At 44.4% G+C, this 144,179-nt stretch overlaps 1 protein-coding gene across 1 annotated transcript; it reads left to right on the top strand.

The window, feature by feature from the left end:
• Positions 1 to 69,254: 69,254 nt before the first annotated feature.
• Positions 69,255 to 138,784, top strand: FHL3 (four and a half LIM domains 3). Its single transcript, XM_044287708.1, has 6 exons — positions 69,255 to 69,383; positions 123,559 to 123,727; positions 127,736 to 127,910; positions 136,024 to 136,193; positions 136,341 to 136,527; positions 137,966 to 138,784. Exons 2-6 carry the CDS (start codon positions 123,572 to 123,574, stop codon positions 138,118 to 138,120), a joined length of 843 nt encoding a protein of 280 aa, XP_044143643.1. The 5' UTR covers positions 69,255 to 69,383; positions 123,559 to 123,571; the 3' UTR covers positions 138,121 to 138,784.
• Positions 138,785 to 144,179: the final 5,395 nt, after the last annotated feature.

The following is a 144,179-nucleotide window of genomic DNA, read 5'->3' as shown; positions in this document are numbered from 1 at the left end:
CAATTTATCCTGAAGAACTTGCAGTTTTGCTTGGAGGAATGGGCAACAATCCCAGTGTCTAGATGTGCTAAGCTAATAAACACATAGCCTAAGAGATTTGCATCTGTAATTGCAGCAAAAGGTGGCTTTCAGGGGCTGAATATAATGCACATTAAAGCGGTTTTCCAACAGTTTTTACTGATGACCTAGCCTCTTTTAAACCCCCTACCGAGCAGCTGTTCGGGAAGGCAGTGGCACTCAAGGTAACCCAGTGGCCTTCTCTCAACTTCCCTGGCATAGCGCCGTACATTGTACAGCGGCTGTGTTTGGTATCACAGCTTGGCCGCATTCACCTCAATGGTGCTAAGCTACCCCGAGGCCATGTGACCAATAAACGTGATGTCACATAGGCTTGACAAAGTTTGAGATGGCCAAGGCGCTAATACGATCGGTGTGGGTCCTGGTTGTCAGACCTCCACCGATCAGATACTGATGACCTATCCAGAGTAAAAGAAAGTAAAAAAAAAACTGCCAGAAAACTCCTTTAAAGTTCTGTTTTTTGTCTTAATTTTTGTATTACAGTAAAAATATTTTGCAATTTTGCACCTTCAAAGTGGTAGACGTGTAAATCAAATGGTCCACCTTAAAAATTGTTGTCTATTAATCATTAATTTGAGTCCACTGAAGATAAAATGTACTGTACAGAGCTTTATTGCTATCACCGGACTACTAGGACAGACCCCAGACTAACCAGCGGGCCGTGGAGACCACCGAGCTAAACACAACAGCTTGTGGATTACGCAAAAACAAGGGGATGCCGTGTCACCTGTGTTGATTGTTCTGGAGTGCACGTTCATATATCTGCCAGGAGATGTTTACTAGAAGGAACTATCAATCCTCCAGAACGATGTACAGGAGGTGGGGAGGTGGTAAGATGCACCATCCTTATAGAAGTCTAACATCTGTTACAGGCTATTAGAAACTATTCCATCAAGTGGAGACTTTGCTGCGGCTTGTGTATAAACACTACGCCCGCAGTACTTGTTCATTCATTTACAACAGCTTGCATCACACACCATAGTAAACGGAGGCTGAAGCTATTTTAAAGCAACCCATATTACTGTTCTTATGCTATTTAAAGGGAATCTGTCACTAGCGATTTACCTATTTTTTTTCCCCTTGAATCCATGTTTAACAGAGTACCTGTTTTCCATCTGTGTTCTTCTTTTGATTGTGAGTCTTGTCATTTCTTCAAAAAAGCGATTCTTCTGATATGTAAATGACGCTGTAAGGAGCCCAGAGGGGCGTTATTCTTTCTCCACGGTGCCCAGGAACGCCCCTCTGATGTGCAGTGCCCGCCTAAGTTTGAAATTTACACCTCCCAGTTCCTCTAAATCGCCTCCCAGAGGCGAGGCTAAATGCACAGCACCCACCCGCCCACCCCCGCTCCCCCCCGCTCCCCCCCGCTCCCCCCGCTCCAGCAAACACCCCGATCCTCCTCTCGCCGGCATCCCAAATCCCGCGCAGGCGCAGTGCCGGTGATTGCCTGCGCTATAAGATGACTGACGGCACTGCGCCTGCGCCGGATTTGGGATGCCGGCGAGAGGAGGATCGGGGTGTTTGCTGCAGAGCGCGGCGCTGGGGGCGGGGGGGCGGGCGGGTGCTGAGCACTTAGCCTCGCCTCTGGGAGGCGATTTAGAGGAACTGGGAGGTGTAATTAGTTTTCAAACTTAGGCGGGCACTGCACATCAGAGGGGCGTTCCTGGGCACCGTGGAGAAAGAATAACGCCCCTCTGGGCTCCTTACAGCGTCATTTACATATCAGAAGAATCGCTTTTTTGAAGAAATGACAAGACTCACAATCAAAAGAAGAACACAGATGGAAAACAGGTACTCTGTTAAACATGGATTCATGGGGGGAAAAAATTGGTTACTCGCTAGTGACAGATTCCCTTTAAGCTAATGGAATATCTGCTGTATATATTATAGAGTATTGCAATTACTTTCTTATATGAATGTTTTAGAAATTATTATAAGTTTTCATTTGACAGCAAGGACCCAGCTGATATGTTAATATACTATACTTTATATAATTAAATATCCTCATATCCCATTGTACTTGTGCCAGTTTATTTCAGGGGGGGGGGATGCCTCCTCCTTTTTTCCTCCTACTTTATATTTACCTTACCTTGGGTAGGTCTCTTAGTAGTGCACCCCCTTCCCATATATCAAACAGAGGTTAGCTACTATATTTGCTTTTTTTAACTACAGATGAATCCAAGATTGAAGCATCATGTGTGGAGGAAACCAGGCATTGCTCAATAACCATCCCTACAGTGAAACATAATGGTGTCAACATCATGCCGTGCGGGTGTTTTTCAGCAGGTGGGACAGGGAGACTGATCAGGGTTAAGCAAAATCTGAATGGGGCAAAGTACAGAGATGCTCTTAATGAAAACTTGAGCTAGTCTCCTCTGGACCTCAAACGGAGCCAAACGTTTACCTTCCAACAAGACAATGACCCTAAGCCAAGACAACACAGGAGTGGCTTAGGGACAAGCCCTTAAGTGACTCAGCCAGAGGCCTGACTTGAAACCAATCAAACCTCTCTGGAGAGACCTGAAAATGGCTGTCCACCAACAGTATCCATCCAACAAGAGCTTGATAGAATCTGCAGAGAAGAATGGCAATAATCTACAAATTTAGATGTACAAACCTTGTGGGATCATACCCAAGAAGACAGGAGACTGTAATAGCTGCCAAAGGTCTTTCAAGTAAGTACTTACTTACTTTAAAGTAAGTAGTGAGTAAAGGGTTTGAATACTTATGTCAATGCAATATTTTACTTTTTTCTTTTAAATAAATTAGCAAAGATTTCTAATATTCTGTTTTCACTGTCTCATTGCAAGGTATTGAGTGCAAATTTATGGGGAAAGACTTTATTTTTTTATTTTAGTACAAGCCTGGAACAAAATCTGAAAAAAGTGAAAAGGTCCGACTTTCCAAAAGCACTGTAAGACGTTATGAATGGTACATGGTACATAATATTTAAAACTATTCTACCTAAAAGCTACAAGTATTTAATTTGGGTTGGGAAGATGATATTTACGATAGATATGATCTGATCAGGTCATGAATGGATGTAGCAAAGTTTCAGTGAGTCCTAACAAACTGAATTCATCTTTACACAAGCAGGTCCCATGTCTGCAGAATAACGACATACTCCCCAGGGCTCTACAGTGGGAAACAAACTTGTTTATAGGCAGTAATCCCAGTTTGTGGGAATTCTTAGTACATAATGCAGCCATACTTAGGCCTTTAGTTCTCAGGAATAATAAATAATAGAAGTTAAAAAAGAACTTGGATGCTTAGTTCAGAATAACACAAACAAAACATTATCCACAACATTACTATTATTCTTCTTAATAGTACTTGATACCAGAGAGAACCATATGCAATACCTGAAAATTCATTCCCATATGGATATGTGAAACAAAGCAAACTGCAGCGTCCCACTCAGGAACACGTGGGCACTGCAAAATAACTTTAAAACTGCATTTTTATATTGTCTGTTATTTTCCACTGCAATACCTGTGGTATCCCTGTTCATAGGCTGGTCTGGTGTAATTTACACATGCCACCACTAGATGGGGATAAAACTTAGGTTCTATATATACCTAGGTCAGGCCTAGTTAGTAAGAAGAAGAGAGTCAGTGTGTGGAGATCAGACAGGGAAAATCCATTGATCTCAAGTTACCCTGCTGAGTTTGGAGAGAGTGCAGATCTAGCACTTCTGCTCAGTTAAAGTCTAGCCCAGAAAGGGACAAGTGAAAAGACTCCATCAACCAAAGGATAAAAGCCATCAATTCGGCATCCAGGACCTTTGGATATTCAGGTGAAGGATACCATAGCCTCCGGCAACCTCACCAAATTACACTGACACAGAAATTTCCGGCTAAGCTTAAATCCAGCCAAGAAAGCCTATAAACAGTGGATTTGCAGATTAACTCTAAAACCAACAAGAGACTGTATTCTGTACTGCTGCAGCCAAAGTCAACATCAGTAAAAGTTGTGAGTTCACCTTACCACTGTCTACCTCATTATTACCACTATTGGTTCTACCACCATTAACGGTACTGGCGTCACGACAAAAACCATCAAGAGACTCAGCCGCAACAAGCACCCTAAGCACCCCTAACATCAATGGCACCTCAACCACCATCTTGGCTGATGCTTCCCTAGAACAGAGCGTGCCCCGGAGGATTTCGTGCTGTCTTCCTCAACACTGTGCTGCCAGCCTAGGAAGGTTTTCTGCTAACCGTGAGTAAACCGATGAACTGTGTTATTGTTTGGCCCCTCATCGGCCCACCGTGCACCTCACGTGTTGCCCCTGCGCTAATGGATGGCTGCAAAACCTATGCTAAATGTTTTCAAATTATGGGCTCTGTCGAGTTGAAATGAGTTATGACTGAAGTCTCGCAAGACTGAATAACTTCGGCATTTGATTTCTAAAATTGAAAAAAAAATTAAACAGGAATCTGAAGTTGGCTTCGGTACTGGCTAGTACCTTGGTACTGAAACCAACTTTGGAACCAAGTTTTAAAATGGTTTTCAAGTTGAAAAATTAAATCCTGAAATTATTCAATGAAGTCTCATGAATTTCTCTCGCCACAGCCCATACATTTTAATGTTGTATGGAGACTGATCTCCTTACAACATTAAAACAAAGTTTGGAGTGAATCGATTTTGGACAAACAGCTGATTTTTGGTGGCAAATCCAACCAGATATTGATGACCTATCCTAAGGATAGGTCAACAATATTCTACTCCCAGGAAATCCCTTAAAATCCTATGGGCACCTCAGCATATACACTGGGATATTTTCCTGATGTACATACCAACAGTAAACCAAGGAGTGAAAAAAGTTTAACTTGTGATACAAAAAACATAACTGTTGGCCTAGCCCTGAGAAATAATCCCCGGTTTATCCTGCTGAATGTTATTGCTGGCATGCTAGGTGGCAAACCAGTTATAGATGTTAAAGCTGTGAAAGGCTTACGCTTAATCAGTTCTGACTGGATTACACAAACTGTACCTCCTCTCACAAAGTCTAGTGACAAGAGCAGTTAAGAGATTTTTGTAGGTTTAATGGAGCATAAGCTAGAGCTGAGTCATATCACTGAGAAATTCTCACACATTTTATGCATTATTAAGTTTGCCACAATTTAAATAACACAAGAACATTGGTTTACCTCAGACCTATTGTTCATTCCTACAACAAGCAACTCAGCATATATTAAGGGGTTTCACTGGGTTAATAGGGGGAAACAAAATATGTATGTATAAGTATTGTCTACCTATCCCCCCTGTACTATGTTGTATGTGTGTTGTCTACCATTCCTCCCAGGAACTATGTTGTATGTGTATTGACTACCAATCCTCCCTGTACTATGTTGTATGTGTATTGTCTACCAATCCTCCCTGTACTATGTTGTATGTGTATTGTCTACCAATCCTCCCTGTGCTATGTTGCAGGTGCATTGTCTACTAATCCTCCCTGTGCTATGTTGCAGGTGCATTGTCTACTAATCCTCCCTGTACTATGTTGTATGTGGATTGTCTACTAATCCTCCCTGTACTATGTTGTATGTGCATTGTCTACCAATCCTCCCTGTACTATGTTGTATGTGTATTGTCTACCAATCCTCCCTGTACTATGTTGTATGTGTATTGTCTACCAATCCTCCCTGTGCTATGTTGCAGGTGCATTGTCTACTAATCCTCCCTGTGCTATGTTGCAGGTGCATTGTCTACTAATCCTCCCTGTACTATGTTGTATGTGGATTGTCTACTAATCCTCCCTGTACTATGTTGTATGTGCATTGTCTACCAATCCTCCCTGTACTATGTTGTATGTGTATTGTCTACCAATCCCCCCTGTACTATGTACTATGTTGTATGTGTATTGTCTACTAATCCCCCCTGTACTATGTTGTATGTGCATTGTCTACCAATCCTCCCTGTACTATGTTGTATGTGTATTGTCTACCAATCCTCCCTGTGCTATGTTGTATGTGTATTGTCTACCAATCCTCCCTGTACTATGTTGTATGTGTATTGTCTACTAATCCTCCCTGTACTATGTTGTATGTGTATTGTCTACTAATCCTCCCTGTACTATGTTGTATGTGTATTGTCTACTAATCCTCCCTGTACTATGTTGTATGTGTATTGTCTACCAATCCTCCCTGTGCTATGTTGTATGTGTATTGTCTACTAATCCTCCCTGTACTATGTTGTATGTGTGATGTCTACTAATCCTCCCTGTACTATGTTGTATGTGTATTGTCTACTAATCCTCCCTGTACTATGTTGTATGTGTATTGTCTACCAATCCTCCCTGTGCTATGTTGTATGTGTATTGTCTACTAATCCTCCCTGTACTATGTTGTATGTGTATTGTCTACCAATCCTCCCTGTGCTATGTTGTATGTGTATTGTCTACTAATCCTCCCTGTACTATGTTGTATGTGTATTGTCTACTAATCCTCCCTGTACTATGTTGTATGAGTATTGTCTACCAATCCTCCCTGTACTATGTTGTATGTGTATTGTCTACCAATCCCCCCTGTACTATGTACTATGTTGTATCTGTATTGTCTACTAATCCCCCCTGTACTATGTTGTATGTGTATTGACTACCATTCCTCCTTGTACTATGTTGTATGTGTATTGTCTACCATTCCTCCCTGTACTATGTTGTATGTGTATTGTCTACCATTCCTCCCTGTACTATGTTGTATGTGTATTGTCTACCATTCCTCCCTGTACTATGTTGTATGTGTATTGTCTACTAATCCTCCCTGTACTATGTTGTATGTGTATTGTCTACCAACAGGGCCGTCTTTATTATTGATTGGACCCTGGGCAAAAATTTACTTGGGCCCCCTGGATCCCACCTTCCCACACCTTAGCAGGCAATCACGCCCTCCACCACAACACACACACACACAAAATCCACACATCTGGTAGAGTACAGTGAATGACTGTAAATACTTCCAGTTCTGAAGACTCCAGCGGCTCAGGATCAGTGCTCTGGGCAGCCGGGCTCAGGCTGGAAGTGGGCACCGCTCTGCAGGAAGGAGACCAGGGCTCGGCTCACCCTAGTGTTACAGTGCACCCCAGCACCCCACAGTATGCAGTATAGCACCCTATAGTATACAGCACCACACAGTATGCAGTATAGCACCCCACAGTATATAGTAGAGCAGTATAGCAGCCCCACAGTATACAGCACCCCACAGTATACAACACCTCACAGTATACAGTAGAGCAGTATAGCACCTCACCGTATACAGCACCTCAAACTATACACGATACAGCACCCCACACTATACAGCCCCCACACTATACAGTACAGCAGTATAGCACTCCACAATATACAGCACCCACAGTATACAGTACAGCAGTATAGCACCCCACAATATACAGCACCCACAGTATACAGTATACAGCCCCCCATAGTATACAGTACAGCAGTATAGCACTCCACAATATACAACACCCACTTTATACAGTATACAGCCCACAGACTATACAGTACAGCAGTATAGCACTCCAAAATATACAGCACCCACAGTATACAGTATACAGCCCCCCACAGTATACAGTACAGCAGTATAGAACTCCACAATATACAGCCCCCCACAGTATACAGTACAGCAGTATAGCACTCCACAATATACAGCCCCCCACACTATACAGTACAGCAGTATAGCACTCCACAATATACAGCACCCACAGCATACATTATACAGCCTCCCACAGTATACAGGCCCCACAGTATACAGGCCCCACAGTATACAGGCCCCCACAGTATACAGGCCCCCACAGTATACAGCCCCCCACAGTATACAGGCCCCCACAGTATACAGCACCCACTATACAGTAGTTTACAGTATATTAGCATAACAGACCCTTTTTCTGATGTAATCTTCACCAAAAAAAGCTCCACAGTTAAGGCAAACTTCTAAAGCAACAATCCTGGTAGGACCTTTGATGACCTCATAGCCATGTGACCAGTAATATTGCTAGGTTACTGGTCACATGGTGATGATGTCATCTAAGGTCCTAGAGAATCACAGCTCTCACAGTACGCTGCCTGGAGTGCCGGCAGGCATGGCAGCACCCCCTGTGTAGCTGACAGCCTGACACCCAGGGCAGTGGCTAGCAGGGCTCAAGAGGCAGCTGCCTTGGGCTCCCCAGAAGCAACAGGCCCGGGGCAGCTGCCCCTTTTGCCTCTTGTTAAAGATGGCCCTGTCTACCAATCCTCCCTATGCTATGTTGTATGTGTATTGTCTACCATTCCTCCCTGTACTATGTTGTATGTGTATTGTCTACTAATCCTCCCTGTACTATGTTGTATATGTATTGTCTACCATTTCTCCCTGTACTATATTGTATCTGTATTGTCTACCAATCCTCCCTGTACTATGTTGTATGTGTATTGTCTACTAATCCTCCCTGTACTATGTTGTATGTGTATTGTCTACTAATCCTCCCTGTGCTATGTTGCAGGTGCATTGTCTACTAATCCTCCCTGTACTATGTTGTATGTGTATTGTCTACTAATCCTCCCTGTACTATGTTGTATGTGTATTGTCTACTAATCCTTCCTGTGCTATGTTGTATGTGTATTGTCTACTAATCCCCCCTGTACTATGTTGTATGTGTATTGTCTACTAATCCTCCCTGTGCTATGTTGCAGGTGCATTGTCTACTAATCCTCCCTGTACTATGTTGTATGTGTATTGTCTATTAATCCTCCCTGTACTATGTTGTAGGTGCATTGTCTACTAATCCTCCCTGTGCTATGTTGTATGTGTATTGTCTACTAATCCTCCCTGTGCTATGTTGTATGTGTATTGTCTACTAATCCTCCCTGTGCTATGTTGCAGGTGCATTGTCTACTAATCCTCCCTGTACTATGTTGTATGTGTATTGTCTATTAATCCTCCCTGTACTATGTTGTAGGTGCATTGTCTACTAATCCTCCCTGTGCTATGTTGCAGGTGCATTGTCTACTAATCCTCCCTGTACTATGTTGTATGTGTATTGTCTATTAATCCTCCCTGTACTATGTTGTATGTGTATTGTCTACTAATCCTCCCTGTACTATGTTGTATGTGTATTGTCTATTAATCCTCCCTGTACTATGTTGTAGGTGCATTGTCTACTAATCCTCCCTGTGCTATGTTGTAGGTGCATTGTCTACTTTTCATCCCTGTGCTATGTTATACAAGGGCTGTATAAGTTGTCTACCTCAGCATATTCTGTCAATGTTAGAGAGCTGAGCTTGTCTGTGCCGGTTAAGACATGTCTAAATATGCAGCACATACAGTAGCAGTTCGATCTGATGAAAGCACTGGAAGTGTCAGCATGGCAAGTGCAGTACTGTGTGGGTCTATAAAGAAAGTTGGGGATTTTGAGCTTTGTTCTGTGTTTAAATTCCTTGCAAAGAAAGAAAAGAAGCTTAAAGAAATCCATGAAAGGATGATTGCTATATATAGTGATGATTCACCTTCCTACTACAAAGTAAAGTTTTGGGCCAAGCAGTTTAAATGGGATAGGGAATCAATTGAAGATGACCCCGTTCAGGGCGACTTGTTGAAGCATCTTCAGAGAAAATGTGCCTTAAAGTGGTGGATGTACTATGTTGTATGTGTATTGCCTACCATTCTTCTCTCAACTATGTTGTAAGTGTATTGCCTAGCATTCCTCCATTTATATGGTATCACTGTATATACGCTGTATATTACTGTATACCACTGTATATACTCTGGAACCTGTCACATGGATTTCACATATTAAACTATCACCTTCTTATTACTGTGCTGACTATAATCATTGTGGCATGATTGACATGCTTAAGAGTGTCTGACGTCAGCAGATAGGGTGAACGGCTGGAATGGAAGGGGTGACAATGGGCTCTGTCTGCTTTTTTAAGCCCTAGTAGTATGGCTTACAGGAGCCAACTCGGCTATCTTTAGCAGGCCTATAGAAAATAAAAGGAGCAGCAGGGCACATGCTCGGTCTGTCAGGACTGGAATAGGGGAGAAATTGCTACATGTTTGGGCAAATAATCAATATTAAATCTATGTATCACATCCAAATGAAGAATGTTTTATTGAATCTTCAGTACCCATGAGATATTCTGATTTAAAGCTTCCTACATGGAGAGGAAGAATCATATGCATGCATAGACTAGATCGTCTCAGCATGGCCAGACACAATTTGGGTGCAGCCTTACTTGGCCCTTAGATCCCAGTTATTATTTTTCACTTGCTGTAGTGAACAATTGTAGTTGGATTTTAATGCTGCCGTTTTAGGGTTTATATAAAATGACTGAATTAACCTTTATAAATCTATTTGGGGGGGCAGCAATTTCTTTTTATCCACCTAGTTTTTGCTCTAAATAACAGTTTAACTTTCTTCTGTGGGTCTTTACATTCATGCTGATACCAGTTATGCTTTCTTTTTTGTATATTTTATTACTTCTACACTATAAAAGCATGTTTTGTTGAAAGAGAAAAAAACATTTTTGAGATTGTCTTTTTCTGGGAGGTTATGCTTTTTTATCTTTACATGGATGTAGCTTTATAACAGTTTGTTTTTTGTGTTTAGGGTTTGTGTTTAATTTACTTTTTGGGTGGAACATATAAAACATTGATTAAATATTATTTTTTACGGTTGGCCCCTAATAGCTACATATACAGATTAGGCGTGAGTGTGGACCTTTACAACACGTCCTACCTTGTCCCCTGAACATTAAAAACAGCCGACTCATCTGTCTATGTTTCTGCCGCTCACCCCATCCCCGGCCGCTTCTAGTCCCTGCAGGACCAGAAAGCAGCTTGGTCCCGTGACTTCGGCCAATCACAGGCCTCAGCTGTCACAGCAACATGAATGCTATGTCACAGCAGTTCACTGTTTGGAAGTGACCAGAAATGGAGCAGGGGCAAACCATGGACAAGTGAGTTGTTCTTTTATGTTCAAAGGTCAGGGTAGGACTCCAGGAGCTGTCAGCTCCTAGGTCATATAACCCTGTGCCATATACCTGTGCTACAGTAGCTCAAACTAGACTATCTAACCTTGGTTCCCTGCATGCATTAATGAGCCACGGGCATCTGTGACCCTGTTGCCAGTTCACTAGTCTCCTACCTTGGACCAGCTGTGGTAGGTAGGAACCACTGCATACCAGGAACAGCCCACAAGATAAACCTGCTGTTTTGGTGATGTTCTGACTCTAACCATCACAATTTTTTACCATGCTTACACTTGTCCATTTTTCCTGCTTCCAACATATCAACTTCAAGAACTCACTTGCTGCCTAATATATCCCACCCTTGGATAGTTATTATTGTCATGAAAAAATCATTGCACCTGTCAGTGGTTTTAATGTTATATCTGATCCGTGTACACATGGCTAGGCCCTTACCTGCCATTACAACTCATACACAGCCCATACTTGCATTGTTCGGATGTTGCAGTGGCTAGTGACAGCAGCATCTAAGTGGTTCAACATGCTGACTGGAAGTATCTCAAATCGCAGCCATTGCAACAAAATATTGGCTTTTAGCCACAGCTCGCACCTGCTGGTATCAGAATGGGGGAAGTTCTAGTGTACTATAACCATGACAAAGTAGTATGCATTTCATGGACACAACCTGCTCACCACGGTGTACTATTATGTCAAGCAATGGGAAGGACTGGCTTTAAATATGAGTGAATAGATTCATAAGAATCGATTTGTCTCATTAAGAAAGTCAAGGTCCTGCACCTGCCATGGGGTGTCCCCAAAGCTGAGGACGCTTCCCCCGCCGTTCGATTGACAGGGTCGGACATCTCATCACATAAACAGCCACCACTGTGGAAGCAAAACCAGAGCCTCTGCACTTGCGCCACTACTCGGTGCATGGCCCAGGCACAACATTGTCAGGACCAGCTGATATGTCCAGCCCTGTCTATGAAGCAGTGGGGGGAGTATCTCCAGCTTCGGGGACACCCTGTCACAGGTGGAGAACTCTACTTGATGAGATGAATCCATTTGTTCATCTCTAGTTGGCATGTTGCTGCAAAACCTGAGATCAGCTAATATTGCCAGGAGGAAGTACCCATTTCCCCAGCCAAGGATGAGTGAGTCTGGCTAGCACAGTTAGATCCAGATGCTCTAATAGGGTATACTGGGTAGGGATTGCCTAAATAGACCACTTTAAAACCACTTAAAAAAAAAAAAAAAAAAAAAATACAGTCCAAGCATAACAGATTTGGTATGCATAGCGTTGCAGTGCATGACAAGGAATTTAAAGAGCACTAAACAGTAAATCCTGCACAAGGCATAACATAAGTGTATCATTTTTGCCTGGAGCATTTTTTTTATATAGACTTTTTTTTCTAGACTTTTAAGAACAGCTGTAGATTTTTCCTTACTTTTGGTTTGCTAGTTACTTTAGTGAAAGTATCATTACTGATCGAGTCCATTTCTAATCCTTTGAATTCTTTTCCTTGCTGTTTCCTACGCACACATAAACTATATTTTCTGTGAGATTGGGAGAGTTTTTATTCCATTTCCTTTCTTTTGCAACAAAGTTTGAATCAGAATATCAGTCTGAAATTAGACCAGCAATACAGAAATGTAGACATTCTTGAAATCAAATAGACTAAAATCTCAAGAGCTAGGTAGCCAATGGACCTTGTTTATCTAAACTGTATAACCTAAAACAGTCCTTGTAGATCTTATTTTTCCAGAACAGAGTGACTGTACTTTCACACAATTTAATTTCATTCAATAGAGAATTGTGTAATTAGACAATTTCTAAATCACTTCATTTTAAAAATGTGTCTGCATCCACCTGAAAAAAACTGTAAAGTCATGGCCACTAGGTGTCTCACTTCCACCTAACTTGCAGCCATCTGGCTGTTAGGCTAGATTCGTCTCTAGTAACAGACATCAGGGCTGGCCTTAGGTGTTCAGGCGCCCTGTGCGAACTAATCTTGTGGCGTCCCCCCTCCCCCTGGTTCACCTAAACATACACAAAGAGGAAAACAGTTTTTATTTATTACAGATAATTTAAGTGCAAGTGCAAACAAGTACAATCATACCCAGTGTCACCCATAGCCAGTCTCCTGCCCCCCTTAATCATACCCTGTCATCTTTGCCCAGTCCTCTGCCCCCCTTAATCATAACCAGTGTCAACCAAAGCCAGTCCCCTGCCCCTTAATCATACCCAGTGTCTGTCATGCTTATCCAGTCCCCTGCCCCCTTAATAATACCCAGTGTCTGTCATGCTTATCCAGTCCCCTGCCCCCTTAATCATACCTAGTGTCTGTCACCCTTATCCAGTCACCTGCCCCCCTTTATTAGACCCTGGCGCAATTTAATGAAAGATATTTGGTATAAAAAATAAAAATAAAAACAGGTACTCACTATTTGAAGTCTTCTGCTCCCTCCCTGTCTGCAGAGCACTTGGATGCTGCGCCTGTGCCCCTAAGCTGCTCCTCCACGCTCCGGAACCTGACACAATCTCGGGCCGGCCTGCTGTGAGAGACCGACTGCGAGCTGTGTTGCCCGCCGGGCGCCCCTGTTGCCATGGCGCCCTACGCGGCCGCACAGCTCTCACACACCAAAGGCTGGTCCTGACAGACATGACAATGGTATTGGTTAGACCGTTCGGGTCTCACTAAACCCTAGCTTCCCCCCCCCCCCCCCCCCCTCAACCATTAAAATAACAGCTGGACAACAGTTCGGATTGAATCGGCCACAGCAGCCGTTTTTAATATATAACAAATAAATAACAAATAAACATCCAACATAAAATAAATTAACCATGAGTAAATGACGAGGGAGGTCCTAGAAGCCCCAATAACCACTGCACCCAAATAAACTGGTAACTCCATCTTGCCCCCAGCCAATGAATGCCAGCTCGGAGGCACCAACTGATGGACGCCTAATTCCTCCTCTCCAATTCAACCATGAGAGTCTAGCCCCACCTGTGGGGCCCTCCCATTTTCACCTACCACCATATTCACCAACTTCAAGGACCTCCCACCGCCAACAACGTGCAACTTGATCCCTTAAGATTGCGCTTCCCTCCACATCATCGAAGCTGTTTTGATTCCTCCCTGAATCCCCAGGGACCACAAATCTATACCTACAGCATTGAGGTGCACTCCATCTGCCCTCCAAAATTCACCCTCACTGGACTCCAATTCTGAATGCCCCACCGCCCTATTCTTCACCATAAATCTACCCACCGCCCGATTCACCTTGATCTGAGCTTTATTAAGTCGCCCGACCGATCTCACCCCCCTCCAAGACCGCCTCAGCACGATGTCTGAGCATACCGTGATCAACTTAGGGAATAAGGCCCACAACCACAGCAAATCAAATTTAATGTCCCGGATTAATTCCCAAAATGGCTGAGACCCTAAATCGTTACCCACCAACATGTAACAGTAAAATGTCTGGGTCATGATCTAATCTCAGAAAGCAATGCACCTCCCGCAACAGCCCACCCCATACCTCTGATACCCAGCCATCGCAACACCGCCATGTCAGACCCAAAACCAAGTTGGCGACCATTTTGCCTGATGTCCGCCCTTATTGCCCCCCAGAACACGAACAAATGCCCCAGGATCCACACCAACGCCACTGGTAAACCTAAAATCAGTAAAAGAACATTAGAGAAAACATTAACCATTACAATAAACCACACTCACAACCTACTCACTAAGAGCGAAATCTAATAGATTCCCACCGACCTATTCTTTTTATCATCTCCTCAGGCTACTTTCACACTAGCGTTCATAGGTCCGTTCGTGAGCTCCGTTTGAAGGAGCTCACGAGCGGACCCGAACGCCTCCGTCCAGCCCTGATGCAGTCTGAATGGAGCGGATCCGCTCAGACTGCATCAGTCTGGCGGCGTTCAGCCTCCGCTCCGCCCGCCTCCGCACGGACAGGCGGACAGCTGAACGCTGCTTGCAGCGTTCAGCTGTCCGCCTGGCCGTGCGGAGGCGAGCGGATCCGTTCAGACTTACAATGTAAGTCAATGGGAACGGATCCGCTTGAAGATGACACCATATGGCTCAATCTTCAAGCGGATCCGTCCCCCATTGACTTTACATTGAAAGTCTGAACGGATCCGCTCAGGCTACTTTCACACTTAGAATTTTTTCTAAGTAATTAATGCAGACGGATCCGTACTGAACGGAGCCTCCGTCTGCATTAATATGATCGGATCCGTTCAGAACGGATCCGATCGAACGCTAGTGTGAAAGTAGCCTCACCCAGACCTAACACTGCACCGCCTCTGTTGCCGCCCCAATCCTAAATGAGTGCCCCGTATAACCCGCCTCGCTAATCCCTAAAACCTTCAAACATCTCCTAAAAAAAAGAAATTGGAACCTCAACAAGAACGATCCGTCCTTATGCCTAAGAAGAGGAGCGGAGCCCTCCCCAAAAACTCCCATATAGCCCTGTAGACATTTTATCAGACAAAGGACACAACCTGGGACCTCAAACAAAGTCAACTGCCTACCCTTTCCTTCCTGGTCTGTTTTAGACTTCCTGATTCAAACCACTATCCTATCTGCATACATGTCCACATCCTCCGACCTCCAGATTTCCCACAGCCGATCTGGACACACCAGTCCCACGTCCTCCACTTCTGGCACCAGTTGACAAAAAACTGTCCCACTGCGAATATCCAAGCATTGATGGATAAACATCTCAGCACCAAATATTGCAACAACCGAACCACCTTGGGAGAAGATGCCGACAAGCTGTTAATTGCCTGCACTACCCCCCAGATTGCAACAGTGGAAGCGGACTTTCCTATTCACAAATCACTCTTCCCACAACACTACCACCAGGACAATTGTAAACAGCTCCAAAAGCGCCAAATTTCTTACCCAACCCCTGACTATCCAAGACTCCGGCCAACGGCCTGCAAACCATTGACCATGGCAATAAGCCCCAAAACCAACCCTTCTCCGCAGCGTCCGAATACAATTCAAAATCAAAGTTGTAACAAATGTCACCCATGACCAACATCCTCCCATACCTAGCTCCAACAAGGACTGCAAATCCGACAACCTAATCTTCGCCAATCTCCTTGCCCTACCAATTTCCTGCCACAAATCCGCCAACTTGTCCTCCGGCAACCTACATTCCATTTTGACCATGTCAATCCCCAGAAAGCACAACTCCGTCGCATGCCCTACTGTCTTTTCCGCTGCCAGAGGCACCCCAAACAGCTCAATTTCTCAGAAACTACCTCAGGATGTTCTAGCGCCGATCTTAAATTCTTATGTACAATCGTACCCGCCAACGGAACTGAGGGAATACGGAAACCCCACCTAAAACCCTTGTCCAACAGCACCACTGCCTCCCGGTTTGGGTACCTATCTAGAAACCCCCCCATCCTTTCCACCCATACAGGCATCAGCCCCGGTTCCAGTGTTGTCCCAGCTCCTGGAATCTTCCATGCTGGCTGTACTTGATCTTCTTTCCAACATGGCTCCAGCCACGTGGTGGGCGTGTCCTTCTTCCTCATGTCCCACCGAGTCAAAGGGCCTGTGCAGCTCCCTGACTGCCTCTTGCACAGCCCCTGGTCCGCAGGATCCCTGCCTGCACCGAGTGGACCTCCCAGAAGGTACAAGCCTGGGAGAGTCCACAGAACCTGGTCCTGCTCCAGCCGAACTTGCTGCAGAGATTGGGTTGGGGGGGACTCCCCACTCTGCTCTAGGTCTCGCCGCTAAGCAGGATTCGCCCCATGGCGGGAGTGCATACAAGCTGACTGCCGACCTGCTCCCCCACCATGGAGGGTCCCCTGAGGGGCTCCTAAGCTGGCACTGGATCCTGGGGGTTATTTCAGGGCTTAAGCACGCCGGTGGGTGGACCCACCGTGGCCATCGAGCCTTTTCATCAGGGGGAGCCGCCACACCTCCTGCGCCCTACGCTAAACTCTCCACCTGCTCCCTGTGTCAGCCTGGATCCCGCGCCTCCGCTTCCCTCCTGACCTAGAAAGCAGCTCCTCCAGTGACATGGTGAGTTACCTCGTCAGCTTACTAAGAGGGTGCTCCTTCTCCCCAGTACCTCTTATATAAAGCCCCCCACACCCCTGTTACCCCAGCAACCCCCTCACCCTTAACTAAACTCCAGGCCCTAGTAACCCTTTCCTGCCATCCTCACTCACCAAACCATCCTCATGATGGCCTCCCCTTACCTCTGCGCCCCCAGTCGGGCCCCACTTGATTCACAGGAAATGTGGGCGTTCTGTCTTCATACACGTTCACACAGTGTACAGTCTGACATTCCGTATAAACCATTCCTGTCTTCCAAATAAGAGGACTGTTTTCTGTAGTCTAACTTGTTTATTGGTCAACATGATTGTGAATTGGTAAAACTACAAGAATACAAATGGTTTGTGTAAGTAAAACATATAGAATAGCATGTACAGTAATACATTGACAGAGAAAGCAGATGTCCAAAATAGAGATTCCTTTCACTTAGTGGCGTCGCTAGAGGGGGGCGAGGGGGGGCAATTGCCCCCCCTATGTTGTTCCTTGCCCCCCCGGGTGCCCCCCCGCTGATTCCCCTGAGTGAATACTAATGAGCGCTTCCATTATGGAAGCGCTCATTAGTACCGAAGAACCAGGAAGTGGTGAACGCTCTGTACTCACCACTTCCTGGTCCTCGGCTGTCGGCTGTGCAGGGCTGCGCACAGCGTGAGGTCGCTCTGTGACCTCACGCTGTGCGCGCCAGTTTAGAGCACAGTCGACTGAGGAGGGAGAAAATGGCAGGCGGCGTCCGTCCAGGAGCAGGAGAGGTAAGTGTTTTTTTATTTTATTTTATAAAAAATGTGGCTGCTGGGGGCATTATGGGGGCTAATAGGAGGCATATGGGGCTAATAGGAGGCATATGGGGGCATTTAGACGCATATGGGGCTAATTGGAGGCATATTTGGGGGCTAATTGGAAGCATATTTGGGGGCTAATTGGAGGCATATGGGGGCATTTGGAGGCATATTTGGGGGCTAATAGGAGGCATATTTGGGGGCTAATAGGAGGCATATTTGGGGGCTAAAAGGAGGCATATGGGGCTAATAGGAGGCATATGGGGGCTAATAGGAGGCATATGGGGGCTAATTGGAGGCATATGGGGTCTATGGGGCTAATTGGAGGCATATGGGGGCTAATTGGAGGCATATAGGGGCTAATTGGAGGCATATAGGGGCTAATTGGGGGCTAATAGGAGGCATATGGGGGCTAATTGGTGGCTAATTGGAGGCATATGGGGGCTAATTGGAGGCATATGGGGTCTATGGGGCTAATTGGAGGCATATGGGGGTTAATTGGAGGCATATGGGGGCTAATATGAGGCATATGGGGGCTAATATGAGGCATATGGGGGCTAATAGGAGGCATATGGGGGCTAATTGGAGGCATATGGGGGCTAATTGGAGGCATATAGGGGCTAATTGGAGGCATATGGGGGCTAATTGGGGGCTAATAGGAGGCATATGGGGGCTAATTGGGGGCTAATTGGAGCCATATGGGGGCTAATTGGAGGCATATGGGGTCTATGGGGCTAATTGGAGGCATATGGGGTTAATTGGAGGCATATGGGGGCTAATTGGGGGCATATGGGGGCTAATAGGAGGCATATGGGGGCTAATAGGAGGCATATGGGGGCTAATAAGAGGCATAATGGGGGCTAATTAGAGGCATAATGTGGGCTAATGAGGCATAATGTGGGCTAATGAGGCATAATGGGGCTAATATGAAGAATAATGGGGGCTAATGAGGCATAAGGGCTGATATGGGGGCTAATGAGAGGCATAATGAGGGCTAATGAGAGGCATAATGTGTCATCCACAGATGCCCCCATAACAGTGTGTCTTCCACAGATCCACCATAACAGTGCGCCTGTGCACTGACGAGAGACAGAAAGAAGGGGAAAGAATCCGCGGAAGCAAGCAGAGGAGGCACAGCAGACGACTGAATAGCTTCTTTTGTAAGTAAATTGTTTTATTATAAATGTATCCCTGCATACCGCAACTCTCTAGTATTTTGTAATCTTATTTCTATATACTTATTTTGTTTTTGCCCCCCCATTTTTGACTGTGGTATCTTTGTGCCCCCCCTATATATTGTTCCTAGAGTCGCCACTGCTTTCACTGAACTGGAGGAGTCGATTCATCTGACTGAGCGGATCTGTTTGAAGCAGCTCAGTGTGAGGTAGCAGAGACTCTAGCAGGTCATGTGTAACATGATCCTAGAGTGAAGGCTGGGCCCTCCTAACCCCCCCCGGTCTGCAACCATTTAAATTATATTAATTACTCCTCCCCGTCCTGAGATTTCCCCACCCCCTGGATGCTTGTTTTTTGTTTGTTTTTTAACTCCTAAACTTCAGTTTACTAGCTTGTCAGCCGACTCAGCAAGTGAATCATATATTTAATTCATGAATCTGTTTGTTTGAATGAACTGATTCAAATGAACCGATTTATTTAAAACAGTGATGCCCAACCTATGGCCCGCAAGCCAAATGCGGCCCGCAAAGCCGTGTCATGCAGCCCGCTCAGTAACAAGACTTTATCAGCGCAGGGCGCGCCACAAACGGCACAGGCAGCAAAGCGATGCTGCCTGTGCCTGCAATCTCCCCGCCCAGAGCCGCTTCCTAGCTAATTTATTCACTGCACTAGCCTCTGTAAAATTGAAGAGAAGCACTGTAATCTCCCACAGGCGCACTGACAGAGGCATCGAAGTGTGCATGCACCGTCTTCTTAGCGTCTGCCAGTGCGCCTGTGCGAGATTACGGCGCTTCCCTTCAATTATACAGAGGGGGGATATCTGTGGATGACACTGAGGGGGGATATCTGTGGATGACACTGAGGGGGGATATCTGTGGATGACACTGAGGGGGGATATCTGTGGATGACACTGAGGGGGGATATCTGTGGATGACACTGAGGGGGGATATCTGTGGATGACACTGAGGGGGGATATCTGTGGATGACACTGAGGGGGGATATCTGTGGATGACACTGAGGGGGGATATCTGTGGATGACACTGAGGGGGGATATCTGTGGATGACACTGAGGGGGGATATCTGTGGATGACACTGAGGGGGGGGGTCCATGGATGACTCTGAGGGGGGGGTCTGTGGATGACTCTGAGGGGGGGGATCTGTGGATGACTCTGAGGGGGGGATCTGTGGATGACACTGAGGGGGGGATTTGTGGATGACACTGAGGGGAGGATCTGTGAATGACACTGAGGGGGGGTCTGTAGATGACACTGAGGAGGGGATATGTGGATGACACTTATGGGGGGATCTAGGGATGGGTGTGGGGATGTTGGGGTGGGAGGTCCTGGAGGGGTGTTTGGGTGGGAGCTCTGGAAGGGGTGAGAGGTCCGATAGGTATGTGGGGGTAAGAAATCCGGGAAGGGGGGCCCTTAAATGTTTTTGCTATGGGGCCCAGTCATTTCTAGCTGCGCCTCTGATTGGTAAGATTGGGCGGGCACTTATAGAGCGCCCTGCTGTAGGAGAAGCCGGCGGGAGATGAAAGGAGGAGGGGCCAGGTCCTGGTGGTGTCGTGCACACGGCGCAAGCATAGCGGTAGAGGATCTGACTGAAGCCTAAAGACCAGACATCAAGGTAGACCTGCAGAAGAAGGTGACAGCGCAGTATGTGATGTATACATGTGTGTAATGTATGTAGTGCAGTGTGTGATCATCACATACTGCACTACATACATTACAGACATGTATACATCACATGCCCCCTCACAGTAATAATGCCAAGATCTGTGCCCTCTTCACAGTAGTAATGCTCACGCATGCCCCCTCACTGTAGTTATGCCCAGATATGTGCCCCCTCACAAATAATGCCAAGATATGTGCCCTCTTCACAGACATAATGCACAAGATATGTGCCCTCTACTAGTAATGCTCACACGTGCCCCCTCACAGCGTTTGCATTTCTTTCTGGCAAAGCTACCTGGTTCCGGCCCGCAAAATTTATACTAAGTCTAGTGCGGCCCAATGGTTGGGCACCACTGATTTAAAAGATTCGAACTTCCTATCACTAGTCCAAAATGGCTGCCTATACAAAGAACTGCATGGCGAGCTAACAGAAATAACTCCCTGAGTGACACTTATACCTAGCTTACCTAGCTAAACAGCTCTGCATAACATAATGTCCCTGAAACAAGGTAGATCTCACTCACCAGATATACTTGCACAATGATGGTGGAGTTTAAGACGGAGAACTGCATGAAACAGCTCTGCTGATGTCCTGTAGCCTGTATGTAGACTGAAGACTGGGGCTTCTCCTTCCCAGAATGCCTTGCACTACCAACAATGCCTAGCACCTACCACAAAGCAATACACAAAGCAAACAAGGTGCAATACATTTTTACCACCGCTAGATGGTGCTGATACCTAACTATGGTAATAACTACAGGAATACAGAAGTTGCAGCAGAATGAATTAGAAATGAAATAGACATGAACTGAATTGAATCTCTCTCTGCTGGAGGCAGAACAGGGGGCATGTCAGATCCAGCTGAGCATGATAGGAGAACTGCTTTAACACCGCGTCTGAAGAGCAGAGAAGCTCCTGTGTGTCTGTCCTATGTAATCACCCACTCCTTATCAGCTCCCTAGGAGAAAACATAGTGGAAAGTAAGGGAAGTGCAGTTACTGCAGTATTAGTATTAGTATTATTTATTATTAAAGCGCCATTCATTCTTTAGCGCAGTGGTACACATACATAATACAGACAATTGCACTCAGCATTAACAAGACGAGTTACAAACTGGTACAGAAAGAGAGAGGGCCTTGTCCATGAGTGCTTACAATCTACATGTTATGGGAGAAGGACACAGTAGGTGTCACGGCCTTTGGTTTGCGCTGTGACACTGTTGCCACACTCGCGATTGCCCGCGGCAACGTGTTGCTGTGAGAGCATGCAGTGGCAGTGTCTCGGCCTTCTGGGTGATTGCCATGACATGATTGCCACACATGCTGTTGCCGGTGGTTATGTGTTTGGTATGCTTGTGTGTGCACTTCCCCTTTAAGTTGTAGCCTCCCTCTGTCTGGTGCTTTAAGGGTTAACTCCCTGACTGGGTGTGGTCACTTGGCTTAGATCTTCTGTGGTTTCCTGGCTGGAGTCAGTTGCACTTCAGCTGTCGTTGGTGCTGGAGCTCTGCTCCAGTCCAGGGTGTTCCATCTGTCCAGTGAGGGCCACCCTTGTGGTCATTAATGTTATCCCGGTGTCTCCCACACCTCAAGTCCCTATTTGTATGGAGTGGGTTAGGTTCAGGGTGTTTGTATGTCTAGTTTGGTGTTACATGTCTGGTGGTGTTTGCTGTCCAACATGTTTACTAGTCATTCCTCTGTCTCATGTTTAGCTATGGATGTCCTGGGTTCCTGTGTGGTTTGTGGTGTGTGCTATGTCCTTTAATGTTGGTGTGGACAGCAGCACTAGTGCACGGGTTATAGTCAGAGTGTCTGTGGCAGGTAACTCCACTGCCACCCTCCATTACGCTCACCTCATTTGAAGTACACTCTGTTCGCATCTACTCTCCCTCCAACCTTCAAGTAGCTGTCATTTACCGCCCTCCAGGCCCAGCCACCATCTTTCTTGACCACTTTAACACCTGGCTACTAAACTTTCTTTCTGCCGACATCCCCACTATCATCATGGGTGACTTCAACATCCCTATTGACACCTGCCACTCGGCCGCCTCTAAACTCCTGTCGCTCTCTTCCTCCTTCGGCCTATCACAGTGGTCCTCAGCTCCCACCCACAGAGATGGTCACACTCTGGATCTGATCTTTACCCGCTTTTGCTCCCTATCTAACCTTTCTAACTCGCCTCTGCCCCTATCCGACCACAACCTACTCACCTTCTCTTCACTGGTCTCTTCTGTAGCCCCCCGGTCCACACACCAGCACACCCCCGCAGGAACCTTAAACATCTCGACCTTCGCTTGCTTTCTGACTCTCTTCTCCCACTCTCTACCATCTGTTGCCTCCAAGACCCAGAAGCTGCTACCACCCTATACAACACCACAATAAGTACAGCTCTGGACACTGTTGCCCCCCTCACACATAACAAAATCCGGAAAATCAACAGACAACCCTGGCACACCAACCTGACCAAGAAACTCAGACAAGCTTTCAGGGCTGCTGAGCGACGATGGAAAAAATCCCCTTCTATAGATCATCTCACTGCATACAAGCAATCCCTTCTCAGATTCAAATCCTCACTCGCTGATGCAAAACAGGCCTACTTCTCATCTCTCATATCTTCCCTGTCACACAGCCCTAAACAACTTTTTAGCACTTTTAACTCCCTTCTCCGCCCCCCAGCGCCCCCACCCTCTCCTCTCTTCTCAGCTGAGGACTTTGCCAAATATTTCAAACAAAAGATAGTCCACATCAGAGAAAGCTTTACTACACAGTCCCCACAGACCCTCTACACAACTGCTCGGTCCTCTCCCCCTAAAACCCGGTTCTCCACCATTACAGAAGAAAAACTCTCCACTCTACTCTCCAGATCACATCTCACCACCTGTGCACTTGACCCGATCCCATCCCACCTCATCCCTAACCTCACCACAGTGTTTATCCCAGCCCTAACTCATCTCTTCAATCTATCACTAAACTCTGGTGTCTTCCCCTCTGCTTTTAAACATGCTACCATTACACCCATCCTCAAAAAGCCTTCACTTGACCCATCTTCCTTGTCCAGTTATCGCCCCATATCACTTCTTCTGTATGCCTCAAAGCTACTTGAACAACATGTCCATTCTGAACTGTCCTCCCACCTCTCCTCTTGCTCCCTCTTTGACCGCCTACAATCCGGCTTTCGAACCCACCACTCGACCGAGACTGCCCTTACCAAAGTCACCAATGACCTACTGACAGCCAAAACCATGAAACAATACTCTGTCCTCCTTCTCCTTGACCTGTCCTCTGCCTTCGACACTGTTGACCACACCCTTCTGTTGCAAACTCTCTCATCTCTTGGCATCACTGACCTAGCTCTTTCCTGGATCACATCATACCTCACAGACCGGACGTTTAGTGTCTCCCACTCCCGCACCACCTCCTTGTCTCATGCCCTCTCTGTTGGTGTCCCGCAAGGCTCTGTCCTAGGACCCCTGCTCTTCTAAATGTACACTTTTGGCCTGGGACAGCTCATAGAGTCCCATGGCTTTCAGTATCACTCCTATGCTGATGACACACAAATCTACCTTTCTGGTCCAGACATCACCACCTTACTATCAAGAATCCCACAATGTCTATCTTCTATATCATCCTTCTTCGCCTCTCGCTTTCTTAAACTTAACATGGATAAGACAGAATTCATAATCTTTCCCCCATCTTGTTCAACCCCCCCAACAGACCTATCTATCACGATCAATGGCTGCACATTATCCCCAGTCAAAAAAGCCCGCTGCCTTGGAGTGACCTTAGATTCTGCCCTTTCCTTCCGACCGCACCTCCAAGCCCTTTCCACCACCTGCCGCCTCCAACTCAAAAACATCTCCCGCATCCGTGCTTTCCTTTAATTTGAAACTGCGAAAATGCTCGTACATGCCCTCATTATCTCCCGCCTAGACTACTGCAACATTCTCCTCTGTGGCCTTCCATCTAGCACCCTCGCACCCCTCCAATCTATCCTCAACTCCGCTGCCCGACTAATCCACCTCTCACCTTATTACTCCTCTGCCTCTCCCCTCTGCCAATCCGTTCACTGGCTCCCCATTGCCCAACGAATCCACTTCAAAGTACTGACAAACACATACAAGGCCGTCCATAACCTGTCCCCTCCCTACATCTCTGAGCTACTTTCCCGATACATCCCCACACGCACTCTCCGATCCTCACAAGACCTCCTTCTCTCCTCTTATCGCCTCTTCCCACAATCGACTCCAAGATTTCTCCCGTGCATCCCCCATACTCTGGAACTCGCTACCCCAACATATCAGACTCTCACCTACAGTGGAATCCTTCAAAAGAAACCTGAAAACCCACCTCTTCAGACAAGCCTACAACCAATGACCCTGCTGCCTCTATACCGCCATGACCAACTCAACCCGCACCTACTGTGTCCTTCTCCCATACCATGTAGATTGTAAGCCCTCACGTGCAGGGCCCTCTCTCCTTCTGTACCAGTTTGTAACTCATCTTGTTTATGATTAGTACAATAGTCTGTTATGTGCACCGCTTATCATATGTACAGCGCTATGGAATGAATGGCACTTAAATAATAAATAATAATAATAATAATAATAATTGGTTTCGCTTACCTGCCATCTCCTTGGTGAGGGAAGAGACAACCTGTTTATCCCAGTAATGGAGGAACAGGAGTCTCTATCTGAGGCCAGGCTGAAAGGGGGGAGGTAATACATACAGCATATGGAGATGGCAGGTAAGTGAAACCAATAACAAACTTACCTGCCACAGACACACTGACTGGAACCCGTGCACTAGTGCTGCTGTCCACACCAACATTAAAGGACACAGCACACACCACAAACCACACAGGAACCTAGGACAGCCATAGCTGCAATAAACATGAGACAGGGGAATGACTAGTAAACATGTTGGACACCAAACACCACCAGACATGTAACACCAAACTAGACACCGGGATAACATTGATGACCACAAGGGTGACCCTCACTGGACAGATGGAACACCCTGGACTGGAGCAGAGCTCCAGCACCAACGACAGCTTAAGTACAACTGACTCCAGCCAGGAAACCACAGAAGATATAAGCCAAGTGACCACACCCAGTCAGGGAGTTAACCCTTAAAGCACCAGAGAGAGGGAGGCTACAACTTTAAAAGGGAAGTGCACACACAAGCATACCAAACACGTAACCACCGGCAACAGCATGCGTGGCAACCATGTCACGGCAATCACCCAGAAGGTCGAGACACTGCCACCGCATGTAGCAGCAGTGTCACAGCGCAAACCAAAGGCCGTGACAGTAGGAGAGGGTAAAGCTGGTTATGGCGGTATAGAGGCAGCAGGGTCACTGGTTGTAGGCTTGTCTGAAGCTGGTCTGGTCTGAAGACCCAGGGTCTTTGATCTAGGCCTAATCTGTAGCCTGTGATTCTGGGCCTGGTCTACAGTCCAATCTTCAGCCCATCCCTGGCAAGGGGCTGTGCTCCACTTCAGTTGCACCAAATGTTTCCTGTAACTACAAATAAAGTACACACAATGTGCAGGAGGAATGTTTGACCATTCTTCTGTGCTTCAGTTCATCAATATTTTTAGGATGCCTGGCGTTTACAACTCTCTTTGGATCATGCCTCTGCATCTCAATTGTCAGGACTCTGACTTGGCGGTTCCAAAACACAAATCTTCTTTTTTAACTATTCTGAAGTTGATTTACTTATGTGCTTCAGGCTATTGTTTTGTTCCATCACCCAATGCTGCTTGAGTTTGAGGACTGCTGTACTTACATCCTTCTTTTAAATCAGGGGTGGGGAACCTATTTGCTGCCGGGGGCCATTTGGACATTTGTAATATCGTTCTTGGGCCATACAAAATTCTCAACTTAAAAATGTGACTGTTATATTTGGTCAAACATATAACTGACTTAGGGGTAAGTTCCAGTAATTGTGCTTGAATTTAAAAAAATCTACAGCGCTGTATTTTTGCAGCACAAAATGGCACCTGCACTATATATATTACATATAGTACAGGCCCCATTTTGACTAAATAAAGCAGTCTAATTTTTAATTTCAGAATGTTATTTATTTAGTTCTTTATTTGGCATGAATGGCAGTCAAGCTAAACCCAGGGGGTCCAGAGGGGGGTTCACCCAGCTTTTACTCTGCCTCTGTCCCTGCCTCTTCCTTCACAACTGTCCCTGCCTTTGTCCCTTTCTCAGTCTCAGATCTTCCCCCCCTCCACCTCCATCAGCCTCCTATCAGACCCCGCAGCATACATTAGCCTCAGATCAGACTCCCATCAGACCTCTCGGCCTCAGATCAGACTGTCCCTTGCCTCAGATCAGTTCCCATCAGACCCCCAAGCTTCAGATCAGCCCTTCAGGCTCAGATCAGACCCCATCAGCTCCCCAGCCTCAGATCAGACCCCCATCAAACCCTCCCTAGCCTCATATGAGCCCCTATCAGACCCCCCAGCCTTAGATCAGAACCCCATCAGACCCCCAAGCCTCAGATCAGCCCCTCATAAAAAAAACAGCCTCAGATCAGACCCCCATAAGACCCCCTAGCCACGGATCACCCCCTCATCAGATCCTCCCTAGCCTCAGATCAGCCTCCATCAGACTCCCCAGCCTCAGATCAGCCTCCCATCAGACCTTGCAGCCTCAGATCAGACCCCGCAGCCTCAGATCAGACCCTCATGAACCTTAGATCAGACCCCCATCAGACCTCCCAGCATGGCGAGTACTGCTGACAGATAAGTGATTACTACAAGTTTAGCAAAGCAGCCCTGCTAGGGGCTGCTGCATATACTTAATATGTGATGGCTGCTATGACTAGGGCCCAATGCTATGGGGTCAGATCCCCGCATAACAGAATCATCAACAGATCCCCATAACACTGTCCTCCACAGATCCCCATGAGAGTGTCCTCCACAGATCCCCATGAGAGTGTCCTCCACAGATCCCCATGAGAGTGTCCTCCACAGATCCCCATAACAGTGTCCTTCACAGCAGCACTGCTAGGGGCTGCTGCATACACTTCATATGTGATGACTGCTATGACTAGGGCCCAATGTTATAGGGTCAGATCCCCCCCATAACAGAGTCATCGACAGATCCCTAATAAGTGTCCTCCACAGATTCCCCTATAAGTATCCTCCACAGATCCCCATAACACTGTCCTCCACAGATCCCCATAACAGTTTCCTCCACAGATCCCCATAACGGTGTCATCCACAGATCCCCTATAACAGTACACCATCCATAGACCCCCTATTAGTTCAAAAGCACACCATTTAGTTTAAAATATTTTCTTTTCTTAATTTCCTTCTAAAAAACCTAGGTGCGTCTTATCAGGTGCATATTATAAAGCAAGAAAATACAGTATATCAAATACAGTAAGGGTGATTAAAAAAGATAAATAATTGTTTTGGAATAACCATTTCAGCATCCTGAACTTAACCTAATAGGGATGCTGTACCATGACGTGAATAGGGGTATGCACACAAGGCATCCCAGAAATGTTGATGAACTGAAACAGAAATAGTCCAAACTTCCTCCTCAATATTGTGAAAATTTTATCTGTAGCTACAGCATTTGTTGGAAGTGGTTGCTGCTAAAGAGGATCTACAGGTTATTAAAGTCAAGGGTTGACGTACTTTTTCCATGCTCTGAGGTTCATTCAGCGTGCTCAATAAAATACATCAACAGTACAACTGCACACATTTTATCAGTTTAGTTACAATCCAGGTAATTCCAACTAATTAACTTTTTCTTGCAACTGTACAGAAAGTGTCTCACACTATTTAAATAATCTGGTGAACGTTCTTGAATAGTTATGGTGTCACAGCCTGATGAACGTCTTAATTTTAAAACTGTACAGAAAGACCTGATATCCTCATGCAGATAATGTACTTTTTTGCTTGGGAGATAAAATCAATAGTGAAGATCAGCAAAAGGTGAATAGAACAGAATGTAGAAAGGAGAATTTTTATTTCTTTCATTGTGAAAGGGTTAAAAAAAAAGAGGAAATTATGTTTCTGTGACTCACATACTGGAAATGTGGTGAAGGTCCAAGAGAAATAAAACATTGGCTGATGGCCTCATCGTCTTTGCCCTATTAGTCATGGCTTTCAGAAAATGATGGAGTATGTTTTTTTTAAGTTGATATAACGTGGAATCCCTTACATTACAGGGAAATGTGGAAGTACAAGTAAACAGCTTGTTGCATTGAGTCTGTACACCATAATTACAGTAATCATCTACTATACTTCAGCTGAAAATCAAGTTGCAGAAGTTAATTTACTATGGCTACTTTCACACTTGAGGCAGAGTGATCAGGCAAGCAGTTCCATCGCCAAAACTGCGTGCCGGATCCGGCAATCTGCATGCAAACGGAAAGCATTTGAAGACGGATCTAGATCCGTCTTACAAATGCATTGCAAGAACAGATCCGTTTCTCTGTTTTGTTATCCGCAGCGCAGACCGGAAGGACGGATCCGGCATTGCGGTATTTTGAATGCCGGATCCGGCACTAATACATTCTTTTGGGAAAAAATGACAGATCCGGCATTCAGGCAAGTGTTCAGTTTTTTTGGCCGGAGATAAAACCGCAGAATGGTGTGCTATACTGCTCTACTGTATACTGTGGGGTGTTGTATACTGTGGGGTGCTGTATACTGTGGGGTGCTGTATATTGTGGGGTTCTATACTGCTCAACTGTATACTGTGTGGTGCTGAATACTGTGGGGGCTGTATACTGTGTATTGTGGGGTGCTTTATACTGTATACTGTGGGGTGCTTTATACTGTGGGGGGCTGTATATTTAGGGGTGCTGTATACTGTGGGGTGCTGTATACTGTATACCGTGAGGTGCTGTATTCTGTATAGTTTGGTGTGCTGTATACTGTGAGGTGCTGTATACCGTGAGGTGCTGTATATTGTGCGGTGCTATACTGCTCTACTGTATACTGTGGGGTGCTGTATTACTGTGAGGTGCAGTATTCTGTATAGTTTGGGGTGCTATATACTGTAAGGTGCTGTATACCGTAAGGTGCTGTTTACTGTGGGTGCTGTATATTGTGGAGTGCTATACTGCTGTACTGTATACTGTGGGGGGCTGTATATTGTGGGGTGATGTATAGTGTAGGGTGCTGTATACTGTATACTGTGTGGTGCTGTATATTGTGGGGTGTTATACTGCTCTACTGTATACTGTGGGGTGCTGTATACTGTGAGGTGCGGTATTCTGTATAGTTTGGGGTGCTGTATACTGTAAGGTGCTGTATACCATGAGGTGCTGTATACTGTGGGTGCTGTATATTGTGGAGTGCTATACTGCTGTACTGTATATTGTGGGGTGCTGTATACTGTGGGGTGCTGTATAGTGTAGGGTGCTGTATACTGTATACTGTGTGGTGCTGTATATTGTGGGGTGCTATACTGCTCTACTGTATACTGTGGGGTGCTGTATACTGTGAGGTGCGGTATTCTGTATAGTTTGGGGTGCTGTATACTGTAAGGTGCTGTATACCGTGAGGTGCTGTATACTGTGGGTGCTGTATATTGTGGAGTGCTATACTGCTGTACTGTATACTGTGGGGGGCTGCATATTGTGGGGTGCTGTATACTGTGGGGTGCTGTATAGTTTGGGGTGCTGTATACTGTATACTGTGGGGTGCTGTATATTGTGGGGTGCAATACTGCTCTACTATATACTGTGGGGTGCTGTATACTGTATAGTGTGGGGTGCTATACTGCATACTGTGGGGTGCTGTATACTATAGGGTGCTATACTGCGGGGTGCTGGGGTGCACTGTAACGCTAGGGTGAGCCGAGCCCCGGTCTCCTCCCTGCAGAGCGGTGCCCACTTCCAGCCTGAGCCCGGCTGCCCAGAGCACTGATCCTGAGCCGCTGGAGTCTTCAGAACTGGAAGTAGTTGCAGTCATTCACTGGACTCTACCAGATGTGTGGATTTTTTTTTTTTGTGTGGTGGAGGGCGTGATTGCATGCTAGGGTGTGGGAAGGCGGGATCCAGGGGGCCCAAGTAAATTTTTGCCCAGGGTCCAATCAATATTAAAGACGGCCCTGGTCCTGAACAGTCAAAAAGACTGAACTGAAGACATCCTGATGCATCCTGAACGGATTGCTCTCCATTCAGAATGCATGGGGATAAAACTGATAAGTTATTTTCTGGTATTGAGCCCCTAGGACAGAACTCTATGCCGGAAAAGAAAAATGCTAGTGTGAAAGTAGCCTTACTATAAAATATCCAGATAAACAGCCCAGTCTCTTTTATACCTTATCTATGGGTCAATATACATAACATTTTTTCCTACTGAATGGGAAAGTATCACCTATATATATTTGTTTGTACTAATTAAAAGAGTTGTCCAGCCTAGGAGATGACTAAACTCCTGACCATAATGTCTGCCAAAAATGTATTTGGTACACATTATGAGCAAGGTTAAGTGGGCTCCTAGGCCGGACAACGCAGTCCTTGCGCTTTCTCTAGCAACCCTTGCACTATGAGCTGGCATAGATTTGCACTGTAATTTAAGACAGTGTCTGGCATAAAAGATGGTAAAGCTGTCAGGCAGTGGAAGGCCACCTCTGCTCAAGCCCCACACACTTATTCTAATGTGGTGAGAGCAACATAAAATGGAGGAAGAAAACCGGTGTACCGTCTATGCTAAATTATAAAATGGCAGAATGTAAATTAGACAGAGCTTAAAGGGGTTGTCTCACTTCAGCAAATTGTATTTATCATGTAGAGAAAGTTCATACGAAGCACTTACTAATATACTGTGATTGTCCATATTGCTTCCTTACCTGGTTTGATTCATTTTCCATCGCATTGTACACTGTTCGTTTAAATGGTTACGACCAACCTGTAATCCAGCAGTGGTGGCCGTGCTTACACACGATAGGAAAAAGTGCTCTCTTTCTGGTGGCTAGGACCGCGGGAGTGTGGACTGGCTGGTGCTTTTTCCTATAGTGTGCAAGCATGGCCACCGCTGCTGGATTGCAGGGTGGCCGTAACCCCTGGACATGAGCAGTGTGCAATGCGATGAATTGATTAATCCAACCAGCAAAAGAGGCAATATGGACAATCACAATACATTAGTAAGTGCCTTGTATTAACTTCCTCTACATGATAAATGCCATTTGCTGAAGTCAGACAACCCCTTTAAGCCTGTGTTGCGAATGTACAAGGGAAAGCCTTTATATTTAGTTCCCATCGTGGGCAAAATATATTTTTTATTTTTGTACAAAAAAAAGCCAGCTACAATTATGTCAAATTGATATCACTATGACTAAATGCTGGTAAAAAAAAAAAAAAAAAAAAGTTTGTAATTTATTACTTCATGAGAATGCAAGTTTTTGTACAACATTCCTCTGAAAGAAGTAGGACAGAGGACAGGAGTGGTGGTGGCAGTGGCAATAATGAGCGCAAAAGCTCTAATGGTGGCAGTCCTCATGGGCACTCCCTGGACTTCTGGGAGCTCCTTCCTGTGGGGTTGGGGTGCCCTTGATATTAGGTAGATGGGTAGTGGGTTGCCAGGCAGGAGAGCCGGTGCAGAGAGAGGGCTGGCAGGTGGTGGTAGAGTCAAAGAGCAAGCCCATTTGGTTACAAAAAAATCTCTCTTTACTGAATAGATGATGAGAGTTGCAGTATACACAGCAGCAATAGGCAAGGCTCTGAGGCTTTTCCCAATAACTGTGAAACATGTGCATAGGCAGTAGCAATGATGGTAGTAGTCCTCCCTGAATATTTCTGTTTATACACTTTGGAATCTTTCCAAATAACCACAGGGTGCAGTCCTTATATCTGGATGTCCGGTCCGTCACAGAAGTGTGGTTGGTGCCTGAGGCAATTAACCTTTTCCACAAGCAGCAAATTCTGTTGCCATAAATGAGCGTTTACCTGTCTGTCCGACCTTTAAGTGATTATCAACCATCTGAAAATGTCTGTTCTCTTTCTCTCAGGGGTTGTTCTCTCAGTTCAGTTGCTTTTCTGGCAGCTTTCAGTCTCAGGTAGAAGTGTTAACTGGACTAGGCCTAATTGTCTGCAGCTCACACACATACATCCTTCCTGTAAGCCTGCTCTGCAAAGACTCTCCACCAACCAGGGGGTGGAGTGGGCCATCTTCAATGAGCCGGACCGTGGAAAATGGAGATGAAATTTCCACATTTCACTTTTTTGGCAGATTTTCCATTTAAGTCCATTTTTTCCAGTAACAAAGCAAGGGTTAACAGCCAAACAAAACTCAATATTTATTGCCCTGATTCTGTAGTTTACAGAAACACCCCATATGTGGCCGTAAACTGCTGTACGGGCACATGGCAGGGCGCAGAAGGAAAGGACCTCTATATGGCTTTTGAAGGGCAGATTTCGCTGGAATAATTTTCAGGTGCCATGTCACATTTAAAGACACCCTGAGGTACCTCTACAGTGGAAAACCCCAAGAAGTGACCCCATTTTGGAAACTACACCCCCCAAGGAATTTTTCAAGGCATGTAGCGAGCACTTTGACCCAACAAGCGATTCATAGAATTTAGAAATATTTGGCTGTGAAAATGAAAATTTTTATTTTTTACAAGAAAATGTCTCTTTAGGCCCACATTATTTATTTTCACAATGGGTAACAGAGTAAATTACACCCACAATGTGTTACCCATTCTCTCCTGAATATGGCAACACTTCATTTGTGGCCATAAACTGCTGTATGGGCACACTGTAAAGTTCAGTGTACTGATAAGCAACACCTGATGTATTCGGTATCCTACAAATTTTATATACAGGTCCTTCTCAAAAAATTAGCATATTGTGATAAAGTTCATTATTTTCTGTAATGTACTGATAAACATTAGACTTTCATATATTTTAGATTCATTACACACCAACTGAAGTAGTTCAAGCCTTTTATTGTTTTAATATTGATGATTTTGGCATACAGCTCATGAAAACCCAAAATTCCTATCTCAAAAAATTAGCATATCATGAAAAGGTTCTCTAAACGAGCTATTAACCTAATCATCTGAATCAACTAATTAACTCTAAACACCTGCAAAAGATTCCTGAGGCTTTTAAAAACTCCCAGCCTGGTTCATTACTCAAAACCGCAATCATGGGTAAGACTGCCGACCTGACTGCTGTCCAGAAGGCCATCATTGACACCCTCAAGCAAGAGGATAAGACACAGAAAGAAATTTCTGAACGAATAGGCTGTTCCCAGAGTGCTGTATCAAGGCACCTCAGTGGGAAGTCTGTGGGAAGGAAAAAGTGTGGCAGAAAACGCTGCACAACGAGAAGAGGTGACCGGACCCTGAGGAAGATTGTGGAGAAGGACCGATTCCAGACCTTGGGGGACCTGCGGAAGCAGTGGACTGAGTCTGGAGTAGAAACATCCAGAGCCACTGTGTACAGGCGTGTGCAGGAAATGGGCTACAGGTCCCGCATTCCCCAGGTCAAGCCACTTTTGAACCAGAAACAGCGGCAGAAGCGCCTGACCTGGGCTACAGAGAAGCAGCACTGGACTGTTGCATGTCATTCGGAAATCAAGGTGCCAGAGTCTGGAGGAAGACTGGGGAGAGGGAAATGCCAAAATGCCTGAAGTCCAGTGTCAAGTACCCACAGTCAGTGATGGTCTGGGGTGCCATGTCAGCTGCTGGTGTTGGTCCACTGTGTTTTATCAAGGGCAGGGTCAATGCAGCTAGCCATCAGGAGATTTTGGAGCACTTCATGCTTCCATCTGCTGAAAAGCTTTATGGAGATGAAGATTTCATTTTTCAGCACGACCTGGCACCTGCTCACAGTGCCAAAACCACTGGTAAATGGTTTACTGACCATGGTATTACTGTGCTCAATTGGCCTGCCAACTCTCCTGACCTGAACCCCATAGAGAATCTGTGGGATATTGGGAAGAGAAAGTTGAGAGACGCAAGACCCAACACTCTGGATGAGCTTAAGGCCGCTATCGAAGCATCCTGGGCCTCCATAACACCTCAGCAGTGCCACAGGCTGATTGCCTCCATGCCACGCCGCTATCGAAGCAGTCATTTCTGCAAAAGGATTCCCGACCAAGTATTGAGTGCATAACTGAACATAATTATTTAAAGGTTGACTTTTTTTGTATTAAAAACACTTTTCTTTTATTGGTCGGATGAAATATGCTAATTTTTTGAGATAGGAAATTTGGGTTTTCATGAGCTGTATGCCAAAATCATCAATATTAAAACAATAAAAGGCTTGAACTACTTCAGTTGGTGTGTAATGAATCTAAAATATATGAAAGTCTAATGTTTATCAGTACATTACAGAAAACAATGAACTTTATCACAATATGCTAATTTTTTGAGAAGGACCTGTATACACATATACTTTATATGGTAGGACATAGTCGCCAAATATAGCAGCTAAAAGAAACAAGGGTCTCCAATTATATCAAAGAAATATGTTGTATATTATATATTCACAGATTGAACACAGTCCTGTTCAGGGGAATTTTTGTAGAATGTGGTCATTTGAAGAGGATTCACAGAAGCACCACTATTCTAAAACATAACCTTTAATACTTTAATGTTAAAAGTCAATACACCCTTATAATAATAGAAAATGAAACGAAAAATAATAATAATCAAAAAAGAAAAACAAAACCTTACAGTAGGTCAATTTGCTATTCCATTGCACAATGCTTGCAAGAGGGTAGGCAGATGTTTATTGGGCCTTAATTGGGGGCGGTGTCCCTAAGTCTGTCACCCTGCCTAAATATGGAATAGCCGCCCCGATAGGGGCGATCCCGTGTCTCGTGCCTCCTGGTCACCCTGGGATGACCCTAGCACGGGGAGAATTCCAACAATGTGGAATATATAGCCCTATATTTAGACCTGGACTATATTAGATACAAAAAATTATAAACAAATACACATACCCAGATTAGTGACAGAAAACACCCTAAATATTAGGTGAGATTAAACATACAATATAGAAACATAGAATAAGAAAGTTCATAGAGGTGTCCTATATCGTCCCTACGCGTTTCGCCTGGTTGGTGTCAGGTCATCAGGGGACTCTACATCTATAGAGGCAAAGCAACTGTCAGGTTCTATACTCACACCTTCCACTCGTTGTAATAGGTCCGTTGTATCCCGTAAGTATGACTGGAGTGTAGCTACAAAGGGGCATCCCCAAAGGGCAGTTTTTAAGGGTTCGGAGGAACTGTTCTGAACCTAAGAACTTCACACATGAAGCATCCAAGCTTTTTGACCGGTTTAAACAAAGGGGGTACCCAAACCCATGCCTATATGAAGCATGGAACTGGGCAAACTCGAGAGATCGCACCTCCCTGTTACAACCACAAGTAAAAAAGAAGAGTCTCCAAGATCCAATCAGGATCATTGGAACATTTGATTCAGAGTCTCAACAAGTTCGAGACATCTTGAATCGATACTGGTCATTATTAAAGACTGACCCTGATCTGACTCCTGTACTATCTGAAACCCTGGCTATCACATATAGACGTGGACGTAGTATAGGTGACACATTAGTCCATAGCCACTTTGAGCCTCCAGACAAAAGCACTTGGTTGTCCAACAGACAGGTGGGCACATTCAAGTGCGGCAAATGCAAAGCGTGCACTTTTATAGCTCCAGCAAAAACTTTTATGAATAGCTTGGAATACCAGATATTTTACACCCGCAGCTTTGCAAACTGCAATACTTCTGGAATTATCTATATAGCTCAATGTGACTGTGGACTCAAATATATTGGTAAAACAAAAAGGATTTTCAAAAAGAGAATCCTTGAACATATTGGGGACATCCGGAACAGATGGGATAAACCCATATCTAGACACATATGGACCAATCATGCAGGGTCCACTAAGGCTATCCATTTTTCCATGATTGAAGCTCTAAAAATGTCCAAAAGAGGTGGGGATATACAGGGCCGGCCTTAGGTGTTCAGGCGCCCTGTGCGAGCTAACCTTGTGCCCCCCCCCCCCCTAAAAAAAAATAATAATAATATTGTGTGGCACAGTGTATGCTATATGTGTATAACAAACATATTTCACATGAAAACTTACAGTTACTTGGCTTGGCCCTTGGGGATCTCGGACGCCACTTCCACACTTTGGCCGGGGGCTCGGTGGAGCTGATGAGGTGTTTTATCCTAATGAGAAAGATTTCATAATAAGTATTTGGAGAAGGGGCAGAGGGATAGCAGATTAGGGAGAGGCTGGTGCTGCTACTATGGGGTCATACCATGGGGGAGTAATAAAGCCCTCCATAATGCCCCCCCCCCCAGTAGTAATAATTCTCCTTATAATGTGACAGTGCAAAAAATACCCCCTTGTAATGCCCCCATTTGAGCTAATGTCCTCATAGTGCCCCCATAATGTGCCAGTATAAAATACCCCTATATAGTGCCCCTAGTAAATGACCCCATAGTGCTCCACACCCTCCTTCCTCCGTGCCCCCCATAATGTACCAGTATAAAATGCTCCAGTAGATGCCCTCAGTGTCCCCCATAATTTGCAAGTATAAAATACCCCTTCTTAGTGCCCCCCGTAGATGACCCCATAGTACTCCTCTCCCCCCTTCCCCATAGTACCCACCATGTGTCCCAGTATAAAATTGTACTGTACAGAGAGTCCATATAAAATACCCCTTCTTTGTGGCCTCAGTAGATGCCCCTATAGTGCCCCCAATCATGTGCCAGTATTAACAGCCCCCCCCCTGTGCCAGTAATAATAGCCTCCTATGCCAGTAATAGCAGCCCCCCTGTGCCAGTAATAGCAGCCCCCAGTAATAACAGCCCCCCTGTGCCAGTAATAACAGCCCCCAGTAATAACAGCCCCCAGTAATAACAGCCCCTCTGTGCCAGTAATAACAGCCCCCAGTAATAAGAGCCCCTCTGTGCCAGTAATAACAGCCCCCAGTAATAAGAGCCCCTCTGTGCCAGTAATAACAGCACCCAGTAATAAAAGCCCCTCTGTGTCAGTAATAACAGCCCCCAGTAATAACAGCCCCTCTGTGCCAGTAATAACAGCCCCCAGTAATAAGAGCCCCTCTGTGCCAGTAATAACAGCCCCCCAGTAATAAGAGCCCCTCTGTGTCAGTAATAACAGCCCCCACCAGTAATAACAGCCCCTCTGTGCCAGTAATAACAGCCCCCAGTAATAAGAGCCCCTCTGTGCTAGTAATAACAGCCCCCAGTAATAAGAGCCCCTCTGTGTCAGTAATAACAGCCCCCCCTTTGCCAGTAATAACAGCCCCCCCGTTTGCCAGTAATAACAGCCCCCCTTTGCCAGTAATAACAGCCCCCGCCAGTAATAACAGCCCCCCCTTTGCCAGTAATAACAAACAGCCCCCCCCCCCTTTGCCAGTAATAACAGCCCCCGCCAGTAAAAGTATTGTACATAATAAAAAAATTTAAAAAAACACATACTTACCTCCATGTCAGTGATGCGATGCAGGCCTCTTCTGGCCTGTGTCCCACGCTGTATGGCTTAGGCGGCGTGATGACGTCATCGCGCCGCCTGCGCCGGCCTCTGATAGGCTGCAGGCACTAGGCCGGCAGCCTATCAGAGGAAGGGAAAGGGACACGCCTCTCCCTCCCCTACCGCAGCACAGGCAGGCATCTGTATCGCTGTCCTGAGGACGGCGATACAGATGACTGGAGATGAGCGCTTCCACAATGGAAGAGCTCATCTCCCTGTGCCCAGCCGCCGCCGCCAGCTCGGGGAGGGGCAATTGCCCCGTTGCCCCCCCCCTGGATCCGCCACTGACACAGGGGAGGGGGCTGGGGGCCCGCCCGAGGGAGAACACAAGTGCCGCCTCGCCTGCCGCATATTACACTGCGAGCTGTCGGCCGCCCGGCGCCCCTGTTGCTATGGCGCCCTGTGAAGCCGCACAGCCCGCACACCCCAAAGGCCGGCCCTGGGATATAGACAAACTGTTAAAACAAAAAGAGTCCAGATGGATTTTTAGGCTAAATACCGTAGCACCTGCTGGACTAAATGAATGCATTGATTTTGCGTGTTTCATATAAGGGGCCCTCTGTATCTTTGAATTAAGGATCAATCTATCGTGTAAATTATATACAGTACAACGATTGTTGACTGGGAGGTAAACCCCTCCAAAGTTGATCCTTATAATGTTTTAGCCAATCGCCCTTCCAATAATCTACTCAATCCAGCAGCTGGATATGTACATATTAATTTACTAGGCTAGGGTGCCAAATGGGTTATACCCATATATATTTGCTATTGGATACATAGAAATATATTAAATAGATAATAACTTACTTACTCTTAATCTATGTAATCAAAATACATGAAAGAATCTATATCATCTATCATGTATATTAGCATATGACTCCTGTCCTGCCTCTTTACAATGGCTCTGATGACCGGTCATGTGACCGGCATAAGGGTCATATGCTAGCGTCTGACGTCAGACGCCACCCGGCATCAGCATCACGTGGGAGCTACCTACGTCACACGGGACCCGGAAGTAGCGCACAAAAAGGCGAGGACGCCAGCAGCACCTCGCTGCTACATCTGCCGGACATCTTTGCCACTGCGCCTGTTGAGTTATCCCGATGCTCCCACCAGCAATGGCCCCCTGACACCGGAGATCACTGAAGGTCCATTTGACCACCCCTCAAGGGCACGCAAGTACCGTGAACTATATCAGTACTTATGTGATACTGGTCCATATTGTATATTGACATTCTAATTATCTATCAATCATAGGGACCTGTGTTCTGCATGTGTATCTATGGGTACTACAATATCTGTTTAAACCCAATACAACTTTACCTGACACAGGCCCTTATATATTCTATAACGGTCGGGAGATAAACAGTTAGGAATTCCTAGGGGAGTGCAGGCGCTGGCCAAAAACTGGCAAACCCCATTTGGCTCCAGCTATGAACATGAGACATTGGCTTCAGTCTTTTAGTCAGCCTCTACAACAGTGACTTTATCATAGCCTGATGAACTTTGTATTCTATTCAGCCAGCTGAAAAACACATTAAGTCTATAAGACGAACCAGTCAGTAGCTGGTAAAAAATATTGATCACCTATAATAGTGATCATCTCACTATCAGAAAAGAGAAAGTAAAAAGTAAAAAGAAAATTAATTACATAAATTAACTTTATATAGTGTATCTTGAAGTGCTCAGGTGATTACTATTGGTGATAGGTAATTTCTAGACAGATATGTCCCCTGATGAGCCTGACACCAACCAGGCGAAACGCGTATGTCTATGTTTCTATATTGAATGTTTAATCTCACCTAATATTTAGGGTGTTTTCTGTCACTAATCTGGGTATGTGTATTTGTTTATAATTTTTTGTATCTAATATACTCCAGGTCTAAATATAGGGCTATATATTCCACATTGTTGGAATTCTCCCCGTGCTAGGGTCATCCCAGGGCGACCAAGAGGCACGAGACACGGGATCGCCCCTATCGGGGCGGCTATTCCGTATTTAGACAGGGTGATAGACTTAGGGCCAGTATTAGGGACACCGCCCCAATTAAGGCCCAAAAAACATCTGCCTACCCTCTTGCAAGCATCGTGCAATGGAATAGCAAATTGACCTAAGGTTTTGTTTTTCTTTTTTGATTATTATTATTTTTTGTTTCATTTTCTATTATTATAAGGGTGTATTGACTTGTAACATTAAAGTATTAAAGGTTATGTTTTAGAATAGTGGTGCTTCTGTGAATCCTGTTGTATATTATATGTCATTACATTGCAGAGGCACTGAGCAGTGTAGTGTATGGTTGCAGTACCTGGTTGCAGTACCTGGTCTGACAGATCCACCCTTCCCATAAACTTATTATAGTCCTGGATGCACACAGGTTTGGGGACTGATTCTGTGGATCCACGAACTGGAACAGGGGTTGATCTGTCAGCATGTATGGTAGTGAGTACAAAGACGTCACGCTTGTCTTTGTACTTAACAAGCATCATGTTATCATTGCAAACTGCCCTGCTTTCCCTCACTCTTATCCTTTGGTCTGTAAAATTTTTAGGCAGATGTTTTTGGTTTAGTCTGATAGTTCAGCATGCAACAGTGTCTCTGGAAAACAGGCATTTCAGTAGTGGGAGACTTGTGTAGAAGTTGTCAAGGTACAAGTTGTACCCTTGACCTAGCAGGGGGTGAATCAAGTCCCATACTATTTTTCCTGCTATTCCAAGGAGAGGGGGGCACTCTGGGGGTTCAAATTTTGAATCTTTTCCCTCATAAACTCAACATTTATGTGTATAGCCACTTTGGCTTTCACATAGTTTGTAGAGTTTGACGCCATATCTGGCCCATTTGTTGGGCAGGTATTGGGCAGATATTGGCGAAAATGCAGTCTGCCCTTGAAGTGCACAAGGGATTCATCAATGGACAGATGCTTTTGGGGGGTGTAGACCTGGACAAACTTGAGATTATAATGATCTATAATGGGCCGGATTTTGTATAAATGATCGTATCTAGGATCATTAGGGGGTGGACAATCTGCATTATTGTTATAATGTAGAAATTTCAGGAGACTTTCGAATCGGGTCCTGGACATATTGGTGCGGTATATTGGCGTGTGATGTAAAAGGTCATTACTCCAATATGACCGTAGTGATGTTTTTTTAATTATCCCCATATTAAGTATTAAAGGGGTCGTGGGAGTCCACTGAAGGGGTCTTGCATTGTATGAATTGGGGCAGCTAAAAATTGATTGGCATAAAGATTAGTTTGCTCCTCCATCATGTCTATCAATTCATCAGAAAAAAAAAAGGTGGAAAAAATCAGCTTCCGTGAACCCTGCAGTGTTCACATGAATGTCTGTAGTGGCCGTAAAGTCTGCACCTGAGGTACAAAGTTAGTAGCAGAAGTCCAGCTGGGGTCATTTGTAGAAGCTGATGCGCTGCTAACTCTACTGCGTCTGTGAGAGGATTTGTCAACTGATGAATCGGAAGAAGAGCTATACACAAGAAAAGATTCTTCTTCTCCACTGTCAGCGTCAGACTCTGAGGCTAGTATGGCATAAGCCTCCTTGGCGCTGTACACCCGTTGAGACATTTTGTAAAATGTGTGTGTATATATATCTATATATCTATTCAGATAAAAATAGAAAAAGAAAAATGCTCCAAAAGCAGCGGAGCTTTATGTCACTGCTGATAGAAATTTGTCACTGCTGGCAAATTCAGTGACAAGGACTGGTCACAGGAAGAAGATAGAGGTTCGGAGGTATGGGGGATTTGAAACGGAGTATTTATTATTGGGGACAAGTACGGACGTCCCCAATATATATATATATTTTTTTAAATATTTTTTTTATTTATTTTTTTATTTTCAATAAACGTCTAACTTACCCTAAAACAAGAGCTCTAACCCTAATAACTCCCTAACTAACCCTAATGATTTGCCAAAAACAGGTTACTGACAGTATAGATGACAGGGGCTGGGGTGCTTATGTACTGTCACTATTAGCAGACAGCACACAGGTACAGGGGACAAATGAGGGTCACAGGGGACTAACGAGGGGAGATGAAGGGCACAGTGGACAAATGAGGGGTGATGAGGGTCATGGGGAACAAATGAGGGGCACTTTTGGTGTGTGTGTTTTTTTTTTCACAGGTCTAACTTTGCTCTGCCTCTGATTACTTCTCTGACTGAAATGAGAGGATCGAAGGTGAGAGATAGCGTTCTGTACATAACTCATTGTGATTGGTCCACAGTCAGGAATGGACCAATCACAATGAATTATGTACAGAAAGCTATTTCTCATCTCCGATCCTCTCATTTCAGCTACAGCCGGATGCCAGAAGAGAAGGAGATGCATGCGCGAGATCGCTCGTTGGGACAACAGGATGTGTGGCAGTGATCTGCGGCTGGGACCACTGCTGATCGGTCCCTGGCCACCAAGGGCGAGCTGTTCGGTCCCCGACGCAGCAAGGTAATTTGCGCGTCAGGTGCGCAATCTCGGCAGGGGAGCATTTAAATAAACGCCGTGCATGTACGGAGTTCTGCGTTCTGGCACAGTTTTCCCCGCCGTACATGCACGACGTTCTGCGCTAAGGGGTTAAGGATGTTGTAACTCACACACCAGGTTAGGAAAGCCAGAGTGGTGTAATGTCTCTGTATGGTAGTAGTAATGGTGTCAACGGTGTCTCCTACCTGGGTACGACTGGACTCCTGGATCCTGGCTCATTTGCAATAAATTGAGTGTAATGCTAGTAGGAGTAATAGAGGAATTTGCAGCAGTAATTGAGATCCAGACCTTTGGTAAAGTTCAAACTTGTCTTTACTGGTTGTAGTTTTCATCCAAGAAAGGTACAGCATTAGTCTTTGGTCCCAGCAGGTATTAGCAATGTGTGGCAGGAATTTATCTTCTGCTCTATCATGTACCTGGAGCTTTGCAGGAAAGGACGTCTGCTTGTTAGCTCTATACTATGGCAGGAATTTGGCTTCTGCGCTTTCTATCTTCTGCTGTCTGGGGACTGACTAGCTGAGGAGGAATATGGCTTCTCCTGGGTCTCTGGACTTTGACTCAGTTATCTTCACAGGGTATGCTTCTTTCTGGAACTGGAGTTGTCTGCTTGCTTCTACCAGCTGAGGCTGCAAGGCTCAGGCTGGGGATGATGATCAATTGTCTCAGCCGAGACAAGATCCTGGCTTGGATCCCTATATCTGGAAGCTCCTAACATGCACACCCTACCCCTATAAGGGGGTGGGCTACACTAACTCTAACTTCCTTCCCTCCCCATGAGGCAGGATATGGACTAATCCACTCTGCTCACAGAGGGGGGAACTAAACTGGAATGTAGTATTCCAGCCTAGAAACACTAAACTGGCTGTCACGGGTAGAGTCACAGGAATCAAGATAGAGCGGAGGTGCACCCCCTGAGCTGCCACCCGGTCCCCTGTCCCTGCCTACTTGCACCACCCACCCTAGGTGACGGAGCGCAACTGGGCGACAATCCCTAACCTACTAAGTGCAAGCAGATAGAAAGAGACAGCAGGGAAGAGGACAGCCACTGAGAAGTAACAATAATCAGACAAGAGGTAGAACAAAAACAGAAGGCGAGGCTGGTGTCAAGGAACCATGAACCAGACGTACAACAAGAGATAAGTGGAAAATAAGAAGGCTTTATTGAAAATCAAGCCGTAAGCAAAAGTCCAAACGGATGGCTAAACCGAAGCAGGGTCTTGCGTAGACAGAGGTCAGGAACCAGAAGGGTAGTCAGATGAAGCCAGGATCAGGAACCAACGGGGTAGTCAGACGAAGCCAGGATCAGGAACCAACGGGTAGTCAGACGAGGCCAGGATCAGGAACCAGAAGCAGCAGCAGTCTTAGAAGCATGTGAACACAGGAGGACCAAGCAAGGAACTGAAGCCACAGACCTTCTATATATATGAGCTAGGCATCCAGCTCCTCCCAGTGGGAAGGAGAAGCCACAGGGTGGGAGGCTACAAGAAACCCAGAAACCAAGATGGCCGCCAGCACATGTCAAACGAAGGAGAACAGTGAGAAGGTAAGACCATGACAGCTGGTCAACTAGCCGAGGTCAGTCCAGGAGGTCACATCAGAACAAGGGAAGAGGCAAAGACAAATCTGTAAACAAGCCGAGGTCAAAATCCGAGAGGTAGCGTCAAGGTACAGGGAGCAGGCAGAAGAGGTGTCAAGAGGCGGATCAAGGTTCAATTCCAGAGGTAGCTAAATAACAATAAAGTACACAGCCTATAGGACGAAAATCACAGGCAACCTGTAGCCAGCAGGCCGTCCGTATTTATAGTGGGGAGTGAGGGTCATTTGACGTGGCCAGCGTCACATGACCGACAGACAGACAAGTCGAGCACCAAGTGATCAGCTCGGCGCTCAAGGTAGACCTAGGAGCAAAGCCGCCCTGGGAACGAGGCCAAACAGAGATCCTCGCTCCCAAAGCTAAGCAGCAGGTCTGCGGCTGATGGGAGACCGAGTGCGCCTTCGGCGCCCCGTTACAGTACCTCCCCTTTTACGAGGGGTCACCGGACCCAAGCATTGTGGATGATTTTTCTCTAGCATGCATCCTAGATATAGGTATACAGGACCTCTCCTCAGGTCCAAAACCTTTCCAGTGGACCAGGTATTGAAAGGAATTTCTAATCTTTCTGACATCTATTATTTTAGAAATAATGAATTCCTCCTGACCCTCAACCTTCACAGGTGAAGGAGGTTTTTTAACCGAAATCACTGGTGACACATATTTCTTAAGTAAACGACTTATGGAACACATCGTGTATACGGAGGGAGTCGGGTAGCTTAAGTCTAAAAGATACTGGGTTGATAAGCTCAATAATATTGTATGGTCCAATGAAACGCGGCAAGAATTTCTTAGAACATTGTTTCAAAGGAAGATTTTTAGGCGACAACCACACCTTATCGCCGAGTACAAAATGTACTCCCTTGGAACGTCTCTTATTGGCATGTTTACACTGGGTTTCCTGGGCCTTTTCCAGGTTCAATTGAACCTGTGCCTAGACTGTGCACAGTCTAGAGGTAAAATAATCTGCCTGCGGGTTGAGTGAGGATACAGAGGTATTAGAACTAAAGCAAGGATGTAAACAACTGTTACAAAAAAAAGGAGACACCCCCGTCGAAGAATTAACCCGATTGTTGATGGCGAATTCTGCCAACGGGAGGTATCTCCCCCATAGGAGTTGATTATGCGATAGATAGCACCTTAGAAAAAGCTCCACTGCCTGATTTAACCGTTCCGTCTGCCCATTGGTCTGTGGATGGAAAGCAGAAGAAAAGGACAAAGAGATGTCGCATCTTCTACAAAAAGCCCTCCAAAAGCTAGAAACAAACTGAACGCCTCTATCAGAGACAATATTCTCAGGGACACCATGCAGACGTACCACATGTTCAATGAACAAGGATGCTAAGGTCTTTGCATCAGGAAGCTTACTTAAAGGAACAAAGTGCACCATCTTGCTAAAATGGTCAACCACTACCCACACCACTGACTTCCCCTCAGAGAGGGGCAGATCAGAAATAAAATCCATGGATATGTGAGACCATGGCTTACAGGGAATGGGTACTGGTTGTAGTTCACCAGCGGGATGTTTTCTTGGGGTCTTAGACCAGGCACAAACATTGCAAGCTAAAACATAAGACCATACATCTTTAGACAAAGTGGGCCACCAGAAAGACCTCAGCAGCAATTCCTTAGTGGCAGCAATACCTGGATGACCACAGAGCACGGAGTCATGACATTCACCCAATAATTGAACACGAAAGCACTCAGGAACAAACAACTTATCTGCCGGTGTTTGTGGAGGAGCAAGTTGCTGAGCCTGTTAAATCTCAGAGGAAAGATCCACAGAAACTGCTGCCACAAAGATGTTTGTTGGCAAGATGGGTTCCAGGGGGGGTATCAGGAGGTTGGACGGCATTAAAACTCCGGGACAAGGCATCTGCCTTAACATTTTTACTTCCTGGGCCTTAACATTTTTACTTCCTGGTCTGAAAGTAACAGAAAAGTTAAAACAAGTAAAAAACAGGGCCCATCTGGCTTGTCTAGGATTAAGGTGTTTGGCCACCTGAAGAAACATTAAGTTGTTATGATCAGTGAGAACAGTAATACGGTGTCTAGCTCCTTCTAAAAAATGCCTCCACTCCTCAAATGCCCATTTAATTGCCAGTAACTTGCGGTTTCCAATATCGTAATTTCTCTCCGAAGGAGAGAATTTGCGAGAGAAGAAGGCGCATGGCCTTAACTTAGTGAGGTTAGAGGACCCCTGTGAAAGGACGGCCCCCACACCATCCTCTGAGGCATCAACCTCCACCACAAAAGGTTCCTCGGTATCGGGCTGAACCAAGACTGGGGCCATTTGGAAACAATTTTTTAGGGTATCAAAGGCTCGACAGGCCTCCAACGACCAGTTAACCAGATCCGAACCTTTTTTAGTTAGATTCGTGAGAGGTTTGGCAATAACAGAAAAATTCTTTATGAATTTACGGTAAAAATTGGCGATTGCTAAAAAAAGTTGGAGTGCCTTTAAGGAGGATGGTCTTACCCAGTCTTGGATAGCCTGAACCTTACTGGGATCCATTTTAAATGAATGAGGAGTAAGAATATAGCCAATATAGGGGATCTCTTGAACTCCAAATACACAGTTCTCTAATTTAACAGACAAATGGTTTTCCCTGAGGATTTTAAGAACCAGTCGGATGTGAGACGCATGAGAATCCCAGTCAAGTGAAAAGACAAGAATATCATTGAGATAAACAATCATAACTTTGCCAATAAGTTCTCTAAAAATATCATTCATGAAATTCTGAAACACAGCTGGGGCATTGCAAAGACCGAATGGCATAACCAGATACTCAAAGTGTCCCTCTGGAGTATTAAAAGCAGTTTTCCACTCATCTCCCTCCTTAATACAAACTAGGTTATAAGCTCCTCTCAAATCAAATTTAGAAAACCAAGAAGCACCCAAAATCTGGTTAAACAAATCAGGAATCAACGGGATGGAATACTGATTCCTAATAGTAATTTTATTCAAATTTCTGTAGTCAATACAGGGCGTGAGACCACCGTCTTTTCTTTTTAACGAAAAAGAATCCTGCTCCCAGGGGAGAGGTGGAGGGCCTGATATGTCCCTTCTTGAGACTCTCCTGGATGTAGTCTTTCATAGACTTGCACTCAGGACCGGATAGATTATAAATCCATCCTTTAGGAAATTTGGACTCAGGTATCAAGTCAATAACACAGTCATAAGACCTATGGGGAGGGAGAGAATCTGTCTCAGTGGTGGAAAAAACAAATGAATAATCAGCAATAAAATGAGGACTATCTGATGAGACCCCAGCTTGAACTACGGTTAAGCAAGAATTACAGTTAGGCCCCCATCTCTCTAACTCGCCCGAACTCCAGTTAATGACCGGATTGTGTCGCTGAAGCCAGGGCATACCAAGAACTACCTGAACTGGAAGATTCTCTAAAACAAAGAAGGAACATTTCTCAGAGTGGCAGATCCCTACAGATAGGGTAACCTCCGGAGTACAGAGTTTTACTGTGCCCCCTAGCAGGGGGGTAGAATCGATGACAACAACCTGGATAGGGGTGGGTAATTCTAATATAGGAATTCCCATCTAATCAACAAATTTGTAATCAATAATCCTCCACGGGACGATTTCCCTGAGTGAGGGCCTTAAGATTGGATTCTGTCACAGAGGCTCGGTCAGGTTCATCATAAAGAACCCCTAACGCCTGGAAAAAGAGGTCCACAGAGCTAAGACAAGGGGAATCAGGTGGTAAAGAAAAGGCCCATTCCTGGGGGTCCCCTTGAAGCAAGGAAATGATAATACCAACCCTCTGTGGGTCAGGGCCGGAGGAGTGGGGTCGTAGTCGAAAATAAAGTTTACAGCTTTATTTTCGATCGGGCAATTTAATATGAGGTTCCACCTGAACGGAGAATAGAGGGAGTTCGGACAGTCTCCTGAACTTGTAGTCTCTTCCCAAGTTCCTGTACTATTTGAGCAAGACCCTGCACATGTTCGGTGAGGCTCTGTATAGGGTGAATGCTGAATTTTGGCCTGTGATTCTGTCACGGGAATCAAGATAGAGCAGAGGTGCACCCCCTGAGTTGCCACCCGGTCCCTTGTCCCTGCCTACTTGCACCACCCGCCCTAAGTGATGGAGCGCAACTGGGCGACAATCCCTAACCTACTAAGTGCAATCAGATAGAAAGAGACAGCAGGGAAGAGGACAGCCACTGAGAAGTAACAAAAAGCGGACAAGAGGTAGAACAAAAAAGGAAGGCGAGGCGAGTCAACTAGCCGAGGTCAGTCCAGGAGGTCACGTCAGAACAAGGGAAGAGGCAAAGACAAATCGGTAAACAAGCCTAGGTTAAAATCTGAGCGGTAGCGTCAAGGTACAGGGAGCAGGCAGAAGAGGTGTCAAGAGGCGGATCAAGGTTCAATTCCAAAGGTAGCCAAATAACAATAAAGTACACAGCCTATAGGACGAAAATCACAGGCAACCTGTAGCCAGCAGGCCGCCCGTATTTATAGTGGGGAGTAAGGGTCATGTGACGTGGCCAGCGTCATATGACTGACAGACAGACAAGTCGAGCACCGAGTAATCAGCTCGGCGCTCAAGGCAGACCTAGGAGCAGGGAGCCTCCCAGCTAGCAAAGCCGTCCTAGGAACGAGGCCAAACACAGATCCTCGCTCCCGAAGCTAAGTAGCAGGTCTGCGGCTGATGGGAGACCAAGTGCGCCTTCGGCGCCCCATTACACTGGCTCTAACTCCTTGCTAACACATTGCCACCACCTGCTGGTGAACATGACGAATGACAACAATATATATTTACAAGGCTTAGAATGCACATTTGTGAGGATGTAAGGTAAAATTACATGAGATGACAAAGTTTATGCTCTTAACAGATTGTAGCGGGGTAAAATAGTTTTGTAACACAACTCTGAGGTGTTACACATCTCCCTGGGAACCTAACTAAGGATTGCCAGTTAACTATTTGCTGTCTATACACAACCATTTGGGGATTTACAGTGCACAAGAAAAAGATATATTAATACATAATTTAGCTACTTAGGCAATGAATTAGAAATTTAGAACATAAACTTTTTAGCAGTGATCCACTACAATATTAACCCTTTAGCACTGGGTCACTGCACTGCCCATCTGGAACAAAAAAACTGGCCATTTAAGAACATGATATGCTAAAACGTGCTTTCTTATTTTATATGTTTCAGATGTAGCTGTTGCCCGGGTCTTTCTAGACCCAGAGACACACACCTACCACCTACAAAATCCTGGAAGGCAGCCTTCTTTATAACTGTGTGCTGATGCCAGTATACAGTGGAGGGAAACCGTTTTTGGATGGACATTCTGCTTATTTCAAATAAAGGGTAAAAATAATCCATAGTCATGCAAATCCTACGTAAAGAATTATATTCTTAATTATATACTCACCTTACCCCATACAACTATAACATAGGACAACTGGACTCCCACCACAATTGTCAGGATTGAAGAAGAATGGTATCCCAATTTCTAGAGTTGGCTCCACTACGGAAACACTCTAGGACCAGATGAAATGATAAGATGAAAAATAAATGGTTCTAAAGGCTAAAATGCCATGGTCCTTAAAGAGTAACTGGTGTTTCCCTTATGTCCTACCAGCAGCACAGATGGGGTTAACTACCCCCGGTGGACTGGTAGGACCGGCGGAATTTTAATGAGCCCAAGAACCAATAACAAAGCTTTACACCCCTACAAAAGGAGGGAACACCCCCCAGCCCACTGTGTTCTTTTCTGTCCTCCGGACAGGTGGACTGGCGGTTCCCCTCAGTTTTTTGGGGGAAGTGTTTTTTTGTGTTTGGTGTTTTCTTTCCGCCTACTTTGGTATTTTTTTCTCTTAGCCCCCCTTTACTTAGTTTCGGGGCTTCTCCTTTCCTACCTCCCCTCTTCTCTGTCCGGCGCCGCGTCTCTTCCCGGCGTCACTTCCGGTTCGGCTGACGTCACTTCCGGTTTTTGGCTTTGGCCAAGTATATTCCTTTTTTTTGGCCAGATTTTTTGGAGGCGATAGATACTCTGTCTGTATTTTGGCTGCGCTAGGGGAGGGGGAGTAGTTTAGCCTATTTTATCAAATTATAATAGGCTTATTCTGTCTCAGTTAGGATCTAGTTTAGATCCTCCTAGGGGCGGGAGCTCCGCCCTTGGGGGCAGAGCTCCGCCTATTTAAAGCTCCTTTTGTCTCTCAATCATCCTCTGGCAGCACACTCTTTCTAAGCTAGCTCCCAGAGCCCATTAGTACCTGGTACTTCTTCTATTGTTCGCATTGCAGTTTTTTTCTGCTGCGCTACTTCGGTGGGCCTCTGCTATGCCCTTTTTCCTGATGGTTGTCAAATTGTCAGAATGATTAATTATTTTTTCTTTGCAGCGATGGCTTTACCTAAGGACCCGGAGACCCGTAAATCGGTCTCAAAGAGGAAGCATCTGGCCTGCTTTGACTGCAGTACGCTGCTGGATGACAATTGGCCCTTTTCGAGGTGCGAGGCTTGCCGTAGATCCCAGTCGGCCACGGAACCCACCATGCAAGAAATGTACCAGTGGGTCAAGGGATATGTGGATGAATCCATCAAAGGCGTGGTTAACCTGCTGGACGAGAGGCTTCCTGCCGATACTCAAGCTCCCATGGATACCTCCGCGCCTGTGGAAAGACCCGCCGCAATTTCTTTGGTCTCCTCCTCTTCTGATGAAGAGGAGTTAACATCATGCTTTTTTCCACCAGAGAAAACTCAGAAATTGCTAAAGTCCATCAGGTCGGGGGACCATGATGTTGACACCGCGGAGTCCTCCCGGTCGGGCACAGCGTGTCTTCAAGGAAGGCAAAGTTTCGCATGGAAACTATCAGGTCAGTGATCCACGTTCTTAACTCCGGGTACGTGATGGCTACCCTGGACCTCAAGGATGCCTATCTTCACATCCCCATCCATCCTGCTTCCCAGAGGTATCTCAGGATCGCGGTCCAGGTCTCGGGGGTCCTCAGGCAACTTCAATTTGTTGCCTTACCCTTCAGGATTTCCTCTGCTCCTATCACCTTCACCAAGGTGGTGGTTTCGGTGGTGGCAGCTCAGAGGCTTCAATGGCTGACCGTAATTCCTTACCTGGACGATTGGCTACTAAAAGCCTCCTCGGTCCCAGTTGTTACCCACCATCTTCATGTGGCTATCTCTTTTCTGCTCCGCCTAGGGTGGATCATCAACTGGCAGAAGTCGAACGTGAGTCCGACAACTTCAGTAACCTATCTTGGCTTCATAGTAGACTGCGTTGAGATGTCCCTCCAGTTGACTCCAGAAAGAAGAACTCGGATTCTGGACCTGGCAAGGTTCCTATCTGTTCCTCGTCGAGTTTCCATTAGGACTCTCATGAAGATGTTGGGGCTCATGTCAGCGGCTGCGGAGGCAGTCCCTTGGGCTTTGTGGCACCTCTGCCCTTTACAATCGGAGGTTCTTGCCAAATGGGATGGCAGCCCCGCCGGGCTAAATTTTCTGTGTTCCCTGTCTTGTCAGACTCGAACCTCCCTGAGATGGTGGCTCCATCTCCCAGGGGAGAAGTCTATAACCCAGACATCCTGGGTCATATTGACTACGGATGCATCCCAAGTAGGCTGGGGCACTCACCTAGACGGTTCCCCTGTCCAAGGGACTTGGTCTCCTAAGGAGCGGCTACTTTCCGCCAATCTCCGCGAGATTCAAGCCATCCAGCTAGCCCTCCTTCACTTTGCCCCCCGAATCCGGGGCTTAGCAGTGAGAGTACAGTCAGACAACATGACTGCAGTCCTGTACATCAACAAGCAGGGAGGCACAAGATCTCTACCCCTCCTTTCAGAGATCAGGGTAATTCTTCGGTGGGCAGAGTTGAACCTTTACCACCTGTCTGCCATCCACATCCGTGGTTCCTGCAATATAATCGCGGATCGTCTGAGTCACGGTCTGCCGACAATAGAATGGTCCCTGCATCTGGAGATATTCAGGCAGATAATCCTCAGGTGGGGTTTGCCAGAGGTAGATCTCATGGCAACAAGGTTCAATGCCAAGGTGGAGAGGTTCTGCTCCCTTTACAGGGAGGATAACCCCCTGGCGATAGATGCTCTGTCGATACCGTGGAGGTTCAGGCTGGCTTACATCTTCCCTCCCTTTTCCATCATACCGAGGGTATTGATGAAAATTCACCAGGATCAGGCCTCGGTAATAGCCATCATACCGTTTTGGCCCAAGAGATCCTGGTTTACCCAGCTCATTCAGATGAGTTGGGGACATTATTGGAGGCTCCCCCCATGGCAGACCCTGGTGTCATGGGACACTCACCTCTGCCCAGATCTGCACAGGTTCAACCTGACAGCCTGGAGGTTGATCAGTCCCTTCCCAGAATAGAAGGGCTTTCAGAGTCGGTCCTGAGAACATTGTCACATTCAAGAGCAGAATCTACTAAGAAAGCTTACTCCAGAATCATGAGAATCTTCTCGTCATGGTGTGCTTCAAACCAAGTGGCGTCTGCAGATCAGCCCCTCTCTACGATACTTCAATTTCTACAGGACGGCCTAGACAGAGGCCTTGCTCCATCTACTCTGAGGGTCCAGATTTCTGCCATCTCGGCCTGTCTCAACAGACCCTTATCTCGGGACCCGCTCATCAAACGCTTCCTTAAAGGAGCCGAAAGATTGAAGCCTACAGTACTGAGGCCCATCCCTCAGTGGGACTTATCAGTTGTGCTCAGGGGTGTAGCATCTCCCCCCTTTGAGCCTTTGGAGGAGGTGGATTTAAAGTTTGTGACTCTGAAGTTGGTCTTCTTACTGGCGGTAACCTCGGCCAAGAGAATCTCAGAGCTTCAAGCCTTCTCGGCCTCAGAACCCTATACCATCTTTCTTCAAGACTGGGTTCTCCTAAGATTCCTTCCATATTTCAGGCCTAAGGTCCCTTCATTTCACAGGTGATTTCCTTGCCAGTTTTATTTTCTCCTTCTACCTCCTCCAGGGATCCTGTCAAGCATCCGTTGGATATCTCGAGATGCCTCCAGATCTATGTGGATAGATCCAAGGAGTTCAGGATAGATGAGAATCTCTTCATCCTGTTTGCCGGTAAGTCTAAAGGCCGCAAGGCATCCAAGGCGTCGATTAGTCGCTGGATTAAGGAGGCCATTAGAGAATCTTTTGTTTCTCAGGCTTTGGATCCTCCTGAGTTTGTGAAGGCCCATTCCACAAGGGCCATCTCTACTTCCTTTGCTGAAAGAAGTATCCTTCCTCTGGAGATGATTTGTAAAGCTGTTTCCTGGAGCTCTGAATCCACTTTCATCTCCCACTACAGACTAGACGCCAGGGTAGCAGAGTTTTTGGCCTTTGGGCAGGCTATTCTTAGCTCTGCCAGGCATGAGGGGCCTCCCTAGGGGTTCTTCTTGCTATCTCCCCATCTGTGCTGCTGGTAGGACGTAAGGGAATCGTTAATTTCTAACGATAATTTGTTTCCCCTTAGTCCTTACAGCAGCACACACATTTCCCACCCTAGTAAGTTATTCTTGCTATAGACACAGTGGGCTGGGGGGTGTTCCCTCCTTTTGTAGGGGTGTAAAGCTTTGTTATTGGTTCTTGGGCTCATTAAAATTCCGCCGGTCCTACCAGTCCACGGGGGGTAGTTAACCCCATCTGTGCTGCTGTTAGGACTAAGGGAAAAAAATATCGTTAGAAATTAACGATTCACTTTTTTCTCTCATGCATGAATTGTACAGGTACACTGTAATATATGTTATCAGAGAAAGATGCTTCTTTCTCCTCTTATCAGGTTCCTACATGCTCCCCCTCCTGCATTTGCTACAGACACTTAGTGAGCAGATAATCCTCTTTATCCATGTCCTGTGTATGGCAGACATAACAAACAGCTACCTGTAGTCTTCATGTAGTCTTCATGCAATAGTGCTGCAAAGGTTGAGAATTAGGGTACAATCACATGGCGCGGTCTGTTTAAGTTGCGGCCAGCTGCAATAAAGAACTATGAAAGTCACAGATGCCTGATATTTAACTAATAAAGACCACACTGTATAGTCAGTCTGAATCCTTAATGGTCACATTTCACCTTCAATACCGCACGCCCATTAAGAATTGAGACCGCCTCTATAGTGTGGTCTTTATTAGTTAAATACCAGAACTGCGCGCCCTAATTAGTCGGGTAGTTCTTGACCGCTACTGCCCGTGTCAACAATGGATCATGAATGCGCCATGTGGTTGTACCCTTACAGACATTGTAGAAGGAAAATTGCAAAAAATGTCAAATACTAGTTATATAATGGCCAGAGACAGTGTTATTCTTCATGTACACACAGCAGCTTATTCTTAGAAATTACCTAAAACATTGAAATATTGATCAAGTTTGGACACGGTGGTGGTATTATTTCAGATCTGTATTGTAGTGTTGCATGGCCTCTATTGAAGGGAATGCCTAGTTTAGAAAAACCATTTTCATATACCATATTGAGCAGTTGGGAGTTTATAGAGTAAGTATGGATGAGCAAACTTGTGTTTTACAAGTTCAAGTTCGAGGTTTGGGTTTTATAACAATTCCGCTAAGGATTCTGTTACTACGGGCCATAACGGAATTCTATGACGGAATGCATAATGCAATGCCTTTAAGAGACATTCCGTTTTGCATTCAGTCATAATAGAAGTCTATGGGCTGCATAGAGGGATCCATCTGGACTGTATATTTTATTTTGCTATTATTATTTACTTGGGCAATTTATGGGACTGTCATTTGGTGATAGTTTAATGATGTTATTTCGGCACTCTTTTTTCTATGGTGCCTCTGCACAACAATGTCTTGTTTAGATATCCTCCTCTAGAAGCACAGTTTTTTTTTATATGGCTTTACTTTAAAACTATGTTGTTTTTGTCCTGGGGAGTGTCTGGCAGTGTATTTCAGCTCACTTGAAGGTGTTTAATGATAAATTCACACATATGAGTTCTTGTGTACTTTTGAAAATTTACTGGCATATTTTACAGTAGTTTTGCAACAGCTGGAGGCACACGGGTTGGGAAACACTGGTATAAACAAATTTGGTGGAGTTTTTGGGTTTGGTTATTTTATTTTTTTTAAATACAGCATGCTGAAGCTTTTGCCGTTTTTGTCTTTTCACAGCTCATACTGTCAAGCCATAGGTGAAGTTTAGTTCTGCACTCTTGTAAGCCATATACCGAGTTGGCTCCCCAAGATACAGCGAAGTCACGAACGTGGAAAGCAACTCCAACACCAGCTTTTGCCAAAATAGTATTTTACTTAAACGTGGTAATGAGCACGACCACAAATGCTGGTAACACACAATTAAATGTACATACACCCAGCCAGGAGGCCGAGACCCTTGTGCTGTGTTATAGAAGCTAAAACAAGAATCAGAGACTATCGCTTGTGAATCGAGTAAATCAGGCTAGGGTACAACCCCACATGATGGAGGAGAGGCACTGAAGTTAATTGTTTGTGCTTTCTATCTTGAAAACAGTAGCTCAAGCATAGAAAAGATGCCTCTCTTTACCCAATCAAAATTAGGAACACTGTGTCAGCACATATTGGCTATAGTGTTGCTATTATTGTTACTAAAGAACATAAGCCTCAATGGCTGCTGATGTAAGAAGCAAGCTGTTACCACTGAACTGACTATTAGAGCCGGCTGTAGGGGCTATTGAGGTTTGTATCTGAACTCAAGTTGATTAGATCAATTTAGATACAAAGAGCATCATTGTTTAGACACCTCTCCTTCAACTCCCACCCCTGCAGGCAAGCCCTATACATCTCTCTCACGCTCAACGCGTTTCTGTGCAGTGGTAAACTCGCACTTCATCAGGTGCAGGTAAGTAATGAGTAAATAGAATAGCTGGTGTTATATCTCCGCACAGAGTGGCAGCATCTCGGCGCCATGATGGCCGTACCGACCGCTCATTCGCCGGCTTTAAATAGTTCTGACTCCGCCCCTAAGCAGGCGCGGTCTCCTGGGACAGCCAATCACAGCGGGGGGGGGTGTCCACAGTTTACTCCTGCTGCTCAGCGTCCTCTGCTGGTGCGATGTAGCGGTGCTCGGAGGTGCTGAATAATCGCATCCACGTAACAGAAGGAATCCATTGGCGGCCCTACTTATCAGTCATCTTGGAAACACTGCAACTTGTCTCCACAGGCAGGAGATATATATCATTTAAGGTCTTACTATATTTATTCAATATGACAATCAAGTCTAACTCAGGGCCAGAGAAGACCATATAGTGGCAGAAGCCGTGGAGGTCATGGTAGAGGGGGAAGAAACAATAGAGGGGCTTTTTTAGCCAGTACTCCCCCAGTGTCAGATTACTTTCTGCGAAAGAAAAAGTAGCACCTGCCCCTAAAATGACGCACACAAGGGATGATCTACAGCTATCTGAAACAGAAATACAATTACTGAAGAAGGCGTTGTCTTTTGTTCCTTTACGTAGTTTTGATTTATTCAAGTGGGTCAAGGATCTACATCTTTTTGCACGTAAACTAAAATGGAAAAAGTTATTTATCCCTCACGATAGAAGGACGTGCCAAAAGCTGGGAATAGAGGAGCAGGCTCTCCCTGATGTTCAGCTACTGGCAGATCTGTATGTTGAGGGCCATCAGAATATGGGTGATAGTCCTTTTACAATTTTAAGAATACCCTCGAAAAAACATCCTCCCATGAATGATAATACGCCAATTGACACGTTCGTGACAGTTGTCACGGAACAATTGCACCAATTGGAAATGGCTAATAGGAAAGGGAGTGTGGCAACATGAGTAGAGAAGAACATTTAGCCCTCAAACAACTGTAGCTTGACACAGAAATTGTGATCAAGCCATCTGATAAAGGGGGGCAATATTTTCATCCTCGGCTATAAGCAGTACGAGGAAATGTGCATGAAAATTCTAACTGATCATCAGACATAAAAAAAAAGTTATCGTGTGATCCAAAGTCAATATATAAAAAAGAGTTTAACAATATCTTGAGCAATAGAGCCAGACCAGGGTATGCACTCTGACACCAAATTATGCAATGGCTAGGTCAGGTGTAAGTGATAGTCTATAGTTTTGTTCATGACGCCAATTGCAGCATGTGCAGGGTACTAACACAGGGCCCTTTAAGGTGTTGTAACTCACGCCCCAGGTTAGGAATGCCAGAGTGGTGTAATGTCTCTGTATGGTAGTGGTAATGGTGTCAACGGTGTCTCCTACCTGGGTAAGGCTGGACTCCTGGATCCTGGCTCATTTGCAATAAATTGAGTGTGGTGCTAGTAGGAATAATAGAGGGATTTGCAGCAGTAATTAAGATCCAGACTTTTGGTAAAGTTCAAACTTGTCTTTACTGGTTGTAGCTTTCATCCAAGCAAGATACAGCATTAGTCTTTGGTCCCAGCAGGTATTGACAATGGTTGGCAGGAATTTATCTTCTGCTCTCTCATGTACCTGGAGCTTTGCAGGAAAGGACGTCTGCTTTGTTAGCTCTATTTTATAGCAGGAATTTGGCTTCTGCGCTTTCTATCTTCTGCTGTGTGGGGACTGACTAGCTGAGGAGGAATATGGCTTCTCCTGGGTCTCTGGACTTTACTCACAGCTATCTTCACAGGGTATGCTTCTTCCTGGAACTGGAGTTGTCTGCTTGCTTCTTCCAGCTGAGGCTGCAAGGCTCAGGCTGGGGATGATGATCAATTGTCTCAGCCGAGACAAGATCCTGGATTTGGATCCCTATCCCTCTGGAAGCTCCTACACGCACAGCCTTCCCCTAGCCGGGGTGGCTGGGACACTAACTTAACTTCCTTCCCTCCCCATGCTGCAGGAAATGGGCGCAGCCCACTTTGCTCACAGAGGGTGGCGCTAAACTGGAATGAACTATTCCAGCTCAGAGACACTAAACTGACTTAAGTCCCTGCCAGAACATTGCTGCCACCTGCTGGTGAAAATGTAGAATGACAACAATATAAATTTAACAGGGCTTATAATGCACATTTGTGAGGATATACTGTAAAATTACACAAGATGACAAGGTGAATGCTTTTAACAGATTGTAGCGGGGTAAAAGAGTTTAGTAACACAACTCTGGGGTGTTACACTTGCTCAAAGCTCAGGCAGATAATCTTATAATCAAAAAAGAATTCATGTTCAACCCTGAACATCCAGTATTGGCAACATTTTATAGTTTGCCGAAATTGCATAAAGGGTTGACACCACTGAAAGGGAGGCCAATTGTGTCCGGGATCGGGAGCCTTACGTCAAACATCATTACATATGTTGACACAATTTTAAGACCTTTTGTGGAGGGGCTCCCATCCTTTGTGAGAGACACGATGGATGTTCTGAAATGGTTAGATGGGATCCAGTGTGAGAAGGGCACATGGCTGGCTAGCCTTGATGTAGAAGCTTTATATAGCTCCATCCCACACGACAAAGGGTGCCAAGCTATACAGTTTTTTCTCCAACAAAGAGGAGAGCACTGTCAACGACACAATTCCATCCTCATGGAATTAATTATATTTATTCTGACACAGAATGTATTCATGTTTGCAGGCCAGATCTTCCATCAGCTCAGGGGTGTGACAATGGGAAACCCATGTGCCCTGACTTATGCCAATCTCTTTCTGGGCTGGTGGGAGAGTGAGGTTGTTTTCTCTGATATCATGGAACGATTCACGTCATCGATAATACTCTGGATAAGATTTATCGATGATGTATTCATCTTATGGGGAGGGCAGGAGGCTGAATTCCATCAATTTGTAGCCGAACCAAATGTGAACCAACTTGGGCTATATTTTACATCTACTATAAAAGCCAGAGAAATATCTTGCCTGGAAAGCTCTATTGCATTAGATGATTCAGGGAGAATAGTGACTAAAATATTCAGAAAATCTACTGCAACAAACAACCTCCTAAAATGGGATAGTGGCCACCCAACAGCTTTAAAGAGGGGCATACCAAAAGGGCAGTATTTGAGAGCCCGGAGAAATTGCCCGGAACTAGCAGATTTTAAAGTGGCAGCCCGAAACCTAAAAGTTCAGTTCCAGAACCATGGTTACCCACAGGAAACTGTAAAAAGCGCATACCAACATGCACTTTGCAGCAACCGTGAGCAACTTCTGTGTCCTAAAATTAGAAGGGAGGAAGATAAAATATGCAGAATTATTGGCACCTATGACAGATCCCATCGAGATATCAGGGAAATAATTTCATCATACTGGGGTATTTTAAAATCTGATCTGGACGTGGAGCCATTACTTACGGAATATCCCTCTATTACCTACCGGCAGAATCGCAATATAGGAGACCACCTAGTTCACAGCCTGTATCAGGCCCCAAAATAAGCCAAATCCTGGCTAAGGAATGATGTGAAAGGTACGTTCCCATGTGAAACATGCTCATTCTGTAAATATATTAAGAAGGGCAAATATTTCAGTAGCATGACCACAGGGACAACTGGGCTGAGATCTTTTGTGAACTGCAAGACGGTAGGGATGATTTATCTCTTGACTTGTGAGTGTGGTAAACAATACATTGGCAAAACAAAACGTGAATTCAGAAAAAGAATTGGTGAGCCCCTTTCAGACATTAGAAATGAGGCAGAAACACCAATAGCACGGCATGTGAGCGAATACCATGCTGCAAAGGGTGAAGTAGTCAAATTTACATGTTACACGTTCTACACAAGGAGGTGATGTGGATATTATTTTACTACATGATGAAGTCCAATAGATCTTTAGGATGCAAACGGTGAAACCATTAGGTTTGAATGATGCTATTTCATATGCTTGGTTTATTTAGTAAACCTCGTTCTCCAGTGAACATTATGGGGATATAGTCATGTGTTGAGTGTCTTTGATTATTAATGTATGATGTCTGGGTAAGACCTCTTATCAATATGACATTACATGTCATATTTGCATACACAGTATATCAAATCCCAGACACATTCATTTAGAACGCTATTCCTCAGCGACATAATTACTGTCAATACATCCAGCAATACTATGAACTATATATAATCCCTTATTTCATCCCCTTTCATTTCTGAATCCACCCCATAGTACTGACATCATGAGATTATGCTGGCATACTATATATTGTCTGATTGGTGGCTTTTTCTCACTTGGTGGGATTCAATTGTTATGTGTCAATAAATCCCTGAGTTAGACTTGATTGTCATATTGAATAAATATAGTAAGACCTTAAATTATATATATCTCCTGCCTGTTGAAACACGTTGCAGTGTTTCCAAGATGACTGACAAGTAGGGCCACCAATGGATTCCTTCTGTTACGTGGATGCAATTATTCATCACCTCCCAGCAATGCTATATCGCACCAGAAGCGAACGCCGAGCAGCGGGATGAAACTGTGGACACCACCCCCTCCCCCCCCCGCTGTGATTGGCTGTCTCTGGAGTCAGAACCATTTAAAGCCGGCGAATGAGCGGCCAGTACGGTCGTCATAGTACCGAGATGCTGCCACTCTGTGCGGAGATATAACACCAGACATTCTATTTACTCAGTACTTACCTGCTCCTGATGAAGTGCGGGTTTACCACCGCACAGAAACACGTTGAGCGGGAGAGAGATGTATAGAGCTTGCCTGCAGGTGTGGGAGTTGAAGGAGAGGTGTCTCAACAATGATGCTCTTTGTATCTAAATTGATCTAATCAACTTAAGTTCAAATACAAACCTCAATAGCCCCTACAGACGGCTCTAATAGTCAGTTCAGTGGTAACAGCTTGCTTCTTACATCAGCAGTGTCACCGCCACTTCTTTGAGAAAGTCTGTTAGATGTTCTTCTCTACCTGCATGAAGTTCTTTGTTTTGGTTTCACTTTGTCATCTCCTTTCCTTCTCCCAGCTGTCACCTATTTACACTAATTGTCTCCCTTTATATTCCCTCCCATACTGCCTCACTTTGCGGTTTATACTTCTTCCTGGATTGTGTTCACTGCTGGAGGCTGCTTCTTCTGATTCCTCAGATAAGTTTGTTTCCTTTATTTGTGTTTCCTTGCTGGCTTGATTCTAGGTGACCCTGACTCTGTCCGTATTAAGTGCAGGGAGCCAGTGGTCATGTCCCCTCACTATTATAGGGTTTTCAGGTGTCACATAGTATGAGGTACGTGGACATGCAATTGTCTACCATAAAGACCTTTGCATGGGCATAGCAGTCAGGGAGAGCTCTAGGGGTTTTATAGGGCTCGCCCATATGCTCCTTAGTTTGGGATCAAGCCAGTCGGATGTTTATTTATAAGTTCCAGCTTTCTGCAACACCATCCGTGACAAGCAGGCATTGATGCTTATGTTCTTTAGTAACAATAGTAGCAACACTATAGCCAATATGTGCTGACACAGTGTTACTAATTTTGATAGGGTCCAGAGAGGCATCTTTTCTATGCTTGAGCTACTGTTTTCAAGATAGAAAGGACAAACAATTAACTTCAGTACCTCTCCGCCATCATTTGGGGTTGTACCCTAGCCTAATTTACTAGATTCACGAGTGATAGTCTCTGATTCTTGTTTCAGCTTTAATAACACAATAAAGATTTACTATTTTATTTTAACATTCCATTCAGGCAAGCTAGTTAGTTTCGAAACCCTTGTACTGCACAGCACAGCGTCCTCCGGTGGATGCTGGAGGTAAGAGAGGTAATTTACCTACTGGCAGGCATGACTAAACCATCACACCTTACCTGTTATTACCCTAAAATCAAAAACAACTGTTTGGGTGCGTGATGCAGGCTAGCCTGCAGTGCAGCACAACGAACTACAATCTTATTATACTCAATAGTATTCCTCCTCCAATAACTTGTCATGTAGCACATGCCTTAGTGTTTCTTCTGAGTAAACGCCAGCTTGACTTAAGTTTGTGGTGAAGCTTATCAGCTCTCCGGTGTGAACTGTAACTTTAAATGCGCAGTCCTTGTAATGAAAAGTAAACAATCCTTGTGGCCTGACACATACAGAAATCCTAACTACAGGCCTGGTCTCAGTCTCTAGCATTCTAGGCGCCAACACTGTAATGAGGTGCGTGCACAATCAGTCTTACCGACCTGGGTCTGCTCTGCATCAGCTGGTGACTGTGAATGAAACAAAGGCTTCTCGAACAAGCGTGCAGTACTGCAGTGTATATTGCTTTGCTCCTCAGCTCTCAACAGCGTCCCTGACATGAATCCATCTTCATCTGGACAGGGTCAGGGTCTTGGACATGATCAGTTTCACTTGGCTGCAGTTCTGGTCACAGAAGAATGGCTGCAGTTCTGGTCACAGAAAAATGCTCCCACACTCAACCTCAACATCACATGAATCCAGAAATGCAGTCCTCTTAAGCTATGCTAAGGAAACAGCAGCATCTTGTGGCCAAACAGCAAAATATCAGTCCAGGTCATTTAACTTCATTTAAAGAGGACCTTTCACCGATTATTACAATGTGAACTAAGTATACAGACATGTAGAGCCACTCCGTTCTCCCGCTATGCCCTACGGTATCTCCGCTCACTAAGTTATAGTAGGTGGAGATTTCAGTCACTAAGTTATGGTAGGCAGAGTCTGCCCTTGTTCTGCTCTAGCGCTGGCCAATCGCAGCGCAGAGCTCACAGCCTGGGAGGTTATTTTTTCCCAGGCTGTGAGCTCTGCAATGCGATTGGCCAGCGCTACAGAAGAACAAGGGCAGACTCCGCCTACTATAACTTAGTGAGGGTAGATACCGGAGGGCATAGCAGGAGAACGGAGCGGCGCCCGGGGATAATAAGTGCAGTGAGATCCCCGGGTGCCGCTCTACATGTCTGTATACTTAGTTCACAGTGTAATAATCGGTGAAAGGTCCTCTTTAACCCCTTAAGGACTCAGCCCTATTTCACCTTAAGGACTTGGCCATTTTTTGCAAATCTGACCAGTGTCACTTTAAGTGCTGATAACTTTAAAACGCTTTGACTTACCCAGGCCGTTCTGAGACTGTTATTTCGTCACATATTGTACTTCATGACACTGCTAAAATTGGGTCAAAAAAGTTAATCTTTTTGCATAAAAAATACCAAATTTACCCAAAATTTGGAAAAATTTGCAAATGTCCAAGTTTCAATTTCTCTACTTCTAGAATACATAGTAATACCTCCAGAAATAGTTATTACTTTACATTCCCTATATGTCTACTTCATGTTTGGATCATTTTGGGAATGATATTTTATTTTTGGGGGATGTTACAATGCTTAGAAGTTTAGAAGCAAATCTTGAAATTTTTCAGAGATTTTCAAAAACCCAATTTTTAGGAACCAGTTCAGGTCTGAAGTCACTTTGCGAGGCTTACATAATAGAAACCACCCAAAAATGACCCTATTCTATAAACTACACCCCTCAAGGTATTCAAAACTGATTTTACAAACTTTGTTAACCCTTTAGGTATTCCACAAGAATTAATGGAAAATAGAGATACAATTTCATAATTTCACTTTTTTGGCAGATTTTCCATTTTAATAATTTTTTTCCAGTTACAAAGCAAGGGTTAACAGCCAAACCAAACTCAATATTTATGGCCCTGATTCTGTAGTTTACAGAAACACCCCTTATGTGGTCGTAAACCGCTGTACAGTCACACGGCAGGGCACAGAAGGAAAGGAATGCCATATGGTTTTTGGAAGGCAGGTTTTGCTGGATTGTTTTTTTTTCACCACGTCCCATTTGAAGCCCCCCTGATCAGGGGCGTAGCTAAAGGCTCATGGGCCCTGGTGCAAGAATTAGGCTTGGGCCCCCCTTCCCTCAGTGCTTTGTGTGTCTTCTTATGCAGCACAAGGGTCTTTGGGCCCCCTCAGGCTCCTGGGCCCGGTAGCGACTACTACCTCTGCACCCCCTATAGCTACGCCCCTGATGCAACCCTAGAGTAGAAACTTCATAAAAGTGACCCCATCTAAGATACTACACCCCTCAAGGTATTCAAAACAGATTTTACAAACGTCGTTAACCCTTTAGGTGTTCCACAAGAGTTATTGGCAAATGGAGATGAAATTTCAGAATTTCAATTTTTGGGAAAATTTTCAATTTTAATTCATTTTTCCCAGTAACAAAGCAAGGGTTACAATAGACTGTGTTCTGACTGGTAGTAGGGATTACACTAGACTGTGGTCTGACTGGCAGTAGGAATTACAGTAGACTATAGACTGACCAGCAGTAGGGATTTCAGTAGACTATAGACTGACCATCAGTAGGGATTACACTAGACTGTGGTCTGACCGACAGTAGGGATTACAATAGACTGTGTTCTGACCGGTAATAGAGTTTACACTAGACTGTGGTCTGACTGGCAGTAGGGATTACAGTAGATTATAGATTGACCAGCAGTAGTGATTACACTAGACTACAGACTGACTGGCAGTAGGGATTACACTAGACTGTGAATTGACTAGCAGTAGGGATTACACTGGACTGTGTCCTGACCGGTATTAGAGACTACACTAGACTGTGGTCTGACTGGCAGTAGGGATTACAGTAGACTATAGACTGACCAGCTGTAGGGATTACAGTAGACTACAGACTGACTGGCAGTAGGGATTACACTAGACAGTGGTCTGATTGGCAGCAGGGATTACAGTAGACCAGTGATGCCCAACCTACGGCCCGCAGGCCACATCCGGACCACAAAGCTGTGTCATGCGGCCCGTGCTTGCGCACAGTTGCAGTACTTTTATTAGTTTTGCGGCGCAAGTGCTTTTAATGGTGTCATGGCCAGTCGGGTCGGACCTGGCCGGCGGCGAAGCACTGCCCAGTTAGTTACGTAACCTAACCACCGCCCTCACCCATCCGGCGCTGCACTATTCTTGCTGTGATGATCCAGTCCCATGACCTCAGCGCCAGGTCTCGCGGGATCATGCGGGTTGACAGGATGACGCAGGCCCGCGGCGCACGCTGGAAGATGGCGGGAGCGGAGCAGAGTAGGTAAGAATCTTTTTTTTTGTATGTGTAAATGTGCACACATCGCCGGGTTTATACTCACAGGGGGCACCTGGCAGTGCGGCACAGTGGCACGCCGGCATGGCACTAGCAGCAAATGCTTCATAGGGGCCTGGTTCCGGGGGGCAAAATCATGAAATATATCGGGGCAAAACGCAAAAAAATAATAAGAAATATATACAGAAGGGGCAAAATATGAAATATATACAGTGGGGCAAAAAATGTAATATGTACACAGGGATCAAATGGAATATATATAAAGAGAGGGCAAAAATGGGAATATACACAGAGGGGGCAAAATGTATATATATACAGAGGGGGTAAAATGTATATATATATATATATATATATATACACAGAGGGGGCAAAATGGATATATACACAGAGGGGGCAAAATGGACATATATATGCACAGAGGGGGCAAGAAATGAACCCACCTGCCCGTACAGACCCCCTCTGGACTCTCAGCAAGCCATCAGAGCACGTTGAAGGAGAAGGTGAGGACGAGTCAGATGGGAGCAGAAGGTCTATGAAGGATGTGACTGGCGAGGTGTGGTAGTAGTGGAAGTGATTGGACCTGAGGCTATGTCTGGTGCCCATGTGGGCTGCCTGGGTTGCTCCTCAGAACGCGCTTAGCAATATTAATGAGGGAGAGAGGACTCTAGAAAGGCATTTCTAGAGAGAATTTCCTGCATTCCACTCCTTAGTCTTGCTATGTCCAGAGATGTGTCACCTTCACAGTAGTAATGCTCAGAGATGTGCCCCCTTGACAGTAGTAATGCCCATCTGTGACCCCTGCACAGGGGTAATGCCCAGATGTGCCCCCTGCACAGGGGTGATGCCCAGATGTTCCCCCTGCACAGGGGTATTGCCAGTGTCGGACTGGGGTACCTAGGGACCACTAGTAAAATTTATTTTGGGGGCCCACTGTACGGATACATTCAAATAGAATAAATAATCTAACAAGTTTTTTATATGAACATAGGCTGGTTGAGGTGCTGTACATTGAATATATGTATATAGTGTACTAAATCTACTGTGTTATGTGCCACTTATGCAGGGGGTGGAAGACTAGGGGCCCACCTTGCTCAGGTGCCCACCGGGGGATTCCCCTGTACCCCTGTGGGCCAGTCCGAGCCTGGGTTTTGCCCAGATGTGCTCCCTGCACAGGAGTAATGCCCAGATGTGCCCCCTTCACAGGGGTAATGTCCAGATGTGCCCCCTTCACAGTAGTAATGCTCACATGTGCCCCCTTCAGAGTAATAATGCTCATGTGCCCCATTCACAGTAAAAATGCCCAGATGCGCCCCCTTTACAGTAAAAATGCCCATATGTGCCCCTTCACATAGAAAAATGCCCAGATATTTTCCCCTTCACAGTAGTAATGCTCACACATGCCCCCTCACAGTGTTTGCATTTCTTTCCGTTAGACGGAAAATGGTTGGGCACCACTGCAGTAGACTATGGACTGACCAGCAGTAGGGATTACACTAGACCGTGGTCTGACTGACAGTAGGGATTACACGAGACTGGCAGAAGGTGTGCCTGGGCTCCTATAACAGTTATACACCCCCTCTAGGCACTTTGAGACCTTATTTGCACACAATTCAGTTCTTTTTCTGCAGTTTATGAAGTATGAATAATACTAAAATACTTCATTGTGTCAGGCAGCACTAAGTAGCCTAAGGCTATTTTCACACTTGCGGCAGTGTGATCCGGCAAGCAGTTCCGTCGTCGGAACTGACTGCCGGATCCGCCGATCTAGATGTGACTGAAACATTTGTGAGACGCATCTGGATGCGGATCTGTCTCACAAATGCATTGCAAGAACGGATCCGTCTCTCCGCTTGTCATGCAGAAAGACGGATCCGTCTTGTATCTTTTTGAATGCCGGATCTGGCACTAATACATTTGTAACATCCCGGAGTTATGTTACCAAACACTTTTACCCCGCTACAACCTGTTAAGTGTGTTTGCATTGTCATCCTGTGTAATTTAACATTACATCCTCACAAATGTGCATTGAAAGCCTTGTAAATCATACTTTGCTGTAATTTTCACGTACACCAGCAGGTGGCAGCAATGTGTTTAGAGACAGTTTAGCATTTCTAGACTGGAATAGTACATTCCAGTTTTAGCTCCCCCTCTTTGAGGAGGTGTGGAATGTTCCCACTTCCTGCCTCATGGGGGAAAAAAGGAAGTTAGTGTACCAGCCACCCCTGCTTGGGGAAGGCTGTGTTAGTAAGAGCTCCCAGAAACAGGGATCCCAAGACAGGATCGAGCCTCGGCTGAGGCCAAGATCACTCTTCCCAGCCTGAGCCATCAGCCTCAGCTGGTTGACAAGAAAAGCAGCCATCTCCAGCCTCCAGGAAGAAGCATCCCCTGTGAGCCAAGCTGTGAGTACATATCCAGAGTCCAGGAGAAGCCAAATTCCTCCTCAGCTTGTCAGGCCCATACCAAGCAGAAGATAGACAGAGCAGAAGACAGATTCCTGACACATAGGGCCAGATTTATCATTAGCTCAGGTCAGAATAATGGAGTGAAAAGGTCCCAAAAAAGTCCCAAATGCTAAAACTGCGCACAAATTTGCGACTTTTTTCTGCTCTGCACTATGCTCGCCAGTTTTCTGAAAGTGGGCGTGTTTTCTTATGTAAATGAATCTCTAGACAGATTTACTATTGAGACTATTTAAAAAGTCGCAAAAAAGTCGCAATTTTACTCCAGTGAGGACCATGCTTATCTTATGAGACTTTTTAATAGAACATGCAACTTTTTCATAAAAACGTGCAACTTTTTCGTAAAGATGTGCGACTTTTGTAAAGCTGCTTACTGACGGATAAACTGCTACCGTCAAACCACATTTATTACAGTCTTAAAGGGCCGATCATAAATCTGACTTGGCTAAAACTGACTTTAGCCATATGTTAAAGTGGAGTGAGCTGTCAGAGTCATGATAAATCTGGCCCATAGTATAGAAGCAGAAGAGGCATTAACCCCTGCCATACATTGCCTATACCTGCTGGGACCTAAAGACTATTGCTGTACCTCATATGGATTTATGCTGCCTCCAGTAAAGACAAGTTGGATTATATCACCAGTCTGGATCTCATTCCTTACTACCAAAGTTCCTCAGTTACTCCTACTAGCAAAGCACTCATTTTATTGCATGTGAGCCAGGATCCAGGAGTCCAGCTGTACCCAGGTAGGAGACACCATTGACATTACACAGAGACACTATCCCCACTCTGGCATTCCTCACCTGGTACGTGAGTTATTACATCTTAAAGGGCCCTGCGACTGTACCCTGCGCACATTGCAATTGGCGTGACGAACAAACCATAGACTTATATACATCTATCCTGACCCACTGCCACCGTACCACGCCCCGGCTGACTGTACATTCCTATGGGGGAAAAAATCAGGCATTCCGGCAAGTCTTCAGTTTTTTTCACCGGTGATAAAACCGTAGCATCCTGTGGTTTTCTCTGTTGCCTGATCAGTCAAAATGACTGAACTGAAGACATCCTGATGCATCCTGAACGGATTACTCTCCATTCAGAATGCATGGGGATAAAACTGATCAGTTCTTTTCCAGTATTGAGCCCCTAGGATAGACCGGAAAAGAATAACACTAGTGTGAAAGTACCCTAAAACTGAACAAAACAAATGCAACTGCAGATACGAATCTGTGAAAAGTGAGGTTTGCCCACTTCAATGCCAGCGGTCTTTATGACCACTTTGGGCCAGGCTGACTTGGTATGATGCAGGGTATTGCCCGCTGTGTGTTGGCACCATGAGATGAGTTGCTCAAAGTCATTTAACACCACTGACTCATTCAGGTTATTAGAAAGTGGATGCCAATTGCTATGCCCACACTTCGCTGGATTCACTGCAATGTATTTTATCAGCTCCAGCCAGTCACTATTGTGCAATCAGCCAGGTACAGCGCCCAGCGCGCCGCCCCGCCCCACACACGGGGTGGGCGTGGCCTATGCTAACGAGCCGTACTTCAGGAATGAGGGCCAGTCCCGGGTGTTAGTCATTTCCTCTGTGAGGAGCTGCGTTTCCACGCGTGTCTCATAGGAGCGCAGTCACATCCAGGGAGGGCGACCTACCAGCCGCCTCAGAGCAGTGGAGGTAAGTGCTTACTACTAGGGAATGCTCCTGCGCTATAGCGGCAACATATGCAATCACCTGTGACTTCCCATTGACTGGCTTGGTGTCTGTGTAGTAAGTGAGATCTCTCCTTGTACTCTATGTATGTGCTATGAACATGGTAACAGGATGGGACAGTCCTATTGCACCCCCAGCAGTATCATGGACGGGATGTAGCAGAGCTGAGTGTGTAATGGTGTGGTGCCAAGTGAGAACTTATGGGAAACGCCTCTCTGACAGCTGAAGCTTGACTTGTTAAAGGGGGTTAGTAGACGTTATCTCCTATGTATAGGATAGAAGGTAACTGTTAGATGGGTGGGGGCTGACTGCTGGGACCACCATTGATTGAGGATGGGAGCCTGGTGGTTAAGGCTGTGCACTGCTGGGAATGCCGGAGAGCCCAGGACAGCGCTCAGCCACTCCATATATTAGGGGGTATGGGCCCTTCTGTCCTGATCAGACTATCAGTCCTCATATCTTGTGGTTAGGGGATAACCCAGGGGTGCACCTAGACTTTCTGCTGCCCGAGGCAAAAATTGAACCGGTGCCCGACCCTCCAGCCCTGTTGTTTAAGGCATACTGTGATAGAGTTGAATATAGATATATATTCCCACAGCCCTGCCACTTCCCCCGCTTGTCTCTAGGTCTTGCCACCTGAGGCAATCGCCTCATTGGTGGTGCACCCCCTGGGATGAACTCTTCTAACCGGGATACCCCCTTTAAAATGCTATAAAATAAATGAATACCGATTTCCCAGTGTCCCCCTCCCCCCACCACCACCACCAGATAGGTGATCACAGGATGCAGCATTTAGAAATGTCATTAATAGAGCCCAGGATCTGGAGATCAGAGGGAGACCCAGGAAGAAGTAGAAGACCGGCAGCGGACGTAGGCAGAGTATTTCTGCATTTAATTTCTGATAGATGGGGGTTCCGCCACCTATAGGGAGAATGAGGGTCTGGATTTGCAAGCCAAGATGCTGCTTTTAGGGGCTCTGCACTTTATAGACATCAGTAGATGGTGCTGGTAGTAGGGTTCTAGATGCATTTGTTACCCGGCTCATGGGATTTCTACATATCGGTGGAAAACTACCGTATATTATCCCACAGTTCCCTATAATAACTGCTTTGGACAATCTTAAAGGGTTCTGATCTCAGACATTTATGGCATATCCTGTGGAGTCTGATAGATGCAGGTCCCACTTCTGACACCTGTACCTGTCTTTAGAATGGGGCCTACTGACCACCTTACCTGGATGGTTGGGACTATGATGAAGGCCAAGCCGAGCAGGTTGTACTACACTGTTTCCGCAGTCAATAGACGTTACAGAAACAGTCACCCTCTTTCTTCATCTCTTAACTTCCAGAGACTGCATAGCTTTCTGTGCCACCTCTATGGGACTTTTGGAAAGGGCATAGCACAACCCGCTCGGTTGTTTCAATAGGCTGCCACATCCACTAGTGACAGGGTCCCACCACCTATGGCCTAAGTATCTGAAATCTGGAAGTGCAATGCTCCATGACCTGTAGACGTTGGCTGCGAGTCTCCTGGTAAAGCAACTACACCGCAATGTGCCAGATGCTGGAAAATTGACTTCTGAATGATGCTGTACATGTGGGATGCCCACAGGGGGCGCTCTCCACAACGGCGTGAACGCTACATCGCTGTGTATCCTGCCAAGACGCTCGCTAGAATGTTTCTTTTTTTTTTTTTTTTTTTTTTACAAGTAGAAACGGATCTAAGATGACTAAGTTCACTTTCTGAAAGGGCGCCCCATACCTATTCACATCCATGATCACCAGTGGGCGCTGCATGTCTGGTGGTATCTGGGGTTTAAACCAACAGTTTTTATCTGTTTTATGCAATTTATATATTAATTCATGTAAATGTTTACTAAAATTGTTTTATAATGTGCTCTCAATCTATTGACCTGGTGACCGCCAGCTGCTACCATGTGACATGATTGGTCACTGATCTAGTGGGGCCTTAGACGGTGTATATACGATGGGTGAACCACTATATAGATATGTCTGGTATTGTTTAGGTCTGCGGACATTTGGAGACATGTACAGATTAACGGATCTTTGTCTTCATGTTTCTTTTGTCTCCGTCTGTAATGTTGATCTCCAGAGCACAAGTGTATGAGTTGTGACTGCGCGTTCCTCCGGGAAGGCTGCCGAGACAGCATTTACAATCCAAACCATGTGTGAGCCTTCTGCCTTTCCATAGTTATATAGAATTTACTTTGTGTGAGAAATGAATGTGCTACATAGGATTATTTGATAAAAAAATATATATATATATTTCACCCATCTAGCAGCAACGTTTCAGCTCTCTCATTGGAGCCTTTGTCTAGCTGAGTGACATCTATAAATAGTGCAGGCAATTATCAAAATCCATAATTGAGTAATAAAGTGCAAATGCATCATTAAAAACCTAATTCATCTGTGACCATGATCATAGCAAAGTTAATTGTGAGCGTCATCAAGTAAAGTGCATAATGTGATAAAAACAGTAGTAATATTGATGTGAATACATAATTATATATGTATGTCAAATTGATTAAAAACATTCGGATCAGTCGTGGAGACATGGTGGAATCTGCTTGCGTCCGAAAGAGCGGTCTGCGCAAGCGCCGCTACGTGTGCTCTCACGAAACAATGGATGAAGATGTGGGAACCACAACAAAGATGGCTGCTGACTATCTTTCGTACAGGGCGCATGCTCATGCCCGTACAGGCCGGCAAGTTCCTCATACAAAGTTGCAAAGACACACTGAATGTATTCCAAGCTCCACAGTTTTAGCAGACAAAAGCTGATCCGCAAACGGAAGACTAACGGGCAACCACCAGTCTCCGTGCCGGAATGTCTGTACCAGGGGTGTGTGTAACGGAGTGTCAAACCGCAAGTACCTCCCTTCCCAGACCTATCAGCATATCTGCTCCATGTCACTTATTCCTGGGTTGTAAAGGGAGCATCCAAGTAGAACTTGGCGCAATCTCCCAACAACAATAAGGCTGGGGCATCAGGATGTCACAGTGATGTGACTCCGGATTCCTCCCAAACAAGGGAAGTCATGGATAGACTGAATCAGAGCAGTACATAGTATACTTATTTAACTTATGAACAGACCAACCCGTCACGAGTCCGTGTCACACAGGCCCCATGGGGGGCAGGGGAGGCCCAGAGTCAGAGACAAGGGTGTCCATGATCATGGTTCCCATAGAAGTGGTATCCCAACCGAACAATATTAACTGCATTCTACTGTAATAATGGATCGCCTGCATGGTCCCTCCAGTCCACCAAACGTGACCATTCCTAACAATAGAATTAATAGTTGGTGTCCTACAAAAAAGAGGAACACAATTAGCCATATAGCACATGTTGTTTTCCACACGAAAAAGCACAAGTAAAAAACATGCATAAATGATGGAGATGACTAAATGACCCTGAATTCTACATTTAGACCCTGTGACTTCAGAGTTTCTAGTGAATAATTTTTTTTTAATTAAGACAGTTTTTCTTTATAAAAACGTATCAGTCCCCAACACCCTTCGTCTGCCCCTCTATGCCATCCAGTGCCATGTCCCCTCCCTGTAGTTACTGCGCAGGGGTCGCTACCCCGCCGCTCCCCAGTAGTCACCGCACAGGGGTCACTGCACTGCTCCCCTGTAGTCACAGCAGTAGTACCACAGTGTTGGCATTCAGGCGCCTTGGAGAGCCTAGTGCTGCTGCCACCCAGCTTTCCCAGGCACAGATCTCTATGGGCAGCAGGCTTCCTACCTGTGTCTATGGCGGAGGGGATCCTGGCCAACGCCTCCTGGTGCTCCCCGGCCTCCAGCAGCTCGGCGATATCCTGGTGCTGCCAGCTCTTCCCGGGCACGTACTTGTCAGCCAGTTGCCTGAGCTGCACATAGGTCAGGAGCCCTATGTCCCCCTGGCACAGCCGGCAGCTTTTCCTGGGCTATCCCTGCAGACAGGGCCAGTAGTACGTGACCGGGTCCGGCAGAAAGCCGCCGCCACAGCCCGTGTACCGCAGCACACACTGCGCTTCCTCCCCTTCCCTGACCTGAGCCCTGTTACTGCCACAATAGACGCTCCAGGGAGGCCACGGAGCAGTGAGTGAGAGGCTTCACTTCACTCCCATTCCGTGGTCACGTGATTTTAAATGAATCCTCGATGCAGGGAAATTGCATCGAGGATTTTTTTGACTCTATTACATCGAGTAATCGTTGCAGCCCTAATGTGTATTGTGTGGTTTGGAGCAGAATAAGGTTGCAGCATGACTTGCACGTTAATCGCAACCCCAGAAATCTCAAGAAATCTAATACCTGGATTTTGTTTCTGATTCTGGAGTTGTGGCAATCGTCTGGCTAGGTCTTCAGTATCTGATCAGTTGGAATCCAACATCCGGGACCATCGCCGATCAGCTGTTTTGAGAAGACAAGGGCGCTCACAGTAGCACTGCAGCCTTCCCTAGGCCATGTGATGTTACGTTCATTGATCACATGGCCTCGGTACAGCTCAGCCCCATTAAAGTGAATAGGACTGAGCAGTGATACCAAGCACAGTCACTATACTATGTACGGCACTGTGTGAGCAGAGAGAAGGTCACGCCGCTTGCAGAATCGCCAGTGCCTTCTCAAACAGCTGATCGGACCCCCACCGATCAGATACTGATGACCTATCCAAAAGTCTCGGACAACCCTTTTTTTAAGCGCACGGCCAGCCTTTCATTATACAAGGCGCAAGGTCAAGTTAAATAAAATCCCTTGATATCCACATTATATTAGCTCATTGTGTGCTACTATTTAAAATCAATTGCTGTGGATGTGAGTAATGAGGCAGCACAAATTTGTATGAATAGCGCACACTTTGAGTGGACTTGGATAGGTTTTTTGTAAAAACGCCAGTTCCAGATAGTGGCTGTGCGTGTATAGGGAAATATGAAATGAAGAACACGCAAACATTTTTATTTTATTTTTTTGCCGCTAAAAACACATGCGGTATAGAAATAAAACGTAAGCTTCCTATTGTGTTTTTTCTGGTGGTAGAAAGCACCAGATACAATTGTGTGGGTGTCACACGACATAGCATATAATGACATGCAACATACTGCGTCGTGACAGTCAGATCCAGACCTCATGGATCTTGTCACAAGTCAACGTACCACATGCGACTCGCCTGCGACTTGGTTGTGTTTTTACAGCCAAATCACAGCTCCAAAATGGTCGTGCAACAGCAAGTTGCAGACAAACTTTTTTGGCGCAGATCTTTTGTGTGGCCTAAAAGTGTGCATCGCCATACCTTAATTCATTTTGCAAGAGATGTTCCTAGCGGTAGCATGTATCAGACCCCCTTATCTGTTCCGTTGTTTTCCATGATATGGGAAAAATAAGAAGAAAGCAAGGAAGTGGATTACAGCTGACTAGAGAATTGCATAGAGGAAGCCTCATGACATTCATTATTTGCATTGTCCCATTTCCTTGTCAATCAGGTCTAATGTTTTTGCAGTGATGTCCTGTGCTTTTCTCAGCTGTTCCATACATGGCTTGTGTTACTATCTAGCCCTCTCAGTGACATGTTCTACCAAGGTTCACAACACACCAGGCGTGACCTCCATACTATGCAGGTCATCGTTTAATTGTGATTGTCCATATGGGTAGGTTTCTATGAACGTTACTCAAGAAGATCCATCAGCTCTGTTTCACTAAATGCTTACATTCTCCATGAATGCCCGTACACACTTTGTGGCATAGGCAGACTATCTAAAGCAGGGGTGCACAACTGGGGGCCACATGCGGCCCTCAACACCATTCTATGCGGGCCCCAACCGTCTGGTAGCAGACATGTATGTCAATGTCTTGTGGCTGCTCACATGAATCTTTCATGTATTGTCCTATTAGATGGGAGTACTAGAAGTGTGACTAGACATTTATAATATATACTGTATGGTCAATATGCCATAAATATAGTATTTCACTTGGTAACACCACTTTTAAAGTTTGTTTTTGGCCCTTGGAATTGGTTCAGGTTGACAATGTGGGCCGCCCCCCCCACAACCAGAAAAGGTTGTGCACCCCTGATCTAAAGTGGATGGGATCCCCATATCATTTCATAATAGTTGTCAGTTTATTCATTTTCAGGAGTAATAAGACGGTGCAATGCAGAGCACTAAAAAGTTGCTCCAGAATTATTTTATATATACTGAACAAAAATATAAACGCAACACTTTCGGTTTTGCTCCCATTTTGCATGAGCTGAACTCAAAGATCTGAAACATTTTCTACATACACAAAAGACCCATTACTCTCAAATGTTGTTCACAAATCTGTCTAAGGCCTCATGCATACGACCGCTGTTGGGTTCCGTTGTTCCGTGATCTTTTTTTGTTTCCGTGTGTCCTTTTATTTTTGGAGGATCACCAGACCTGAAGGAAAGTAAAAAAAGTCTAAGTCAAGTTTGCCATGCAAATGATAGGGAATAAAACTGACGCGGATGACAATCTTGTGTGCCTCCGTGTTTTTTCAAGGTCCAATTGACTTGAATGGGTCTGCAAACCATTTTCCGTGAAAAAAATAGGACAGGTTATATTTTTTTTGACTGACTGGAACCATAGATCACGGATGCGGATGACAAACGGTGCATTAGCTGAGTTTTCAACGGACCCACTGAAAGTCAATGGGTCCGCAGAAAGTCACGAAAACGGACACGGAATGAAACAACTGTTGTGTGCATGAGGCCTAAATCTAGTGTTCGTAAGCACTTTGAGATAGTCCATCCCACCTCACAGGTGTGGCATATTAAGGTGCTGATTAGACAGCATGAATATTGCACAGGTGTGCCTTAGACTGCCCACAATAAAAGGACACTCTGAAATTTGCATAGTTCTGCCTTACTGGGGGAGGGGGCAGGGGGGGCAGTGTCTGGTGTGGCCATTGGCCACCATTTGCCTCACGCAGTGCAACACATCTCCGTCGCATAGAGTTGATCAGGTTGCTGATTGTGGCCTGTGGAATGTTGGTCCACTCCAATAGCTTGTGCGAAGTTGCAGAATATTGGCAGGAACTGGAACACACTGTCGTATAGGCCAATCCAGAGCATCCCAAACAGGCTCAATGGGGCTGAGCTGCTCCTAGGCCATGTGACCAATGAACATATTGTCATTGAGCGCCAGTGCCTTCTCAAACAGCTGATTGACTAGGGTCTTGGGTGTGTTCTGGCAAGCCAGCAAGGAGTAAAGACGTGCATGATGCTTTTGGTGTGTAAGTCAGACAAGCTGTCAGAAAAACAACTTTTCTAAGAACTAATCTCTGAGATAAAGAAGGTTGAGGACCATTTAAAGATTGTTTGGACAAAGCCAGTAAAGGTAACGCATGCATAATAGCTTTAGACATTACTGCATGTGGTTTGGGTCATATGCTGCTTGCCTAACATCAACGACCACTCAGCCACCTCCAAGCAGGAGACCCCAAAGGAAGAAGGTTTGCGCCCCTTTAATCACTGCATGTGCTGCCTGAGGAGTGCTGAAGCAGGGATTATCCACCGGGTGGACTCCAACCACCCTTATTGCCACCACCACTCCCATCCTTCTCTCCACCACATGTCTCCTTAGGGCTAGCACTCTGTACTAGGTGTTAATACCACATAAGCTCCTTCTGGAAAATGGGCTTACTGCATGATGTAATTGTGCAAGTCATATAGAAAAGTTTGTATCCAGCCAATTTTTATTTTTGGCCCACTTTTAACACCTAGATTTTTTGGGGTAAACTGTGCTAAAATTTTAGGCAATTGTCAGTTGAGGAGTTCTCTTTAAGGCTAAAACTTTACAGTCAAGACTTCTGTAACTATTCTTAGTCCAAACTATAGCACGCTGGTACTAAATATGCGGTTTTCTACTCATCTTGAGCTATCCAATAAGGGCGTTCCCCTCGTGGCAGACACTTTGCAGGACGCTCCACTAAAAAGGTTTAGGTTATTCCACTATGTCCCGGAATGCTTGTGTACTGGATAAGGACAATTCTGCGCACTAATTTTCCATACATGTCCTGGCACTTAGACAGTTACTCTCAGGCACTGGTGCTGATGAGGTCCATAAGCTTGATTCAGATAATTCAACCGTTTGCATCCATTCTGAACGGATCCATTTGTATTATCTTTAACATAGCCAAGATGGATCCATCTTGAACACCATTGAAAGTCAATGGAGGACGGATCCGTTCGGCTCAGTTTCATCAGATTGACATCAAAACGCTGCAAGCAGCGTTTTGGGGTTCGTCTCCAAAGCGGAACGGAGACTAAACTGATGCATTCTGAGCGGATCCTTTTCCATCCAAAATGCATTAGAATCCAAACTGATCCGTTTTGGACAGTTTGCGAGAGCCCTGAACGTATCTCGCAAACGGAAAGTAGACTAACTCCACACCCTGTCTAGACACACCCAAGCTATATATAATGTGGTGCCAGCATCACCTAGGGGCGAATGGGTGTAATGAGATTGCCAGCATGATAATGGGAAATGCCATACAATGCAAATACATAGGCAGATATTTAAAGGGAACCTGTCACCGGGATTTTGGGCATAGAGCTGAGGACATGGGTTGCTAGATGGCCGCTAGCACATCTGCAATACCCAGTCCCCATAGCTCTGTGTGCTTTTATTGTGTAAAAAAAACTATTTGATACATATGCAAATTAACCTGAGATGAGTCCTGTCCCTGACTCATCTCACGTACAGGACTCATCTCAGGTTAATTTGCATATGTATCAAATAGTTTTTTTTTTTACACAATGAAAGCACACAGAGCTATGGGGACTGGGTATTGTGGATGTGCTAGCGGCCATCTAGCAACCCATGTCCTCAGCTCTATACCCAAAATCCCGGTGACAGGTTCCCTTTAAAGTGTCCCATTTACACACTGATGTGGGACGCTGCACTCGGACAGATTCATTGTTGCTGGGCAGCAACATGCTCTTCACACAGCACGATCTGCTGCCTAGAAATGAATGCTGAATTAACTCGATGACCCAAGGGTGATCTGTGGCATCTTTACAAGGGCAGATTATCGGGAAAAATTGCTCGTAGTAAGATTGCGTTGCAACTTTTTCCCCCTGCTCATGCCAGGTCTAAAAAAAAAAAAAAAAAGTGGGTGGGGAATGAGATGGGTCGCCAGGCCCATCTCACTCATCATTTTCTAGACCTATTTTAGGCATAGAAAATGGTCTAAATGGAATCCAGCAAGTATGCTGACTTACATTTAGACTGGCGCTGGATGTGCTGAAGTTATGTAGGGGGTTGGTGCCTCTTCGTAACTTTGGCAGATCCACTGCAAGATATAGGGGTTAAGACGCCGGTCAGCTGATTGGGTGTCGGACCCCCACTAATCGGATACCGATGACATCTCCAGAGGACAGGTCATCAGTATAAAAGTCCTGGAAAAGCCATTTAAGTCTTTAGCAGTAAAGCAACAGGTCACTCCACTGGTCTGTTTTTTAGGATCTGTCACCTCTCCTGACATGCCCGTTTTAGTAAATACTTTCATTCTACACTGAACAAAAATATAAACGCAACTCTTTCGATTTTGCATGAGCTGAACTCAAAGATCTGAAACATTTTCTACATACATGACCCCCAGTATGCTTATTACAGGGAGGGAGACACTATTGAAGCTAAATCTTACTGTGCATCTATACATTTAATCTTTAGTGTTTTGTACCATTGCAGTCAGCATAAGAGGATATGCCTCATTTATGACGAGGCTCACACCTTTGCATAAATTAAGCCAGGAAATTGCTGTACATGATACATCTGGTGAGGCTGATTGCCTCGCCCACACCAGGGGACTAGGGCAGTGGTGAAACTCCATTTGCACACTAAATTCAGTGGAGTTTAAAATGTCACAAACCCCGGGTCTGGCATATGGGGGATGATAAATGTTCCCCCTTTATATCACATTCTAGTGTGATAAACGCATACTTTGGACATGACCACACATGATGTAGATTCCTTTGCATGTACTTTGGTGAACCCATGTTTCAGCGAGTCGAGAATTTTGTCACAACCTCAAGAATCTACAGTTTACATCTGAAGTGTCATAATTCCTCGTAAAATGGATCTAATTTGTAGACGTATAGTTCAGTGGTGTACTGTTACTTGTACAGGATTAACCTGTCCTTGAGTAAATGGCAATCTGTTTCCAGGTAAGTAGGTAAAGTGCAGAACTGTGATCCCTGTCAAGAGGCAGACTTACATTGAAACATTACCCTTCAAGATGTCTCAGGTCTGAATCTTTCAATGCATACACAAGGTTTGTGATGGAAGTGGACCTGTAGATACGTCCTACAGATGGGACCTATACACACACCTCATTAGTTTTATACTACTAAGAATATTTTCAGGGAATACCCCCATGCCTGAAATACTGTATCTTCTGCCACGGAAAATCCACTGTCGTCGTTTCTGCAGCAAGCCCATAGATTTCTGCAAACCCTATTCAAATAAATGGGAGAGGCATAGACCTTTCTGCAACAAATCTGCCACTTGGTTTTACATAAAAGCGTCTAATAAACGGTATCAATAAAAATGTGGTTTTCCTTTTTATTAATGATTTAAATACCTATTGTATAAAGTGACAGGCAACAGGACGCCTACAATAGGTGATAAATGAGAACATGACATTGACTTGCTTAGTAATTGGCATTGAGAACGCCTGAAGGTTGTTTCGTACCTGGGAGGCGAGGAGAGGATTAACTCCTGAAGGGGGTCAGACTTTGATAATACTTCCCAGAAGTGTTGAGAAAGCGGATGACATGTACAAGTTTGTCTAGAAACTTGCTCTAGTGCTGTCATATGTGTGGAGATACTGTTATGGAAATGTACCTTGACTATGTAAATACAGTACTGTCCTACTCATCACAGCTTCTTGGGGTATGTTTACCTGCATCAGATATCGGCACAGATTCTCTGGATAATTACGGGATTTTACTAAGTATGACGTAAAGTCATGATTTTATTAAAGACACGGAGGCGAGTATTGCTTTAACCTTTCTTTACTTCTACCATAGCAGCAAAGAGAAAAAAGAAGGTATACAGAATGGAAACCATAGTAACAGGCCCCTCCCCCTTATCCCAGTATATCCCTCCTTGTCTGCCTGGGCTCTTCCTCTTTCTTTGCGTCTCAACTATCGCTGTTCAACCGGAGTAACAGATGCCGAAACAACTGGGTAACGAAAAAACCTCTTGAACTCGTCGGCGTGGACCGCAACAACCGGACATCCGACAGGACCGGAACTGAAGAACTCCAAAACATGAAGCCGTTAGCCTCTCAACCTAGGAAAAAGGATATAAAGAGAGAAAAATCTTCTAAGAGCGTATTCCAGTGTATTAGAGCAAAACACATAGGATCCATTTGTTGGAAACACTAACAGCTCTAAAATCCTGATCATAGGGTACATTAACATTATACTTACTTCAAGCCCCAAGGGTGGGTCCAGGGAGGGCAATACTCGCCTCCGTGTCTTTAATAAAATCATGACTTTACGTCATACTTAGTAAAATCCCGTAATTTTATAACAAGACACAGAGGCTCCTATTGCTTGTTTAAAGCTGAGCCACTAAAGAATCAAAAGCATGCGAAACCGGTCTAAAATAAAACTCGCGGAAAGTGGAGGATCTGGACCAATCCGCCAATCTCATAACATCTTCCAAGCGAGCCCCAGAGATTGTCATGGAAGTAGCAGCCGCACTGCGAACCGAATGTGCCGTGAAGATAGACGTATCAATCCCGGAAAGGGAGAGAACCCACTTAACCCAGCGAGATAAAGTAACACTGGCAACCGGGGCAAACGGGCTGCGAAACGAGATGAACAAGTGGGGAAGAGAACGAGACCGCAAAGGACGGGTTCTGTCCTCATATTCACGCAAGCACGCCACCGGACACAGTTGCGGTGACGCCGGAAAACGGGGGTAAGAGACCGACCGGATACTGGTTTTCGTGCGACGGGAAATGTTAAAGTGGACCCCTTCCGGGGTAAAGGATCTAGCGTTCCAATCTAAAGCACGCACATCCGAAACTCTCTTACAGGAGATTAGACAGAATAAAGTGACCAATTTGGCCGATAACTGACGTAATGACAAAAGATCATTTGAGGGCCAACTGACCAAAAACGTTAAGACCTCAGAGACATCCCAGGTTGACTAAAATCGTGGCCGAGGTGGTCGGGCCAAACGTGAACCCTTGAGCAAACGACAGACCAGGGGATGTTGACCCGCTGGACGTCCCTCGAACCCGTTATGCCTGGAGGAAATTGCTGACCTAAAGACATTGATGGTGCGGTAAGCCTTTCCTGCCTCAAAGAGTGAGGACAAGAAGGCCAAGATGGAATTTACAGGAGCCGCAACGGGATCCAAAGTCCGGTCGACGCACCAGCGAGACCAAGCACCCCAGGCGGCTCGATAAGCCCGTCTCGTCCCGGGCACCCAAGCGCAGTCCAATAGGAACCTAGTTGTTCCTGAAAGTCCAGCGCCTCCTCCTGGACTCCCGAGATCTTGCAAGCCAGGAGGCGTAGCGATCCGTTCTGCAGAAGTGGATGAAACTCTCCTGCAGGCCCCCTGAGCAGAGACAACTGAGCGGGGAGGAGAAGCAGAAGATCCACCAGAAGTTCCAGGATTTGAGGGAACCAGGACTGGGCCCTCCAGAATGGAACGATCAGAACCAGGCTCGCCAACTGCTGACGAACCTGAATGAGCACCCGTGGGATGAGCGCAAAGGGAGGGAATGCGTACATCAGCGCGCCTCCCCAATGCTGAAGCAGAGCGTCCACTGCCTCCGCCAAGGGATCCGGCCTCCAGCTGAAGAACCTGGGCAGTTGTGTATTCAAACGGGAAGCGAACAGGTCGACTGCAAAGGGACCCCATAGAGAAGAAATAGCGGAAAAAAACGTCTCGTCTAACTTCCAATTGCTGGAGTCCGATGTGTAGCGTGAACTCCAGTCCGCTAGAGTATTGTGAAGGCCTGGAAGGTATTCGGCCACCACCGAAATGTTCCTGTCGAGACAAAACTCCCAAAAATCCTTCGCTAAATGGGTCAGAACCACAGACCGTGTGCCACCCATACAATTGACATACCTGACCGCTGAGATGTTGTCCATGCGGAGTCTGATGGCTGAACTGACCACACCATTGGCAAAACTGCGAATGGCAAACGACCCTGCTAGAAGTTCCAGGGCGTTGATGTGAAGCTGGGATTCTTCCTGAGACCATGGACCGCCTGTGGAAACTCCACTGCAATGTGCCCCCCATCCGTGCAGGCTCGCATCGGATTCTATGACCAGATCCGGTTGGGGACCCACGATCGCTCTGCCATTCCACACTGACAGGTTGTGGATCCACCATCTCATTTCGTCCTTTGTCTCTGCATCCAATGTGACCAAATCCGCGTAGGAGGCCCCCGACCGAAGGTGAGCAATTTTTAGGCGCTGCAACGCCCGATAATGGAGGGGAGCTGGAAAGATGGCCTGAATCGAGGAGGCCAGAAGTCCGATTATCCTTGCTAAGTGTCGCAACGACATCTGAGGAAGACGTAGGGCGTGCTTCAGTTCCTTGCGGATGGACTTGATCTTTGACAGTGGGAGACTGAGGGATAACTCTTCCGAGTCCACCTGGAACCCCAGGAATTCCATGGATCTGGACGGAATTAAACAGGATTTCTCCTGGTTGATAATGAACCCCAGGTTGGAAACGAGCGACACCGTCAAGTGGAGGTGCCTCAACAGTAGTCTGCGAGTGGGCCATGATCAAGATATCGTCCAGGTAGACGATTAGACGGACACCTCTGCTGCGAAGCCACGCCACCACAGGGCGCATGATCTTGGTAAAGCACCAGGGGGCGGAGGACAGGCCAAACGGCAGGCAGGTGAAGCGCCAAGTCCGACCGTTCCATAGGAACCGCAGCAGGTCTCTGGAAGAAGGTGACACTGGGACTGTGAGGTAAGCGTCTTTGAGATCTATCTTGGCCAACCAATCGCCTGGAAGGAGTAGATCCCTCAAAAGATGGATGCCCTCCATCTTGAAATGTCGGTATTTCACAAAAGCATTCAGTGCTTTCAGATTGATCACCGGGCGCATCTGACCCCCTTTCTTTTGCACCAGAAATATACTGCTGATTACTCCTCCTTGAGTCTCTGGTGCGCGTTCGATCGCGCCTTTTTGCAGAAGGTCCGACAGTTCCTTCTGAAATAGGGATCGTGCTGAACTGGACGGTGGTATCACCGGGGGGGGCAGGGATGGAACTTGGATCGGCAATCAGATCTATCACGAACCCCTGTACAGCAGAAAGGACCCATTGGTCTGAGGTTATGCCTGACCACACATGAGAAAAGTATCGGAGTCTGCCCCCGACTAAATGGTCTATAAAAGGGGGAGGACGAAGCATACAACTTACCAAATGGTCGACGGGAGCCTGGATTTCCCCTGAAACCTCGTGACCTGAAGGGAGCGCCTCGGGACGGAAAAAAGGACGGCTGGTGTCTCTGATCCTGGAGGGATGCTCTATAATTGAAGGAGCCTCTGCCGGAACCTCTGGCATGAAAATTGGAACGGCCGGACAGTCGGCCCCTAGAACTGCCGGCCCTGTTGGAAAAACGCCCCTGAAAGACTCGACGCATCGATGTCTGGGCCTTGTCAAGAGCTGTAAAGGCTCCAACATATTTTCCTAATTCTTTAATAAAGGAGTCGCCAAATAGCAACCCCTGGGTGTCTTTGCCCGCTTCAGTCAAGGCCAAGTTAGAGAGCTTTGGCTCGATCTTAATCAGGATCGCTTTTCGCCTTTCAATGGCGAGCGAGGTATTGGTGTTACCAGCCACGCATATGGCCCGCTGGGCCCAACCTCTTAACTCTACAGGGTCTACCTGGCTACCTGTCGCAATAGCGGACTCTGCCAAATCAAATATTTTTGCTAAGGACCTGTAATGTCCAGTAGCTTGTCTTGGACTGTCTTCAAGGCTGCGTCTAGGCCTTTACGGGGGTTAAAACCCGTCTTCGCCAAAAACTGGACCATCTTCGGATCCACTGATGGCGTCTCGCACACTTTGTGTGGGACCAAAGGACGAGGGCACTCCGCTCGCAACTTATTCCGCGATTCTTTACTAAGCGAATTGCGCATGCGAGCCTCCATATATTGTGCCACATGAGTGGCGGGCATCCATTCCGCAGAGCGGGGATGGTGCAGCTCCTCGGGGTTAAACAACGGCTCCCCAGATGGATCCAATAAGAGATCCTCTGCTGACCCCTGTTGTAACAACGGGACTTCCGGGCCCACATTAAGAGCCGGATCTACGGAGATATCCGCCAAATCATCCTCCACCTCATCATTCAAATCATAAACATTCTCATGAGTCTCCTCCTCCGACTCCCTATCAGAGTCTGACCTTGGCTCAGGTAGAGACCTGGCAGTCTTCCATGCCCGCGTTTTGTCTGCCTGGCGGGTACAAGCTCTTTTACGCGAACCGAGCGCGTTATCTTGCGATGGGGATGGCCCATCAATCTGAGGTGCTCTGGAGGTAATAGGAGATGGTCCAGGAGGTGGAACCAAACCCTGGGCGGTAGTAGTAGGATGCGCCAAAAGGGCCTGCGATATAGACTGGGTCAATGCGGATGACATTGAGCCCATGGCGGTCATAATGGCATTAGATATAGACCGTTGTAATGCCACCTCATGGTCGTCCGGGTGCATTACCTCGGACCTTCCTATCCTGAACCGGGGAACCCTGATCTACCTGGGGGGTTCGCTAGGGGCCACAGAGGCAACGGAACTCTTTCTCAGGGACATAGTATAGGACAAAGATGGCAGGAGTTAGTCACCCCAGCCGGAGCAGCAGGAAATAGCACTAGGAAAAAAAAGAGAGAGAAAAGGGAATCATGAAATAACCATAGATAATGTGGATAGAAGAAGAGGGAATAAAACACCCACTTACAAGGGTCAGAGGAGTAGAGGCAAGCCGAAATGGATGAGCTGTGCTGAGCGGTGCTGAGCTGCGCTGTCCGGTGTGCGCTGAGCGGAGGAACTCGCAGAGACAGCGAGATCTCGCCGTCAGCAGCAGCCGGGCAAGAGGAGAGCGCCCGAAATCTCGATCTCGCGAGACTTCGGGCGGGAAGGAGAGGAGGAAGAAGGGTAAAAGCGCGCGCAATGGCGGCGCAGCCCGAGGTGACCGGGGACCAAGGTAACAGATCAGAACGTCAGGGGGGGGGGGGGGGGCGCGGAAGGGGCGCAAGGACCGCAACAAAAGGCAGTATAGCCGTGACGGAACGGCCGCACTAATACCTGCGGGAAAAACGGGTCATAGACAAATCCTAAATAAAATACATGTATTAATAGATGACAGAAAGAATCACTGACAAGCAATTAAGCCCCCAAAATGAAAGGGGCGAATCAAACACCTGAACCAAGGACATATAATATAATATACCAGACTCTGGGCAAAGCCACAGAGCTGGAGAGTACTTATCTGCCTGGTAGCAGCAAAGAAAGAGGAAGAGCCCAGGCAGACAAGGAGGGATATACTGGGATAAGGGGGAGGGGCCTGTTACTATGGTTTCCATTCTGTATACCTTCTTTTTTCTCTTTGCTGCTATGGTAGAAGTAAAGAAAGGTTAAAGCAATAGGAGCCTCCGTGTCTTGTTATAAAATTGCTCGTTAAAGGGGTTTTCATATTGATGGTAGGTATGAGATTTTCGGGGGGTCTGACCCCTAGCTGTTTGGGTAAGCACTGGCACTCGTCGTAGCTCTGATGAGCACCACAGCCTCCACACGGCTTACCAAGCATGTTGCCATCCATTTGATAGTGCCCATGCTTGGTATTGCAGCTCAGCCCCGTTGACTTGACTGGGAATGATCTGCACTTAGGCCATGTGACCAACATGGCATAACTGGCCTAGAAATAACCATAATCGCTCATGGAGTGCCGCAATGTCTTCATACAGTTGATTGGCTGGGGAACCAGGAGTCGGACTCCTGCCCATCTGATGCTGATGACTAGTATTGAGCACGCGTCGCTCAACACGACTGATCCTGAGAATAGGCAATCTGCATCTAAATCTCTGACAACCCATTTAAAACCGCATCCAATGCATAGGAATGAGATTTCCGACACCCTGTTCACATGCATCAGAAATATTTTGTGCGTATTTCCAGCTGTGTGGTGGCATTTTATTTACTTTGGAAGGAAGTATCAAAGATTAGCTGGAAATGTCAGGATCCAACTTTAAAGATTCTATTATATTTGACATAAAATTATAGGTTAATGTCCTGCAGTCTTTCAGTACATTGTGTTCTTTTATGTCAAGTTAAGACTTTTACATAAGAGATTTTACAGTCCACTTTAGTATTAACTAATGGTCTCTGAATTCACTCCAGCCCTCTATGTTCATATCCCTAAGACAGCTGATTTGGCAGAGGGCACTGTGGACCCCTGTAGAGCCAAATCATGTGCGTGGTCTTTCAAACCAACAACTATTTTTAAGCAGTAATGGGGGGGGGGGGGTACATTCCTGTTTCAACTTTACAGATACATTTGTAGTGCCCTGGAGCAGGGAGTGCATTGACATTTGCCTATTTCCCCCTATGCAAAGTTAAAACGTCTTACTTTTTCACCTTAAAAGGTTAACTTGCACTGCATTTTATATATATGTTGTGAAACTTGTGATAAATATCCTGTTCATTATCACTGTATATACATGGCTCTGTGGAAAGGGTTAATGAATACTGAGAGACTGTTAGGGCTTTGCTTGAGAAGCTGGTAATTTTCCACAGCTGCCATAGGGTTTAAAGACCATGTTTTGGATTGAAAACCCCAGACTTGTTTACTACCAAAAAGCAGACAGCCTGACCTTTTTTTAAATGTCTGGTTTTAGCTCTGTTATGTCTGGAAACTTTTTTTTGTCTGGAAAACCTGCTGTGTCATTGCGATTATCATTGAAGCTCTAATGTAAGTCTATACTAGACAGGAGCTGAAACAATGTATCTGTTTGTGCTGAGTTTCTCTACCCCACCCCTCCACTAGGTTCTAGTCTAGCAGAAACTCTAGTGTGGAGAGCAGTCAGAGCCCCTAGTGTGCTGCAGTTGGGGACCAGTGCTTGGAAGAGGAGACTGACAGACTAAGTGACCAGAAGAAGATGCTGAGACGGGGATACGCTGCCACAGACCCTGGATCACCAGCCTTGAACCAGGGTGCCAGCTTTCTGAAGAGCTCAGGCCTTTCCTCAGTGTTGGGCGTGAATACTCGAATCAGGATTTTCGCCACTTAGAGAATTCACTAATATTTAGAATATAGTGCTATATATTAATATTCTAGATTAATTTTTTTTTTTTATCTGTAACCTCCTTTCTTGCCTGTGGGCCAATGAGAAGGCTGCAATGTCTTTGTCTGAGCTTAGCAACATCCCAAGCAACCAATAGGAAAGTTGCCTATCCCTTACTATATAATAACCTCCCCTACAGCCGTTTTCTGTAGTTCTGAGAGACAGCAGTGTCATTTCTGTAATCACATTAGATAGTGTGTGTGTGTGTGTGTGTGTGTGTGTGTAAATGTAGTAAAATAGCAGCTGATTTATTCACCCATGATATGGCAAGTCTTGCGACGTTTCAGCTCACAAGAGCCTTCCTCAAGCATAGTAACAGTGAAAATCAGAACATATAAAGGCATTTACAAAGTGTCCAACCCACAAAGGTGTGGTCACAATCAATTACAATTACATACATCTGGTTGAGATCAATAAAGTGCAAATACATAAAGTGACAAGTGCTGAATAATGTACAACTCTAGGGATGCCTTACCCTCAGCGAGAGCCAAAATGTGTACAATACTTTGTATAGGTAGATTCACAATTAAATAAGTGACTTATTGAATGTGGATCACAGAAATACGGCCTTCAGTGGCGATGGGGCCCACATATATTCGTTGCGAGTCTTCAACTCATCAATGCGCATGTTCGGATGGAATTGGAGGAAGGGAAAAGGAGCAAGTGGTCACGTGATGTGGACGACTACAAACGAGGTGATATATACACCTGGCAAACTGACCAGCCATCAATGAGCTCCAATCGTGATAATAGGAGAAAGAAAAAGTATACTCCATTGCCCACAGATGAAGACAAAGCTTTTTTAGGGGTGGATCCAGAGATAAAGAAAGGAAAAGAACAAGAACCAGGAGGGGAGGTCGCCGGTATAGAAGACAAGGGAAAACAGCGACAGAACAGAACCAGACTGCAATCAACCAAAGCGCCATCTCAGAGAAAGACAATAGTCTTTAATTTATCCTCAGTTGAATTGACTGAAGCCCAACTGAGTGTCCTGTCCAAGGGTCTCACCTTTTGCCCAAGTACAAAGGTAAATTGGTTTGACTTAGAGATGGATTTAACTGATTTTTTTTCGTTCCCTTAGACTTAAAATATTCTTTAAGGGACGCAATGTAAATTTACAAACATGCTCTAGCGAATTTTCACTTAGGGGATTAAACCTGTTTAATAAAAGCGCCTTTTTTCCTAATATAGACGAACCTGCGATAGAGGCCTATATTTCGGCAGTTCAACGAGATGTCAGTATGCTAAAATCCCTACATGGGGATACAGCTAGAGTAAGCAACCCTAATCTGACCACTGCTGAAATAGAGGCCCTATCCCAACTCAAGAACAACCCCCAGTTAACTATTAAACCGGCCGATAAGGGCGGTGGGGTAGTTGTCCTTGATACACAAAAGTATATTAAGGAAATCGAACGTCAACTGAATGATATAAATGTGTATGGTGTATTGCAAGGTGACCCGAAATTTCAACAGGAGCCTATCCGATGCGGTGGCCGGGGGTATTATAGATGAGGGATTAAGGGAGTATCTGACGATTACTACTCCCGATATATATATATATATATTTATATATTACCCAAGGTCCATAAGAGCTTGGTGGACCCCCCGGCCGCCCCATCGTATCTGGCTCTGATTCAGTCTTCAGTAAGATATCCATTTTTCTAGACAGAATACTCAGAGAATTCTCAATGGCTGGAAAGTCTTACATAAAAGATACAGGCTTTTTTTTTTTTTTTTTTTAGAACTGAGGGCTGTGGACATCAGTGACATGCAGACTGTGACTCTCGTATCCTTTGATGTTGTGTCTTTATACACATCAATAGGGCATGAGAAGGGCATTAGTGCGGTCAACAAATATCTGGATGACTCGCCCGTAACACAGAATGTGAAATGTTTTATAAATACTCTACTGAGACTAATTCTTGAAAACAATTTACTTCTTGTTTCAAGACACTTTCTATAATCAGAAACGTGGCGTGGCGATGAGGTCCAATGTGGCCCCAACGTACGCAAATATCTACATGCGACACATGGAGGAAGACTTTATCTATGTGTCCCACCACTTTCAACATGTGATCAGGTGGTGGAGATACATAGATGACGTCTTCCTCCTGTGGTCTGGTACGGAATCACAATTGAGTGAGTTCCATGTATACCTTAACAATATAGACCCGGATCTTCAATACACTGTATCATACTCCAAGACACAATTATCATTCTTGGATACCAATGTGAAATTGGTCGATGGTACAATTGGTACAGGATTGTATGTTAAGCCGACCGATGGGAACACTATTTTGCGATACGAAAGTAATCACCCACGCAGTTTAGTGAAACACCTTCCTTATTCACAATTTTTACGTACGAAACGCATTGTCTCTGACCATACTGAACTGTTAGACACATTGGAAACGATGGCTTGTAAATTCAGGGACTGGGGCTATCCCCGTAAATTATTAGATACACACAAGAATAAAATTCTAGATACGAATACTGAAATAATACCAACTACCCCCAAAAAAACTCAAAGAATACCATTCAGGTCTACCTACTCTGAATGTTCTTTGGAGATAGGTCGTATCCTCAAAAATAATTGGAGTATCTTAAGCAGGTCCATTGTAGATGTTCCGGAATTTAAATTCCCTCTTCTATCGTACCGTAAAAATAAAAACCTTAAAGATCAATTGGTCAGGGCTGATACAGGTCCGAAGATCAGTGTGCAGCGGACATTGGCGCAGCCGGGCCTCGGATGTTTTCCATGTCTCGGTTGCGTCAATTGTCGACATATTTGCAAAGCTAAGTCTTTTGTACATCCGTTCACAAATAAAGAATACCCTATTAAGTTCCATTTAAACTGTTCATCGTCATATGTGATATATGTGCTGGCCTGCCCCTGTAACCTATTATATGTTGGGGAAACTTCTGCAGAATTAAGTTAGGTTGAATAACCATAGGAACTAAATAAGGAAGAAACGCACTGATCTACCAGTATCCAGACATTTTGGATCCCTAGGACACTCCGAGCGGGATCTAAGATGTTGGATCATCGATCAGGTCAGGCTCCCTAGAAGAGGTGGTGATCGCTTAACTCTCTTGAAAAAAAGTTACGCTGGATTTATGATCTTGACAGCTTGCACCCTAAGGGTCTCAACATCGAGTTCAGGTGACAGTGTTGTGGATCTGCGGGTCGTTCTTGGTCCAATCGCATATATGTGTTCTTGTCCTCCTTATATCGGTATATTGGTGTAAGATAACAGTGAAAAGATCAATATATATCTGTATTTGGAAATATTTATTCCTCTTTGTTTTTAGGTTTTATATATTTTCAAACTATTGGATGTGGATCCTTGAATTTTTTGCCTTTGTGGACGATGCGGCCCAGCGTGGACATCGGCGTCTTTACATCCATGCGTTACTTCAGATATACATCTGTACCTTTTATATTTATATGATATGACTGTTTATTTGGGAGTGAGTATCTCTTCATGACTGCTTTAATTACCAGCAATGGGCATAGACTGCCGGCGGAGATCATGGAAATGCTCTCCCCTGGCATTCACGGCCCCCTGGTCAGGTGTCTCGCTCGCAAGGTCGGGATCCCGGTCCAGAGGCTGGCTTTTGTAGGAGATCCCTACAGCGGTCGCATGTTTATATAACGATCCTATTTATATAACAGTCACATATAATACAAATAGAATTGTAGGGTGGATTCCCTTAAGCAAAATGGTGCCTTTGCGCCGATCGCATGGTACGCATGCGCACGAATTTGCGCGCGAACGCGTGCGCGCGAATTTTACACTATGACGCACACCATGAGGTCAGTGCGAACATGCGCATTGATGAGTTGAAGACTCGCAACGAACGCGATGGTATATGTGGGCCCCATCGCCACTGAAGGCCGTATTTCTGTGATCCACATTCAATAAGTCACTTATTTAATTGTGAATCTACCTATACAAAGTATTGTACACATTTTGGCTCTCGCTGAGGGTAAGGCATCCCTAGAGTTGTACATTATTCAGCACTTGTCACTTTATGTATTTGCACTTTATTGATCTCAACCAGATGTATGTAATTGTAATTGATTGTGACCACACCTTTGTGGGTTGGACACTTTGTAAATGCCTTTATATGTTCTGATTTTCACTGTTACTATGCTTGAGGAAGACTCTTGTGAGCCGAAACGTCGCAAGACTTGCCATATCATGGGTGAATAAATCACTGCTATTTTACTACATTTTGGAGTGCAGTCCTACTTCTTCGCTAATATATATATATATATATATATATATATATATATATATATATATATATTGGATTTTTTATTTTTTTTGTACACACTATGAAATATATATTAGTGGGAGATGGTTAGTGTAGCTGATAGGTTCCAGTTCGGTGTAGTGTGACAATACTTAGTGCACCAATCGGTAATATGTAGTCAGACCTGCTAAAATGTGAAGTTGCACGTATTACACAAAAATATGTGCATAATTAATTGCTGATTAGAGCAATCGCAAATATATTGGCGCACTCTATCTGCATATAAAGCTATTGTCATGTTCTGCCATGCCAACCATTAATACACGCGTATTACATTGCCGATTTTCGCAATCAAGAAAATCTCGACTTTGCGAATATATGACGAATATTCGTGAAATATTGCAAACTTGAATATTGCCCCTTCCGCTCATCACTATTCCTCAGCATCAAACCCTTCTGCCAGGGAGGAGACTGGAGAAGCCAGCCCAATGCCTCGTCTGTATTTTGTACCTGAATTCCTCCAGTAAAGAAGCACACTGGTTTACTGCAGACCCTGACTGTCTGGACTTATTTCCCATTGGGCTGCACCACGCCTTACCATCCCTTCCGGAGAGCAGCAACACGTGGTGACACCTCGACTGTGTCCGGGGGACCCAGCGTAGCGTTGGGGCCACCCCAAATCTGGCCACTGCACATTTAGTTAAAGGGACACCTCATCAGAAATTGGTATTGTTTTAATGCAATATTCATAGAAAATATATTTATTTCAGCAGTGCTATTCCATTGAAAATGAAATACAAAGTATTCTTTCTGTAACAGACATCACAAAAAAGACCTCGTATAGATAATTAATCCATTGTCAGTTTACTGTAGCTGTTATCTGAAGGGTAAACCTCATGATAACGGTGGGTGTTGGATTGTAGTATAAAGCATTGCATCAATAAGTGTAATAAGTGATGCTTTAGTTGAGTCACTTCAGGAGACCTCTCTGGTTGCCGTGAAGCTGTAAACTGAAAAGGTTAAGCAAGACCGTTTTGTGGTGCAAACAATAAAGGAAGTTAAAGAGCCAAGACAGGAAGTAGAATACACGGAGTGACTTTAAAAATTATATCCAGAAAACCACACACCAGTTTATTAAAAGTAAATGCATAGAATATTCACCTAATAGGCTGTCAATGTGATAAAATTGCTGGAAGTGACCCCTTTAAAGGGCATCTATTAGGAGATTTGTACTTATGGAACTGGCTGACCTGTTACATGTGCGCTTGGCAGCTGAAGGCATCTGTGTTGGTCCAATGTTCATAACTGCCCACATTGCTGAATAAAATGAAGTTTTAATATTTGCAAATGAGCCTCTAGGGGCAATGGGGGCATTGCCGTTACACCTAGAGGCTGTTTTCTCTAACTGGTGCTCCTTCTGCACTTAAAATAACGGGCCTGACATAACGTTTTCACTGCCTGTCAAAGTGGAGAGGGTGCGGCAGTTACAGATAAAACTGAGCCTCTAGGTTTAACAGCAACGCTCCCGTTGCTCCTAGAGGCTCATTTGCATATATTAAAACATCATTTTTCTCAGCAATGCGGGCACATACGAACTTGGGACCAACACAGATGCCTTCAGCTGCCAAGTGCACATGTAATGGATCAGCCAGTTTCATAGGAACAAATCTGCTGACAGATGCCCTTTAAGAAGTTAAATTCCTAAAGTAAACAATGGGAATAATTCCTCCATCATGCTTTGTTGTACAGAGTAATAGACATCCGTTTTATAAGTGGCCCTTCTGGATGTTGTGGGGATTCGCTCTGGTAGACAGGGTAAGCGGACGCAGTATAGAGGCACCAACCAGTTCTTAAAGCAAACAGTTCAGTGTTTATTCACATCTTGGTCAAGTTCATAAACAAAAGTGACATTCAACAGTCACCTCAAAGAGTCCATAAACAGACCTGTTTCCCCTCACACTGGGCTCAGACCTCCAAGCCCAGCACAAGCCTCAGATCCCAATACTTGAGTTCAGTCCGATGTTTGACCCCACCTGGCCGCTAATCAGTCCAGCAGCACACACTGGGAGGAAAATACCTGCCTCTCCATACAACCCCCTTTACTGTGTCAGTGTATATGCCTTGTTACTACCACATCCACAACCATTTCTTTGCCGGAGACCCTAGAGTAAGATGCAAACATTGGACAATTTTTTGTTTTTATTTTAGTTTTTTTTCTGAATAATGTATGCTTTTATTGTGGCGGTCAATTAAGGCCAGGCTGATAAAAAAAATAGAAATTTTTGGGGTTTGCTCTGCTTCCTGGGAGCAGTCAACATTTTAGAGCGCCAAGTATACTTGTTATCATCAGAGATTTCATCATGCCAGTCTGTGTTGTCCATGGGTTAATAAGGTTTACAAGGAAACGCGAATGTTCCTACACTCAGATCCGAGTTATGCATCAGTGAGACGCCTTTCGTCTGTTTCTAAATAACTCCAGCATTGGATAATTGTATATTTGAGCTGAGGGGCTGCAGTTTTACTTTTCACTCATCTATTTAAATATGCGGTATGTTTCTGGAAAGCCTATTGGTAAAAATGTCACCTTTAAAATTATAACTCTATATAATCTGAAAAGGGGATGCCCAGCATTTTCTAAAATGTGACTAAGAGTATGCAATAATATGATGTATTTGCAAAAACCAACTAAAACTTATACTCGCCCAAAGTATCTCCCTGTGTTCCCTGCCAGTCTTGCAGTGATGACGTTGCATACAGTCAAAGACCAGTAATTGTCCACTTGTATAATGTATGTGATGTCTTCACTGCAGGACCAGCGCCGTGGGAGTGAACGGGTGACTATTAGTTTATTCTTTTATTTTATTATTGCCTACTGTCAGTCACAGTTTTGAAAATCCTGAACAACCCCATTAGCTTTCTGGCAGAAGCTCAACACATACAAGCTAGAGATGTCTGAAGTTGATGTCTTTAAACAGATGGTGGTCTCCTGTGTAATGACCAGAAAAACAGGAGTAAGAAATGAGTCACGAGCCGCAGTAAAGGTTACGCAAGGGCAGATGTTCTTTGTTTGTGGAATGAGCAAATGGCTGTGTAACCGCATCTTGTCTTAATATGGCAAATCTTCAGCTATTGTGGAACCTTGTATTTCCCCTCACCCCTGACGGCACCCATGCGACTAGGACCTTCCATCCAGGACAGGAGACTTGAAGAGATAAAATGGTTCATACCCCACCTCAGTTCAGGTTTCCTGTCCTCCGGATAGGAGGTACCTGAGGAGCTCTTGCTCCTTTCTAACTTGGTTCTCACCTCTGGGGGCTGGGGAATGTCTGAGTCTACAATACCGTAATGGGACTTATCCCTGGCAGCGCAAGTCTCCTTAGGAGCAGTCTGTCCTGCCTCCTCCCAAGTCTCATTGGGGAGCCGCTGTGGCTCTGTTCAGATGGCTCAGTCTATAGTGGTGCGGTAGCCAGCGTCCTGCTTCCAAGATGGCCGCACGCGCTCTGCGCATGTGGTCATTCCCGGCGGTGCTAGAGTAAAAAAGGAGCTGATGCGTGTTACAAGTCAGTCAACAGCAGGAGGGGACAGCCAGCTTTGGTGCGCACACAGTGCTGTGCAGGATCTGGAGTTTTCCACAGGCATGTCAGAACCAGGTGACGCCGGATGCTCTCCTTTGCCCTGCGCTAAATCACGCAGGGCAAAGGCATTTTTAGGAGTTCCAGTGACATACTGGGGCTCTCCATGGGGCTGCCAGGAAGCCTGGTGACGTCACCGACACTGATGGGTGGGCTTTAGCTCTGCCCTAGCCATCAGTCGGTGACACTGCTGGGCGGAAGTTTCCGCCCGGCCGTGTGTAATTAAAAACAAAAGAGCCCTTGCGCAGGGCTAGGGAGAGCATCAGAGCATGAGATGCTCTGATGCTAGCCTCGGAGGCTGCCTGGGTGAAAATAAGGGTATGTTTAGCTCTGAACCAGGACAACCCCTTTAAGGCAGCAGATTTCCTTGCAGACGCTTCTACTGATGTCCGTTTTTCTGCCAGAGCAGCTGCCATGTCAAATGCAGCAAGGCAGCTGTCAGTCACTGATACCTGTATACAGAGAGGCATTATCAGTGATTTATAGCATTCTCTGTGTAAGTGTGTATAGATAGCTATCAGTCACTGATAACTTTTACATGGGAGGAGTTATCAACGACTGATGGCTATCTCTGTATACACACTTATCAGTGAATGATCGTATTCTCTATATAACACCTCCCTGTGTACAACTATCAGTAACTGACAGCTCTCTCTATACACACTTAGGCTACATACATACAGCGGGTCTGCAATACACTGGCACCGGCCGTGTGCATTCCAGATCGCGGACCCGTTCACTTGAATGGGTCCGCAATCACTGAGATGCAGAACAGAGGCACAGATCTGAGTGCTTCCGCGGTGTTTCTGACCGTGCCTCCGCACCGCAAAAAAGTAGCGCATGCACTACTTTTTTGCGGTGTGGATCTCGGACCCCATTCAAGTGAATGGGTCAGCAATCCTCATGCCGCTGCCCCACGGTCTGTGCCCGTGCATTGTGGTCCTCAATTTGTGTTCCGCAGCACGGGCACGGAGCCCTAACGTTTGTGTGCATGCAGCCTAACACAGAGAATACCATGAATCGCTGATAACGCCTCCCCAGTGTACAACTATCAGTAACTGACAGTTCTCTGGTTTACCTGTTCTCGTGATTGGTGGGGGTCCCAGTGGTAGGGCCCCCACCATCCCCTATAATGTGGATAGGGGATAATGTTTAATAACTGGAACCCCTTTTAAAGCATCTATTTTTTATTTTAATTTTTTTGTATCTATGGTGTGTAAGGGGCTGTTGTAACAAAGTAGTATTATATGTAGAATACAGCTTGAGAAATGTAGTTCTGATCTGATGCTTTTCATTGTCCCCTTCCACAGAAATGTCCTTAACTGTAACCACAAACTATGGTGGAAAAATTGCTATTGTCTAGCTGTGTTTGATTCCAGTACTATGCACAGAACTCGAGGTTTTGCTGAATAAGCACTAAATACTATGCCAAATCTGAAAGAACGCTATTAAAAATATATTTAAAAAAAAAAACTTACCTATGTGCTCTCTGTCCTTCAGGAGCAGTCTATATAAACAAATCTATAGAGACAGCCCAGTGGAAAGATCTGCTCATCTCATATGTATAGGATCAGGGGCAAGACATGGTCACCAGGTGTTTCTAGTCTCTATGGTTGATAGTTTTACGTTCTCGTCCTTAGCTGAGAAAAGTAGTTACCACTTTTAAACCCTTTCGACACCCTAAGGGCTCTTTCACACTTGCGTTGTTCTGTTCCGGCATAGAGTTCCGTCATCGGTGCTCTATGCCGGAAGAATCCTGATCAGGATTATCCTGATGCATTCTGAATGGAGAGAAATCCGTTCAGGATGTCTTCAGTTCCGGACCCAAACGTTTTTTGGCCGGCGAAAATACCGCAGCATGCTGCGCTTTTTGCTCAGGGCAAAAATCCTGAACTCTTGCCACAAGGCCGGATCCGGAATTAATGCCCATTGAAAGGCATTAATCCGGATCCGGCCTTAAGCTAAACGTCGTTTTGCGCATTACCGGATCCGACGTTTAGCTTTTTCTGAATGGTTACCATGGCTGCCAGGAAGCTAAAGTCCTGTTTGCCATGGTAAAGTGTAGTGGGGAGCGGGGGAGCAGTATACTTACCGTCCGTGTGGCTCCCCGGGCACTTCAGAGTGATGTCAGGGTGCCCCACGCGCATGGATGACGTGATTCTGGAGTGCCCCGGGAGCCGCACGGACGGTAAGTATACTGCTCCCCCCGCTCCCCACTACTACTATGACAACCAGGACTTATAGCGTCCTGGCTGCCATAGTAACACTGAACGCATTTTGAAGACTGATCCGTCTTCAAATGCTTTCAGTTCACTTGCGTTTTTCCGGATCGGCGTGTAATTCCGGCAAATGGAGTACACGACGGATCCGGATAACGCAAGTGTGAAAAAGCCCTAAGCCTAGTAGGTTTGCAGTACAGAGATTAAGCACTGGTACTTTCCTTTCTAGAGTACTGACATCTCTGGATCAGAAGTTCTTCGCCATAGGCATGGGAGTATATTACAGCAATATTTGCATTTCGTTGTTGCATCACAAGTTCTCCTAAAGTCATTATCCTGATAGATGTGTTTTATGTGCAGTTACAGCCTTAATTGTCAAGGTCAATTCAATTTAAAGGGAACCTGTCACCAGGATTTTTTGCATAGAGCTGGGGACATGGGCTGCTAGATGACTGCTAGCACATCTGCAATACCTAGTCCCCATAGCTCTCTGTACTTTTATTGTGTTAAACCGTTTTGATCCATATGCAAATGACCTGATATGAGTCCTGTATCCGGAGATGAGTCAAGCGGAAAGGAGCCCAGCACCGCCCCGCGTCCTCCAAATCTCCTTGCTGGCTGACGTCAGAGCTGGAGTGCCGAAATCTCGCGATGCGCGAGCTAGCGCATGTGTAGTTCGTTCCCTGTGCTGATGCCAGCACAGGGAATGAACATGCCGACACTGCATGCGCTAGCTCGGATTCAGGACTCTTATCATGTCATTTGCATATCGATCAAAACTGTTTAACACAATAAAAGCGCAGAGAGCTATGGGGACTGGGTATTGCAGATGTGCTAGCGGCCATCTAGCAGCCCATGTCCCCAGCTCTATGCAAAAAATCCTGGCGACAGGTTCCCTTTAAGCATTACACAGAGCTCATTCAAAAAAGTGGCTTGCCTATGTAATGCGGGATAGACAGGTCCTCCAGGGCGAGAGACGTTCATTGTGACTATTCTCTTTTGTGGCCAAGAGCTTATCCCAAACAGAACCTAAATGCACAATTCTCAAATGGGGGTATATGAAAATGGGTTTTCTAAACTGGGCAACCCTTTTCATACTAGCAATGCTTTATTTATTTTATAGGTTCTCATACATATTGATGTAATTATCTGGTTTTATGTGCAGGAAGGGTTCCTGCTTCTGCCTCATCCAGTTTTGGGGATTGAGTATGATATCCATGATTATCAGAGCTGGTGTACTAAAGTCACTCAATGTGTATGGCATGCAGGTATGTCAGCTTTTTGTGCCACACACCTGGGTCCAACATTTGAGTGAAGTATACAGGTGTATCCTGTTTGCGGCAGCCAGAGAAATGATATCAGCAGGCCTGTAGACAAGGACTTCCTAAAATAACATGAGACAGCAGGTGGAAGTGGCTATTATCGCTGCGAGCACAATGACCTCAGGAAATCCCTGGCTCCCATCCCTCGTGCCTGCATCATATTAATATTTTCTTATATATGGAACTGCACCGGGCAGCAATTGTTTCAGTACAAGTCCTGTAGTGCTTATAATCTAATTTTGGAACAGCTAAAGAAATGAAGATGGTCTGCCCTGACAGCGAGAGCTTATGAATCATGACAAGGCTACTGGCTTCTCTTGTATGCCTGGTTTGTAGAACAGAAAATCCTTAGCAGAAAAAAACTTAGTCCTTTTTTAATATTCAGTCAAAATGGTAAGCAATCCTATTTTACAATAGCGTACACCTTTTTAAATAGGGAGATTTCCAGAGGTACATACTGTAATAACTTAATAATTCTTTCCTAGATGACAGATTAATAAGTTAATGCTCCAGCTTTATACGATGTGAAAATACAATTATTACAGGGAACACCAAATTCAAGTTTAATACCCTTGACTAATATTATAATTGCTTAGCACAAGGAATAATCTCTTTAATATCAATAGATTGGTACCGCTAAATAAAAAGAAATTTAATTGGGAGAAAGAAAACCCTTTATTTTACAGCCTTCGGATTTTGAAGAAGTTGGCTTTGAATCTAGGTTGCCATGGCTTACTGCATGTAAAATATGTACTATCCATGCCAGGTTTTAATGTCATTCCTCTATTTACGCAGCCTCAGAAAAGGTCCTAATTCTCCTTGCAAACATTAGGCTGTGTTCACATGTCGCCTCAATCAAGTTGTTCCCTCCATGCGGCTGAAATCGGGCCATCATGTAGGTTGGCGCAACTTTTAGATTAACTGCATGTAAGAGTTTCATTGTGAATGGCTATACGGTTATGCAGCAAAGAAAAAGGGGGTCAGCACATCCCAAAGCGCAGGTGCGCGCCGCCATGGCTAGAAACACAAAGAAAAAACAATGCAACAGCACTCTGCAAACCAAATAAAGTACAATAATGCCATAGTAATAGAAAATATTCTAGTGCTAATGCTACGCTTATTTTGTAAATGAGATTCTTGGCAAATACATTTTGTACAAAATTATTTGGGCCGGTCTGCCAAACGTCAAGGCGATCTCTGTAAGATGGGAACCTGACACTAAATGTTAACTGTTATGTGCCATAACGGCCACTATAAAATTCAGGGAGTGCAGGTTCCACATGCATGCTGGGCCCACTCTGCTTTATCTTTATTTGTGCCAAAATGGCCTCCATTAAATTCAGGCAATGCAGGTACCAACATGCATGCTGAGCCCACTCTATACCTCTCCTGATGCCAAAAAGCTTCCAGCGAGGGACTGAGCAGGCTACAGCTTTATACTAATTAAAATCAGTCTATGGGGCAGACAGGCTGTCTGCGCTCACTGGAAGCTTTTTGGCACCAGGAGGGGTATAGAGTGGATCCTCATTGCATTCATTGGAGGCCATCTGGCACCAGGAGAGGTATAGAGTGGGCTTAAAGGGCTTCTGTCACCCCATTAAACCGTTTTTTTCTTTTTTCTTTTTTCTTTACTAATAATCCCTACACTGCGATCTCATCATACATAAGCTAATTAATGATTTCCGTTCAGTAGAATTTGTTAAAAATCGATTTTTGAAATATGTAAATTACCTTGCTACCAGCAAGTAGGGCGGCTACTTGCTGGTAGCAGCCGCATCCTCCGATGGTAATGACTCCCCCTCTGCTTGTTGATTGACAGATCCCGTCCGCTGGCCCTTTCTCTGCAGGCCCTGCCTGTTTTGCTTCAATATCTGGCGCCTGCGCCGTGGCCGTACCCCCCCTTCAATCTGCGCAGGTGCACTGAGAGGCGGCCACTCGCTTGGCCGCTCGCTCCTCAATGCGCCCGCGCCGGGTGTAGATGTGACGTCATCGGCGCAGGCGCATTGAGGATGGAGCGGCCGAGCGAGTGGCTGCCTCTCAGTGCGCCTGCGCAGATTGAAGAGGGGTACGGCCGCAGCGCAGGCGCCAGATATTGAATCAAAACAGGCAGGGCCTGCAGAGAAAGGGCCAGCGGACGGGATCTGTCAATCAACAAGCAGAGGGGGAGTCATTACCATCGGAGGATGCGGCTGCTACCAGCAAGTAGCCGCCCTACTTGCTGGTAGCAAGGTAATTTACATATTTCAAAAATCGATTTTTAACAAATTCTACTGAACGGAAATCATTAATTAGCTTATGTATGATGAGATCGCAGTGTAGGGATTATTAGTAAAGGAAAAAAAAAAAAAAAAACGGCTTAATGGGGTGACAGAAGCCCTTTAAATTTATCGGTACGCAAATCGAATCTGCCGACCAATTAATTAGAATTGGGCCCAAAATGAATGTTAAGAAATTCACTTATCTTTTATTGTATTGGGTCTTTCAGTTTTGAAATGAAGGATATTTATTGGAAAATGTTTGAACCCGACTTATCCATGGATACTGACAATCCTGCTAAATGGAAATTAAGATGTGCTCCCTTCTCAGTGAAAAATGAGGTCTGGTTACAGCACTAAAGTTTTGATGTTCTGCATTCTTTGTGACATATATGCAAGGAAATGTTCTTTTTATGTCTCCCTCTATAGGGATTTCTGCTTCCTTTAGCATCTCCTCTTCCTCCGCCATATGAAAGAGTATTCTTACTCCATGGTAGGGCAAACTAAATCCATATGTCTGAAACTGCTAAATTTAGCCGGGCTGGCTCATTGATATTTTTAATGGGCTGCTTTTGAAGAAATCAACCATTGCTTAATGTGCAAAAATATGCCTTCTATACAGCTTGTTTTGAGGAGATTTATAACCTAACACCAAATGGTAATTTCTTCTTTTTTGCTGTGTATAGTGATTATTATAAGGTTACACTGACTCCAAGAAGAACTAAATAAAGAATACGGGAAACCAGACATAGCAACTCCAATTACTTACATAGAGTATTGTTATGTGGTTGTAATATATAATGCTAGAACTCTATTTATTTTTTGCTAAAAATAAATAAAAAAATCCCTCATTAAAGGGGTTAATCTGGAAAAAATAATTGCTTTATCCTCAGAATAGGTCGTCATTATCACATCAGCAGGGGTCCTCAGCTGATTCAGGGAGCGCTGTGCTCACCGGGGATCTGGTGAACAATGCAGGCTGCTGGCAGCTTTCCAAGGACAGTGCCGTACATCGTGTAGTGGCAGCGCTGGGTATTGCAGCTCAGTCACATTGAGTGACCATGTGACCAATGTACAGTGATGTCACTAGCCTAGGAAGTGGCTGCGGCGGTCAAGACCTCTAACAGCTGGTCGGCAGATGTGCCAGGTGTCTCTCCCCCACAGATATGATACTAATGACCTATCCTGAGGATGTCAGAAATACTTTTTACTGGATAACCCCTTTTAAAAGGAAAAATGAGTTCAGCAATGATTTCCAATATGCATAATGTGTTAGTACTAACACCCTTGATGCTCCACAAAACACAAATCCGCCTAAAATCCAAGGAGATAAAGAAATGTTTCATGTTTGTTCACGCTTCATCCTAGCCTCATGTGTGGTGGCATATAAACCGTCAAATAATGACACAAACCCTCTTAAAGGAAAGTCATCAGAAAATGACTATTGGTTGAATCACATTTTTGTTAAAGATACTAGAATTTTTTTGTTTTAATTTTCCATGTCACTATAGATGTTTACCTTTTGTATAGATAACACCAGATCCACCATTCAGTTGGCGATATCACAGCCAATCTGCACAGGTCAGAGCATACATACAAAACTCTCCTCCTAGAAGTCAGTGAGGTGCAACACAAAACAAACAATGGGGCTTACCATATACTGGTACAAAAATATAAATACTTTATTAAATTCATGACAAATACATATATGAACGACGTTGCTATATAAAACAAGTTGACAGAAAGACACCACCCTGGTCGGACATAGGCTACACATACACATTGTGATATGGCCAGCTGTTTGTCAATATATAATACATAAATAACATGGGGGTTGGTCACAAGTAATTATATGGTGAGGTCTCTATCTCTCTATCGTGTTCCCAGCATAAGCTCAGGAGGACCCAAAACCAGGCACCGTGACACCAAAACATGTAAATCTGGTATGAATGAAAGTCCTACCCAGACGAGCTCTGTATGTCCACAACCAGGATGGCAGTGGCACTACCCCATTTGTGCAGTAGTGCATCTGTAGAAGTGGCATCTATTAGGCTTAGTGGCCAGTTCGAAAAACTGCAGGATTGTTTTTGTTGATGGATATTGACATTGAAAATTAAAAATGACATGATCAAAAATTCTTTAAAAAAAAAAATGTTAAACCTAAAAATGTGATTTAAACAATAGGTCATTGTCTGACATTACCTTTTTAAGATGTCATGCAAGTTTTATTGGCTTATTTTACACTTCTACAGTAGGTAGATCTACCTAAATCGGGCATGTCCAAACTGCGGCCCTCCAGCTGTTGCAAAACTACAACTCCCAGCATGCCTGGATAGCTTACAGCTATTGGGGCGTGCTGGGAGTTGTAGTTTTGCAACAGCTGGAGGGCCGCAGTTTGGACATGCCTGACCTAAATCTACTGTATATAGCAATATATTGCCAAGGATTCTACTTGCGTGTCTCTGAAAGACATTTGTGGTTATGGCTCTGTGTATACTATGAATGGTTACCTATTTACAATAACTTGGCATTCCATGCAAAACCAAAATGAATACTACTCAAATCGAGCCACGTCTGAGGTGATTAAGGTTGTGCGGTGTAAAAGATAACCAGTGTTTAGAAATCGCGGTGCAGGTCATTCTAGGTGACAAACTTAAAAGGGTTTTCCGACACCCAGGACCCCCGCCGATCAGCAGTTTGAGAAGGCAGCAGCCACCTGTGAGCTATCACAGCTTATCAAACACATGTGTTATCGCAACTCCGCCTCATTCAGTTGAATGGGGCTGAGCTGTGCCTAGGCCACGTGACCGATTTTAACATATCGTCACATAGCTTAAGGAAAGCTGAGACAGTGCCACGTCACTACTGTGAGCGCTGGTGCCTTTTCAAACATCTGAATGACAGGGGTCACCGATCAGATACTTTTGGCTTATCCTAAGGATAGGTCATAATTTTTTTTAGTCTTGAAAAACCCAGTTAAGTGGCTACCACTGCTTTTGAAAGAGGCCACGTTTCACTTTTCATCATTACCCGAAGGCCCAGGGTTAAAGTAACATTTGTACTGAATCCAAAGTACTCCTATCATTTTCATACCATGATACATGTAACCTACATTTAGGGAACTTGGAAGAATAATGTTGAGAGCAATCATGGCCTGTCCTGTGCCTTTACGACTGGCATTTAGTTTGTTTTTCTTGTGTTTGTGTGGGGTGATATGTGGGTTGGGTCTGTAATTAGGTGCCTCACTCATCTGTGAGAGGGTGTCTGGGCTTTGACTGCTTGTGGAACCTAAAACAGTAGCGTTGAGAAGTAGGTATTTAGTCTGGTTCGTCTTGTGGTCAATGATGTCATCTGGTTCATCCTGACACAGCTGGAACAGAGACCAAGCCTATGTAATTTGCTTTCTCAAGGATTTTTATTAACTCATTTGTGTCTGTAAAGAGGATCTAGAAGGAATTTATCTTTGTAGACATTTCCTACAAGGTTCTTTCTGCTGTTTTTAGAGATCAGTAGTTTTCCGGTCATTCTGATTACACAGCATCGCCCTTGTTCTGCGTACTTTCTGATAAGCCCAATTTAGCAAGGGAATTGTTGCAACTGAAACTGTAGGCTATACAGATTTTAATGGCCTTCAGTTTGAGGCAAGAGGTCATGGAAGTCTCTCAATCAATCATAGCACAATAGATTTTTTTACTTGCTTATTAAATGTAGATTTTTTTTATTTTAAGATTCCAAAAAAAGAAAAAAAAAAATCTTGTTCTGCCCAGCTTACCATTAATCAGCTAACACTAACAGGCACATCTGGCACTGTTTGCAGTATCCAGAGGATCCACTTGGAGTCCTGAGCCCCTAGGTCATAAAAGGCGCACCTTTTAGTCCCCTAACCACTGCTGATGTCTGCTTTAGAGGCCCTATATAAGTCATAAAGATGAACTGATTGGGGTGCTTCCACACGTTCAGGCTTATTGATGTATAACAGAGATAATATATTAAGGGCAGATACAATTTCTCCATGGTTTTTCAATCCACTCCTGGTTTTGGCTTCAAAAAACTGCATCAAAGAACCTGAATGCCCTGTAAGGCTACCTGTACATGTTGCAGATTACGTGCATTTGTTCCTTTTTGATTTGATAAATCTCATGTACACTACTTTTTTTTTTTTTTTTTTAATATATATATATTTTTTTTTTCTTCTGTGAGGATTTTGAAATCCTCAGCATGTCAATTTTTTGATAGGGTGTAATTTTATTTTATTTTTTTTGTGGATTTCGCCCTAAAGATGCCAGTAAACCCTTGTTCGACGGGTGAAAGCCTTGCTGATGCCGGGTGTATGAGGATGAGTGATCACTCTAGCAATTACTCGTCCTCATATAGCAAAAGTGATTGCCAAATGTAAATGCAGCTCTGACCTTCTGTGACAAACTGGCAACGATCAGATATGGGGGAGGGTTGAGGTCGCTGTGAGTCAATGGAATGGAGCCCCAGGTACAAACTGCCATACCACTGATACATTTTAACATAAAATTTATTTTAAGATTATAAGGTCTGGTGATTTTACTTTCTAAGGACTGTGTGGGATTGTGGTTGAGATGTAAATTAGTACCTTGCAGGGTCATCTTAGTCCATATATATATATATATATATATATATATATATATATATATATATATATATATATATATATATATATATATATATTCTAATCCCTCTGATCTCACAGACTTGCTTATAGCTGGTGACCAGTTTTGTTGCCTTGCGTCTCTCCTCTGTGCTGACCTCTTCCCAGCTCCACAGCTGTCCTGTCAATGTGGCATTTCTAGTTGGGGGTGGAGAAGCAGCCCCACCTGCCATAAATAATGCTGACAACTGATTCATCTGGAGTATGCATGCAACCCCTCACTTAGGAAGCTCTCTTATTTCTTGTTCCCTGCTAAATTATTTTTTCCAACACGTAATCACTGTTTTTCTAACAGTGACTTCATGCCAAAGAAGTGGTTAGTTTTACATACCGTGTTTTTGGCAAGCCTTGTTCTGTGTGCACATCATTAAACATGATGAGGAGGAATGGTTATAGAAATCTAGTCTGAGAAATACTTTCTAAAGGCCTCCATAAGTTCAGGGGTCTAATGTGTATGGGGAGCTCCTGACTCTCCCCTGACCGATGGATAGATATACTCTAGCTATCTCTATCTATTTTTTTATTATTTTTTTCCCAACGCTTTTGTTCTCTAAGGCTACTTTCACACTCCAGTTTTTGGTGCGGATCCATCATGGATCTGCACAAATGCATCAGTTCAGATAATACAACCGCATGCATCCGTTTCAAGCTCTGACTCATTCAGGTTAATTTGCATATGTATCAAATCTGCCTTTATACACAATAAAAGCACACTGAGCTATGGGGACTGGGTATTGCGGATGTGCTAGCGGCCATCTAGGGTGGCAGTAATAGGGCCAGCACTAGTGATATCGCCCCCATTCAAGGCCTAATAGATATCTGCCTAGCTTCCTGCAAGCATTAGGCATTGGAATAGCAACTCGACATCGGGTTTCTTTTCGATTTTAGTCTTTTCTATAATTGATAAGGGTGTATTGGTTTTTAACGTTATGCTATTAAAGGTTATGTTTTAGAAAAGTGGTGCTTCTGTGAATCCTAGCGGCCATCTAGCAACCCATGTCGTCGGCTCTATACCCAAAATCCCGGTGACGGGTTCACTTTAACATATCCAAAATGGATCCGTATTGAACACCATTGAAAGTCAAAGGGGGACGGATCAGTTTTCACCACGTGGTGAGCGCGATGACGTCAGCGAATGTCCTTTTGCAGGTCCTTCAAGAAGAACAAAGAGGAGGATCCTGGCTGCGCGATCAAGTGGATGGGTTGAGGTGTGTGTGTGTGTGTGTGTGTGTGTGTGTGTGTGTGTGTGTGTGTTTTTTTTTTTTTTTTGTTTTGTTTTTTTTTACCCGCAATTGACATTTGACTTTGCATTCTGTATTAAAGAATGTTATTATTTTCCATTATAACCATGTTGTAATTGAAAATGATAAAATCTACAGAACACTGAACCCGAACTTTAGTGAAGTCTGGGTACTAAACATTCTGGTTTTCTTTTAATCACGTGCGTGCAAAACGCATTGCACTTGCGCGGCAAAAAAAATTGAAGAACGCAATGATTTTCCCTGAACACACCTGCATCCTATCTGGCCCTCACCCGCGTGAAAGAGGCCTAAGGCTAATTTCTCACTAGTGATAAAATGTTCCAGTAGAGGAGTTAATTGCATCATAGCCGGATACTACCTTTAGCTGCCAGAGCCCATTGACTATAACGGGACCCGGGATCCGGTTTGTTTCTGGCATTAGTGCTGGAATTAGGCCAAACAAAAACCGCTGTATGCGATTAACTCGGACAGGCTGTTCCTCTACCACAACAGCCTGCCCGAACATTTTAGCGCTAGTGTGAAACTAGCCTTAGATATGCTGCCACCAGCATTTTCTGGCGGCTGCTTTCTCATCTCTCCCCTTTAACAATGCATTTATACTCGGCCATGACTCTCTCTTATGGGGGAGTTGGGTGATATAGCTGTTCCCGCTGGTCTGTCTTTAAGAAGTAATGATTGCAAATGTATTACTGCTTATTATTCTACTGTATAAAGGGTCTTGTAATCTAGGGTTCAGTTGTGTGTTTTTTTTTGTTTGTTTTTTTGTCAAGTGACCCTGGCAAGTTTATTGTTGGAGCACTCGTATTCTTATATGTTCAGGAAAACCTTTCACTATCCAGTGGTTCTCTTTTTGTATATGTAATTGGGAGAAGATAACCCACAGCTCCAGGCATGTATGATCTCATTTGGAATTTGGGTCAGGTGGCAGGGAATGCTTCTTTAAATTAGAATAGATCACTCCCCTATTGACATCTACTTTGCAGAAAAATTTTGACTGCTGCTACACATTTCAAGGGTGTGGAGTGTTGTACTTACCATAACTGTTATAGGGCCTGGAGGGGAGTGTGGACTCGGCACTGAACTACTTCTCCTGTTCCTGATATAGATTCACAGTGTTTTACATCAGCCTCCACTAGGGGGAGCTCAGTGCAAAGAGGTTATGTAGAGCTCCCAGTAAAATCACTGATAATTTCATTCATTTCTACACACTGAGCTCCTCCTAGTGGTGGCTGCAGGCAGATAGATTTCTAATAAACCATGTGAAGGGAAGTAGATTTTTTTTTTCAGTGTATTTATGCCACTTTATGGTGTAAATCAATTGAGAAATATGTGGTTTAGAATGAGCTCCATATTTATGAAGTGATCCACTTTAATTGACATTTAAAAACTTTAATCTGGGGAATCAAACTTTTCACTCCGCATTGCATGTGAGTGTGTGTGTGATCTCCCTTAACATATGTTGCGGGAGAGAAGGATTTGCCATTGAATTACAGTGCCCAATCCTTTTGTGCTCCCAGGAGATAAGCCACCAGCAGAGATGTCTGGCAGTAGCTTATATCTCTATCTCCACGGCTAAGGTAATGGTGCTCATCTCCTTTAGTGATAAATAAGAAAATACTGGCACTCCTATAGGTGCTGGTGAGACTTCAGTAATTTATTGCCCAGAGGATCAGTCACTCCGTGATGAGTTTTGTTAGATCAAAAACATGTAACAAGGGAATTGTTCTCCTCTAACCCATACATCACTGAACATTTGCCAGAAGGTAAATTCTATGGCTATTGGGAATGCAAAACGTAAACGCGAGCATCGCTACCTTGGTGAAGTTTTGGCAGTGTCATATTTGCATATGTGCATGGGGGTGAGATGTCAGTCGAATAAGATGTTTGGGGACGTTTAGGCCTCTTTCACACGTGAGTTTTGCGTATTGTGGAAGGACAGCATCCGGACTAAATCCTGCCCCTTTTCATTTCAGGGAGTACGTGTATGTAAACAGTTTTTCACCGATCATCTTTGCATTAAATAAAAAATATTGCACTGTGTTCTATACTGTCCATTTTTCACAAAGCCCCATCCCGAAACCGATAGTTGCTGGGGGAGGCTGTGTTGTAATTTTCAGTTTTTATTCTTGCATGTGAAATGCATATCAAAAACTCACTTGAATCGGTGCAGAAAAAAAACATTAACTTAACAGATTTTTGATGCAAACTGGTAGTTGGAAATGGCAGTTTTTCACTGACAGAATGCTGGCGAGACCTTAGAGTTGGAAAGGAAATGTACAGTTGTGCCCTTCCTTACCTTGTATAGTCTGCAATGCCCTGATCATCTTGTGCCCAAATGTATGCCAAACCTACATTGGTTACAGTTGTTGTTAGTAGGAGTAATTGGTTTATATGTCCGTACAAGCAGACTTGCAGCACAGACAGGCTCACAGCCATAGGCAAGTTTTCTGGTTTTACTGGAGGTTTGCATTACCTGAGCAGAAGGGAGAGATGTCAGTAGTTTTGTCTACTGGCCAGTTTCAGATATTTGAATGACGCCTTGATGCAGACAGGGTGGTTCCTTTTCTCATGCTTTCATTCTCGGCTTTTAGCTTCTGCGAGCAGACAGATCTTGCCACCTGTATGGCTGTGTCATATTTGCCTATCACTCATACAGAGCATGACCCGAGGGAGAGGTTAGAGAGGCCAGCATACCTCACAGGTTACTGTACAGAAAGCTTAGTGTTTCCCTCACTAGATCAATAAATGGGAAAAGTCAGTTTCACTAATGGCTATGAATGACTGAAACTCCAAGATTATCTAGTAAAATTGGCATGAGAAATTATATTTAATTACTTATTAAGCATTGCCTGCAAACTAAATACAATTTTTAGGCTGCATTCACTCGACCGTATGTGTTTTGCGGTCCACAAAACACTGATCTGCAAAAATACGGATGACGCCCTTTTGGCATCCGTATTGAATTTTTTTTTTTTTTTTTTGTGTGGATCCATTGTAACAATATACTTGTCTGCAAAACAGACAAGAATAGGACATGCTCTATATTTTTTTTTTTTTTGTGGGGCCACGGAACGGACCTCTGGATGCGGATAGCACGCGGTGTGCTGTCTGCCTTTTTTTTGTGGACCCATTGAAATGAATGGGTCCTCATCCAATCCGCAAAAAAAATCTGACACAAACAAAATACGTTTTGTGTGAATGTAGTCTTAGTGTATGATATATGTATTTTCTTTAAACTCCATTTCATTTTGTTCTTTGCAGTGTAGGAAATCTTCCTGGAATCCCTCAACACGCAAACAGTGGTGGCTATTGATCGATACTAAACCATTATTAAAATAAAATGATAACTTTTTCTTAGCGACATATATAGAAGAGAGGGAGCCCCACTGCAAAAATCAAACGGGGATCCTGTTGTAGAGCTGGGTTTTGCCCCCCCCCCCCCCCCGTAGATCTTTGGCTAATAATTTCCCACCCACTTGCAAGCAATGTAGTTCCTCAGGCCAGGGAAAGTGTATAAAAAATTACCCCTGACATCCAATGGTTAAAAGATACTGTCCCCTCTGAAAACCCTCCTGCTAAACTATAGTATTCAGTAATGGCTTAAAGGGGTTTTCTGGGAGTTTAATATTGATGAATGGGATTGAGATGCAGATGGGTAATGTCACGATGAACATGTCACTGGCCTAAGGAAAGTACATGTTGATCACCAGAGCGCTGTGGCCTTTTTGAGCACTGATTGGCTCCCACCCACCCTCAGATGAACTATCTTTAGGCCACGAGTATCAGACTCCCAGAAAAACCTTTAAAGACCTTTCAACTTTGTAATATTTATCTTTCTACTTATTTTCTGTGTGCCAGCAATCGAGCCATGCTCTGCATGCTGACACATCAAGGATTCCTAAACTTGCACAATGTAATGGAGAGGACTTCCTGCTCTGCTTCATCGGCACACACCTCCCACACATTGTGTAGAAGCACAGCAGAAGGAATGCAACTGAATGTAAAGGTAAAAATACTTTTTAGAGTGTCAGCAGTTTGCTCCTGAAAGTACCCAGGAGACAGCGGTGCACTGTGAAGCGCGCTCTGCAGAATCTGCTTCAATAACCCCCACCCTCTGCTCTGAGTGACAGCTGTACTGTCCAACCAGGAGACTTCTATAGCTGTCACTCAGCAGATGGGAGGAGTTGTAAAGCAGCTCAATACAGAGAGCACTTCAGAGTGAAGCTTTGCCTACAAGGAAGCTGTGCAGGGAGCCCAGGAGGGGAGAGCACAGCTTGGTCTTTGGTGTCATGGCAGGGTTGCCCTTAATATTAAGTGCATTGACCGTGCATGGTGGAGGCAATGACCAGGCCTGTTTCGGTTTATAACAAAGTCTCTCTTTACTAAATAGATGATTAAGGTTGTGGTACAAGTGCAAGTGGTAGGCACAGTTCTGAGGTATATGCAAGAGTAGGCATTTCTCAAAAGCTGTATAAAGGAGGTGGTAGTCCTGAGTCTCTTTTTATAGATTGACCATAGGTGCTCAGTCACCCCCAGTTTTTATCTGCAGTTCCCAGTTGTGGGGTGCAGTCCTGCATTGGATGGCCTGTAGCGAGCACCAGAAGCAATTGACCCTTTCCACATGCAATAAAGTCTATTGCTATAAACTCACATTTACCTTACTTGGTCCAGCACGGCCTTAAATTGGTCCTCAACATTTTGTAAATATTTAGTGATTCCTTCTCTCGGGGGCTAATCTTCTAACAAAGCTGCTTCCTGGCAGTTTACCACTCTCGGAAAATGTTTTCCTGGATAATAGTTCTTTCAGGGCCTACTTGGTAGAGCACAGCAAAGCTAGTCTTGTCTCTCTTTAGCAGACTCTAAACTAACCAGTTGGGCAGGACTAGCCCGTCTCCTGGCAACTACACTTGAGAACGGTCAGTTTAACTTGTTCATTTCATGTAACCTTTTGGGATACATTGTGATCAGTTCACTGTTAGGATAGCAGACATTTTAAAGTGATTGAACCTGAGTATTAACCCTTTAGCAGTGAATCACTGGGTCACTGCACTTGCAGGAGCATAATCTTTGAGAAGAAAAGTTCACATTCACACTGCAACTGAAAAAAGCTTCAGACAGTACATTTGTCCTTCTCTCCCCAGCACCTACCTAGTGCTGTCATAAGTTTTGCGTGATCAGAACTGCTGACAGGCTCTCCCTATATGCTTATTAATGATTACTGTAGTTTAGGGAAGGGGTCACAATGCAGAGGTCACAAGGTCTTTAAGGGGATGGAGCAACCAAACCTCTTTCCAAAGACCAAGTGCTGCTTTTATGGCACGTACATCTTTGCTTTCCTTAGTAACAAAGTAACAAAAGCTAGATCAGCAACCAAGTGCCGTAAGGCTTAAAGTGATGCGGTGCTTCTGATTGGCACACCTGACTAAACATTTATACCATGCTGGGAACTATTTGTTGGCAATTAATGTTCACCTTTTTATATAGGATTAACAGAATTGCAAAGGCTTGTCCGGAATCCCTGGAAAAACCTGAATCCAAAATTGATTCATTCGGGAAGTATTTATTTCATGTTGCTTATAATGCTTACACGTTCCACAGCACTGTACACAGATTGTTATATTTCCAGTAGTCCCTTCCTCAGTGTTTATCTAATTTTCAGTCTCGGGCCAATTTCACAAGCGCGTGGTAAGTCTGCGAAACACGCTGTATTTCTTGGACTGAACACTGATCCTCTGAGGTGAACTCGCAGCATCATAATGATTTATGATGGTGTGTATTCCGGCATGACAAAGGTTCTACTGAACTGTAGTCACGTCCTTATGCAGTCAGGCAGTAACACACAGCATCATAAATCATTATGCTGCTGTGAGTTCACCTCAGAGGATCAGTGTTCAGCATGGGAAATACAACCGTCACATGGAGCTTGTATCCTGGGATGTATATGCGTGTGTGAAAATTGCCTCACTCACAAGCTGGAGCTAATTTCATAAGAAATGACTCTATGGAGTAAGACTCTCTCCACCGGTTTGTACTTGCTGGCTTCTTTTTGGCATGCCTAAAGTACTCCTAATAACATGAGAATCCTCAATACTTCTACCAAGAGTGATAAAATGAAAATTTATGTTTGTAATAGTCTTCATTGCGTCATTGCATGACACTACTTGCCCTTAGAACTAGAAGCAATGAGTCTCCAAGACAAATATATTACTGGCAATTAACCAGAATGGACTTCACTGGTGCCGGAAGATTCATGGATCCTCTGGGATTTTTTTTTATCTAAAACCTCAAACTGTGGGTCTTTTTGCATGCTGTCGTCTTGGTCATGGATTGTATCCTGCCACTACCCCTTTATTCAGATTTGCTTTTCCACACATTACTACCATTTGTATTTTGGTTTCAATAGACCATCTTGTATAAAGTAATCATATTTATGTCTAACAGGCCCAAAACTTTATCTTGAATATGTATATACAATATCCACACTACATACTCAGGTTTCCTATTTTCCTGTCAAATGTACTTTTTGGATAATTTTACTGTTTTCTGTATTGTAAATTAAACTATGGACTTATGTAGGGGACAACTACTGTATGGATCACTACAAACGATAAATCAAACGCCACACAATGGAATTATGATGCAAGTCTAAGGGCGAGTTCACATCACCGTTTACTTTTCCATTCTTCTGAACGGTCTAAGATAAAGGATCTCGGACAGAAATGGCTTATGGAAACCAAATGTGCATAACTAATGCTCAGAATCCATATATCTAATTATTTTTTTTTTTTAAAGATCCATCCAAAAAACTGAAAAATAAACTGTGCTGTGAACTCTGCCTTAGCTGAGCCAAAAAGTGCCCTTAAAGGAAACTTGTCAGCAGGATGTTGCCTTACAAACTGCATCGGCAGTCTTGACTCTGAGGAAGAAAGCGACAACTTCCATTGCGTCAAAGTGCTAATTAGCAAATGACAGGAGCGGTGAATAAGGATGTTTTTCAATATATTTACAAGTCACAAGAAATGTAAAAGAACAGCATTAAAAGATTACAGTTGAAATACAGTTAAAAATGTATCGAAAACAGTAGTAACAATGCACGTGATTTGGATGCGGTTTTGACCGTACCTTAACCACTGCTTGTGAATACCCTTAAAATAAGAGTTTTCGCCAGTGTTCATACAAGCTTTTCTGTGTTTTTGAGAAGTTGAGCGCTTGTGCAGATCATTGGTAATTCTTATTTTACACTATACAGTAAATGCTGCAAATGTATTCCGAGGAATATACATACCGTATTTCTAGCACATATCAATTTTTTGCTAAATTTATTTGATTAAAATATTTTAAAGGGATTCTGTCGCCTCCTCTAACCCAAAATCGGATTTTAAAGCAGCCATGCAGCACAGCTTACCTTGATTAGGCTGTGCTCTTTTATCTTGTAATCCGTCCAGTAGTTTCTGTAAACTACTTTTATGGTTATGCAAACTAGCCCTGAAGGTGCCCAGAGGGGCGTTTTGTTCCCCGTAGTGAGCCCAGTAACGCCCCTCTTACAGTGCCCAGCCCGCCTTCCTTGCGACTGTCTAACCGCTCCCAGCCCCCCACAGCCTCTTATCCCTCTCCTCCCCCTCCCTCACGGCCGAACGAACTCGCACAGGCGCAGTACCCACTGAGGGAAGAGCGAGCATCGGACGGACGTCACTGGGCTCGGCGCATGCCCAGTGACGAGGATGAAGCTCCTGCCCTCAGTCTCCTGCAGATCGCACTGGCGCAGCCCTCAGTGGGTACTGCGCCTGTGCGAGAGTTCGTTCGGCCGTGAGGGAGAGGGAGGAGAGGCTGTGGCAGGCTGGGGGCGGTTAGACAGTCGCAAGGAAGGCGGGCTGGGCACTGTAAGAGGGGCATTACTGGGCTCACTAAGGGGAACAAAACGCCCCTCTGGGCACCTTCAGGGCTAATTTGCATAACCATAAGTCATTTTTTACAGAAACTACTGGACGGATTACAAGATGAAAGAGCACAGCCTAATCAAGGTAAGCTGTGCTGCATGGCTGCTTTAAAATCGGATTTTGGGTTAGGGGAGGTGACAGAATTAAACTACCACAATTTAGTTTTGCAAAAACAGTTTTGAAGTTTATCTGTAAGTCTGTTGGCCTGTTTAGATGAGGTCATTCACGTTTGTATTTTAGAAATTAAAGTGGTTCTGCACTTTGTTTAAACTGATCTATCCTATAGATAGATCATCAGCATCTGATCGGCGAGGGTCCAACACCCTGCCGATCAGATGCTGTTGATCTAGCCAAAGTGCAGAACCCCTTTTAAGGTATGCTTCCACAGGACAAATCTGAGGCTGACCCCCAGGTTTCTGTCATGGTTCTACATTTTGCATGTAGTGGTCTACCTGTGGCTTTAGTCCTTTCCCACACGGGAACTGTCCCAACTTGACGCAGTTTGGAAAGCCACATGGAAATCCTCCTCTGCCATGTGGACAGCAGTGCGGATTTTCATTGAAAACGAAGGTGTGGATTCAGCCTGACATCCATGTGAACAAGCCTTTACTGGTAACTGAGAATAAACAGAAAATATATGCTTTAAACAGGCGCCTGCCAGCATATTAGTGAACCTGACTGATCATGTTGTGTGTGACCACATTGTTTCGGGAGAAATGGCTTAATATTTTTGCAACCCTGAGAACTTATAAACCAAATGCTGTTTTTACCTGTCAGGAATTCTAGCACTGATTTTAATTGCAAGTGTTGACATCACGCTTCTCTATTTAACATTTGATGAAAGCAGGGAATAAATGTCAGGTTCTGCCTCTAATTAAATCGCTTGGAGTCTGGTCTGTTTACCACATCTCACGTGTATCTACGTCACTTTACATTTGGAAGTGTTACATTGCCTTCTGAAAGCTTAAAGGGATCTGTCACCAGTGATCTCCCTATCCAACTATCTACATGGACACATAGCTGTGGTTCACCTGATTTTTAAAATGCTGCTTTTCTTTTGTTCATCTGAGACTCCATTCCCGAGTTACGATACTTTTTCTGAATATTTAAATTGGGTCTTAGGTGCTATGAGGGCGTCGCCATTGCTCTTGTTGTACCCATGCTCTGCTCATTTCTGTGGCCAGCCTCTCCTTGCTTGCTTTGATTGACAGGGTCAGGCAGTGGCAAAGGGAAGGGCTGACTAAAGAAATCTTAGAGCTTGGGTGCAACAAGAGCAACGGCGATGCCCTTTGTTGCACCAAAGGTCTAATTTGCATATTAAGAGAAGGTATCATAACTGGGGAACGGGGCTTCAGATTGTTATGTACTACCACATTTCCCCTGCAGCGGCCTGGTTGGCAGTGGCTTTCGCAGCAATGGGTTTTGTTTTCGGGGGCTGGGCTGGGCCACTGATCGCCATGGTGGTTGCATTTAGAAAGTCGTTGTCTTTGCTAATGCAAACTTTTTTTAAAGGGCTTATCCAGTATTAGAAATGGCCACAGGGTCCCCTCTCCCCTCCTCATCATTGGTGGTGCAGTGGCAGTTGTGATCGGAGCCCCAACAGTGTAATCCTTGTTGCCCTGGCTGCCATGGTAAGCTCCCTGATAGAGCTCTATTAGGGTGAATAGGACAAGGGATTAAAAGATCCCAGGTTCTAGCCCCTAAGGGGGAAATGGTTAAAAAAACACACCAAAATATTAAGTATAAATTGTCCCCTTTCCCAATTTTACATATATAATAATATATAAACACTAAATAAATAAACCTATTACATATTGCCACATCTGAAAAGTCCAAACTATTAGGCTACATGGGTAAGTATCATCTATAGTAGGGTCCCAGGCATTTCTAACATTCGAAAACCACTTAAAGTTTTGACATGAAAAGAACTTTATCACAAAGCCCGAAAACATACGGTAGTTTTTTCTTCAGTTATGAGGGTAGATGGTGTCATGCAGATTTTGGCCTCTGTAGTTAACTGTACACCTAGTATAGCTTTGATGCAACCAAAGACTACTTTCACATGGTCCCCATACTACGAACTCCCACGGTTTATCCTGTTGTGATCCAAGTCTGGTTCAGTGAACAGTGGGAGGTCTGGGTATTGTGGCCATGTGAAAGCTGCCTAATATTAGAACTGTGTATATTCAGACTTGTGTATGGATGTCTGGAGCTCCGGAGTACATGCAAAACAGGACTGAAGAGCGCAGGACAAATTTCATGGCAAAAAAGCCTTATTAGATATCGCCAAGATATTGTACTGTATCAGCTCAGATTAGTTCCTGTCCGAATGTGGCCACCATCTACTTTCCAATCTAATCTGATTTGGCGCTCAAATTACTGCGCTCTGCTAATTGATGCTAAATATAAAGTGTTCCAAGTGGTTTGGCTTAAAGCTGGTCATACACGATATTTCTCCTGTTCCTCAAAAACATGCAGAATTGGCCTAACAGACATGTGTATTACACACTGCTCATTTCCATGGTTACAACAACCCTGCCATATAGGAAAAAATGTGTGGGAGATGACATAGGCTGCTGCTTTTTCCCTGCAAGCACAACCACTGCTGATGGTTTGCAGGGTGGTCGTAACCATGGAAACAAGCCATGTATAATTTGATGGGAAAAATGAACCCAGCCAGCAAAGCGGGGCAATATGGACAGTCATAATACATTAGTAAGTGTATTCACTTTCTCTACATAATAAATGCTGTTTGCTGAAGTGACACAACCCCTTTAATAAGGAGAGGGGAGACGGCTGCTGCCAGGCTCCTCTGACAACAGCTTATCTCCCCATTAACAAAACAATAAGGCTAGTTTCACACCCTGTTCCAGCAGACAAATGGAGTATCGTCCGGGCACAAACCACAGCAGTTTGTTTCTGGCCGACTCGCTGCTTGTCTGCTGGAACATCGTACGGATATCCGCTGGACCCCATTATACTTAACCCTTGTACAAGTACAGCGCTGGAGCGAAGTGCAAACATGGGGCTAGCTTGCACGTGCAGCAAGCGTCATGGCCGGCGGGTATGAGCTGTTTCAAACAGCAGGGACCTTTGGCTAATGACCTTGACCGGCAATAATCCTGATCGCGGTGATTAAAGCCTTTTTAGATGCTGAGATCACGGCATCTAAAGGTTGGAAAAGCCAGAATCTCGCTCTTCCGGGCTTCTTACTGGCATCTTCTGCGGCCAATGAGGATGCCAGTAATTGGTTTCAATGCGGTTAGTAATTTAGAAATCTGATTCCTTTTAGCTGTACAGTATGTATGAAACTTTTATCCCATATTAAGGGGAATAAGAAATGGTCTTTCATGTAGAACTACCTGCAAAACTGCATGTGTCCTGATTGGGAAGACGGGAGAGAGCCCCTTCCAGACACCTCTGGCAGCAGCTGAAAGGGGGTATTCTGGTTTTAACAAGTTATCCCCTATCCACAGGAGAGCTTTCGGCTCTCTCCGGCACTCCCATATAAGTGCCACATTTCCTACCAAACACTTTGTCCATTTACGAGGAGGCTTCACAGGGTACTTTGCCCCTGTTCTCCTGATTGGTGGGAGTCCCAGCTGTAGGACCCCCACCAATCTGATAGAGAACAACTATCGTATGGATAGGCGATAACTTGTTATAACCGGAATACCTCTTAGTCACATAGAACAAAAGGACTGGGCAGTTGAAATCCAACTGCCAGATTCTTATCTCCCCCCAACATCTGTCGTCGGAGGCCTCCCATAAACATTTATATGATGGGCCAGTCAGGTTGGTATATTTAGATGAGTTTTATCCCACAGCTTAGGACAGTGGGATAAAGGCAGATCCCCTAATGAATATTTTATTGCAACCATTTTGCTATATAAAACCCAGGACAGCTGCAATTTAAAGAAAGAAATGTATATCCAGAAAATATTCTATAACTCTCTAATAATTACCGTACAATTGTGGTGAAGGGTTCTCTTGTATCACTTTGCCCACTCACCTTGAGACAGACTGAAGACCTATTTTTGCTTTCACCTTTATTCCCGTGATACAATACAGGGAGTGGTTTTCATTTTGTTGACCGAAAAGGGAAAGGGCTGAAGCGTGTTTGATTTTCAGACTTGCTCCTGGGATGTGTATACTGATAAGACTGTTTGTTTTGTGTGCACAACATTTAGGTATGACTTTAATGGACTGCTTTCCTAGCCTTTTATATAAAGAACAACCTACGCTGATAAAGTTCCAGTGAATCAGTGCACCACCATGGCAAAGATATGTCCGCTGCAGAACAAAGGTTATTTCAGTGCGCTGAATAAACTGAGCCCAAAAGGAGCACCATTAGTGCAGAATTGTTACAGCACTACAATTTGCTTGTGAAATGTAAGGCTTCTTTCACACTCGCGTTTGGTGCAGATCTGTCATGTATCTGCACAAACGCATCCGTTCAGATAATGCATCCGTTAAGAACTGATCCATATGCATTATCTTTAACATTGCCAAGACGGCCCCATCTTGAACACCATCAAAAGTCAATGGGGGACGGATCCTTTTTCTATTGTGCGTGAAAATGGATATGTCCCCATAGACTTGCATTGTGTGTCAGGACAGATCTATTTGGCTCAGTTTCGTGAGACTGACACCAAAACGTTGCAAGCAGCGTTTTGGTGTCCGCCTCCAAAGCGGAATGAAGACTGAACGGAGCCAAACTGATGCATTCTGAGCGGATCCTTTTCCATTCAGAATGCATTAAGGGCAAAACTGATCCATTTTGGACCGCTTGTGAGAGCCCATAACGGATCTCGCAAACGGAAACCAAAATGCCAGTGTGAAAGTAGGCTAAGGTGTAGGACAACCCATAAGCACTAGCGATTGCTACTATTTAACAGTATAAAGCTACGTCCACATCTGTAATCGCAATTTCAGTATCCTGATCTAGTGTAGGAATAGATACCAGAATTGCTGTATCCGGCATACCCCTGACTTCCAGCACCCAACTGTGTACGGCATATGCCAAAACAGAATACCACAATTGCGATTGCAGACGTGGAGGTAGCCGAAAGGATTGACTCGGCAGGCAATTATCGAGCACAATCTGTTCAGGATAACTGCCTGTTCATCAGAGGAGGTGAGAGCTGCATTTTACTTACAGGAATGATCTCTTCTGTACGGGGACGACAATCGCTGCTGCAATCACTCATATTGATTTGTTGTTTCCTGGCCGTAGCTCAGTTTACACAGGACGATCTGCGGATTTTGGTGTGCGCATAAACTATGCTTTCACCAGTTCATTGGGTAATAGGTGGTACACAGGGCAATTATCGGGAATGAGCATTCCTAGGAATGTTTGTTCAAAATGATTGCTCTGATCGTCTGTCCATGTAAAGAGTCCTTTTAGGGTCCATTCACACGTCCGTTTTTTCTTTCCTGATCTGTTCCGTTTTTTCAGGAACAGATCAGGACCAGATCTGGACCCATTCATTTTCAATGGGTCCTGGAAAAAATCGGACAGCACAATGTGTGCTGTCCGTTTCCGTTGTTCCGTTCCGCATGTCCGTTTAAATATAAAACATGTCCTATTCTTGTCCTGAAAAATCGGATCCTGGTACAATACAAAGTCAATGGATCCGCAAAAAACGGATGACATTCGGATGTCATTCCGTATGTCATCCGTTTTTTGCGGATTCCGTTCCTGGAAACACATAACACATTTTTTTTATTTATTTTTTTCAATTTTTTTTCAAAGAAATCCAAACAACTTTATTTGATTATTGAAATGTATACATGTTTCCGTTTTTTGCGGATCCGCAAAAAAACGGATGACATACGGAAACATTTTCAGGAACAACGGATCCGCAAAAAACGGACCGTTTTTCAGGATGAAAAAAAACAGGACGTGTGAATGGACCCTTAAAGGGGTTTTCCGAGATTTTTATAGTGATGACCTATCCTCTGGACAAGGTCATCGGTATCTGATCGGGCCCCCGCCAATTAGCTGTTTGAGAAGGCAGCAGTACTCCTCTGGAAGTGAATGGGTCTGAGCACGATACCAAGCACTGCTGCTATACAATGTACGGCACAGTGCTTGGTAAGCTGCAAGAAGGCTCCGGTGAGTGTCACTGTCTTCTCAAAACAGCTGATTGGCAGGGGTCTCGGGTGTCAGACCCCCACGGATCAGATACTGATGACCTGTCTAGAGGATAGTTCATCAGTATAAAAATCTCCGAAAACGCCATTAAAGAGAATTTGTTACAATAATTCTGCACTGTTAGGGCTCATGGACACAACCATATATTCAGTCTGCATCCAATACACATTTTTTGTGGATCGGAAGCGGACCCATTCATTTCAATGGGGCCTCAAAAAAATGCAGACCGCACACAGTGCGGCCCCACCAAAAACTTGGCCGTTCTATTGGGCTTACCCAGCAGTAAATGGCCTCCATTTATTGAATGGTGGCCAATAAATCTGTTTGACGTATGCATCAAGTGGTTTCCCAGTGTATAAGCCAAACAACTAAAACAGTGTGAAAGGGCCTAAATTAATTTTATTTGTGTATATATAAGTTGAAGCAACCAGTCTGTCATCGTAGACCGTTTCTTCTGTGATTAGATGAGGCTTATTTTAATGCTTGCTTTCTCAGTTTCGCTTCTCCAAAATCTCCTTTCACTGAAAAGCCTTCGATAGAATTCAACACTTTTTTTTTTTTTTTTTTTTTATTTCGGTGCTTGTGATATCTGATGTTGGCAAGTGCTGTCTTTATAATACAGCAGACACCCACTGGGAATGGCGTGACCGGGGGTGACCTAAATTGAGACCAGGGCAGCCAAGTCTTAAAGGTAGTCTTCGATTTAGCATCCTCTGCTGCAAGCTTCTCCATCCTACTTACCTTATCATAATAGCTTCTACCCATTGTGTCCAGGAAGGAGGAACTGAGGATTTCCACCTCTCAGGATAATCTTTTGTGTGGCCAAACTAAAGTGGCCCGGGAACAGGGACAGGAGTGCTACCTCTACCTCCGGAGTGAGTGTGAAAGTGTATTAAGATATTACCCCATACCATATATTCACAATTTTTTTTTGTCATTTTGTTCCCACTTAAATTCAATAAAAAGTCATGGAAAAAGTTAATGGTACCCCAAAATGATAGTATAGTTTGCCATACAAGAACATGCCCTTACACAGCTCTGTAGACAGAAATATATAAAAAAAAATGTTTATTTTTCTTCAAAGGTTTTCTTATTTTTAAAAGTAGCAAAACTTTACAGATGGTATCTCCATAATCTTACTGACCCGCAGAATAAGGCCATTATATCATTTTAAGTGCATAGGGAATGCTGTAACAACAAAACAACAAAAATCATGGTGGAATTGTTTTAAAAAATAAATAAAAAATTCTCTAATACAAGATATGATAAATTAAATGGTCCAATTAAAACCACTTAAATGTGAACCAAATAGCATGGCCAGCACTGGAAAGCTTAAGTGCACTGTGGAGCTTGGCCGTGCTTCTCTGTGCACTGAAACCCTCCTTTGCAAAGCGAATGTGGTTCTGTCTGTTTTTTTTTTTTTCCCTCAGGAATGCTGCAACGGATTTTGACCAGAAGGGCATCTTTTTAATCACCAGGATCAACCCAATCAGGCAGTACACCTGGTTTGATCGTTTTGATCCTGCTGACCAGTGCTGTTTAAATCCAGGACATAATTTATATAATTTTTTTGGGGGGTATTTAACTTATAGGAATAATGTTAGAGTAGCAACCCCTGCTCTTTCTATTGAACAGATTTTGTGTCCACCACAGTAAATGTACTGAGGTGGACACATATGCTCAGTCTCTGGCTTTCTGTATACCACTCCAGCGAACTCTTCACATTGCACATGGTGAACGTAGGCTCCCGTGCAGCCTCTTTAACATGGAAATCCTGATGTGCAGTTCTTGTATTTGTATATAGAGATTGCATGTCTGAGTGCTTGATTTTAAGTTTGCAATGCATGTGGCTGAAACATTTAAACTGTTAAGAGGGGTGTCCGTCTGCTCTGGTTATATAGGCAAGTGAGTGGAGTATTGTGGGAGGAAACGTAAAACCATGGGATGAATATTAAAGTTGTGACTGTCCTCAGTAAGCAGTGCTTCATCCGTATTAAATTATACTGCACAAGTTTGTATGAAGAATTACCAAAGAAACTATATTTTAACCAGGAGTTCTTTTTCTTTTGCTCTCTAAGAACCAGCACAAAAATGAGTGAACCATTTAACTGTGATAGCTGTAAGGAGTCTCTATATGGAAGGAAGTATATCCAGATGGAAGGAGGTCCTTACTGTATACCGTGCTATGACAGCCTGTTTGCCAACACATGTGATGAGTGTAAAGAGCTGATTGGCCACGATTCAAGGGTAGGTCAACCTGTCTAAAGTTTATGTTTTCATATTAAACTTGTGAAGAAAGGGTTTTCACTACTAGACACGTTCAATGTAAATGTAAGAAATGATCCTCTACGATAATGATGAAGCCTATCACATCCAAAATCAAACAGCGGCAAATTATTCATGGAGTAGTACAGTATGACCCAAAAAATAATTTTGAAATGAGAGCTTAAAGGGAACCTGTCACCTGGATTTTGGGTATAGAGCTGAGGACATGGGTTGGTAGATGGCCACTAGCGCATCCGCAATATCCATTCCCCATAGCTCTGTGTGCTTTTATTATGTAAAAAAAAAACGATTTGATACATATGCAAATTAACCTGAGATGAGTCAGAGGGGGAAAATATGACTTATTATTTTTTTTTTGTTTTTTTTTGTTTACATAAAAGGCAGGAAGTACAAAAATGCATAATACTTATTAAATTCGTCTGCAAATGAAATTAAAAGTGTAATTTATAGGTTTAGTGTAACACAATGAACATTTTATAAACTCTCAGTGAGGGTAGCATAGTAGAGGTGACAGGTTGCCTTTAAAGAAGAACTCTTGCAACAAAAAAAAAAATATTCTCTGACCTGTTAGAAAGGTACCTGATGTAATCTGTAGGGAATGTAATCTTCTTACCAGTGACTGCATTTGTGAGAGGTCCCCTCCCTTCTGATTCTCGCCTGTGTCATGTGACCAGCAATCAGACTTTCCAAATGACACAGGATGTTATGTGGACAGGAAGTCAGTTTCTCTGTCAGGGGTACTCAACTAGTTTTATTAAAGGTCCACATACCTTTAGTCAGATGAAGGTCCAAGATGAATGTCCCCATTATTGCCCCCTTCTCTGATTTTGCAAAAGAATAATAAAATTTGCCTCCTCCATTTGCTCGCTCCGCGGTGAACACTCTCTCTGACTGGAGGCTCAGGAGAGGACCTGCACTCCAGCCTGATGACGTCTTGCAGGTCCTGAGCTTACAGTGAGTAATGACTGCTCCCCCACAGCGCGAGCAAATAGCTGAGGCGAGTGTGTGGGTCTTTCATTTCCCCCCCCCACTAATGCAAGTGGTGGTGGAGGCACAGTGTTAACTAATGAGCGCTCCACAATAGAAGCCTCATTAGTAACGTCCACACAGTAAAATATTGTCAATAAATATTGCTGGTAGTAAAATTAATTACCAGCACGGGCACTAAAATACCGGCCTTGCCGGTGAGATGCCAGCCAGGTGGCAACCCTAGCCCCAGAACAGACGCATGTATTTTTTGTTCCACATCCAAGATGGGAACACGCCAGCTGTAGAAGAAAGTCCTTTGCTGCAGTCAGTGATGCGTTCCCGCCTGTGTCTACTTCTCAGTCCCCTCCCAGCAAACTGTGGACCTTATTCCATTGGTGGCAGTGGTGATATCCATCCTCTTCTCCAGCAGCACGTACTGTAAGTGCCCTTTGGACCTTAAAGCTCCCTTACATGCCGCTGGCTGCTGCAGGAGAGGAAGGACCTGTAAACTGAGCTCGCTGAGAGACCGCTTCCTCCACATGCAGGTTCCGGATGAAAGCGATGAGACAAGTTGCCTGCATGTGGGGGAATCTCTCCCTCAGCACACTCATCCCCCTTCCATCCCGCCCCTCCCATGGGGAGGAGCTTGTGCCCCAGCTCTTTCCTAGTGGCATACTGACAGATTAGGAAGCGGCCTAATGGCTGTGCTGCTTCCTATGTAATGGAAGGGACAGCAGGGGTCTGGACAGTTAACCCCTGCTCTCCCCCCTGTATTCCTATGAGAGCCTCAATGTCAGTCAAATAGGAATGAATTGAGAATTAACTGACTTCCTGTCCTGTGTCAGTTGGAGATCAGAGTGTTGGTCACATGACACAGCTAAGGATCAGAAGGGAGAAGGTAACTCACAAATACAGTCACAACAGATTACATCATGCACCTTTCTAGCAGGACAGAGAATAAAAATGTTAGTGGGAGTTCTTTAAAGTAATGCTGGTCATCTTTCATGGTTGAGAACAGTCGCGTGTGGGGATCACTTAAGTGTGATGATGGCTGCCAGGGTGGATGCCTCATCATGGATGCTTTCCAGATGTCAGGCTTGTGCAGAAGATGGTTAGAGTTTAATAAAAAAAAAAAGGAAAACTTAATACACAGGCCCAGACACCAAGCTTGACTCTTTATTCCAAAATTGTAATGCACTTTGGTTTCATTATGTCCATTTCTTCTGAGGAAAGGGTTAATCACCAATCGGTAAAATTAGTGGTTAGGATGAACAGTCTTTTATATCGAAATAACAGGACTTAATTTTCCTAAGGAAAAAGTTAAAGAGTAACTAACTAAACTTTTCTACAGCTTTCCTTTTAAAATGTTCTAAATAAGCCAAAACTTTTTTTGTAATATACTTTATTACAAAAAGTATATGTACCCTCTCCAATCTGTTGATCAGTGGTGTTGCTCGGTGTCGGACCTCCAACAATCTGATATTGATGGCCTATCCTGTGTATAGATTATTAATATTCTAGGCCAGGAAAAGTCCCTTAACCATTAAATTGGTAAGTTTGTATAAAGAGAGCCATAATGTTTCCACCTATTGGCATACATATTATGGCCACAACACCTAAACCCCCTGCAGTTCTTCTACAGAACCCTATGATGATCAAAGTTCAGATAAGCACAATGGCAGGGAGGCCTGGGACTTTAAGTCGGAATACAGACACTGTGTACATATTGCATCTGACTCCAGCCTTAGGGTGTCTGCCAGCAGTTTTCTCCTCTCATCCCAGTGAAAACACATGTATCCTCGACCCTGCCGAGCATGTAAGACAGAAGAGACTGCTTTTGGCAAAGCAAGCGTTCAGCCAACGGCTATTAGAGCAAGGGTCAGTTACCAGATCGCTGAGTAGTCCTTTGGGTTACGATGAGTTCTGGGGTGCTGTAAGGCTTGGCTGTAGTCACATGGGGGCAGTGATGTCAGCAGCTTGTCCACGGTCCCTCCAAACACATTACTTGATCTGACCCCCTTCAGAAAAATACCCGGGCCTGCATGGGCCTTTTCACCTGTAGTCTGTCACGCCCTTCCCTCTGCGAGGAGTCCACCCTCCCTTCCTGGTCCTGGTAGCCAAAGACCCACAACATCCATTATGGCCCATAGCTCCAGACCGGAAGGTCATAGGAAGATGGTTCTGCGACCAACAGGTCTGCCTGGGTTCCGGCTATAGGTGGAGACCAAAAAATGGCTCCGTTATTAGGTTCCTGTTGAGAGATCTCCATCTTTCCTTCCCGACCCCCAAACTACGACCAGGGACATGTCCATCTTGGCCCCAGGGTCACAGATATATAACTGGTTTATGCCTGTGATGGACAGGCAATTCATAATTCCTTATGAATCCCCAGTTCCATGATCTCTGATGGATGGTGGTTTTCCTGCAGGATGAGTTGGCCTCCGTGCTGGCTGAGTAAAGTGTGAATTGTACGCAGGTGGCCTGCTTGAAGCCAGGACCCTTGCAGAGTTCACTCCCTCTATCTCACAGCAAATGGCTGGCATTAGATCATAATTCCATATTCCTAACAAAAGGGATATGGGCATCCTTCCCCAAATCAACTCCTGTATACCTTTTTTAAACATCCTGAATTTCTGTTGCTGCTTCATAGCATTTTGTGTGTTTGCATTTGGGCACAGAAATCAGCGATTTCTTTCTAGTTTCTGCACTCGGACTTTGCATGGATTTTCTAGCAATCCTCCACAACTCCATACCAAAGTCCTCTAGAACCTTAGAAGGCCATGTAAAAGACATCAGTAGGTTGTCTTCTCCTTGCTTTTGTTTTGTGTTGAAATACAATATTGTCACTAGCATTCAGTTCAAGGGATAGTAACGTGTATCCATACATTGTCAGCTTTTCCGGTACCATCTGCCAGAGAGGTGGTGGTTTGATTTACTCACTTTACATTTTATGTAGTGACATGCTGCTCTATAATAATGCTCAATATCTACTTATTACAGGAGCTCTATTATGAGGATCGTCATTACCATGAGAACTGTTTCCGGTGCTTTCGATGTGAACGATCTCTGGCTGATGAGCCCTTCACTTGCCAAGATGAAGAACTACTATGTAATGATTGTTATTGCAGTGAATTCTCCTCCAAGTGTGTCAGCTGTGAAAAGACAGTCATGCCAGGTACTGCAAAATGAGAAATGTGAAGGTGTGCCAGTAGTAAAGTGGCACTAAAGGCCAATACTTTAACCATAATTGGGTTTCAGAATATTCAGTTCTAGAAGTCTGTTTAAAGGGGTTGTCAGGTTTCAGGAGAAAAAAGGACAACACTGGGGATCAGCCTGCTTTAAAGAATAGATCAGTACTCCTACTGCAGATCCAATGCCGCTGCTCTGGTTTTCCTGGAAGGGTGCTGTATCACCCTCACTGATTACTAAATAGGGGTGCAGAAGCCCCTTCAGTTCTGATTTGCTTTGTTTGGCTCTCCTCAGACAGCAAGCCCATGCTCTGCCCCTTCATTTTAGAAATGCATGGGGTTTCAGCATTTGGACCTCCACTCATCAGGAGAATATAGGTCAACTGGTTAGTTTTTTTTCACGGTCCGCAAAACGGGGTTACGTTGTTCCGTGATCTGTGTCAGTTTTTGTTTCTGTGTGTCTTCCTTGATTTTTGGAGGATCACCAGACATGAAGGAAATAGAAAAATAATCTAAGTCAAGTTTGCCTTGCAAATGATAGAAAAAGAAACTGACACGGATCAAGGACGCGGATGACAATCTTGTGCCTCCGCGTTTTTTCACTGATCCATTGACTTGAATGAGTCCGCGAACTGTTGTCCGTGGAAAACAATAGGACAGGTCGTATTTTTTTTTTTTCACGGACTGGAAACGCGGATCACGGACGTGGATGACAAACGGTGCATTTTCTGAATTTTCCACGGACCCATTGAAAGTCCATGGGTCCGTAGAAAATTACGGAAAACGGAACAACTGACACGGGACACAACGGTCGTGTGCATGAGGCCTTACAAGGAAAGCTGAGCAGGTTAAATATCTGATGTGGGAATAACCCTTCTGAAGAGGTTCTATACTGAACTAGAAAAGGTACAATTTCTGGGGAAATTGTGTGATGTGTTCTTGCCTCCACCAGTAGCTTACAACTGGAGTGGGCGGAGTAACTGGGTGGAGTGTAGACTCCGCCCACTTTTATAAATTTTGACCTTTGTCTCACACTGACCCACCTTGCCGAGTTTGGGTGCTGTGAGAATGACAGCTGTTTAAAGGTTTCTTATTGAAGTCAATAGGGAAAATCTGATTGGTTGTTTTTGGCCCCGCCCACTTTTCTGAATTTTAATCCTACTCCTAAATTGTCCAACTGTACCAAGTTTGGGGATCCTGCCATTAACAGTCTAAGAGCAGCGGCAGTTTTAAATTTTCCCATTAAAACATATAGCTGAAATTTGATTGGCCGTTGTAGACCCCGCCCACTTTAAAACATTTGAATTCTAGTCACCTATTAACCGAATATATTAAGTTTAACAACCCTGCCATTAACAATGTTGAAATGGCAGCAATTAAAAATTTTCTCATTGAAGACAATAGGGAAAATCTGATTTGTTGTTGTTGGCTCCGCCCACTTTTAAATTTTTTGAATCCAAAGTAATCTATGACCTGATTTCAGCGATTTGAAGCCCCTGACATCAATCATGGCAGCATTTTTCAATTTTCTGAAATTTTTTTTTTCCATATTGAAATCAATGAAAGAAATCTGATTGGTTGTTTTTGGCCCCGCCCACTTTTCAAAATTTTAATCCTAATCCTAAATTGTCCAACTGTACCACGTTTGGGAAACCTGCCATTAACAGTCTAAGAGCAGCGGCAGTTTGAATTTTTCCCATTTAAACAAATGGCTGAAATTTGATTGGCCGTTGTAGACTCCGCCCACTTTTTCATTATTTTTTGAATCCAGTCACCCAATGACCTACGGTGCCAAGTTTGGGTATTCTGGCTTAAATACTGTGAGAATGACAGCAATTTAAAGGTTTCTTATTGAAGTCAATAGGGAAAATCTGATTGGTTGTTTGTAGCTCCGCCCACTTTTTAATGTCCCCAAAATGTGACAGAAATTTTCCAGGTTGACCCCATGACTGAGTGACCCAAGTTTGGTGAGTTTCACTCCGAAGCTGTATGAGTGACAAACATTTGCATTTTTCCAATAAAACTCTATGGGAGAAAAAAAGAGGTTTTCGGGGGCCCGCCCCAGGGGCCCGGAGGGTGGGATCGGTTAACAAAGCACAAGCAAGATCCTCGGGTATGTGCCGACCAAGAGTGCAAAGTTCGGTATTTATACTCCTAAATCTGTGGGAGGAGTAGCAATTTGAACGTCTCATTGTAGTCAATGGGGAGAATTTGATTGGTTCTGTGTGGCCCCGCCCAAATTTTCGGGTCTCCGAAATGTGCTAACAAATTGCGCGTTGACCCCATGACTAAGTGACCCAAGTTTGGTGACTTTAGTTTAAAATCTGTGCGACTGGGAGCGATTTGAAAATTTTCCCTGTCAAAGTCAATGGGAAAAACTTGGATTTTGGGGGCCCTGTCCCAGGGGCCCGGAGGGTGGGATCGGGTAACAAAGCACAAGCAAGGTACTCGGGTGGGTGCCGACCAAGTCTGCAAAGTTTGGAATTTGTACTCCTAAAAATGTGGGAGGAGTAGCGATTTGAAGGTCTCATTATAGTCAATGGGGAGATTTTGATTGGTTCTGTGTGGCCCCGCCTACATTTTGGGGTCCCCGAAATGTGCCAAAAATTTTCGGGTTGAGCCCATGACTAAGTGACCCAAGTTTGGTGACTTTAGCCTCAAAGCCTGGCGAGTGGGAGCGATTTGAAAATTTACCCTGTCAAAGTCTATGGGAAAAAAGGGGGCTTCCGGGGCCCGCCACGGGGGCCCCGGGGGTGGGATCGCTCCACAAAGTAATAGCAATCCGATCGGGCACAATCTGCACGTTTTGGTAAATTTTTGTCTATGTAGTGTAAAAACTGTGGGAGGAGTTAGGGTGGCAAATTTGGCTATAATAAGAATAAGAATAATATATATGTGAGATAACAATATGTGGTCTTGCTATGCAAGAACACATAATTAAAACGGATGGAACATAAAAAAATAAAATAAAAAAAATAATAATTTTTTAATGGCTTTTTCAATCTGTCATGCAACTGCCCATCTGCACTAGGCATGACTAAAGCTCTTTTTAGGCTACTTTCACACTAGCGTTCGTCGGTCCGCTCGTGAGCTCCGTTTGAAGGAGCTCACGAGCGGACCAGATCGCCTCCGTCCAGCCCTGATGCAGTCTGAATGGAGTGGATCCGCTCAGACTGCATCAGTCTGGCGGCGTTCAGCCTCCGCTCGCCTCCGCACGGCCAGGCGGACAGCTGAACGCTGCAAGCAGCGTTCAGCTGTCCGCCTGGCCGTGCGGAGGCGAGCGGATCCGTTCAGACTTACAATGTAAGTCAATGGGAACGGATCCGCTCGAAGATGACCCCATATGGCTCAATCTTCAAGCGGATCCGTCCCCCATTGACATTTACATTGAAAGTCTGAACGGATCCGCTCAGGCATCTTGCGCACTTAGAAATTTTTCTAAGTTATTAATGCAGACGGATCCGTACTGAACGGAGCCTCCGTCTGCATTAATATGATCGGATCCGTTCAGAATGGATCCGATCAAGCGCAAGTGTGAAAGTAGCCTTACATGGGATGATACAGCAGCAGATTGTCAGTAAAGAAGCATTCCTTGCCGACAATTGCCTGATCGCTGTTGGAGGAAACTGCTGTATTTATATGCAACAATCTCTTCCACAGTATGGGGAGGAGTGATCGCTAATGCCATTGCTCGTCCCCATACCACCTAGTTGTTTGCACAGCACCATCTGCAGCGGGCAAACAATAATTATTGGTGACTGTACAATTGATCTATTACTCAATGAACGAGCATTTCATTCTTTAATCGGGTAATTGGCGGTACATTTTACACTGCCAGATTATCTGCAGATTTGCGGCCCGTGTAAAGGGCACGTAAGGCTCCTTTCACACCTGCGTTCAGGTGTTCGAGAGCTCCGTTTGAAGGGGCTCACAAGCGGCCCTGAACGCAGCCGTCTGGCCCTAATGCATTCTCAGTGGAGGCGGATCCACTGAGAATGCATCCGCCTGCCAGTGCTCAGTCTCCGCTCCGCTCAGTGAGTGCAAGCAGCGTTCGGGTGTCCGCCTGGCCGTGCGGAGGCAATCGGATCCGTTTCGACTTACAATGTAAGTGAATGGGGACGGATCTGCTTGAAGATGACACCATATGGCTCAATCTTCAAGCGGATCCGTCCCCCATTGACTTTCAATGTAAAGTCTGAACGGATCCGCTCAGGCTACTTTCACACTTAGAAAAATTTTCTAAGTAATAATGCAGACTGATCCGTTCTGAACGGAGCCACCGTCTGCATTAATATGAGCGGATCCGTTCAGAACGGATCCGATCGAACGCAGGTGTGAAAGTAGCCTAAGTGCATCAGTTTTGCCTAGTGTACCTTGGGGGGTAGAAAAGTGTTATTTTTAAATGTATAAAAAAGGCTGGGTTTCTTTTCCAGTTTTCAGTGTCATTTACAACCTTAACACTCCTTTTTATGAAAGGGCTGAAAAACAACTCTGCATCTAACACACCATCCTTCAATGAGTTCAGAGAATATTCACGAGAAAAGGAAATAAACCAAGGTTCAGAAATCCTTGGCATATGTTACATTTGTGGTGTGCAAGCCAAATTGTTCGCAAGTGTTTGACAGTGCCAGAACATTCTCTAATGACGTACCTGGAACTTCCTTCCAATTCAGTGTAACTATTAATGACCTGAATGTAGGCTGCCAAATCCAAATAAGTAGAAATCTAGAATTATAGACACTATATAAATTACACATTTCTGCTTTAGGATGTTGGGTCCTTTTCCCGAAGCATGAACAGAACTCGGGAAAAGGTTAATGGGGTTTTCTGGTTTCAGGAGGAAATCGGGCAACTCAGGGGATTAACTTGTAAGAAAGGATAGCCGTTCTTTCTGGTTTTCTCGGCATGACCTTGTCTTCCTAGTTGCAGTGGTGACAACACGTGACTGCTTCAGCCAGTCTTTGGCGTCTTCAGTGCTCCTCTGAGGACAGTGATTGGCTGCAGTGGTCACATGCTGTTGATGTAATGTCACACTTCAACTAGGAAGACAGAGCCATGCCAGGAGAAATGGGGCAGCAAGGGATCTGTCAGGTAAATTATCATCTCTTCTTTATTACAGGTCAGGCCCCTGAGTTATCCAGTTTCTGCTTGAGCAACCCCTTTAAAAATATCTGTAACCATGGCAAACAGTGCTGCATTAAACTGATGTTGCTTAGTCCATTCAAAGACTTTTGCATAGAATTCATTTGTGTATGTAGAATTGAGCATAATGTTGTCGTAGATGCCAGTCCATAATACTCAGTGCCCCAAAAATACCCATGAGCCACTGGCTCCTAAACTGAAAAAATTAGGAGCCAAATTAAATCTTTAGTTGCCAAATTTAAAATGCATATAATTATAATAAATACTTGGAGAAGATGAGACACGGGTCACAGTAGTGAGCCAGCACTACATACCTCTTACATCCAGTGACCTCTCCGGTCATGTAGACCTTCTCTTTCCTTTTCTCCTCCGTTTGACCCAGACCGCCATCAATTCTTTCAGCTGCATCTCGTCTCTAACAGACATGTTAGATTTCTCAATTTTTCAATCAACCTTCCCATTCTGGTGTCCCGATAATATCATCCTCCTGCCACTCCCAATACTGTGCCCACTGTGCTTGCCAATTCCCCAGGTACTATACTGCTAAAAAAAAAAAAACACTGACCCCAGGAGACCTAATTGGGGTAATTTGGTGTAAAGTAGAAGTGGCTTAGTTGCCCATAGCAACCAATCAGATTCCACCTTTTCATTTTCCAAAGGAGCTGACAAAAAAGAAGGTGGAATCCAACAGTTTGCTATGGGCAACAAAGCCAGTTCTACTTTACACCAGTTTGATAAATGACCCAAATGTCCCTATAGTATCTACAGCAATTATAATGCCCCCTAGAGTGACCCCAGTAATAACACCCTATATTGTGCTTCAGGTAATAATGCCTGTATAGTGTCCCCTAATATGTCCCAGTAATAGAAATGCCCCTACAGTTCCTCAATGCCCCCCACATAGTAATCCCCCCCCCCCCAACACACACTGCCCCCATGTAGTAGCTTGCACGCATGTGCCCGTAATGTCCCCTAAAGTTGACACAAAAAAAAACTAAAGGCGAATACTCTCCTGTGTCCTGGTGCTCGCTCGCAGATGGTATGGGCCGGGATGGTGAGGCAGACATGCACACGCTGCATCCCAGCACAGGTGCAGGGAACTATGCGCTCCCGTGCGGCACGGCAGCACTCCAGTCGCAGATGGTGGTAAGACTAAAGTCTTGTCACCATCTGCAAATTCTATGTCGCATCAGTGACCATTTTGCTCACAATCTAGAGCGCTGATACTGTATATAAAATGTGCAATGGCATATAAACTATTTCTTGACCATAGACCATCTCTGGGGGCTGCCAGACAAATGAGGCCTTTGGGATTTAATCTACTGAAGAAGCCAATTCCATATTCTAAATCTCCACCCTAAAATAAATACAGTATGGACTCTTCACGCATGCATGCTAATTGTACTGGACTGTTATGCAATGTCTATAGTCTGTTTTAGCCCATGCAAAACCTATTAGACTCCATTATTTTGGGGATTAGATTACACACTGGATTGTGTTATCACTTAATTAGGCTGTGATCTTTCATATTTTAGTTCAAGTGTGCTATATCTATCTGCTACGTTCTCTGGGATTAGATACATCACAGTTCACTTTGTGCCTTGGCTCTGGACTGAAGTCTTCTTGGGACAGCAGTAATAGGATTAAAGGCTTCTTCAAGCTATAAATATTTAAAATGCCGTAAGCCGATGTGGATTTTTCTTAGAAAACAGATAACCATGCTCCCCTGAGTTTACAGAAGGGAAGAAAAAGTTAAGGCTTAGCTAAAAAACTTAGAGCAATTTTATTCTCCTTGCCATTGATATATTTTATAAAAAAGGCTTTTTGACTGAGTACTATTTTTTTTTATTTTTATTAAATGAGTAGCATTAGTTAAAGGGCATTTGTCAGCAGATTTGTTCCTATGAAACTGGCTGACACATGCACTTGATGGCTAAAGGTATCTGTGTTGGTCCCATGTTCATGTGTCCGCATTGCTGAGAAAAAACTCCTGAGGAATTGCCATTACACCTAGAGGCTCTGCTCTCTCTGCAACTGCCACGCCCTCTCCACTTTGACAGGTCTAGGCAGTGTAAATGTAATCACTCCTGGCATTGACTTTTTTCCAAAAGTCTTGCACTGCGCCATGTGCTTCAGTATCCGGCACAGTACAGAAAAGAGCCCTTTCCTGTACTGCCCTGTGCCAGATATTAAAGCGCACGGCGCAGCCCAAGGCCAGGTGTCGTGACACTCTCACAATGCCTGGCCCTTTCAAAGTGCAGAGGGCATAGCCGTTGCAGAGAGCAGAGCCTCTAGGATGAACGGCAACACCCCTATTGCTCCTAGAGGCTCATCTGCATATATTAAAACCTAATTTTTCTCAGCAATGCAGAACATGGGACCAACACAGATGCCTTCAGCTGCAAGTGCACATGTAACAGATCAGCCAGTTTCAGATCTGACAGGTGACCTTTCATTGGGTTGTAGTGTGTGATATAAATATCTGTACCTGCGGGGTACCCTCCGCTGGGCTGCCACCCTGCCTGTTTTTTTTTTTTAAATGGCGCTCCTGTGCCCAGTTATGGCACCCCACAAATTCCATGCTCAATATGCTAATACTGAGCATCGGAACAATGGGGAGGAGATGCAGTCTTTCTCTGTGGGCATCTCCTTCTCCTCTGGCTGTAGCGCTGTCCAATCGCTATTTTTCCAGATGACAACCAGAGAGACAGATCCGGTATTGTAATAAATTTGTGAGACAGATCCGCAGCCGGATTCATCTGCAGGCTGGTATCCGTTTGCATACAGATCCGGCAGGCAGTTTCAGCGACAGAACTGCCTGGCGGAATCCAGCGACTCTAGTGTGAAAGTGGCCTAAGCTGGAAATGTGACTTGCCAGATTCCACTGTTTCTTTCAAACATTCTCTATTAGAATTGTCTTAAATGTCTCCATTACTATGGTTTTTATTTTTCCTGTAGGATCTCGCAAATTGGAATACAATGGACAGACTTGGCATGAGCATTGCTTCATATGCAATAGCTGTAAGCAGCCCATCGGATCTCGCTCATTTATTCCTGACAACCAGGCCCATTATTGCATCCCATGTTATGAGAGCAAGTTTGCCCCTCGCTGCACACATTGCAAAAAGGTAATCAACGTTGGCTGAAGGATAGACTTCTTTTTACTTGTGGTGTTCTTAATATCCAAAATGGAGGATTATCTGGTTTGTTTGTGACTCATTGTAATAACTTCCTGAAGTTTTACTAATCATTACCACAATCCTTTTACTTTCCAGTCACTGACCAAAGGAGGCGTAACTTACAGGGATGAGCCATGGCACAAGGAATGTTTTGTCTGTACTGGGTGTAAGACCCAGTTGGCCGGTCAACAGTTTACCTCTCAGGATGAGAAGCCTTATTGTATCAAGTGTTTTGGGAACTTATATGCCAGGAAATGCTTTGGGTGTACTAAACCTATTACAGGTATTTTGCTCTGCTTTTATTTTGCACAATGTTAAAAAAGATGTAGTTTCAGAGCCTCTTCATTGCATACTGATGTTGATGTTTTTGCTCATGTGGGTTTGAGCATTTTTGCATTGTTTTGTAATTATGTAATTCTAGATGCCAGTCTAAGCTGGCGGTGGTTCCACCGAAGTTATGAAGAGCTGACAGGCCTCTCCATAACTTCGCCGCTTTCAGCGCCTGTTCTAAATGCAAGACTGCTTCTGAGCTGTCTTACATGTAGACCATTTTCTACGCCTAAACCAGAAAATGATGAGTGAGACAGGCCTGCCAACCCTTCTATGCCATCGCCCATAATTTTAGACCTGGCATGAGTCGGGGAAAAGTTGCAGGTAGTAGCTCCTGAAATACACCTAATTTAGGAGTATTTCAGATTAGTAAATGACCCCCTATATTTTTGCGTACACCTATGATTCCTTTGTCTTCCTGATCCAGTGAGTGCTTCTTTCTACCGCCACCATTCGGTACAGAGCTCAGTTATTTCTGGAATTCCCATAGAGGTGAATGAAGTGGCAGTTAACAGGCCTGACCTGCGCTTCTGTTTTTTTGGGGGGGGCTTCGAGGGGTACAGGGTACCCATTCTCATGATTGGTGGATGTTCTGCTGATCTAATGGGTATCACAGTTGAGGAAAGGGGGCCAGTATACAGGCATAAATATTAGTGACTAGGAGTCAGTGGAAACGGCCCTATTAAGTACAGTATTACATGTATAATACTAAGGAGAGGTGACAGATTCACCTTAAGTCAAGTACCCCCCATTTAAAAAAGTTACATCCAAGTACCCTTGAGGGAGTTGTGTGTTTTTTTTTTTTTTTGTTTTGTTTTTTTGTTTTTTTTATTGATGACCTAGCCTGAGGATAGGTCATCCATATCAGATCGGTCAGGGGCCCACTTCTGGCATCCCTGCCGATCACCTGTTTGAAGAGCGAGCTAGTCATTGCAACTTCATCGGTGAGTAGGTGTCATTAAAACTGCTCCGTCCCCATTTACTTCAGTGGGACGGCTCCCTCCTATTCACTTGAACAGAAAGGAGCCGTCCCATAGAAGTGAAGGGGACGGCAAAGTTGTAATTGCACCTGCTCACCGCTGCAGTTGCAACTGCAAGCAGGTAAACAATAAAGAGAAGGCAGTTTTCATAAGAGCGCTGCTTTCTCTTCAAATAGCTGATCAGTGGGGGTGCTTTCAGTAAGGATCCCTGCCAATCTGATATTGATGACCTATCCTGAGTATAGATCATCAATATAAAAAAATCAAACAAACCCTTTAAAGTTGTGATCGTACACTGAGCTGCACCAGATCACTGCACAATATCCCATATTTATCAGTTCGAGAAAGCACGTCATTGTACAAGATTAATTTCTGGCTTTTTGTAACTTTTCCATGTTTGGTTCTGTTTAGGTTTTTTTGGAGGAGATAAGTATGTCTCCTTTGAAGACAAGCACTGGCATAACAGCTGCTTTAACTGCTCCCGTTGCTCATGTTCCCTGGTAGGGAAAGGATTTTATCCAGATAATGAGGACATTCTGTGCCGTGACTGCAACAGTGACCTATAAACTTCTCAAGAGGGCAGGCTTTATCTGCACCCCTGTGTACGCCTTGATTTGTCTGGAGTCCACATAAGGCAAAGCTATGGAGCAATAGGCTTTCTTCCCAAAAAACATTCTTGTGGACTGCACAGTAACTTTGTGTACTTATAACACCTTTTGACACTCCAGCATTTGTCTGCATTGCTTATCTTTTCCATTGCTGCAGTACAGTGGTTCATTCAGTTTGGATTCTGCAGTAAAAAGTGTTATTGTTCAGTAGTTACCGAACATGCTTTGTAATTTAAATATTCTTATAGTGGATAAAAAGTTTAACATAAAATGATTGTAAAGTTAAAAAAAATCATCTGTGGCTTTTGGTGTTGCTCTTTGTTGATGCATATTTTTCTGTTCTATAACTTTACTATTAAAATAAACTTGATGTGAAGTCTTGGTAAATGCAAGTAGATGTCCACTTATAACAGTTGTACACTGTCTCCTTTAGGAAGCAATGTTGAATTCATGATTATTGGTCTCTGCTCTATTAAGTATTGGACCGGCTTACAAAATGGCTTCCTTCACGGTCTTCAAATGACAAATCTACATTTTGGTGAAGTAAAAATAAAACAAATGTGCTGAATATTGCCTGCAGTCTTTAAAATGAGGCTGTAGAATAAATTTATCTTTCTCATAATTTAAGGGGTAACTGTCATGTTTTCATAAAAAAAAAAAATCTGCATATGTTACTGCTGCAGCAGCATTATGCATAAAGCAATCTTTAGTTTCTTCACATACCACTGTTTTCCTTGAGGTTTTTCCCTTAGTTACGGCTGTTTAAATATTTACAATATGAGTACTTTCTCAAGATGGCTCCTCTGACAGTTCTCTGAGGCCAAAACTGCATTCCCTCAGGTCACATACAAACTTGCTGTAGCCAGCAGCTTCCTGCCAGCCAATCAGATTGGATTACCGAGACACGCCTCCTCACTCTGAAGCCTAATGCAGGCATGCAGTGTGAAGGACCGCCCCTCCATCTTCCTGTCATCTTAGCCAGAGACAGACAAGCCATAGCAACTGTCTTTTAAGGGAGCAGTGGAAGGGGACAATGATGAAAGCTGTTATAAGGTAATTGCACATCTCTTGACAATCATTGACAGAGTAACTCGGGTATACCTGCCTAGCTCGAATAAAAACTAGCAAATAAATAAAAAAAATGACTGTTCCCCTTTTATTGTTCATTTATACACTTCTGAAATATAAAATGGCTTTATCCACTACAGGGGCTACAGCAATAATTCCCAAGCTTCACAGCAATCATTTTGTATTTGGATTATGACCTTCAGTTAAAAATTATACCATAGAACAGCACTTTATGGCCTGTTGTGCACCACATATTTTCTTAAAGAGGTATTAAAGTTATTACTATAACTATTAGATCGGTGGGACTCCCACCTATCACGAGAACAGGGACCTCATACCCCTTGGAAACATCCTAAATGAACCGCTGGTCTGGCATGTGTGCAGCCACTCCATTCATTTCTTTAGGAGTTCTGAAGATGGCGCTCAGACCCCCACCAATCTCAGTTGTAAACCTTATTGGCACGGGTATGCAAACAACTGGCCTTTTTCTGTCGAGCGCAAGTACACCAGAGTGAAAGGTCAACACCTTGCAGAACTGGTGTATGGAGTCGGTCATTTGCGTATCCAGATCAGAATTTTATTTTTTGTTCTAAATAGGGCTGGGAAAGAGACAGAAATGCCCAGTAGTGGTATCTCAATAACAGGAGATTGTTTACATTTGGCCAGTCATGTTCTTACAAACCAAAAACATATTTCAATATAGAATTATTTTAAAAAAAAAGCTGTACAATGTGTATTATGTATTTTGTAGTTTCATTTCCAAACGGATTTTCATTTTCAGTTTTGTTCTTCAGGTCATATACAGAATGATTCTAAAACTCTCTCTACATAGGGAACCCTTTATACCGGGGATAATCAACCTCTAACACTCCAGCTGTTCTGAAACTAACTTCCAAAATCCATCTTTGACTTCTATGGGAGTTACAAGAACAGCCAAGTAAGTGTGCATGATAGGAGTTGTAGTTTCACGGCAGCTGGAGGGCCGAAGGTTGCTGATCCCCGTCTTAAGCCTCATTCACACGTCAGTGTTTTGGTCAGTGATGTCCATCAGTGATTGTGAGCCAAAACCAGGTGTGGAGGCTACACAGACATACTGTAAGGTATAAGGGAAATATCTGCACCTATTCTGTTTAGAGCCGCACCTGTTTTTGGCTCAAAATCACTGATGGAATTCACTGACCAAAACACTGAAGTGTGAATAAGGCTTTATACCGTGTGTAGGTCATTCACAGTATATGCTCCATGGTTAACATTCCCATTGACAACACATTGCGATATGTCTCTCCAACTTGTATATAGTTGCATTTATAATATGTTCCTTGATACTGAAATTCCATGATCTATCAGTGCCCACACAGTAAGACGTGGGCTGTGATCAGGGGGCCTTAGAGGCCTATCCACAGCAACCAATCAAGGAACCAGACAACCGTTATGCCCACTACTTCCTATGTAGTGAGACATTTAAATCATCCTGTTTAGCAATTATCTGGCATGTGCAATGTCTGATCGGTTATTTATATAGAATCGGTTTTTTTTTGGTTTTTTTTAGGTCTCTTCCTACTCTTCTTTATTTTTTAGATCTACTGGGGACAGTTAGACAGTTATTGTAATAGGTGCAAAGAAATATCATATTACTTAAAGCAGCCAATTCATTTTCTCAGTTTCTAGGGTGATTGTTCATCGGAAAACAGTTTTCCTTTGGTTAATTAAAAGGAATCTGTCGGCTCATACCTTGAGATATATATGCATCTGCCATGGTTGATGTGCACTGGTCTGCACATTCTAATGTTTTTGTCCCATCATGATCTGTGCCTCCAATTTCAAGAAATCCGCCTTTTAACTTATGCAGATTAGCCCCTTGGTGCAATGTGGACCCCTGTCAGTCAAAGCCTGAAGAAAATAAATGGAGCCTCTGGGAGCAATGGCAATGCCCTCATTTCACCAAGGGGCTAGTTAATAAATAAATACATTTTATATATATATCTGGAATGAATAAAAGACACTGCGGCACATCCATTGGTGAAAAAAGTGGGACTATATATATATATATATATATATATATATATATATATATATATATATTCTATATATCCCACTTTTTTTTCACCACGGATGTGCTGCGGTGTCTTTTATATATATATATATATATATATATATATATATATATATATATATATATATATATATATATATATATATATATATATATATATATATATATATATATATATATATTTTTATTTTTTTGTTAAAATGACTTGTCAAAACTGAGCTGGCCCAAAAATATAGTAAGTTGCCCTATGAATGAACAGAAGCAAAGCCCCATGGCTCTGGACACCTCCTAATCATAATCCAATTCCTGTACACCAGTTCTCATAAATGTCCCACTTGTGTGCAATGATAAATTCACTGCCTGAAGTATTGCAGGGCAATGTTTTTAGGGCCTATAGTTCACAAAGGGCAGTTTGGAGAAGTTTTTGGTGTGGTTTATTTTTGGCCAGAACCAATGGAGGAAAATTATTAAAAAGGCTTTATAAAACAAAAGGCAAACTGCACGGTGTGAACCTGGGCATCTGCATGTTTTTTTTTATATACATTATTTTGTTATACGAGCTTTGATGCGGGCATATCAGAGTTTCAGTTTGGAGAATAATCAAAGTGTTTTTTCTTTTATAGTGTTTGCATAATAACCATGTAATCATGTTAATGTTTAAGTTTATGCAATAAAAACATTTGGTAAAGTTTGTAAAACGAGCAACATAAGAAGCGTCATTTTTGACTCAAGCAATTTCTTTCTTCCCCAACGTTAATGAATATATGTGCTCTGATTAGCAAGAAAATACATGGGAAAGGAGGGTGTAGAGTAAACTAAAATACCGGTATGAGTTTTATAAATGAAAACTAGTAGCGATTTGTAATAGGCTATTGTAATCCTTTGTACCAAATTTCAGCAAAACAGGTATATTATGTTGTATCTCTGTGGATATATAGAATGAAACGCAAAGTTAAATGACTTCAAGACACTTTCACTGCAGCCTTAATGGCGATGTACACCTTTTCGGGGCAATTTTATTTTTTTATAGTGCATTGTACTCATGAGTTAAGTTATTCTTTTCAACTGGTCTTTATTAAAAAAAAAAAATATGGAGTCCTTTTCTCGGTACAGAGCTGAGATGCTCTACTAGCAGGATCAGAATTTTCTCTCTGTTCTCAGACAATATAAACACATCAAAGCTCAATCTTTATCTTGCTGATAAGAAAGTGGCTTAAATAAGTGACATCTTGGTAATTCAGAGATAAAGGTTATTGGATGACCCAAAGTGAAAGTCTCAATATTTTTAAGACCAATTGAAAGAATATTTTTAGTCCCAAATGAGTAAAATAAAATCATTAAATTGTTCCAGCGGAGAACTCTTGGGCTCTACCTGCAATAAAGATCCGGTACATATCTGGCAGTTCCCCTGCTGCCACTCTGGTTCTCTTGGCTGAGCTGTATTTACCTGGCTGCAGTGGTGATGTCACATTTCAGCAGTCACATGTTGACAATTTAATGTCATCACTGCAGCTGGGTAAATGAAGCCCAGCCAGAACTGGACGGCCCCTTTTAGGCCACCTACACACAAGTGCCGGTGAATGCCCATAAGATCTGCATGAATTTCCGTGCAGATTCTATGTGCGTTTCTGCACCATAACCACCCCAAAATCCACATTTGATGCAGTTTTGCAGCTGATCTCACCCTTCATAGGAAAAGAGTGAAATCTGCAGCTAAAACTGCAAACCTAATTGACATGCTGCAGATTTAAAAACTGTGTGGCAGATCAATTTCCGCACAGAAAAAATGCACCCGATTATGAAACCTTCTCAATTACTAGTCCAGTACTGAAAAATTGTTGTTCTTATAATGGTTTATAGAAAATGGTCACCGTGAAAATGCAGTGCAATCTGCAGGCAGCATGATATAGAGTCGGAGGAGCTGAGCAGAGTGATGTATAGTTTTGAGTGATTCCATAAAACTTGTAATTTATTCATCTAAACCTCTGCACTTCTAATGCTGGTGTCCTGCTCAGTGACTGACAGTCTTCCCTCTGTTTTGTCATTCAGAGTTAGGTGCTGTCCACATGACTGTTAAAGGGTATCTGTCACCTAGAGAATCGATATTAAACAGATGTACTTATAGTACTTAATACCTTTTTTATCCATTTTTTTTTTCTTTTTTTTTTTTACGCTTGTATTAATCTTTATAAAATCCACTTTTAATCCATAAGGTAGTGAGGCATTTAGGTGCCCAGGGTCCTGCCCCCTTATAGAGCCCAAGCACACCTTTAACGCCTCATTAGTTTATGGATTAAAGTGGATTTTATGAAAATATAATACAAGCTCCAAAGAAAAAACATATGGAAAGAAGGTATGAAGTACTATAAGGACATGCTGTTGGTTTAATATTGATTCTCTAGGAATTCTCTAGACAGATTCCCTTTTAAGAATTAGAACAGCAGAGATGCAGGGGCAGATTGGCCATAGACCTTACAGTGAAATTTCCTGGTGGACCGATGCCCAGGGGGACACCTGAGCCCTCCCCATGGCCAGCCAGTGGAAGTTTTGGGGGATGTAATTTGTATTGCTGACAGTATTTTGTGATGGACTGTGGTATTTGGCTCTGTTAGCGGGGTATAATGTGCCACAATATGCTATTGCTGTCCCTGCCTTCCATCAACTTGGACCCAACTACAAAATAGGGCCACTTTTAGTAAAAAAAAAAAAAAAAAACTTCCAGGGCCACTTTAAATTTCCAGTCCACCCCTGCAGAGATGTAAAGGAAAAAAATACAAGTTATACCAAATGCTTCCTATAAAACTGTATATTAATCTGCTCCACTTTAAAACCCTCCCAGCATAAAATGCATATATAGAATAAGATGCTTGGTGGTTCTCTCAGCATAAGCATTGGT

Source organism: Bufo gargarizans, chromosome 3 (assembly GCF_014858855.1).
Source record: "Bufo gargarizans isolate SCDJY-AF-19 chromosome 3, ASM1485885v1, whole genome shotgun sequence".
Lineage (NCBI taxonomy): Eukaryota > Metazoa > Chordata > Amphibia > Anura > Bufonidae > Bufo > Bufo gargarizans.
This window is presented reverse-complemented; position numbering and strand designations above follow the sequence as displayed.

Coding starts and splice junctions, on each gene's coding strand:
- FHL3 (XM_044287708.1), top strand. CDS start 123,572: ATGAGTGAACCATTTAACTGTGATAGCTGTAAGGAGTCTCTATATGGA. Junction 123,728..127,735: donor TGATTGGCCACGATTCAAGG/GTAGGTCAACCT, acceptor TACTTATTACAG/GAGCTCTATTATGAGGATCG. Junction 136,194..136,340: donor GCTGCACACATTGCAAAAAG/GTAATCAACGTT, acceptor TTTACTTTCCAG/TCACTGACCAAAGGAGGCGT.